At 36.7% G+C, this 144,179-nt stretch overlaps 1 protein-coding gene across 1 annotated transcript; it reads right to left on the bottom strand.

The window, feature by feature from the left end:
• Nucleotides 1–38,172: 38,172 nt before the first annotated feature.
• LOC108710260 (A disintegrin and metalloproteinase with thrombospondin motifs 20) lies at nucleotides 38,173–138,078 on the bottom strand. The gene is made up of 39 exons (XM_041586391.1): nucleotides 137,758–138,078; nucleotides 132,134–132,489; nucleotides 123,427–123,592; nucleotides 106,565–106,824; nucleotides 103,873–103,956; nucleotides 102,573–102,697; nucleotides 101,089–101,129; nucleotides 100,508–100,613; nucleotides 97,580–97,726; nucleotides 96,205–96,346; nucleotides 95,637–95,741; nucleotides 94,089–94,234; nucleotides 91,822–92,003; nucleotides 91,585–91,721; nucleotides 91,027–91,144; nucleotides 90,031–90,126; nucleotides 89,172–89,338; nucleotides 86,817–86,946; nucleotides 85,394–85,520; nucleotides 83,958–84,165; nucleotides 83,628–83,792; nucleotides 82,658–82,822; nucleotides 81,424–81,543; nucleotides 80,873–80,971; nucleotides 79,981–80,145; nucleotides 79,590–79,883; nucleotides 78,485–78,646; nucleotides 76,613–76,789; nucleotides 61,668–61,835; nucleotides 59,505–59,678; nucleotides 55,514–55,684; nucleotides 52,179–52,379; nucleotides 51,579–51,708; nucleotides 48,498–48,589; nucleotides 48,040–48,134; nucleotides 45,426–45,559; nucleotides 43,565–43,656; nucleotides 41,983–42,087; nucleotides 38,173–40,717 (listed from the first exon to the last, which is right to left on the bottom strand). The coding sequence occupies exons 1-39, from the start codon at nucleotides 137,849–137,851 to the stop codon at nucleotides 40,628–40,630; spliced, it is 5,736 nt and encodes a 1,911-aa protein (XP_041442325.1). The 5' UTR covers nucleotides 137,852–138,078; the 3' UTR covers nucleotides 38,173–40,627.
• Nucleotides 138,079–144,179: the final 6,101 nt, after the last annotated feature.

Below are 144,179 nucleotides of genomic sequence, written 5' to 3'. Positions count from 1 at the left end.
AGATCAGGTGGCCTATAGTGCTGGACTATCCAGCCTAATTCCTGACCCTTTTACTAAGCTGATGATGCAAGGAAGAGCCATGTGACTGTGGACCCATTACCCATTGTGTATTTGGTAAGTGTCAGTTAATAAAGTTATGTCATCTGTACTCCACAAATAAATAACCCTTCCATAGCTGGATATATATATATATATATATATATATATATATATATATATATATATATATTTACATGGAAACGTTAGTCTTCCATGTAAATAAAACATTTCTATTTTTTGTTTAAGACCTGAGAGTGCGGACCTTGTTTGTGGGATAGATATTCTAATATATTGGACACACCCAGGCATGTTTGAACCTAGTATCGAGAGTGCCGACTCCTCCATGGACTATATATATATATATATATATATATATATATATATATATATATATATATACACAGTCCAGAAGTTCTTAACGCACACCGTAATTCATAATTATAGGTCAATACCTGGGTGCTATCTTCACTGGCAAAATTATCCAAATAGCAAAAGAAAAAAGATGCACACCAGGATTTGTATACAAAAAGTTAAAATTCCATATTTATTGATTTACATTAAATTTCGGCCAACGTTTCGGTCTGCTCGTCTTGATAAAGGTCTTAGGAGCAGACCGAAACGTTGGCCGAAATTTAATGTAAATCAATAAATATGGAATTTTAACTTTTTGTATACAAATCCTGGTGTGCATCTTTTTTCTTTTGCTATTTGGATAATTTTGTATACAAATCCTGGTGTGCATCTTTTTTCTTTTGCTATTTATATATATTATATATAGATTCGAAGTTCTAACGCACACCATCCAATGGAGTTTCAAAAATAGAAATCACATACCTGGGTGCTACCCTAAAAAAGCTGCATGATCTAGAATCCGTAGAAAAAGGTGCACACCAGGATTTTTCAATAAAACTTCAAATTTATTAAATAATTTTAAAACAGGAACCGGCCAACGTTTCGGTCATTCTCTAAGACCTTTATCAAGTCTTGATAAAGGTCTTAGAGAATGACCGAAACGTTGGCCGGTTCCTGTTTTAAAATTATTTAATAAATTTGAAGTTTTATTTAAAAATCCTGGTGTGCACCTTTTTCTACGGATTCTATATATATATATATATATATATATATATATATATATATATTATATATATATATATATATATACATATATATATATAACTAGATAGGTGCACTCAGATAGCCATGGTGATGCCTAGGTGCTGGAACAAAAATTCATATCTGTAAAGCAAAAAAACTTCCGCACACATAGGTCTTGCTTGATAAGTGAAAAAAAGCTGGTAGATTTATATATGGGTCTTGATAAGTGAAAACAAGCTGGTAGATATATATATACTGTATATATATATATATATATATATATATATAATAGTGATAAAATAAACCAACATTTGGTTGGATGTTCAGATTATGCACCCCAGGAAAGGGGGCTATTAATGAAGACATTTTAAGAGGGGGAAAATAACATTTTCCTTTTCCGAGCCCAAAGTTGCCATTGGATTTCTATGTTTCTCTCTGACCCCAGCTTCCCCTGCTGCAGTTCAGCCGAGGTTGCTTAGAAAAGAAACAGACATAGAAATCTGTTTTAGAGTGGAGGTGTTCAGACAGTGAATGGCTAGAAGGAAGAGACAGACTACAGACCCCATTGAATGACTAGAAGGGCAGCAATAAAGTTGCCATTCTGGTGTGCTAAAAATAAAGTCCTATTTGTTTTCAGTTTCCACTTGGTGTAAAAGGGCATTCATTCAACTGAGACCAAAATCGAATTCTGCTAAGTCTGCAAAATAAATAAGGGAAAAAACTTTAAGCAATTGTAAGTCTCAGGATTCATAACTCATATAACATTTGTCACCAGACAAAATGTAACTACAACTTGAAATTGTATTATATAAGGCACATTTTATATACAGCCCTGCCACATCGCATTAAAGTCGATTTGTGATCTGTATGCTATTTCCAATATCATTTAGGCCATGATACTGTATAAAGATTCAATTATCAACATTTTTGCCAAGAATTTAAATGCAGCAAGCTGGAAAGTTAAACATATTAGAGCAGAAGCAGTGAAGGGAAATCACACCAAGGATATTTATATCAGGCAAAAATGTTTCTTTGGCCTTGGGAGAGAGTTTGAGAACTCAGAAATATTATAGAAGACATCATTTAGATTTTTTAAAAATTTTTTTTTTTTTTAAATATTTGCACATCCAACCTAACATACTTTTAATATATGGAAACCTGGAAGGTTATGCCCGTTTAAGATGAATTAAGAATATAATTAAGAAAATACCATGTTTGCAGAAATACTGCTACAAAAATACCTTTAGTCACAACTAACAACAAGTTCGCTATGAAGTGTAACGGAAAACCACAGTGATCAAACGTTTAAATCCCTTTAGCCACTAGGGATGTAGCGAACGGCGGAAAAAATGTTCGCGAACATATTCGCGAACTTGCGACAAAACATGCGAATAGTTCGCGAACGTCGCGAACCCCATAGACTTCAATGGGAAGGCGAATTTTAAAAGCTAGAAAAGACATTTCTGGCCAGAAAAATGATTTTAAAGTTGTTTAAAGGGTGCAACGACCTGGACAGTGGCATGCCAGAGGGGGATCAAGGGCAAAAATGTATCTGAAAAATACATTGTTGACACAGCGCTGCGTTTTGTGCTGTAAAGGGCAGAAATCACACTACGTCACTCAGGTGATGTTTCTGGACACGGAATGTGAAAAAGCTCACACAGCTAGGTGGCACTTGGTTAAAGACTGGGCAAACAATGCCTGCAAGGGCAACGTATACGCTACAGCAGTGGATACGGAATATATTATTGCTGCTTGGAAAACGTCACTCAGGTGGTGTTTCTGGAGACGGTATTATTATTGATATTTAGACAGAATGTGAAAAAGCTCACACAGCTAGGTGGCAGTTGTTTGAAGAACACACTGGGCAAACAAATTGAAACAATGCCTGCAAGGTCAACGTATACACTACAGCAGTGGATACGGAATATATTATTGCTGCTTGAAAAACGTCACTCAGGTGGTGTTTCTCAGACAAAAATCCTTATTTGCTAGTGAAGGCTAAACTAGTGAAATGTACTTATCAAAAATCAAACTAATTGAGATATTATAAAAGTGGAGGGTTAGTAGTCCTAGTTAAACAAGTAATAAAATGTTTCTAATTATGTTTTCATAATATGGGTAGTAGGACAATACTTTGTGGTTTACTACCGGTTTGTGAAAAGTACAAAAAAACTCATTCATGAAAATCATTAGGTGAATGTTTAAATATTAATGAGAGCCAAAGTCCTGGTAATCTGGTGAATAGCAATGCATTGAGGGCAAGAAAGGATGTCAGGGGAGATTAGTTTTGTATCAGAGCCCTGATTATCTTACCTAGTGAAGCAGGGATAGAGCTGTGACTGAGCCCACCTCTATATATGCTGCCCCAGTTTAGGATTTTGTCTCACAATAACCAATTTTGGCTTTGGCATTTCTGTCATTAAATGCAAATGGTATGACACAATCCAACATCACAGATCATGGTGAAAAGTGTAATGGACACAATCTTTCAAATTCAGATGACATTTAGCCACTGGTCATACCAATTCTGTAAATTACTTTGGATCTCCAATATAAGCCATTTACAAACAATTTATTTATGCCTCCTAGGTGGATTTGGGACTCTTACTAGCTTTCTTTCTAGGAGTAATTGAAATCTTTGCTGCCTTTGTTGACCTGAGAAATAAATATTGCAAATATAATGGACTAGATTCAAATCAATGAGAAAACACTGCATTTGGCCCAATAATCTACTCCTTACACTGGGAGCTAGCTGTGGCTGTTTGTGGCTCTTCTCTACCGGGAACCATAATTTAAATGTCTTAAATTCAGATAAACTCGGATCCAAACAATTTATCTCCCACAACTTATATAAACTTAAGACCCACAATTTATATGAACAATCAAGGATAGTAGAACCAATATAGCTCTATTCACACATACTGAGGCGCAACTTTAATTATTCATTTATTACCTAGGCCCCTTCCTATAAGGACTTTCCCATCTAATATCTACAGTATATTCTGCCTTGGAATGTTAATGCTTTATCTAGCTCCTTTATAGCACACAGTGACTACTGATCACCATTTACTTGCTGTAGATCAGGTGTGCCCAACCTTTTTTCACCCGTGACATGGCATTCGGGACACTGCTCTTTCATGGTTTACATCATCTGTCTGACCGTTCCTTTAAAGTTTCCTTCTCTAACTCTACTTCTACTACTTTCCCACTCTCTGTTGGAGTTCCTCAAGGCTCTGTTCTTGGCCCCCTGCTGTTCTCACTCTATACAACTTCACTAGGAAAACTTATTCAGTCATTTGGACTTCAGTATCACCTTTATGCTGATAACACCCAACTCTACTTGTCTACTCCTGATCTTTCTAATTCTGTCCTTTCCCAAGTCACAGACTGTCTCTCTGCTGTCTCCTCCTGGATGTCACAGCGCCACCTGAAACTGAACCTTTCTAAAACAGAACTCATTATATTTCCAAGATCTTCCCCTGTCCCTCAGATATCACTCACTGTAAACAACACCACCTTTCATTCCACCACACAGGCACGCTGCCTAGGAGTTATCTTAGACTCACATCTGTCTTTTTCACCACATATTCAAACACTTGCAAATTCTTGCCGTATCCAACTGTGCAACACTGCTCGAATACGACCCTATCTCAGTTCAGAATCAACTAAAACACTGATCCAGTCTCTCATCATCTCCCGCCTTGATTACTGCAACTTACTCCTCACAGGTATTCCAACAAGTCACCTTTCACAACTCCAATCTGTTCTAAACGTGGCCGCTAGACTCATTCATCTAGCTCGCCGCTCAACATCAGCTGCTCCCATATGCATGTCCCTTCACTGGCTCCCAATCTCTTCTAGAATCAAATTCAAATTACTTACACTCACATTCAAGGTCCTTAATAATGAAACCCCTCCCTATATTTCATCCCTAATCTCCAAATAGACTCCTTCATGAAACCTACGCTCTGCCTCTGATCTTCGCCTCACTTCTCCTCTGATCACTTCTGCCCATTCTCGTCTACAAGACTTCTCTCGGGCTTCTGCTCTTCTCTGGAACTCTCTGCCACAAGCTGTCAGACTTTCTCCTTCTTTCCAAACTTTCAAGCGCTCCTTAAAGACCCATCTGTTTAAAGAGGCTTATTCGATGTACCATAATTAATCATTGCTGCATCAAAAATGACAAAGTGTTTATATAATCCTAATGTCTCAATTGTACCCTAACCTTTTAGTTTGTAAACTCTAATCTCTAGGTCCTTCTAACCCTATTGTACTATGTAATCCTTGTTTGTTATCCACCATTTATTCCCTGTTTGCTTTAACTGCAGTAAAGCACTGCGTATCTTGACAGCGCTATATAAATAAATGATGATGATGATGCTGCTGATTTGGTAGCCCCTATGAGGACTGACAGCCTACAGGAGGCTCTGTTTGGCAGTACTCCTGGTTTTTATGCAACCAGGAATTTGAAAAATAAGCACCTGCCTTGAGGACCCTGAGAGCAACATCCATGGGGTTGGAGAGCATGTCTGTGTTTTGGCACTGTTCTCACCCTGACGAAGATTCCTGTGCGGAATTGAAATGTTGGTCCTCCAATAAACCTTTCAAAGATTTAATGTTTTGCTTTGTTTGATTGATTATGGAGTGCCGTCAACGATGGAGATATTTGTAAAAGTTTATATATTTATAGGATCAAACGGCACTCACCATTCAAAAATGTTCTCGCTGGGTGCTGACCAATAAATCAATAAAAGTTCAAAGAAAGCACTCACGGCATTGACCATCGGATGTATTTCAAAGTCTATTTATTTGTGCATGGTGCATCAACTCGTTCGGCTCTCATAGAGCCGTCGTCATAGAGCCATCCTGACGACAGCTCTATGAGAGCCGAAACGCGTTGATGCACCATGCACAAATAAATACACTTTGAAATACATCCGATGGTCAATGCCGTGAGTGCTTTCTTTGAACTTTTATATATATATATATATGTATATATATATATATATATATATATATATATATCTCTTCACTAGGGCAGCACCCTGCTGACGTCGTGTTCCCTGGGTACACGGTAAAAAATCCAAATACTTCAAAAAAGACCAGCAACACCAGGATTTCTGTGTATCAAAACAAAGTGTATTCAATTATTGCATGAATAGCCAACGTGACGTTTCGGTCCACGCAGGGACCTTCCTCATGATACACAGAAATCCTTCTGATACACAGAAATCCTGGTGTTGCTGGTCTTTATATATATATATATATATATATATATATATATATATATATATATTGTAGAAAGGATCAGCACACACTGTATGTCAGGTGAAAAAATCTTGTCATTTATTGTGAAAATATCAACATAATCCAATTGGATTATGTTGATATTTTCACAATAAATGACAAGATTTTTTCACCTGACATACAGTGTGTGCTGATCCTTTCTACAATATATATACTTCAATTGATCTTGCACCACTGGAATTACCTTCGTCTGGAGTGCTGGTACTGAGGGAAAAATATATATATATATATATATATATATATATATATATATATATATATATATATATATATATATACACACACTGTATACACCTATATAAGAACTTCCTACCCTGTTGGAAATTACATCAATTGAGAGGCCATGGGATGCCTTCAGCTTTTCCAGTTTAGTAAACTCCACTTGTATTATTATTGATATTATATGACATGACCTTTATTCCTTTTACACTGTATAAGTCACCAGGTGATTTAGTGTTTTTCATTAGTTGTAACTATTTTCTTTGCAGCCCTCACTGGCAATGAAGGTGTCTTCTACTACTAATAAAAAATGTCCAGGTGCCCCATTTAATTCGTTAATATGTAGAGGAAAACAAAGGAAATAAATTCAAGTTCCACACTCCTGTCCAGTGGCTGAATTGCTGTTTTTTAAGACTTAACAGATATTTTAACAGGAAATGCCAAAGAACAATGTGAACAATTGTCCGTTCTAGATCATATCACTGAGACCTGCCTGCATGTTTATAAAATGTGTTTTGGATTTTCGTTCTTGGCAAAGGATGTATTTGTGAAACCATTTCAACTCAGACATATATTGTAAACAGTCTGCCGGAGCCTAACTAATACAGCGTGCTTTAACAAACAGAGAAGGCAAAGGATAATAATATGTGGTGTTGTATCCACATACATTCAGATTTGCTTTTTAAATGAAAAGCCACATTCTTTTAAAAGATTCACAGGTAAGAATATCGTTTTTCATGGAATATCTTTTTCCACCTTTGTCCCATAGGATCCTCCCCCGTTGCAAAGACTTGCCAGATCCACCTACATATGTTCTTTTTTTATTATTCATCTCAGATGTTCCCACAGCCTTTTCATAGTCAGCAGCATTTGCTTAAGTCTGTTCCAATATGTCAACATGTTTTCCCCTCAGTGCTATTGACATCTGATCTATGACAACAGTTCTGAAGGCAATTCATGTTTTGGCTTCCTCAGCCTTTTTCTGAACCAAATGTTGTTAGAGCACTCTAAACATAATTTATTTTATAGCTTCAAATAGTGGCCTGGCAGTATGTCAATGGCTTTTCTAGTGGATATTAATTATTTGCAATTCCAAGTTGAGGTATCAGTCTACGCTTGATAGGAGTTTTGTGGAAAAATGCTGCTGCTTTATTTCATTAAGCACATTATTGTCACAGAGTCAACAACACAACCATTTCAGTTTCTCCTTCTTATCTTCACTGAATTTAATATTGATGCGTCAGAGGGAAATTTTCTTTCAAAAACTGATATGGTACAATAAATAATGACCTGCCAAAATATATTGAGATTACTTTCAAAATAATTCTAAAATTGCATTTATGTTCTATTTTTAGTGTATTATTAAGTATTTGTGCCATGTGCCTCCATGGTAATTAATCTCCAATCGTATCTTAGACTTGATTGTGTACCCCATACTATTAAAACACTAGTGTCATTGATTAAGTAAGAAATAACTATATAACTTGTATTTCATAATGCCCAGTAGCTTTATCAAATACATGTACAGATCCATCTCCACCAGCTGCCCTTATTCAGTGATACATGCATGAAAAGGTTATCCTGTTCTGTGAGTTACCCATACCCAGAGGACACTCAAGGAACCAAAACTTTGCAACTTTGTACCTATAACTGTTTTGCTTTCCCTTAGACTTGCAGAACTTGTCTGACCATGAAGTTTGACAGTACTCACAAGGGCAAGCAAGGGTTACAAACATAAATAGTAGAACGAGGCTGGAATTGAGGTTGGAAAGAGCAATAAACTAAAATGAGATTAACTTACTGTATGTCAAAATGAAACAGCTGAAAAGAGATAAGATCTAACAAGGAAACCAGACAGGTACAACTCGTTTCATACCTCTGTAGGGTCTATTATTTTGTACAATCGCTGAGTTATCCTCTTTTTATACAACCTAGTGTGAAAAGTGTCTTTATATTCTAACAACTAAAGTTGGCTGCCGTTTGTCTGTTACTTCTATGGTGCTGGAAGCAGTCTGTTTACTTTTCCTATGTCTAGATGTCAGCATCTTTCAGTGTTTCTGCATTTCAGATTTCCACTTCTATGCAGTGAAACTTCCTGTCTTCCTTTTGCTGAGTGCTCCATATTGGCTAAAGCTTATGACAGACTATAAAAAAAATCTGAAGCTGTGGAAATCTGATATTTTGTGTCATATTGCCATTAAAGGAAAACTATACCTTTAAATATGTTGAACCCTTTTTGTGTAACTTGTACCTTCCTTCTGTTTTAAAATCAGCTCTGTTTACTGTAAAGCAAAACTAGAGCAATGATTCAATGACATTAAAGCTGACCATACATTGAAAGATTGGCTCATTTGGCGAGGTCAACAAAAGATTGGATCTTTTCCCCAATATGCTCACCTTCAGGCTGATCCAGGCCAAAAACAGGTGAGGACTGCATCAATGAGCTTGTTGTGGTCATTGCCAATGTGAGATTTTTAAATCTATCTAATCAATAAGAAAAATTGGCCAGATATTAGTCAGGAGTCCCTCATACACAGATAAGCTGCTGACTCGGACTAAAGGCAGAGCTGTCAATCCCCTCCCCCCCTAATATTTTAGGAGTTACCAGATTTTGGTCTCCCATCACATTTAAGAATTCCCCTATTTCTGATAGCTTTCTACAATTTTCAGGCACAAATCTGGTGTGCAATGGAGAATCTGTGGCTTCAAGAGACGCTATGCGCATGCGTGTGATTTCACGTGAGTTCTGCCCCTCGGACAAGGAAACTAAAATCTGTCTGTGTATGGCCAACATTAGCAAAACTAGGGCTACCATAAACGACCACTGGCAGACTTGAAACAAGGACTTTTGACATGGTAGCAGATAAAGGGTATTCACATTCAACATTGTTAGTCAAAAGGTCCTTCTTTTTGACGTAGCTTTGAGAGAAGATAAGATGTGAGGCTATTCATATTTTTGGTAATAGGGTAAATATTGTAATAATGTTAACACAAATGTCCCAGAACAAATATAGGAATGCCTGCAAAGCTTAACTTAAAGAATTAATAAGACTGCTCAAGTGATGGAGACCAAGATACTGTCTTTTTAATTCTTTTAATGTTCTGAAGCTATGGATGAAACTAAACAATATCATAGGATAGCAGGGGCATGTTGGATGTCACAGGAGATGCTTTGGTTAATTCCAGGAAATATTTGAAATATAATCACTAGCAAAGAGGGGTTATATATTTCATCTTTAAAAAATGTGCTGACAGCAATTGTTATTGCATTCTTCATATTTTGTTTTTTTTCTATTTAATTAATATTCCAAAATAAAAGTTAAGTGAATAAATGCATCTTAACATTCCACAGCCATATGCATTTTTTATATACTTGATATATACTTGATGAAATGTATGGTTGCTTCAGCTTTGAATACATCTTGCATAAAAATACAGTTGTGTTACATCACGTAGGACACACATGGAAACTGTGTGCAGAACCTTTTGAACCACAAGGATGGGTTTCTAGGTTACCGAGAAGGATATTTGTGCATGTAAAGTATTTGATTGCTTTTAATGGAAAACAGATGGTATTTGCTAACTGCAGATAAAAGGGAGATCTAAAACATTATTACGAGCCAAAAAGCACATTTGATTATTTTGCTTTGGAAATGATAAATACTGGGTATTTTATGTATACTGTATGAAAGTGTGTTTGTGTAGAGATATATGTATTTTAGCACAAAACTGTACTGAGGTTTTACATCCCTAATATTGATCTTGCCTTGAAGAAGTTTGTATTAACTTTTAGTATGATGTAGAGAGATCAGAAACAATTTGCAATTGTTTTCCATTTTTTATTATTTCTGGTTTTTAAGTTACTTTGCTTTTTACTGAGTACCTCTCCAGTTTGCAAAATGGTTGTTAGGGTCCAAATTACCTTAGGAACCATGCATTGATTGGAATAAGAGAATATGGATAGGAGAGGGCCTGGCTAGAAAGAATCAATGACAATACATTTGTAGCCTTACAAAGCTTTTGTTTTTCGATGACCCCCAATTTCAAAGTTGGAAAAGTCAGAATAAGAAGGCAAATAATTAAAAAAAAATTGAATTAGCCATTCCCCTTCCCACACCTAACTTGCATATGCAAATTAGGATTCGCATTTGGTTTGGTATTTGCCCGAATCTTTCGCGAAGGATTTGGGATTTCGGCCAAATCCAAAATAATGGATTCAGTGCATTCCTAACTAAAAACTAACTTAAAGGAGAACTACCCCTTTAATAGTATATTCATATTTTTTCTTTCACAGCCAACACATACCATTATAAGCACCTTCTGTAAACATTGCAGAAGTAGGCATAAATAATAATGTTTCATGGGTTAATAATAGTCACATACAAAACACAGTAATTACATTTTTGGCATCAGATGACGAGTACAAATCCTTTTTTTTTTGTCAGTATCCCTCAAAGACCTATATAGGTATCTCTGCATATACCCACTCCTTCTGCAGCAGCGCTGGGGCAATTATCCGTGGCCTAGAAATAAAAAAGTAGCACAGTTGCAGCTACTCAGTGTTTATAAGTTTGCCATGTGACGGTTTACCCTGGTGCAGCCAATGTTCCCTCTAATTCCTTCTCTGCTATGTGAGCAAAAAATATATGTTGTGTGCAATATTTTGAACTTGTGTGCATATTTTTAAAAACAGTGTGCAAAAGTCAATGGTTGCAAAATTTAGTATTCTCACACAAAATTTTGTGCACACCACAATTTGTTTATGTGTGCCCACATGTACGCACAGCTTAGAGGGAACACTGGGTGCAGCTGTCTGACAGATACATATATTTTTCTGATAAGCTATACAATCTTGTTTCAAAATGAAATAAAGGTATGGGATTCAGTTATCCAGAAGCCCATTATCCAGAAAACTTCAAATTATGGAAAGCCCTCTCCTGTAGACCCTATTTTATCCAAATAATCCACTTTTTTAAAATGCTTTTTTAAAAAAACTTAAGGTACAATAAGAAGATCCAAATTACATTACAGAAGGATCCGTTATCCGGAAAACCCCAGGTCCCGAGCATTCCGGATGTCCTATACCTGTACTTTTACCACTGCGCCGATAAAAAGTGGCGTGGCTGTTTTTATTACTCAGCTGAATAATATATGATTCATACAAATCTGCCAATTGAGTTAAAAAGGAAATGCCGTAAAACATTCAGCCTCTAAAATATACGGCAAGGAATGTCCTGTGGTTATTAACTGTTGTAATATGGCTTCCCTTGGGGAGAGGACATTATGATTAAGATCAGGATTTCTCATTCAACTGACATCATGGTTTCTGTTGCACAATGCTCTAATGTCTTCCTCTCAGAGACAGTTTTATAGGTCTAAAAAAAAAATCAGATGTGAATTCTGCTAGAATTCTTATATACCCTTTAAGTTTGATTCCTACGGCCTTGGTACGTTTTCTTTCTTTTGGAATACTGAGCTCTTATACAGGCAAACATTCTTTAGGCTCTTTCAGAGTAACATGTTTCCTGTAATTTCAATCCAGCTGGTGTGGACCCAGATCAGCTCTCCCTTGGATCTAATGATGCACTGTCTCTTTGAGCAGAACTGTCTCAGAACATATAACAATTCTACGGGTAAAACTGACGTGAAACGATTTTGGATCGTTAATGAAGAGTTCTGTGTTTCACTGATTTCTACAGTTTCTACATCTCATGGTACAAATCACAAGGGAAAAGTGAATTCTTCTTCACACAAATGACCGATAGATCTAGGTTTGCAAAAATATTCATTTCAGCATTTGAGTTTCTTTTACATTTTTACACAAATTTCTTAAAAGTTAACATTTTTTGTTCGTTTTGTCATCTCATTTATTCAAACTTGAATTATGTTTGAGAGACAGGCAAAAGGATAGGCCTCTTGGAAGACTAAATAGGAAATTTAAAAATACCAATGTAAATAAATCTAATAATGCCAAACAATACAAACTAAAAAGAAGAACAGTCTGGGAATACAGGGACGCACACAAGTGGCAGCTGCAAAATATATGTAACAAGGATGGATTTCAAAATAAATTCTAATTTACACAATACAGACATAGAAATAATCCAAAGATTCATGTATAATTCCCAAATATAAATCACACTTTAATGCATTATATTCTACATATTCTTCACTGTAAATGAGCTTTCCACAGTTTTAAAACTTTGATTTATCTTTTAGTTTTCTTTTAAAGCAGATCTATAAATAACAATCCACGTATTTCTGTAATAATTTGCCTTTTGACTAACGTAATACTACTTTTGACTACCTTAATACTTAAAGGAACAGTAACCCCAAAAAATTAAAGTGTTTTAAAAGAATGAAAATACAATATACTGTTGCTGTGCACTGGTGAAACTGGTGTGTTTCTTCAGAAACACAACTATAGTTTATATAAACAAGCTGCTGTGTAGCCATGGGGACAGCCATTCAAGCAGAGGATACTCAGATAACAGATATGTTCAGTGTCAGACTGGGCCGGTGGGAAACAGGGAAAAAACCCGTTGTGCCCTGGCCCTCATGGGCCCCCGCCGGCCCAGACCTGGTCCTAGATTGGCCCCCCGAATGGAGACTAAGTTGTGCGGCACTGTATGCTCCCCGTTCGCGCGTTCGCGCATGTGTGCGGTGGGCCTGTCATGCGCGAAGTGCGTCTGCCATTCACAAAGACGCATAAGATTTTGCACAGTGCACTGCTATTCCACAATAAACCGGCAAGGTGTTCCTTGCTTGCATCAGTTCTGTGTGCCTCTGGATTGTTTGACTTCTAGACTGGATTTGGGGTTGCCGGACCTATACCATTGTGCACCAGACAGCATTGTAATTATCTCTTACAAGGGTGTGCGAGAGCCAGATCTCTTTTGCCCCCATGGCTACACAGCAGTCTTTTTATATACAGTTAGGCCTATAAATTTTTGGACAGAGACAACTTTTTTCTAATTTTGATTCTGTACATTACCACAATGAATTTTAAATGAAACAACTCACATGCAGTTGAACTGCAGCTTTAATTCAGACTTTCTGAAGCAAACACACCAGTGGTACAGAGTGCAGTACAACAGTACACTATGGGTTTTTTTTTTTTACTTTAAAACACTTTCATTCTTTGGTGTTACTGTTCCTATAATGGTAATCTGCTTTCCCGTATGATTGTTTATCCAATGTAGTGATTTTTTTCTAATAAACAGTATTGTTATACTGTCACATGTCTAAAGGTTCTTACACACAGGCCATTTTACCTGCGCTCCCCTGTGCTGTGCTTTCTTCCGTTCTGCCGCAGGGGAGCGCACGAGTAGATACACTCAATTATTGTCGAGGGGGGCTGTACTCACACAGACTTCTGCACTCCCCCGCGGCTGAACGGTAGAAAGCACAACGCAGGGGAGCGCAAGTAAGACCGCCCATGTGTAAGAGCCCTAAATGTTTATGTTAAAACCTTAATAAAAAGCAATAAAAAAAGTAAATACATTCTACACCAATATATTGACTATATATACAAACATATGCTCATATAATTTAATTACAGGGAACATTTGACCATGTTTTGGAGTATTTGAGGTTATGCAATAAATGGCACAAAGATTTGCCAGGTGCAGTATCATATAGCCACCAATCAGCAATTACCATTAACTGGCCACCTGTTCTATCTTATTGTTTGTTAGGGGTCACTGCAGCTGGGCAAACTTAGTGCCTCTTATTACAAATGTGGGTTACAGTGTACTGAGGCAGGAATTGAAATCAGTGAAATCACAAAAGAGAAGAAAAAAGAAGAACATACCACCCCCCTCAGCAAACACCAAATATTATGAAAGGTGGAGTGAGGGGTTGAGGGTGACTTGGTTTTTAGATTTAGTTTTGGGTATTAGAGTCAGATCTAGACTCTATTAGGTGGAGACAGTGAAAAGTAATGATGCAACCCCAATACTTACTAAAGAGGTGTTGGAATCCCTGATATAATGTGTAGAAGTTTTCACCTTTTTTATCTACTATTCCAAGGCACCTTGGGTTTGTGGTTGTATATGTTATAAAGCTCTCTCCTGAGTACTAGGGAAAGTATCCAACTATAATACAGCCCTTGGTGTCCTGCCATTCTTCGTCTTTGTGGTTTCCCTAGATAGCAACAAAATCTAGCAACCTCTTGGGACATCTCAACCTTCTGTATTTTTATTTTCCAACTTTACCTTAAGGGTGGGTCTACCATTTAATTTACATACGGAGATATACCTTAAATCTCAAAAGACAATAGTGTGGTGATATTTTAAATGTAAAGTTATTGCACAAGTCACTTTAGGTTAAGTTGGTGTTTGCATATATTATGGAAATTCCCCTTGTGGGAATCACTATTAAATAAGCAATGTCATTTGAATTTATTGTAATTGAATTGTTTATCATTAAAAAGAAATCCGTAAGGTGTAATGTTTGGTTGTTTTACACTTTAATGTATTGCAGAAGCCACTTGTGGAGGTTTTTGTTGTCCATATTACAATCCTATCCATTTGTGAGAATCACTATTGCGAGTCACCTTTCACATGGTTTGAATTCATTTAAATAACTTATATAAAAGGTGGATATTCATAGATAGTTGGCACTAGCCACTTTAATTAAACTACAGGGGCAAAGAGGAATAATGTATCTGTTAAAGAATATGCAGTTATGATAACGCTAAAGCAACAGTCAAAGGATCCTCGGACATTACTCCTTAGGCAAGAGTTGCAAGTGCACGTTATAGGGGCAAAAGCAGAAGGAACTCAGGAAGAAAAATCAGGAAGGAGCTGGAGATAATGCTGGAAAAAGTTTGAAATGGTTAAAGGAGAAATGGTAGAAGAGAAAGCTCCAAGAAAAATGGCGAGATGAGACAATGTGCAGGAAACTCAGAGTATTTTTTTCAAACATGACAAAATGTTTTGCAATATCTTGCTCTAGATCACTTGTAGATGGCTGTTTGGATCATGGTAATTGTTGACCCAAATATGAACACTGGAAAATGGCTTGCTTGATTTTACAGAACATCACTATAAAATACTTTTGATGGCAGAGAGAAAATAAATTCAGCAGCAGTGAAGAACAAAACCTTGTTTTAAAGAACTTTGAACAATACTTATAACTGTAAAGCAGTATTCACAAGGGCACTTGTTTAAGCCAAAACAAACACATATGGTCTTTCAATTCTAAACATTGTGGAGAGAATTTCATTTTATTAGGGTGTGAACATTCCAGGAATAAGAAGAAAAGAAAAGGCTTATATACTCCGTATTATTTGACATATGTTTACAAATAAAAATATAAAACAGTTATGAAGATAGTGGAGTTATTTGTGACACATTCTATCACATGTTCATATCTACACAAACTCATAACCACAAGAAAAAAACAGGAACATGCACATTTTATGCAATTTACAATGGTGTGTATTGACCTGGAATGGTGACCCAGAAATAGACTTGTACTTCTAGACCAGTGATCCCCAACCAGTGGCTTGTGAGCAACATGTTGCTCACCAACCCCTTGGATGTTGCTTCTCCTGTTGGCTGACAGTCTAAACTGGGGCTACAAAAAAGCCAAATACTGCACTTACTTTGCGCCATCCAGGAACATTTAAATGTTAAGATTGGTCACAGTAAGGAATACATTTGCATTAGGTGTCCCATATTAACATTGTAATACAGCAAATCTACCTGCCAACAAGCAGAAGTTGAGATCTACAAGATGTGTGCATTCCCTAACAGTTTTTTTTTTTTTTTTTAAAGCTTGCAAGGACACCTGTACTGCTGATTAAGCAAAATAAACTCTACTGTTTATAAAGAACCACATCTGTCTACAAGATCTTACTTACACCCCTTGAGATTTGAATTGTAAGATGCCTTCCTGGAGGAATTTGTTTACCTTCTTCTGAAGAAACATGGTGCCTAATTCAGTAAAGCTTGGTTGAGTAAAATGAATAGACAACTATACCTCTAATTATTATTTAATCGCCTATGGAGTTTACTTGAATTTAACTATTAATTGAGTGTGATAAAATAAGGTTATTACAATTATTTTTTAAAAATGTGTACATTACTTCAGACAAAGGACCAAATAAGTCTTGCAGTTCCGCTAACACAATACTATTGAATCAAGTAGTGCTATAAAGATGTTGTTGGATCTTATACGCACAAATGGTCTCTCATGGTTATTAGTCTTTTCCCTAATTTAAATTGTGACGACCCCTAAGCTTAGCTTCTCATCAACTGCTCAAAGCACACGGAGCATTTGTGTGTCACAGACAGTCATAACAAAACCCAAGATGAGAAACTCCCGTGACAACTTCAAAGGCCTGGATATTACTGCTATATAAATGCTGATTCAATAAGTTCAATATATAAAATACAGCATTTCTAGCAGGGTTAAGTTCTCCTTTAATTCCTGGTTTATACAAACTGTTCTCCAGCCAGTAGTAATACTGTAGCAGTTAGGACTTCGGTTCATTGGTAAAAACGGAACACATTAGCATCCATACTCTTTGAATTTGCTACTGTCAGTTACATGGTGCAAATGCAGTCTGCATCTTTGCGCTGGTTGCACCAATGTGCAATGCATTTAACACAAGGTACAAAACTGTGGAGCTCAAAAGAGCACTGTGCAAAAGCCTGATGTTAACTTCAAGATTCTCAATATGACTTGTGCCATAGATGCTCCTGCATGCATCCATGGGTTGCCTGTAAAATGGCAGGTGAACGTTGCAGCTATGCCAATGCTACTCACTGTCAGCTGCAAATCCTTTCCACCTATTCCAAAAGATTTGTGCCCGACAAAGGCCAAAACAAATACAAGGCAGCACAATGCACAGTGGGCAAAAGAGACAGCACTCTGTAAATGAGCCCCATATTCACAGTTTTATAGACAACACCCCACAAGTGGAAGCAGGGTATATTGCCCTTTATCTGAATATTTCCCATATGTAATGTTTTTGCTAATTAAAAAAGCATTAAGCACCCTCAAATACTCTCTTTTGTGTATTCATAGCAACTGAAGTAAGAAAATAAGGCTGGTGTATACAAGCAGCCCTATTGCATAATATTTTGTATGTAGCGTCCTCCTCTGCTTCTGGCCTCAGCACTTGTTCATGTGCACTGGGCATGAGCAGAGTAACCGGTGAAGAATCAAGGACTGATGCAAACTGATGGCTCAACAGAAGTACGAAAGGAAGTGATCTTTTGTAGCATAAGAATGGTGTAAATAGAAATGCAGGTGCAATCTGGACAGTTCTACAACCCCTTTTACATGACTTCCCCTGCTCCTTTAAGGGATACTGTCATGGAAAACATGTTTTTTTCCCCAAAACGCAACAGTCAATAGTGCTGCTCCAGCAGAACACTGAAATCCCCTTTTCAAAAGAGCAAACAGATTTTTTATATTTAATGTTGAAATCTGACATGGGGTAGACATATTGCCAGATTTCCAGGTGCAACCAGTCATGTGACTTGTGCTCTCTTTACTGCTGCACTGCAAGATGGAGTGATATCACCTCCTTGCATCCCCCCCCCAGCAGTCCATCAGCAGAACAATGGGAAGGTAAGCAGATTTAAATTTTACATGGTACAGTGAACTATTTGCAGTGTAAACAGTGTAATTTAGAAATAAAAACTACACCATAAAAATCATGACAAAATCACTTTTAGTTACAACAGAAGGCAATGTGCCCACCCTTCTTCAAGGCAGAAATGGCTCTGTGAAAAAAAACCTACTGGCAAACAGGGTAGCTATACAGGTATCAATCAAATGCAAACAACACAAATACTTCCATAGTGTTTCTAGAATAATCCTAATATCTTGTTCCCACAGCCTACCCCGAAAAGCGAGTGCATACATTCAACATTTAGATGCACCTTCAAAGCAACCAAGAACTGATAAAAGAGATAAAGAGGGCCGTGGCCGAAAGAAAGATTTCATAATGATATGCAATGCAGTGTGCATACACAATTAATCCTTATCTGCAGGCATAGCAAGTGAATTCAAAGGCTTTATTTTGCTACTTAAAAATGAGAATCTTAGGGTAAGGTCACACTGGGCGTTTTGGGGAGATTTGGTCACCTGGCGACTAATCGCCTCATCTTTGTGGTGACCAATCTCCCCAAATGGCTTCCCTCACTCTGCGCTGGCTAAAATGAAAAATCGCTGGCGCTAATCACACGCGGTGATTCGTTTTTCGAAGTAGCCCAAAGTTGCCTCACGAGGAATGTGGATAAGGATAAAATAAAAAATTGCAAAAGTGCTTTCATTATGCATTTTATCTTCCCTATGGAACTCAACTAATCTTTTTTGGTTTGGTTTGAATATACCTTTCTATTGGTTCTTCTTCTATAGATTTACTAATGCCATTGTAGGCAACATTTCCTTTTATGTTAAAGGGATACTGTCATGGGAAAAAAAAAATTTTCCAAAATGAATCAGTTAATAGTGCTGCTCCAGCAGAATTCTGCACTGAAATCCATTTCTCAAAAGAGCAAACAGATTTTTTTATATTCAATTTTGAAATCTGACATGGGGCTAGACATTTTGTCAATTTCCCAGATGCCCTATATCATGTGACTTGTGCTCTGATAAACTTTAATCACTCTTTACTGCTGTACTGCAAGTTAGAGTAATATCACCCCCTCCCTTTCCCCCCCCCAGTAGCCAAACAAAAGAACAATGGGAAGGTAACCAGATAACGGCTCCCTAACACAAGATAACAGCTGCCTGGTAGATCTAAGAACAACACTCAATAGTAAAAACCCATGTCCCACTGGGACACATTCAGTTACATTGAGAAGGAAAAACAGCAGCCTGCCAGAAAGCATTTCTCTCCTGAAGTGCAGGCACAAGTCACATGACATGGGGCAGCTGGGAAATGGACAAAATGTCTAGCCCCATGTCAGATTTCAAAATTGAATATAAAAAAATCTGTTTGCTCTTTTGAGAATTGGATTTCAATGCAGAATTCTGCTGGAGCAGCACTATTAACTGATTCATTTTGAAAAAAAAAATTTTTCCCATGACAGTATCCCTTTAAGAATATGGGTATGTAAACTATGCAGTTTCCCTGAAGTGTGGATGGCCCTACAGAAGAATGTAGTGACATAACGGCTCTTGGAACTGTTGATGACAGTTTCCTGTTCCCATGTGGTGGGCCTGGCACCATCTGTCAGCTCCAACAATGACTTCTTAAAAGACCTTTAAATGCCAAGATAGATACAACTGTACTACTGTGTACATTGTACTACATTTTTACAATACATTAATAATACAAACATGGAGACAAATGGGCAAAGATATAAACAAACAGATTAAAGGGTAATAAAAAAGTAAACCCAACTGCAATTTTGTCTATTTGTGGTTTTGAGTTATTTAACTTTTTATTCAGCATCTATCCAGTTTGCAGTTTCAATAATATGGTTGCTAGGGTTCAAATTACCCAAGCACCATGCATTTATTTAATTAAGAGACTAAAATATAAATAGGAAAGGGCCTGAATAGGAAGATAATTAATACAAAGTAGCAATTACTTTGTAGCCTTACAGAATGTTTGTTTATTAGATGGGGTCAATGACTTCCATTTCAAAGTTGGAAAGCGTTAAAAAAAAAGCAAATAATAAGTAAAAAGGAAGACCAATTGAAAAGTTGCTTATAATTAGCCATTCAATAACATACTAAAAGTCAATGTAAAGGTGATCCACCCTTTTAATCAGCATGTTACAAGGCACACGAGGGAGAAATTCTTGGCCATATAGAATTTACCATCTAAGTGATAAAGGACCTTCAAAGACATTAGATTTAATTATAACGCTAAATACTTGCTCTATGCAAATTTTCAAAGATCATGAATGTTAGCCTTACATGGCTTGCTAGTGTGTGGCTACAGTGCTGCAATTATATAAAAGCAAAGAGCCAGGAATTAGTGGAAGAACCAGACACACTGTAAGTATATTAACTGTATACTAACTGGCAATGTTAATGATAATATTATTGCATAAAATGTAATTCTGTGACTGTTCATAATACTTTGGGAAGCATGGTTATTTTTGTGCATTCTGAGAATCATTAATATTTATATTTCACTGACCTGTAGGTATTTGGTGGAAGGGAAGACTTTGCAGCACAGCATGGATTGTTCACTTTACCAGGACATTTAATTGGAATTCTGTTATCTGTGTCCATTCCCTGTTCCTCTGTAATTTAGCATTTTTTTTATCTATAAAAAGTTTGTGCCCACAATGGTTGGGACCTGGGGTTTTTCTGGATAAGGGGTCTTTCTGTAATTTGGGTCTCCATACCTTCAATCCACTAAAACAATCATTGAAACATTAAACATTCAATAGGATTGTTCGGTATTCAATAAGGATTCATTATATCATAGTTTGAATCAAGTACAAGGTACTGATTTATTATTACAGAGAAAAAGGAAATCACTTTTAAAAACCTGAATTATTTGATGAAAATGGAGTCTATGGGAGATGGCCTTCCAGTAATTTAGAGCTTTCTGGATATTGGGTTTCCAGACAATGGATCCCATACCTGTAGTTGAAATAGTTAAGAATGAAAATAAGGTGAGGTAACACCTGGAGAGGTAAATGGAGTATTTGTGCCGACCAAAAATACATAGCTGGCTTACAGGAAAAACCATACAGTATTCCTGTGGTCATCCCAACATACCCTAAGCAAGGAAAACATTTGTCATACTAAGCATTCTGACGTTGGATGCTACTGCTAGTACACAATTATTATTCAGAAGGTAGAATTCAATAACCATTGCTTGCAGTATTATAGTTATTCCATGAGTTAATGGTGTTTTTATTTCATATGCCTTCTTGCATGTGTTTTCTGGAGTATAGCCTAGGGTACTATCACTAAATGATTATAAAGAGTACTTTAGATATTCAGTAATGTTTCCTCCAAAATGATGATTCCTCAGTGTGCCTAGCAAAGTGACTTATCCATCAAACAGATGCAAAGGTCAAAGGAATTCCTGGAGCCAAAGTCCCAGAAAATAAACAAGAACTATAAACATTCCTGTGCCTACCACATTTTTACCATTCCTTCTTGAAAGACAAGGCTATTGGTGACTGAGCCTCACAGACTGTCAGATAAAAATGTAACCAGGAAATAGGCAGATCTGCCTGAATAGTTTTCAATTTATGATGGTCAGTAGGGGGTCCAGCAACCACACCAATGAATGACTATTTTGGATCAAATCTACCTTGCTTTATACCTCCCTATAACTTCAGCTAACGATTCCGCTAATCACATTTGTTTTTAAAGGAATCGGTTCTATTTATTGATTTAACATTTTCTTCACTTTTCATGGAATGCAACTAACATAAATAACATCTGAATAAGAATTGTGCAGTGCATTGTTAAACGTTGTCACGGGATGTATCCCACGCATTTAATATATAATGTGAAGGAATAATAAGTAGTAGCATCACAAATGTGTACAACATCCCAACAATCTGCATTTTGTTAGAGGTTCCCTGTAATCATTTAGGCCCTGCTGACTGATTGCAACTTTCCACACTGAGATAATCTGATCTGCCTTTTGAGATTTTCTTTCTCACCCACTTTCCTAACTTTCAGACAGCTAGTAGCATGCCCTTCTCCTAGGCACGTTCTATATTAGAGCTGCATTGTTATATGTATCTACCCTGTAGCATGACTGAGTCTCTCATATAATGTGCAAGCAAGTATTAGACATCTATTTTTCAAATAATTGCTCAGTGTTGACTATCACATTGCTGCAAAAAAATATTTAGATCACAAGTTCATATCAAGAGACCCGTATTGAAAATATGCCAGTTTCCAAATAATGCTGTTAGCTACAGAATGTAATAATGAATCATTGTTCTTCAGCTTACTGTCATGCAGATAAATGGAACGCTAACAAGCATGAAATTTGGAATAGAGGGACTCTATAGTAATAGTTCATGTAATAATGACAACTGTATATAGTGGTGATGTAGAAACACTAAGACCTCTTAGCTCACACATATAAATATAAATCAACCCCTAAGTTTTAATAAATCTCCCATTCATAGTGTGGTAATATGTGTATTAATATCATTTATCCTTGAATAACCTTTTGAAATATATATTCCTATAAATGGTGATACATGATGTAATCAATTATTAACAGGGCTTAGCTGTCAATATTAGGGCATTAGATCCATGACCTGTATTTGGCAAGCAACTGATCAAGAGCATTCTTCCTTTATATCGTCATGGAACTGACTGCAGTAAAAGGGGCAGTTCGCCTAAAAATGAACCTTTATGATGTAGACAGCCCTATAAGAGAGGTCTTGGTTTTTTGTGTTTTTTAATATATTTGAAATTTTGTTCTGCCACTCTTGGATTTGGAACTTAGACTGCTATCTGAATGTTAGGACTTAATTACTCAATAAACCAGGCGACAGTTTGGAATTGAAGATCAGCTTGAGAGGGCCTGAAAAGAGAGATAAGCTATTTGAAATAAGAACAATAATTAAACTGGATCCTTACAGTCAATCTGTTCTGGGTTTCCAGGGTCACTGACCTCAATGAGCTGATAACATGTTTTACTTGCAGGCTGGAAAAAGGCTGAATAGGTTTTAGTCTTTCATGGGTGCTAAATGGTTTATCATTTTATATTAAAATATAATACTGAAATATGTTGCAAAACTCTTGATTTTGCCAAACATACTGCCACTACTAACAAGCATATGGATTGACATAAAGGAGTTGTTCAACTTTGAGCTTACTTTTAGAATTATGTAGAGAGTGAAATTCTAAGAATTTGCAACTGGTTTTCATTTTGTATTATATATGGGTTTAGCTTTTTATTCAGCAGCTCTTCGGTTTGCAAATTTAGTAATCTGGTTGCTAGGGTCCAAATAACCCTATCAACCATGCATTGATTTGAATAAGAGACTGGAATATGAATAGGAGAGGGACTGGATAGAAAATGAGTAATACAAAATAGCTATGACTATTCATTTGTACCCTTACAAAGCATTTGTTTTTTTAGATGGGGTCAGTGACCCACATTTAAAAGCTGGAAAGAGTCAGAAGAAAAATGATTCAAAAACTATAAAAAGAGAAAAAATGAAGACCAATCGAAAAGTTGCTAACAATTGGCCTATCTATAACATACTAAAAGTTAACTTAAAGGTGAACAATCCCTTTAATCACTAACATGGGCTTTGGGCTCTGTATACTGGATCAGAGATTACAGTTCAACAGACTGCACAGAGTGCAATAGAAATAATGGACTAGCATGCACTTATATTACCTTGATTTTGTATGTCTGAGATTGAACTGGTTAAACCACATTGACTTCCTATATTGATGGCCAAGTACAGGATCTGTATGTGCAATTATGGTGCTGCTTCTCCCCTAAATCACATGTACAGCCATAACATGAGCACTTGTATGCCAAGTACCGTCAGGGGCAGCTGTTGGTGACCATCCTACATAACATTCACAGCTTTGTGAGACTGAGAAGAATCACTATTTCCCATTGTATCAGATATTCATTATGAGACTGCAAGTAGGGACACGATATACATCTCTCAAGGAGTCAACATACAGTATGTATGGAATCAACATTCACTCTTATCTCATTAACATTCCTTAATGAATACAAAGGTTGTTTGTAATCTCTTTTATGGAAACATCTGGCACACAGTTTATATCAATGAGAAAATGGCATGTGCAACATGCTTCTGCATTCATATGTTAAAAAGGCCAACATTCTGCCAAGGTATGAATAAAAATTCAGGATATTTTACCTACTACAGTACTAACTACTAATACTCTCTGTTAGTATATTAACCTGGACCCTTCTGCAATATAAATACCTTGGTGGAAGCAGATTTTTTTTTTTTTTTTGAGGGCCATTGAGGTGACGGTAAACCCTGCAAGGCATAATAATCTCGACCTGAAAGCTCCACTCATATGAATGAAGCTTTCATATAATATTATATTTCAGTGAAGTTTACCTTCTAGAATGCTATGCTTTGTAATATCATCATTTTCTTTGTGTACGTGCTGCTCATTATAAAAGAGACTGTTCTGACAACTTTCTCTTTCTGTTCCTATTTGCTAAATGCAAAATGAATGTGAATAGAGGTTGCTGTTACTATTTTTAATGCCAGTCTGGGGAATGAACAAGCCCTACAGCAAAGCACAAGTTACAGCTATGACTTCACTAACGCTTGGACTGTCCCCTTCAGTGCTAGGACCGCAATGCTCTCTTTTGTTTTCTCGTTTACAAGCACAAGTTCAGGGCTGTCATAAAGAGTATCAATAGGGGAAAATGTGTCAGACTCATTAGCTTCCCTTTTCGTCGGATGTGGGGATGGGAAACCTAACCTAATAAACAAAATATGAGAAATCCTGACCACTGGAATGAATTGATACTTCAGTGTTATGCCATGCAATTATGCACTTAGGGAGAAATATGCAAAGATAGAACCCCCCAAAATAAAACAAAATCTTACAAATACAGTTTGCCTATTTGTTGCCCATATATACTGTATGTGAAGATATTATCTACTCTTGCCTGCGGTTGGTAACCCTTTTCCCTTTAAGGGGTTGCAAACCCAACTATAATGCCATCCCAGGGCTCCCCCTAGTTTTCTATAGAAAAAAAAACATAATTATAGATGCAAGAAAATTCACCAATGAGAACTCTACTGACAGAAACTTCATTATAAATGCAAAAGAATCGAACAATAAGAATGCTGAAGCCCAGCACTATGTTGGGCATCTTGCTGCCATCTTACATAGAGATAATTATGTATTTTTTATAATTCTTCATTATCTTACACTGGCATCAAATATGGGGGAAAAAGGACAGGCTTTTTTAGGGCTCCTACAGACGAGCGTCTTTACCTGCGCTCTCCTGCATTCCAGTTTCATGCGTTCAGCCACAGGGGATCGCAGGAGTAGACGCACTAAATTCTTTTCAATGTGGCTGTACACAGATGCATGTAAGTGCCGAACGCAGGTTGGGATGCAGCATGTTGCATTTTTCCTGCGTTCAGAGATTACATGCGTCTGTGTGAGTACATCCACATTGAAAAGAATTTAGTGCGTCTACTCCTGCGCTCCCCTGCGGCTGAACACATGAAACCGGAATGCAGGGGAGCGCAGGAAAAAACGCTTGTCTGTAAGAGCCCTTAGTGCTTAACGCTTTTAAGGCCAACTGCAGGAACAACGAACATTGAGCCAGATTTATACTAATCAGTTGGGATCTTCATAGGAGAATTTTTCACATTTTAATGCACTTTTCCAAAAGTTTTATTGTGCGATATTGCTTTAGGAATATGATGTTGCTGGACTACAGCTGACAGCATGCCTCAACCTTTATTATGTTACATTAATCTGGAATTTGTAGTTCCACAACAACGGAGTAACATTTGGTTGAGCAGTGCAGCAGGGTTTAATACCCCTTTAAGGATTGTTGGGTTTATCTTTTTCCACCACTACGTGCTACAGGCCAATTACGCCTTTTACTAGTATTTCTATGTGTAGCAGTCACTTATAAAGGCTGCAGAGGCTCATACTGTTGTTGAATTTACAGATATAAAGCTGTCCTACTTTTAGTATGTTCTCTTTAATTCTGGTTTCTGTTCTTTTTTTATGTCTCAACTGAGCGAGCTAAAAATAATCCAAAAGCTCTAGCATGAAAGGAAAATTGTGCCCATGTGAAAAAGGTGTATAGATTTAGCAAACCCTTTTGATAAATACTAATGTCTTTGGACTGCACTTAAATCCACATGTTCAGAATGGAAAATGCAAACAATGGAAGGAGGGGGAGGAAGAAACAGGAAAAAAGAACTCTAAGCCAAACTGCAGGGAAAATCATCTTGTTGCACTGAACTTGCAGAAGTAGGCAGCCAGGGCCAACCAATAACCCCGAAATAAGAACTACCTGGTTAATATTTCTTTGACTTTAACACTCTGAAACATGTGAAAATGAATGCCAAAGCAATGAAACCATTCGTTTCAAATTCATTAATACTGACAACGATAATTCCATCAGATTAGAAGCAAGGATTTTTCATTCACAGACAATTAGTGTAATTTGCCCCCAACATGACATTTAAAGAAACAGAGGACACTAATTGTTCACATAACTGTGTACATTTACTAATAAATGGACTAATCACACCTTACACTTTTTGCAGAAGAGTTCTATTAACACTATGGCACAAAATTCTATTGTTTCCATGCCAGCTGTCCCTCCTTAGAAGATATTTTTGGAGTCACGGCACCAGCTGCTTGAAAAACACTCTCTCTCTCATCTGTGTTCCTCCATAAGGAATGTTCCCGAGTGCAATTCATTTCAATGGCCTGAGTTACAACATTCCATATTATTTTGGTGCCTCCTAGTGAAGGATTGTAGAAGTGTAGTACAGGAAAATGGCAATTAGGTATATTTGTAAGCACTATATGGTTTGTGGATTGGAATACATGGAGACATATAAATAAAAATAAATACAGAAATTTGGGAAGAAAGGTAAATTCTGTATTGTAAACAAAATATCTATACACATACTTACATTATCTTTTCAGTGCTCAGCTACTTTATTTCAGACTCATCATGGGGCATGAAGGAAAATGTAATAATAGATGGGATTCTGTTTATAAAAGATCGACCTCTTAAAAGATGTATTTTTATTAAAGCCGGCAAGCTATTCAAACTCCAGCTGCAGGTTCTCAAATGGCTGGAAACTGCAAATTGAATGGAAACGGGTAACACAAACGTGATAGTCGCATATAGATGGCAAATTTGAAGGTGCCGTAAAACTGACAAGCATGTGGTGCTGGTGCTGCTGGCTCCTATAACCTTCCAATGGTAATCAGTCCCATAACGGACTATTTGCAATACGCTGTCAAAGGCCTGTTGTAGGTGCTTAGCCCACAAAACTGCACTACAGGGGCAATTTGACAGCCCTTGTCAACTTTAGCATTACCACTCAAAACTTTCAATTTATCCTTTCTCAATAACTAGCTAAATATAATCAAATAAATATTGCCAGTATATTTGTAATCCTTGGCTGGTAGTTATAGTAATCATACAATAATTACCGAATAGTTCATTCTCAGGTTTATCAAAATCTTAACTTGCATAGCCACTATCAGTCTGTTGCTTCTAGATTTTGTTCTTTCAGACCTTCAATGCCTAGAATTGTATTTCATCTTGCATCACATGAATAGGCTGTGGCCTTTGTGGGAAGAGTCAAATGACTGTAGACTAGTGTCAGTTATTTACTCTATGGTTCCTGCTATACCACTGCTAGGTTGCCAGCATGGATGCTGATCGTTGAGATCTAGAAGATGGCAAAAAGGGAAACCCGGCAGAGGACAGAACAGTCTTCTCAGCAGCTATTTGTGGTCATGCATCTCTATAGCCAACACTGAGAACAGTGTTAGGTTTGGAGAGTCTGCTGCATTTAAAGTTAAAACATCTGTGACTCTCCAATCCTGTCGCTATGCTCAGTTTTTGATATAGATATAGACCACAAATAGCCAGTTTTGTGTGTGTGTGGGGGGGGGGGAATTCAAGTGTATAAGACATTTCTCAGGGACAGTTTTTACTGGGGAAAGGGACCCCTTAGCTTGGTATTATTTAATGTTTTTTTACCTCACTGGTAAATAGGTTTTCACTAGAATAGGTTGTTATCCTTGTGTGTAGAAACACAGAGGGATGTATACCATGTGATGTAACAACATACAGTATAGAACTTCTATGTTAGCATGTTAGTGAACATTATCAACTGTGTTACAAACAAGGCGCAATGCCAAAAGTTATGCCTTTGCGTGAACAAATTTTGTTTTGTGTGAATTTAAATTAAAAAGGCTTAAATTTAAAATGTGTCCAACATGTCAGACCCAAACAGGCTGCTTACTTGCATAAAAAAACCCTTGGATGTCCAGCCCACACATCTGGCTGGTGTGGCTCTTAAAGGGGTGGATCTTAAAGGGGTTGCTTTAAACTTAAAAAGGGGAAAATATATCTGCCATTCAGGATATATCCCCTCTGATTTGTACAATATATAGACCTCCAGGATGGACCAGCGCACTGTATTTCTTGAACGTGTAAACTTCTATTTACATTATCATACATGGATCATTCTCCACTGTACATTGACGGATCTTGACGGAATTGTGAAGAGCACCAAATTCCTTGGGGTACATCTGGTGGAGAACCTCTCCTGGTCCCTTAACACCAGCTCTATAGTGAAGAAAGCACAGCAGAGTCTCTACTTTCTGCGAAAGCTGAAAAAAGCCCACCTTCCACCACCCATTCTCATCTTCTACAGAGGGTCTATTGAAAGCATTTTATGCAGCTACATCACTACCTGGTATGGAAACTGCTCTGTATCGGATCGCAAGATCCTGCAGCGGGTGGTGAGGACAGCGGAAAAGATCATTGGGGTCTCGCTTCCTGTCATTATGGATATTTACCACACCCACTGTCTCCAGAAGGCTACCAGCATTGTCAGGGATAACACCCACCCTGCACATGATCTCTTTACCCTCTTGCCATCCTGTAAAAGATACCGCAGTATTCGAACGCTGACTTCCAGAATGAGAAACAGTCTATTTCCACAAGCCATCAGGTATCTCAACTCCCAAGGACTGAACTGAATATATTCATAAGGAACTGAAATGTCCACTTTGCCCAGCATGACCATGTACTAGAGTTGTTGTATAGCACTGGTGGGTTCTGGAGGAAAGCCATTTCTTATTTACTGTATATGGCTGAAATGACAATAAAATCCACTTGACTTGACTTGACATTATAGTTTACACATTCAAGAAATTTAGTGTGCTGGTCCATCCTGGAAGTCTGCATATCAAATCATCAAACTAGCAACCACAAATGTATATGAGGGGGAGTTCAAATTTTCCAGGAGTAAGGTGGCTATAGAGGAAGCTGACCCCATGGTCCAGGCCTCTCCGGGGTTTGCTTCGCACTGGCAGTGTTCCAGACTCTGCATTTCTTGTATTCAGTCAGGAATAAATTGTAATAGCTTCAAGGTTCTCTGCCTCAATGTACCCTTTCTCATTTCTCAAAGGTTTTCTGTGGTGTCATAAACCACTTTCCAGGAGTCTTTGGTTTCTCCTGGATCCATCAGGCAAGTCCCATCAGATGTTTGGAAGGCAGCCATGTGTACCATAAATAAATGGAAGCCTCTCAAGATCAGTTACAATCACAGATACATTTACATTCCTGCTAAAATGACACATTAAAGTTACCTGCCTCCAAATATGCTCCCTGCACATTTGTATATTTGCTTCTAGTCCGGTCTGATGAAACACTAAACATACATTAACCAGAAATGATGCCGATCCCTCAATTTCGGACGCAACTTGTGTCCGTTCGGTCAGATCACACACTCACAGTTGCATTATTTTTAAAGCATTAGGAATAGCAGTGGGTTCAAAATCTGAGTGGCTGCAATGGCACTTGAATTATGGGGAAAATGCTGTATTGTGGGCAAAACATTGCAAATTGAGGGCAACTGCACTTCACACACTGCACTTGAAGTTTATATATCTGAAAAAGAATGAGATACCCACCCTATGCCCAGAACATTAATGTTTAGCCCATTTAGAAGAACTGTTTCTCATTTATCTATACTAATATCCCCAAATGTTATGCAAATATAATTCTTAAAGCATGTTTTAAACCCAAAAACAAATTACAGTCTACCTTGTACAGTTCAAAAATCTCAGTTGCCTTTTATTTCTTAGCAAGGCTTTAGGAGGATGGCTGCAAACACAGCTGCATATATTTAAGCACAGCATAGAAGTAAATATTGTATCACTTGATCTCTACTTTCCTTTCTCAGAAACAGAGCCCAGAGTTCAGTCCTTATAGCCAACATAAACATAGGCAATATGAGAATATCCAGCCTAGGGATTAGGAAACAAATTTCAATGCACATTTCATAGCCCAGGCACTTTATAAGTAAGGCAGTTAAGCTCTCTCGGCAATAATAATCAAAATGAAATGACTAAAACGACACAATAAATATCATTAATCAAGTGGTTTGAGGGTTTTTTTTTTCTTTTTTAACACAGACATCCCCGGAATTTAGTAACAGAAATAAACAACTCTATTAAAATGCAGCAATCGTTTGTTTGTAGAAGTATTTCAAATAACGGTCTGAAATCTACACATGTACGAGAAACTTGAGTCTGAACAGCAAAAACAGCTAGATTAATGTGTTTTGGAAGAGGCCCTGCAGTCAGCGTTTTTCTGCATTCTTTCAAAAAAGGGCAAGTTTAGTCTGCACAAAGGGCAAAGCAAATGGTGGGATGCATTAACCTACTGCTGCTATATACTGTATTGTGGGCCTCCGGCATTAGTTACACTACAGCTCCCACAATCCAACCCATCAGATGAAGGAAGCATAGCAGCATCATTTGTTTATGATTGTGACCATTGAACGCAGATAAAATGTCACTCATGGAAGCATTATTAAGCCATAGTGCAGCACAGATGGAATATATTGACACAGTCATTTGCACATAATAAGCCATTACCTCTCCAGCCATGAATGGCAACAAGACTTTGGCACAAGCTGTGGATGTACAGCTATTATTAACAGTTTCGGATATTTTATAGCGATGAATAAACCTTCATTTACATTTTTTTCATTAAGTTGTCACAAATAAATCATTGAGTATTGTAACAAACAATATATAATTTCCCCTAGTGTCTTCTGAATAAATGTATACTCCATGTAAAGTAAAACATTGTTTTTTTTTCTTAATAAGGTCATTAATTTAAATAATTGCTCAGATTAAATTGTTTTGCTTTTACTTTCGTTGCCAGAAACAAGGAGAAAAATATGTGTTTCCTGCAAGTACTTAGAGCACGAATATAAATACTGTATATTCTTCATCATGTGTTTGGTTTGGAAGCATTGCTGAAATCAATAAAAGTGACATGATCTGCTGAACATGCTTGAATCACTATGTATGTGAGACACAGATACTCATCAGGTTAAGCCTCATCAAAAAATGACATCCAACCCTCAGTTTGGATCTGCATAGGTCTTTTAAGTATCTCATAAGCCAGGCACTGGTGTTTTGTTGCAGCACACTCTCTCTATTTTATTTTTATCTATTTTTGTTTTATTATTTTTTTTTTATTTTCAATGCCTCCTACAGTGGAATTTCTTCTTATCACTTACATGTCTCTCTGTTGGGTTCCTTAAGGCTCTGTCCTAGGCCTCTTATAATTCTATCTGTATACATCTTCCCTTAACAAACCAGTCAATTCATATGCCTTCCAATACTACCTCTATGCCTCTATGCTTAAATCTGCATGTCCCCTCCTAAGCTTGCACTGACTCCAGTACCTTTTAGGATAAAATTCAAACAAAAGATCCTGACATTCAAAGCCTCGTTCTACATTTCTGAACTTATATCAAAGGTACTCACCAAATTGCTTGTTGCACTTCCCTATTGACCTACTCCCCACCCATTACCTTTTCACATACTTGCATTCAAGACTTTGCAAGGGCTGCACCCCTTCTCTGGAATTCTCTCAAAAGTTCTAACTGATTTTTTCCCAACTGTTCTGCCATTAAAAGATCTCTTAAAACACATTTCTTTATTTATGGAGTCTAACATAACTTCAGTGTATACTATATGCTGCTAAATGCAATGCTCAATTGGTATACCATCCTCTAGTCTATATAATACATGCTTCATAACTGTACATTTAAGAATAGATACAGATATTGGATACACTAGCTGGCAAGTTCATGAGTAAAGCATTTTTAGAAAAGAAATGATGAATAAAACCAGAGAACACAACCAGGGTCGGACTGGTCCGGCGGGGCACCGGGAAAAAAGCTGGTGGGCCACGGGCCTCATGGGCACCTGCCGGCCCAGACCTGCTACCCTGATCGCCGATCAGCTGTTGCGGCACATCTTTCACACACATGGCGACGTGTCTTTCGCACATGCACAACGCATGTTTGGAGGTTGGGAGGGGGCCGCCGTGGACTGCCAAGAGGGCCCTTTGTTTTTCAGCACAGGTGGACCCCCAATGCACCAGTTTGACCCTGGACACAACATGGCATTGAAGGGAGGAAAACTGAAAGGTAACATAAGGAAAAAAAAATTTCTGTGAAAGGCAATAAATATATGGAATGAACTTCTATAAGATGTTGTGGGGCTAAAGTATGGACAAAGTATGGATATAAATACATTTTAAGAAATTAAGAGACAAAAATACTTATATTCAGAGTTGACAAAGTAGCTATGTTTTATAAGTGATAGAGAAGGTGTAAGGGGGTGACAAAAAGGGTTGTTAATCTAATGGTGGGGTGTTACTTTAATCCCGGGGTAATTGCTAGTTTTGGCCACAAAAAGTTATGTAAAAAGTTAATAGGGTTAATAACAGTATAGGAGCCTCTAGAGGGAGCTAGTGAGTAAAAGTAATTTCATAGAGTTGAGGGAAAGTCCCAAGAGGGTGGAGACTAGAAAGCTTTTAAAAAGGATGTTTTTCAGAGGAAATTGAATTTGTTTTGTGAGAAGAAGTGGCATGCAGGAAGTCATCTGATCAGTGGAGGCAGCCCAAAATCGAAGATGTATGAAAAATTATCTAGTGAAGGGCCTTGCTTGTGTAATAGTACACTATAGTAGTGTGAGGTTAGATATACTTAACATTGCCAGTTGTAGCACCAACAAGGAGCAAGTGGGTATAGTGACCCAGCGGGTCAGGCATCGGCCTATCGGCTCCCAGCTGGAGTAGTCAGGATCAAGGAAGAAGCTTTAGGGGTTAAAGTCCAAAATCGCAGTACAAAAGTGTTGTAAGTTGTAATCAAAGTACAGGCAAAAGTTCAAAGGCAGGCAGAATAATATCAGTGTTAGGGATCAGGCAGGATCAAAAGTCCAGGAAACAGGTTAACAGAAATTATCAAACACCCAGGAATGTTCTAAACAAACGCTAGAATCGGGCATCGAACCCGTGACCTGGAAGTCCTAAAGTATTCAAATTTCACACCGGGCGTATGACGTCATTGCACCAGTGCCGTGACGGCAGCATCGGCCCACGTGAGTCATGGTAGCCACCATCTTGGATGCGGCGCCGAAAAGGAGCGGATCGCCATCGGGCACTCCTAACACTGAGTTTGTGTGTTTGTCCTCAGGGTACTCCAGGGTTTTCCTTCTATGCTCCATAAAAATATAGGCAGGTTAATGTGTATGTTGTAGGAATCTTAGATTGCAAGCTCCACTGGGACAGAAAAATTTAACAGAATCTTCTAAAACATTATCTATGAACATTGGAAACTGGCTGGGCCAAACTGAAGACATCTTGTTTCATTAAATTACTGCAAGAGAGAATTCTACAGTACCCTGCCATGTCCCTCTATGGTTGTATTTGAGTAACTGTCCAGACACGTTAGGAAAACTGTTCTGTTGAATGTAGGCCAGCACTGTGGTGTGATGGCAGCGATAGGCTGCAATGTGATATTTCAGTTCAGACTCTCTCATTTAGAGCCCCAGATAAGAAGGTCCCAAAGGGTAAGAGAAGAGTGGAGAGACAGCTTGTTAGCAGAAGTGTACAAATTGCTGGGTGGAATGTATTATAAATTAGAATAAGTGGACATGAAGGAAGATCCGACTCATCACCTTATTATTTTTATTAGACAAAACATACTAAATACATTTTTACTAAAGCAGCACACTGTGGAAATCTATGCCAATATTATATTTTGATTCTTTGCTCTATAACTTTATCTCATTTTGCTGGCAATATAACATTATTTTTAAGAAGTTAGTGGTAATATGGTGACTTTAGTGACCTAGTTACATATTAGTGAGGGCCATTGTATTCCAAAAAAGGCATATAAACTTGTTCTGAATTCATAAATTCATACATTTAACTTCATGTTAGTTCATAGTAAACAAAACCAGATTATAGACCCCCACTAAAAATGTTTTTTGTGTATCTGAAAAGCTAAACTAAAATAGGCTTTGTGCATAATGTAATAATGTCTTTTTCCTGCATGCACATTTTATTAAAGAATGCATATCATCCCTTATTTTTTAGCATATGAAATATGAAAAAAGATATACATTTTGTAGACCTTTATTGCACTGGTTTCCATTATGCAACAACAAAAACCTGCTATTTGGCATTTGGTATACATTTCATTCCTTGTTTATGTTCAAAGCTAAAGAGTCAAACAATGTCGAATATTTACAAATGTGAATGTATTAGAAAGAAATTTCTTGCCCTGTACACTTTCTTCTTTTGAAGTTTTTCTTGTCTTCAAATTGTTAAATATTTAAAGAGAATTAAAACATACCTCTTCTATGTGTCTTCGAAAATAAATTATTGATCTTATAGACATATAATTATACTCATTTATAAAGTTACTACCTCCATGAAAGTAAAGAATTACCAGTGGTGCTATTTTTTTCCACCTTCATGTCTATATAAATATATATATATATATATATATATATAGGCATGAAGGTGGAAAAAAATGGGAGTGCAGAGACTGACTTGATTTTATATATATATATATATATATATATATATATATATATATATATATATATATATATATATATATATACACCAAAATGAAGGAGTGCGGGTCCATTTACTAAGATATATATATATATATATATATATATATATATATATATATATATATATATATATATATATATATATATATATATATAGTCAACTACAAGAGGTCCTCTGCACTCAACCCATTATCAATATATTTAAGACAGAGACATTTTGTGCATACTGCCACTGAAAAATGCCTTACCCTTTAAACAACACAGGGATTGTTTGTCCATATATTGCAATATATTTAAGCTGGCCAACTACGTCAAAGTCATCCCATATCTGGCCAGTCCTACGCTTAATTTTCATCTGATTCACTAAGAATTCAATTGCTTAATTATACATTTTACAAAGGGACTAAGTTTTACCTGCAACTTACTTGCTGCTTTCAAAGTAAAACTCCCATACTTGGCTGCCCTTTTATTAGACACCAGTGGGATCACCTGACTATAGCTGGGAGGGGTGGGAGCTACAACATGGAGCTGGTCACTGCTCCTGTATAACTATAACAAACAAGGGAAAGTTGTCAGGTGATCCCACTGGTGTCTAATAAAAGGGCAGCCAAGTATGGGAGTTTTACTTTGAAAGCAGCTAGTAAATTGCAGGTAAAACTTAGTCCCGTTATAAAATGTATAATTAAGCAATTGAATTCTTAGTGAATCAGATGAAAATTAAGCGTAGGACTGGCCAGATATGGGATGACTTTGATGTAGTTGGCCAGCTTAAATATATTGCAATATATGGACAAACAATCCCTGTGTTGTTTAAAGGGTAAGGCATTTTTCAGTGGCAGTATGCACAAAATGTCTCTGTCTTAAATATATTGATAATGGGTTGAGTGCAGAGGACCTCTTGTAGTTGACTATATGTAATTTGTGGTCACACCCTCATTGCACCCCCGCCTAATGGTTTTAAAAAATAGTGGTGAGCACAACTTTCCCTTGTGTGTTTTATATATATATATATATATATATATATATATATATATATATATATATATATATATATATATATATATATATACACCAAAATGAAGGAGTGTGGGTCCATTTACTAAGATATATATATATATATATATATATATATATGTATATATATATATATATATATATATATATATATATATATATATATAAAACCAAGTCAGTCTCTACACTCCCATTCAGGCAATCAGAACCGGGTGCTGCGCAATGCTTTATATACATACAATCCACGTTTGTAAGCAGCACACACCGTATTTATTTAAAAAAGTCACTTCTTTATTTATCAAAAGATTAAAATCATAGTCAGGAGGATCCTGTAATACATGCAAGGCACTGATACATGCGAGTTCAAGACTGACAATGCATCATGTGTCACAAGGTAAAAATTTGTTGAGCAAGCAACCTCAATTCAAGATTTCCATCATAGGAGTTACTTGTTACTTGTATAATCCCAAATGACATGAGGGAAAAAAACAATTAATTTTATTTTGGAACAGATTAAAAATCTAAGACCCTGACACTATCCAATGCATGTGACCCACCCCATGTGTGTTTGGGGCCCAACTTGTGATACAAACCGGTATAATATTGCTGCGTTCTCATTGTCTTCGTATTGAATGTGTCACAACTTGTGCCTGTTTCACAGACACACAGAAAATAATTTGGCACATCACACCCTAAACCCAATTTAACATGTACCCACAATGATGCTGGAATTCTTGGGGGAAAATGCTGCATTGTGAGGCAAAAACACATCTGTATAGCACACTTCTTGCACTGTGCACTGTTTATTTAAATGAGACTTGGCAGCATTAGGCTGGATAAGGAAGGGACAGGAGTCCCATAAATCATTTATGCATTTGGTATTTTCCTCAGTAGATACTTAGCTGCAACCAATACTTTTCACTCATCCAATAGGTGCAGGAAACACTGAATTTTGAATGAGTTCAAAAGCAAGGCAAGATAGATACTGACAAACTTAAAAGGGGTCAATGTGGGAAGACTTACAGTTGTGAAAGGAGCTATAGCCTGGCACTTGAAATGATTGATCAAAAGTAGGGACATAAGCATATGGGGGAATGGGGCAGAGATTATGGAGTGCCTATGTGAAAAGGAATGAGAAAAGGGACAGGAACATGAGATGCAAGTTAAAAAGTGTGAGAGATTCCCAAACAGGAAATGGGGTAGATAAGACAGATTCACATGTGAAGAAAGGATGCAGAAATTGACCGAATAAGAGAATTTGGGGGAGTGAAGTTATACCTTGGGAAAGGAAAAGATATTGACATACGAGGGGCTGGGTTAAAGGAGAGGAAAAAGAATGATGGGTGAAGGGGCTGAATAGAAGAGATGGAGCAATAGTATGGAACCATAAAAATGCACATTAGGAGAGCAGTTACATGTACAAAGACACATAAAGAGAGTGGTAAAAAGGTTTAAGAATGGAAAGAACGGAATATTAAAAAAAGTATAAAAAAGGGAAGAGGTGTATCAATTGTTCTATACTGGTGTCGCGACCAGGACGAGCAAAGCTATGTTACTGAGCAGATAAAACTTGGTCAGATATGCCCTCTCTACTTCTCCTCTATGCAGCAGACTGACTTCACCTGCGCCCACAGCTGGTCATCATTAACCCAAGAATAAGCAGCAGGTCCGCTGTTAAGTGGTTAGGTGTCACATAGAGTTAAGGGATAGTGAAGACAAAAAAAAAACACTGGGTGAGACAGGAGACTGTGCCCATGAAACTGGGAGACGAAAATCAGGTGGTGGGGTCATTGCATAGCACATTTGTAGAGGGCTACCTCATCTATACTATTGTTAGGGTATTGGAACATGATAGTAAATATGACATGCAGCTTTTTTTGGAAGCAACACAGATAGTCCGCACACCCAGACCGCTCCAAATATTATGTTTGACGACTGGATGCATCCCCAAAACTGGTGACATTAAACATGCATGTATTTCCCTCTCTTATACTTGCCCTTAGTGCCTGGGCTTAGTAGGGGAATAAAGACAGTTATGTGATTTATGTGAGTTATGTGAAAATAAAATTAAAATACCTCACAGACAAAGCAGATTTTACAAGGCCTGTAACAGGAATATCAGTACATATTTTATTATTTAGATTAAACAAATAGCAAAATAAAAAAGTGGTTAAGGTGCCTTTAAAACACCACCGTGTTTTTCATAAACATTTTCACAGATTGTAAATATAGATTTGCAATTTTTTCATGTCAATTTATAGTTTCAATTCAACTTTCTGAACATTTTCATTTCTAATAGTGCAAAAAGAACTTATTGTCAGAGACAAACATGACTTGTAGCACCGTGTTTACGCAGTTTATCCCACCTTATGCGGGAAATACTTTAATTCTTTATAATATTATAATATGCAGTGACATAACTGCAGATCACAGAGTGGGGGAGCTGGGGGCCCGCAAGAGGAGACCCAGGCTCCCTTAGTTATACCTCTGATAATTTTACAGCTGCCCTCATAATGACTGGTGGGTTTCAAGAGTACAAAGAGTCAATAAATTACAATTTTTGTATTCTACAAATACACAATCGAACAAGCAATGAATATACAGATTAATTCCTGAGAAATTACACTATATTTGATACTGACATCTGCAAACATCTTAAAAGTTCTGTTGCTTTGCAATCTTCTCCCTTTAATTAAAGATAATGAAAACATTTGCAGCTTGTATAAAAACCTAGGCAGTCCTGCATTAGGTATATTTCATCAACTCAAGTGGCCAACCATGGATGGATGCAAACACATATCAGAAACATCTGCAGCAAGAATTTAGATCACGTTCAGTTAGGCTTGTAGTATATGGATTTCATTTGTATCTAGTTTACCTGGTGGCAATGTAAAACTTAAACATTCACAGTCACAGCCAAAAAAGTTGGCACCTTAATGATTTTGTTCACATAATAAACCAGTTAGGCTGGAAAATTGTTGACAACATTTTTATTGCATTCACATATGCATTTCTTTTGTTTGTAGTGGAACAAAATAAAAAATCGTGAAAACAAAAATAAAAAAACTGGCCAAATCTTATCTAAGGCCACTCAGTAATCTGAAATATTACTGGACAAAATGATTGGCAACTTTTAGAAGTGGTAAGAAATATTTGGATTTCAGGCACTTGGTTCTCTGCAATTGGTAAGTAAACTCATCTGTGATAAGCTGCTGTGAAATAAGAAACACATTCTACCAATTGGATTTGCCCGTATGTGCCACACTGAATATAGAGTAGTAACCAGATAGTAACTAGTCTCCCTTTTTATAAGGTCAGCATTCCCAGAAAGACCCTCATCTTTAATACTACCTTGAAAGAAAGTTTGATGCGAGAGACACATATGTTTTTCAATTCACATTGTAGGCCAATAAATAAAATAGATTAGAGGTACAAAGTATAGGCAGATATGTGCAGATGTCAGTATTTCTTTAAACAAAATGTTTATGTACCATTTTAAATTGAAAAAAGTATACATTTGTTTCAAGATATATACTAGTTTATCTTTGCTTGCAACAAAAGTTTGCCCCATGCTAGATGAATTCCTTCTTATGATCCTTCATTAGAGATGAATAAATATGTGCTACATTTATAATGTTACTAGAAATTAATAGTAGCTCATTTTAATAACGCCATAAATAAATTAAATATATATAAAAAATACCATATATTTGTAGAGGACACCATGCATTTTACAAAGAATGACCTTAGAGGTAGGGTATGTAGCAATATATGTTATACCTCAGATTTGCCTTTGATCAAGACATTACTTACATTGTCTGCACAATATAAAATATAGTACCAGGTGATGTATTTAGGTCTATTGCCTAACACCATCTTATATGCCCTATATAGCACCAGGCTCCCACTGTGTAATGGCTGTTTGCCGTTGCTACATACCAACACTGCAAACAGAGTACACATTTTTGGCATGTACATGGAAATCTTGCTATGTTGTTTAATGTTCTTCTATAAAGCAAGCAAGTGATGCAAAATAAACTACACTGCAGTTTTCCAAATCTACATGGAACAGTGGGAGCTATTGTGGGAGAAAGGCTGTGCTTTAATATTTTAAATCAGGATATGCCTTAAAGCTCGGCTATCATGGAACTAAAAAAAAGTACAAAAATAGCACCATGAACACGTTAATGTATAAACTGTAAAACATTAGACCAGAAGAGTTCAGGTATTTTTGGTTCAGACCCTCCTTTCTGGTTCGTTTGGTAATTCATTTAGCTTTAGCCAAATAGAAATAACATGAAATTAAAAAATATCCTGAAAGTTTCCATTTCATTGTTTTTCGGTGTCTCTATGGCACTTCAACTTGAAGTCCAACAGTTGAATGGAGAACACATTTTCCGCAATACCCTCCACACCTTCCATATATTTTTGTTCCATCCTAGAATAGATAATAAAATAGTCATAAACATATTTGCCTAATTCAGCAAGACTGATATCACTTGTTTTCTTTTATACGTTGAACCTTAGAGTTTTTTGGGCTAGGAAACTTTAGTTACTTTATAACATTCTTGTACAGAAATAATCCTACAAGTTTACCTGTATTATGGAAGGGGTTTTACAGAGCACTTCATTGTGGTGAGCTTTGTAAAAATACATATTTATTCAGTAGGAAAATTAATCATAAGGTGTATATCATTTAAGCTTAAAGTATGACATAGGCCATGTTTTTTTTAGAACAGTTTGAGTTTGGTTGTCATTTTTGAATTTTTATAGATTTTTGAATTACTTTAATCTTTTGTTGTGCAGCTATTATATTTCTAGGGTTTAATTACCCTAGCAGGAGTTAGAAAGTCAAGACAAAGAATCAATAGAAGATGTTCTAAATAGAAATAAAAAAATATTTTTGTGCAACAAAATATTCACGAAAAATCAATCGTTTTGTCCCTGGCAGTTTTGTCTCTGAGATCCTGTCGTTTCTTGAAACTGGGCAGACATTGTGAAAATAAAGTTCAATAGAAGACCACATGAGGTTTTTTGACAGATCTTATTTCTGGTACTAATTTGTGTTGCATACCCTCAAAGTGTATACCCTCTTTAGTGTTAATAAAATGTATATGTTCTCCTTTAAATTACAAAATTTTTGGAAATTTTCCTACAGAAAATCTTTATTTTACTGAGTAGCACACATTTTATCTAACTGTTTAGTATATGTACTAGTTATAAAATGATGCCCACGAGTGAATTAGAACATCACATTTTTTGGAGGACAATTATTTTATACTGTTTTCTGAAACACCTGCCAGCCTTTGAGAGGGTGATAGTTTAAGGGTTCAGCACAATCTGGCCTACATATGAGGCAAAGTACAGCTGATCGTCTGTCGGTTACACACCTGGGCCAGGCATGACGGGACATTGCAATGATTGGTAGCCTCTACACAAATAAAGTTAAAGCAGTTTGTACATCAGGGGTGCATCTCCAAATCTCTTTATACACAACCTAACTGGAATAGGCAAATGATTGCCCCATAAGTTGCAGGGATATTTTTGAAGCTGGTGCAATAAGCTAGTTAGATATTTAATCATATAAGATACATGGTCATATATGAGCTCAATATTGCACAAATCTTAGGATGCAAAATAGGAATCGTGTGTAGATAGATGTGCATTTATTCTCTCTAAATGTAAATTAAGAATGTTACTTACCGGTGACCTATGGATGTTCATAGCTGCATAATTTCCCTGTGCCATCCACTTTGCTGCTTCTGAAAGTCTAAAACCAGTACCTGCAAGATTAATACTAAACTGCCCCTACAGAAAGAAACAATGGAATTTGTATGTAAATAGCATAGCATTAAATATGAATATACTGTACAATAAACAAGCATTTTAAATGCAACAAAATATCTGGGATATCTAGGTGATGAAATGTTCATAAAGGCTCCAGGATAGCTTTAGACATCCTGTATCTACAAAAGTGTGTACAATTGAATTGAAATACACTACACAATGCTGACATTATCACAGCACAGTACACCATGTAAAACCAATCATAATTATAAGACTGTGTAATGAATAATTGCAGAACATTTTATCAATTTCACCATCCATTATTACCTGTGTAAATGTCCATTTAGTAGTGTAATGTTAGGGGTTTTCAGCAAATTCAAAATAAAACGAATGCATATTTAAAAGTAGCACTAAAGAAAATGGCAAGGTTAGGCAGACTAATATATCTAAATACAGTTGTAGAGACCCTGAGGGTTAAGAGCAGGGCCGGACTGGCAATCTGTGGGTTCTGGCAGATAGTCAAATTTGAGTTCTTAAAGGGCCAGTGTATGATAAATTTCGAAAATCGAATTAGAATTGTTTTAAATACTCAAATCGAATTTTAAGGGGCCGATTCACTAAGGGTCGAATTTCGAAGTTAAAAATACTTCGAAATTCGACCCTCGGATTGAAATCCTTCGACTTCGAATATCGAAGTCGAAGGATTTAGCGCTAATCCTGCGATCGATCGATCGAAGGATTTTAATCCAACGATCGAAGGAAAATCCTTCGATCAAAAAATCACAGGCAAGCCTATGGGGACCTTCCCCATAGGCTAACATTGACTTCGGTAGCTTTTAGCTGCCGAAGTAGGGGGTCGAAGTTTTTTTTAAAGGGGAAGTACTTCGACTATCGAATGGTCGAATAGTCGAACGATTTTTCGTTTGATTCGTTCGATTTCGTTCGAATTCGAACGAATTTAACCAATTCGATGGTCGAAGTACCCAAAAAATACTTCGAAATTCGAAGTATTTTTCATTCGAATCCTTCACTCGAGCTTAGTGAATCAGCCCCCATTAATTCCCTAGTCAAATTTGACAGTTAAAAAACTTGAAAATTTTCACTTTGACCCTTGATAAATCTGCCCCTTTGTCTACTTTACATCTGGGAGGGATCTGTCATTATTGCATTTGAAATTACCTAAAAGAAGTGACTACCGATTACACTTATGTTTATGTTCACTGTTAATAAACAAGTTATTGCTGCAAAGAAATCGCTGTGACTGGAATCCATTCTACCCAGAGAAGCACACAAGGTGCTGGGAGTTGCCTGGGTACAAGTGGGTCAGTGGCACAACACAAGCAGCATAATCCTGTCCACACACTTTAATTCATATTGCTAAAGCACACTTGAATAGATTGTGTAGTAATGGCTGATACAGGATACCATTGTAATGCTACGTACATTGCTATTTGACGTCTTAAAATATGCCTTACTTCACATTTTCTTTAGTTCATACCTGTGGGCACTTGGCAGCACTATAGCAATCCCCAGCAGTGGCAAACGGAACTGGTCTTCCAGATACGGTATGAGCAAAATGCAGGTCAGTAGCTAGTAAACAGCAAAAGGAAACAATGGAAAAAAAAATAATATGTCCCCTCTGAAAAATCAAATGACCCTCTAAAGGTGTTTTCTACAGACTTTCCATTGTGTTGCCCTTGTACAAATCAAGTAACTCAATTAAGCAGTGCTGAGAGACCCAAACTGGGAAGTTCTAGCTCCAGTATCAGTTCTGTCCTAATTTACTGTCCCATTCATATGATCATATGATCAATAGACACAAACCGAAAAAATTGAATTACACCAACTGTAAATACACCCTTATTCCATCCAAGGGACTGATTCAGTTCCAAGCAGCCTAGTTATTTACCATGAACAGGATTCAAAGACATGGTGGTCTATCATTGTCAAAGGGAAACTAATAATTTTTCCAGTTTGTTTCTAAAGAACATTTACCATTGCCAACATCTACCAACCAAAGTTTCTTTTGGGGACTTTTGCAGGGCTCCGATGAAGCCTTCTTTAAAGTAGCTTCAAGAAACAAGTTGTCTAATTCTGGGCAGTGTCATTCTGTGGCTACTAAAGCAAATAAAGTTCTGTCTTGCATAAAAAGGGCATTAACTCAAGGGATGAAAACATAATTATGCCTCTTTATAGGTCCCTGGTGAGGCCTCGTCTGGAGTATGCAGTTCAGTTTTGGACTCCAGTCCTTAAGAGGATATAAATGAGCTGGAGAGAGTGCGAATTCGCCAGCGTGATGTCATTTCGTTACTTCGCCTATTTACTAACGGGTGCTGGCGTAAATTCGCTAGCGAAGTGGACCTACTCTAGTGCTACATCGCACCCTTACGCCAGGCGAAGTTGCGCTATAGCGGAGGGACGTAACTACGCTAATTCACTAATTTGCGCATTTTACTGAATGTATAGCGTAACTTTGCTTTCCTTGACGAATTAACGCTAGCGCAACTTCGCTACCGTTCGCCTCCCTGAGCGCAACTTCGGATTTTAGTGAATTAGCGGTGCCCTGACGAAACTTCACCTGGCGAAGTGCGCCAAAGTGTGGCGAAGACTGCGCTAGCGCAACTCCGCAGGTTAGTGAATTTGCGCCTAGTGCAACTAAACTGGTTAGAGGTGTGGAAGACTTAAATTATGAGGGTAGACTGTCAAGGTTGGGGTTGTTTTCTCTGGAAAAAAGGCGCTTGCGAGGGGACATGATTACACTTTACAAGTACATTAGAGGACATTATAGACAAATAGCAGGGGACCTTTTTACCCATAAAGTGGATCACCGTACCAGAGGCCACCCCTTTAGACTAGAAGAAAAGAACTTTCATTTGAAGCAACGTAGGTGGTTCTTCACAGTCAGGACAGTGAGGTTGTGGAATGCACTGCCGGGTGATGTTGTGATGGCTGATTCAGTTAATGCCTTTAAGAATGGCTTGGATGATTTTTTGGACAGACAAAGGCTATTATGATACTAAACTCTATAGTTAGTATAGATATGGGTATATAGAATTTATGTGAAAGTAGGGAGGGGTGTGTTTATGGATGCTGGGTTTTTATTTGGAGGGGTTGGACTTAATGGACTTTGTCTTTTTTCAACCCGATTTAACTATGTAACTATGTAACTTTATTTTACTTTTATGCACTGTAGCCTATTGGAGTTGTAGTTTCACAACACCCTACCTTCCTTACTTGCACTTATTGCTTTAGCTGAACATTAACCCTTTTGGTCGAATATAGCCCAAACTAGTGTTACATGTATATAATATATAAAGCAAATACTGCACTTTAATTGAGATGTTTATTTAAACACGTACTTTTAATTTGCATTGAGATGACATCCAGCCTTACTTTACTAAATGCAGTATATCCAGCTGCAAGGTAGTCATTTTTACATGCACAGTCTTGCTTTTTGCTTCCATTAAATGGACACTCATAAGGATTTTTCAGCCTAGAAAAATATTTCTTTGTGAGAGCAGTGACAAAAATGCAATAACACAATATGTATATAAAACCTGCATGCACCTTCTAATAAACACTAGTTGGACATGTAGGGGCAGATTTATCAAGGGTCGAAATTTCGAACATCGAATAGGGTAGTGTGACATTCGAAGTCGAAGGATTTTTAAGATTGTACAATCGTACTTCGAATCGTACGATCATACGATTTAATGGTACGATCGTATGATTTTACAAAAAAATCCTTCGACTTCTCAAAACTTAGCCAAATACTAACATAGCAATTTGGCAGGTTTAAGGTGGCAAAGTGTCGAAGTCGAAGCTTTTTAAAGAGACAGTACTTCAATTTTCGAATGGTCGAATTTGTGAAGTATTTTCAATTCGAATCGAAGTCAAAGTCGAATTTGGCCTATTCGATGGTTGAAGTACCCAAAAATTACATCAAAATTCAAAGTTTTTAAATTCGAAAATTCACTTCAACCTTTGATAAATCTGCCCCTTAATGTATTTTTTTTTAAAATATATTAAAAACCTGTTTTTCTTATCAACATTATAATTCAAACATTTTTTTTTCCAGGGGGGATTCTACTATTAATTAAATTCTTTAAATATCGATAATGGGGTATTGTGTGACTCAACTGTACTCCAGGGAAATTTATCTGCATTTGAATTGCTTTCATACAAAATGCTATGAGTCTAGCAATCCAAATTCTATTAGGGCATGCCATTAAAACATATGAAGAACTGAACTGCATGAAAGCATTTTTCAGATCGGCAGACTATAAAAATGAATTCAACTAATAATTTATTAAACTAGCTTTTCCTTTATTACTAACAATGATTGGCGAATCTGTGCCACAAAATTTACTGCGAAATCCGCGAAATGGCAGAAAATTTGCAAAACGTAAAGCCAATGGGTTTCCAAATAATTTTGATGCGCAACAATTTTTTTTTTGACGCAGCGGATTTTTCACCGGCAAATTTATTCACCCATCACTAATTACTAATCCTCTTCAGGGTTTTCCACTATTCTGCTGTTCTGTGACTAGTGAAGTGTTGAATACCACCACAATTAATATGGAATGAAGCAGCAACTATTTCCTTCCTTTACTCCTGCCACGTGAAAGTCATATACTCTTCCTGCACAGGAGTACAAAGGGTACACTGCTTTGTAATGTATTTTTTCTTTTTTGGCATTGTTATACATTTAGAGGAAACTAACATGGCCATTTTGTACTTAATTTAGTAACTTATTATTTTTAAATAAGACAATAAAATTAAAAGAATATATAATGACACTATACAAAATGCCATCAAAGCAGACAAATATGTAGGGGATCAGACAAATCCTTACCCTGTTTTTCTGTCTGTGACATCAACCAGCCCAGTTACAGGCTGGAGAGCCATCTGATTGGCTGGGAGCACCAGTGCATCCTAGGGAGAGGGGGAGTGCCTGACTTTGGAGCCAAATGTGCAGGGTTTCCCACAGAGCTTAGAAAGGGAATTCCTGCTGCAGCAGCTAGAGAGAATCAGATCTGTGGATAGTGACATGGCGGCTTAAAAGGAGTTCCAGGAAGAAGGAAAGGCTGTGTTTTGCTCTGCTGGAGAAAGTATTTGAGTATCAGGTAGAACCAGTTTTTATCTCCTGCCTGTGGATACTTTGGCTACTGTGTGTTTCCTCATGGTGAGGACAGGTCTTTTTTGTGTATTTGCCACATGAGAGCAGCTACTACTTTCAAAGGGAAAGGCACCTTGGGGCAGGTAGCGCTACCTGGAGACATAAGAGCTCTTGGGGAAGGGACATTGAACTGACCGGAGCGATTTTGCATTTATCCACCTGGGGTGTGTGACTGTGCCAGGGGTTGATAGTTCACACAGGTTCCCCAGAGTAAAAGCTATATTGTGTGATTTGCATTTACAGTTACTAAATATAATTTACATAAAGTTTATATTTATTTTATTGCAAATTGTGTGTGTTTTATTTTTCCTAGTGGAAAACCCCTGAGGTGTGCTCCTCAGTGTTCCCTAGGTGGAGGCACTGCGCTGTAAATCCCAGTTCCCAGTACTTTTCATACGCAAAAGGGACTCAGGGCCCTGGATTGCCAAGGGTTAATTGCTATTTAAAGAGACAGTAACCAAATTAGGGTTATAGATAGATAGATACTGTAGATAGACGATATAGGCAGACTCGCACAATAAGCATTGAACTAAATAATTATAATACAGGGCATCTACAAGGGCACTCAGTGCATTCATATGCTTCTCGCTGTTTTAGTTGAAAAAGCATGGTGCAGATAACCATCAAGGGAAGCAATAATATCCAACTTTCTGTAGAAACCAACTCACATATAACATAATGTATTCACAGAGGTTCAGTTTGCTCCTACTCTAGTAACCCATAGCAAATGGATGTTTGGAGTCAAACAGCAGACCAGTAAAAACTATCAGTGCAAATATGGTGTTTTCTAATACCTATATCCGAAGACTTCAGAAAAGTTGTCTGTTTCACCTTTAACCAGTGTAATATACTCTCTTGGACTTTCAGACTGCATCCCAGAACAATATATCTAAAACAAAGCATAATAACAGAAATCAAGTTTAAATAAATGCAGCTTTTGGGTTGATGTTAAAACAGATGACTACCCTGTGTAATCTTTCTACTGATTTTGTTTCTAGCACTGATTCCAATAGTGGGTTTGTACAAGAGCTATTAATGTATTTAGCAAATACATTGCATGTGGACATGATGGGCATATTTTTTACTAGTAGAAGTTCAGGTTCAGGCATATCAATGTAAGAAAACTTGACAGTAACCTTTTTTCAAATAAATCTTTTATCAGTATCCTTTTAAAATCAGTTGCTTATGTTTATGTGCCTAAATCCAACCTTCTCGGCAATAGGCAAAAACTTTTTATTTATACAAACTGTACCTGAACATTTCTGTTGCTGATATTAAGGACATATTCACCATCTGTTTGAATATTACTCAGCAGACTCAGTTCTTTGCAGGATTTAAATTCACCTTCAGAAAATGAAAGGGATAACTTGTGTCATTAGTTGCTGAGTAAACCAGCCATATATTACTGTGCATGATTAGAACTAGGGATTCCCTGAATCCAGGATTCTGAATCCTTGTGCCTGGCCGAACCGAATCCTAATTTGCATTTGTAAACTAGGGGCAGGAAGGGAAATCACTTGACTTTTAGTGACAAAACAAGGAAGTAAAAATATCTTTTTCCACGTTTTTCCTTTCCCGGCCATAATTTGAATATGCAAATTAGGATTTTATTTGGTATTTGGCCGAGTCTTTCACAAAGGATTCAGGCATATATATATATATATATATATATATATTGAATAAAGTACTCCCTCTTGTAAAATATAAGGATATTATAAGTTACAAAGGAGTTCCATGAACATACAAATATTTTATATAATTTATATTTATATATTATATACAGGTCATAGAACGCCGAGGAGGAAATACAATTCTATTAGGTTTATTTACTCTCTAAATGTTTATTTTAGCAGATTTAAGGTACAGTATGGGGATGCAAATTATGAAAAGATCCCTGCCATGGAAAACCCCAGGTCACGAGCATTCTGGATATACTCTCTTTTCTTCTCCATTGTTTTTATCTTTTCTAGGTAGTAAATTAGTAGTAGTAATTGTATTTTATCACCCTCTTTTTGTTTGTTTAAGGCTGTGTGCCCACTTAAAAAAATAAACCAGCATGTGGACTCATTTTATTTGTGAATACACATAAATTGCAGAGCACATATTTCCTGTTGTTGTGTGAGCTGATGTCGTAATGTATGTGCCATGAAAAGGACTAACTTGGAGGGAAAGTTGTTTCACACATAGATATCCCCAGAAATACACACCATTAAGTATAATAAAACAACAACAACATCAGCACCACACTACCCACAAGGCGCATCACCTGCTTGATGCCTTTCCACAGCAAGCTCTCAATGTGCACACTGCTAGCATAAGATAAAATGGTTCCACACTGAGCAAGAAAGGGGCTTGTATTTTAAATGATAGTTGGAGGATCCTATAGGTGGGCAGGTGTGGAACCAGTGTCATAATTTTGACATTGCAGGACATTTTAGAGGTGATTGTATTAATATTAATATTATTATGCTTTATTTATATAGCGGGTATATAGCGGGGGAAAAGTTACCCAGTGCTTTACAGAGATTGTTTGTTATTTGTTATATGTTTGTTATATCAGTTCCTGTCTGAGTACAGCTTTAATCTAAATTACCCATCACATTCACACTACACACATGCAATAGTGATCAGTTCCATTAGGAGCCAATTAAACTGCTTCTGTTTTCTGAGAGTGAAGAAGGAAACCAATGCACACAAGAATACTGATGTAACTGGGACATTTTTAGATTGTGTCTGGTAACATAAAGGGGCATTTTTGTCAAAAGTTGAAAATTTAAATTTAGTTTCCCTGTTAACAATAAGCCTGTGTCAAATATACTTTAATATACACTATATATACTGTGTATAGTTTAAGGGAAGGTTTACTTCTATGATAACTTTTATTTGCTATAAATTGGCCTATCCTATGGAACTTTTCTGTTTATCTCAATTAATTTTTCCATTATTATTTTCCATTCTTTGTGACCTTTTTTATTTTTCTACAGAAAAAAAATATTTGTTTAATTATTTGGAACATTGAACCAGCAATGATTGTGCCTGCTCTGTAATAAAAAACAAACTGACATCCAGTGAGATAGATGGAGGTGAACTAAAACGGAGTGTAAGGGCCATGGACATTCATAAAATATATAATTTTATCAATCCAGATGGTAGATATACAATGGTATAAAATAACTGTGGTTTCCTTACTGTCTGAATTTGTAACATTATGGGTGTGATGGGAAGGTTAAAATTCCACAGATAATCAAATCTTAATCCCTACATAAATCATATAGCAAGGCATGTATTTACAGCACATGATTCCTTTCATTTTGAGCCAATCAAGCCAAGGTTTCAAAAGAAGAAACCAAAAACATATTTTTCATATATTCTCTGGTGGGGTGACACAATCATCTCTGCTACAGAACCTTTTGCACCTAATTAACACATTTCATACTACATTGTTTTGATCTTTGCACAACTTATATCAGGAAACTACAGTGGTCAATGTTCTTTACATAAATTCAACAATCATAGAAAGATTTTTTGAAACTATTTATAGTCCAAAACACAATATTTAAATGTAGTATTCTATTCTTTGATTAGGTCACCAAATAAACAGATCATTCTGGGTTAAATTGGGTCAATCTAAGTACTTGGATCTTGCGTCATTGTTTGCATCATACTGGGCACATACATGTGTGTCTGCATTGCTTTGCATGTACTGCCAGATGGGGCCCTTGACCCAAATATTCCACCATATCTCTTTGATACTTTAACACGTCCTCTCAAAAACAGAATGGAAACATGGGAATTTGGTCATAGTCATTGGATTATAATTGAGTCCAAAATGGTAAATTGGCCACTGATATCTGTCTGTATGTGATCAACTTTACATACTTGTGAGAATACCTTGTTTACTATACCAATGATATCTGGCTACAACATTCCATCTAATGTTTTAGAGTTTCAAAACTTGTACTTAAAGTGGTGGGCAAATTCCAAGCCACTACTGAATTATTTGTGTGAACATAATATTTTCTATGTTTTTCCCAATTTGTTGTGTGTGTTTGTGTCATAGTATGCACATACACAATTAGAACATGCAGAAGGGCATGGCCTTTAAGGGAAAACTACCTACAGCATTTGGATCTACTACTACTGTATCGGAAGGCTATTTCTTCTGTCCACCACGGTTTAAGAAAAACCCAACAATTCCCTCTGAATATATGTAAACTGATGTGCAAATGTATACCAAATTCAAACTTGTTTAAAGTAACACTTTTAGAATGCTAAAAGGTGAGTTTTGTTCTATTTATCTATTTATTTGTCATCTCCAGAGAAAACTACTTACAATTTTTTGAGAAACAGCTCTTGCTGGCAGGGGGTTTCACATGTAATGGGCATAGGTTGCTGGAAGCATTGTTGTCTCTCATGCATATCACTCTTCTCTCCATAATTCCTTTCCCACAGGTTACAGAGCACTGTTCAGAGATCACAACCAGATGTCCTCTTTCAAGCACAATCATCAACAGCTGTTTTGGTTTCTAAAAACCTACATTCTAAAAGTCATGTGTATAGGATTTCTGTAATATTTTATTTGCATATTAATACAATCAAAATCAGAAGAGCATATGCAAAGGTATTGTATTGCACTTTCAAAATATATGATATTATCTTTTAATGTCAGCATAATAATATAAATGCAGTAAATACATATTATATTTTTTAGGAAACTCAACAGGAGCCTGGGAAGCTAGTTGCCTGACAAAGTATTTTAGGCCCTCTAGCCTGCTGCATATGGCATAGATTGTATTGAATGAAATAATAATTCTACCAGGATCTGGCTTGTGAAAATGAATACAAAAAATCATAGAAAACTATCCCGCTAGATGGTAATGTTATGAAAGCTCAAAATTGCAGAATAGTTCTGCAGCATTATGGTACAACTTACCATGCTCCATTGGCCAACCTTCCATGCAACATCTTGCACGCAGTCATTCCCATTGCATTTGTGGGCAAATGAAAAGGGCCGAAATGGACAACTTTTATAACTGACAGACCGAAGGTCGGTGCTATACTTATTGTGGATTGCAGGTACTTTTCGACAAAAGGTTATTTTTTGCCTATACCCATACCAACAGATGCCAGAGCACTGAAATAAAATGAGAAAAAATGTAAACCTTCTATATAACCAAGTGAATTAAATTGAGTCATACCTTTATAACTTTTTTTGAGCTAATATGAACCATATTCACTTTAGAACTGAAGCTTTTCAACAGGTCCCCTTTGGCTGTATTTGCAATCTGTTAGTCCCTTACAAAGTTACACAAAATGCCTTTGAGTAGTGCAATATAGTTATAGTAAAATAAAACCATAGTAATATACAGTAGTTCTAGTTCACAATGTGAGAATGTCTTTGCCATCCATGATGGATTAGTGACAAACAAAAACCCTTTACATTACTGTTACAGTCATTGTAGGGAAGGGAAGAGAAAAAAACCTATATTTTAATACATGGGTAATAGCAGTGATTTTATACAATAAAATACGAGTTTTATAAATGCTAAGAATGTGTCTCACGTGGCTTATATAAGGAAATAAATATACATTATGAAATGGTGAAGGTTTTACTCATTTATGGCACATGTGCTTTTATAAAGGTACTGTTGGTGGATTTATATTTTTTTTAATAACTGCTGTTATTCAAAATGACCCTAGTCCATCAGCTACTACTTGTTTTGCTGAAAATTACAGAATCTTGCCCATGAGGAATTTTACTGTTTTTGGTCATTTGTTGCTTCTACTTCCTTGAGTGTGAAAATGCCCCAGCTTTAGTTTCAAAAATATGGGGCAGCTTTATCAACATTCACTTTTGAGTTTTTACAGCGATTCTAACTTTTTGCCGAAAAATTTGTATAGGGTACTGCTTCATCTTGAAGATTGATTGAAGATGTCAGTTTTTGTATTTGAAAAAAATTGATGTTTGATAACTCTGCCCATGTTCCCATACCCTTTTATGGTAAAGCTACTCAAGACGTCTTGACCTTTCTTGAGAATGCAAGAGTAAATTGAGTGAATACAAGTTTTCCATTCACACAAACCCTGATAGGCCCATTGGTTTGAATAGATCTTTGCAGGTTTTAGCTCCTTCACTTCTTAATTGACATTGACAACTGGCAGCAAGCATTCTCTAGAATAAATACCTAATACTGTAGCTCTAACATTCTGATCGAGCGAGAGAAACATGTTTTTTAAATGTAACTTTCATTTCATCTTGAAATATGCCATCTTATAATTCAAAAACTAGAAGATTTGTGCTATCACACCACATCAAAGTTTGTGGGCAGCTTGCTAACCTCAGCACTAAAGCTCTATTTAATAATTTTCACAATAGGTACTGGGTCACAAACAGAGCCCTCTAAAGTAAATGTAACTTAAATTTAGGACTTCCCTGGATCTGTGTTTCCCACAATCTTTGGCTTTGACTTAATATATAATGCAGGCTAAAACCCTAAAAAAAGCCTTGCAATTACAAAATCAAAGGAAATTAGTGGAAGTAAGCAGAATTTTAGTGGTTTATGCAAGTCCCAGACGATCACATTCAGATAGATAGATAGATAGATAGATAGATAGATAGATAGATAGATGATAGATAGATAGAACTTACAGTACATCAGGTCATTCATCTGCAAGCCAAAAATAATGCATAAATTCAGGTAGGAAACATTGTTTTTGACTGTCTGGACGTCGGTCAAAGTTCAAACAAATCCTGATATGTCCATTGGTTTGAATAGATCTCTGCAAATTTTAGCTCCATCACTTCTTAATTGAAAACTGGCAGCTAGAAGTCTCAAGAAAAATATTTAAAGGAGTTGTTCACCTTTAAATTAACATTTAGGGGGTTATTTACTTAGCTCCGAATACCCGAAATTCCCCAAAATCCGAAAAATTCGTGATTTTTTGTGTTATAATACTCTTTTAAAAAAAATCACAAATTTTTCGGAATTTATTAAACCCCAAGTGCTAAAACGCCTGAATATAAAAACATGGTATCTCAAACCTGTCGAGGTTGCATAAAAGTCAATGGCAACAGTCCCATTGATTTTTGGTTGTGTCGGGGGTTTCGGGCAATTTCACAATGTTTTCTGAGCTTTGGGGTGAAAACAGTTTTCGGGGGAAAATTCATGAAAAAATCGTGAAAATCTGAGCTTTTCCCGCAAAGGTAATTTTCAGGAAAATGTAAAATTAAATAAGCATTAAAAACCCGAGTGGTTTAGATCGGAGTTTACAGTAGCCTATATTGAGATAAATTTGGACCTTGATAAATTTGCCCCCAAGTATGTTGTAGAGCAGTGATCCCCAACCAGTAGTTTGCGAGCAACATGTTGCTCACCAACCCCTTGGATGTTGCTCCCAGTAGCTTTAAAACAGATGCTTGTTTTTGAATTCCAGGCTTGGAGGCAAGTTTTGGTTGCATAAAAACCAGGTGTATTGTCAACTAGAGCCTCCTGTAGTCTGCCAGCCCACACAGGGGTCACCACATAGCCAATTACAGCCCTTAATTGGCGCCCTAAGACGTTTTTGCATTTCTGTGTTGCTCCCCAACTCTCTTTTACATGCATTAGATTGAATAAGAGACTGGAATATGAATAGGAGAGGGTCTAAATAGAAAAATGATCAATAACAAGTAGTAATAGCAATAAATTTGTAGCCTTAAAGAGCATTTGTTTTTAAGATGGGTTCAGTGACCCCTATTTGAAAGCAGGAAAAAGTCAGAAGAAAAAGGTAAATAATACAAAAACGAAAAAACCGAAGACCAACTGAAAAGTTGCTTTGAATTTGCAATTCTATAACATACGAAAAGTGAACTTAAAGGTGAACTAACCCTTTAAAAATCTAAAATTCGGAGCCTGCGAGAGAAACATGTTTTTTTTTAAACATAACTAAAATTTCATCTTTACTTTTAATAAATCTGAAGTACAGAAGCTATAAGCTATTCAGATGCAAAATGCCCTTTGCTTTTTTATAGAAATATAAAGTACAATCTATTATTCTGGACATATTTATCTAAGTGTGACTTTTTTATACATTATGTAATGGTATTTAGTTTGTAGAAACTAAATTAAATAGCTTTCATAGTTTACAATGAAACATGCAGCAGATGGTCAAATCATCACTAAAATTGAAATATGCCGTCTTGCAATTCAAAATCTAGAAGATTTGTTCTAGGCATAGTGGCAACTGTGTTTTATGCAACAAGAAAATTAACTGTGTGAATATACGTACCTCTGACATATCTTCTGTAACTACTGTGTACTTGCAAGGGACATTCTTACATTTTTTAGTAGAAATCGGTTTTGTGGTAGGGTCACAGTCATTTTCATTCACAGGCCTTTTGTTGCTGTCCACACATTTCACCCTTCTTCTGTATTCGTTGTGCTTGCATTCTGATGAACACTGTAATTAGTTCAGCATTCAGCTATGTTATATAGAGCATGATCCCACTGGTGTCTAATAAAAGGGCAGCCAAGTATGGAGGTTTACTTTGAAAGCAGCAAGTTAAGTTGCAGGTAAAACCAAGTCCCTTTGTAAAATGTATAATGAAGCAATAGAATTCTTAATGAATCAGATGAAATTGAGCATAGGACTGGCCAGATATGGGATGACTTTGACGTAGTTGGCCAGCTTAAATATATTGCAATATATGGACAAACAATCCCTGTTTTGTTTAAAGGGTAAGGCATTTTTAGTAGCAGTATGCACAAAATGTCGCTGTCTTAAATATATTGATAATGGGTTGAGTGCAGAGGACTCTTGTATTTGACTATATGTATTTTGTGGTCACAGCCTCATTGCACCCCCGCCTAATGGTTTTAAAAAATAGTGGTGAGCACAACTTTCCCTTGTTTGTTATAGTTTATACAGGAGCAGTGACCAGCTCCATGTTGTAGCTCCCACCCTTCCCAGCTATAGTCAGGTGATCCCACTGGTGTCTAATAAAAGGGCAGCCAAGTATGGAGGTTTACTTTGAAAGCAGCAAGTTAAGTTGCAGGTAAAACCAAGTCCCTTTGTAAAATGTATAATGAAGCAATAGAATTCTTAATGAATCAGATGAAATTGAGCATAGGACTGGCCAGATATGGGATGACTTTGACGTAGTTGGCCAGCTTAAATATATTGCAATATATGGACAAACAATCCCTGTTTTGTTTAAAGGGTAAGGCATTTTTTAGTAGCAGTATGCACAAAATGTCGCTGTCTTAAATATATTGATAATGGGTTGAGTGCAGAGGACTCTTGTATTTGACTATATGTATTTTGTGGTCACAGCCTCATTGCACCCCCGCCTAATGGTTTTAAAAAATAGTGGTGAGCACAACTTTCCCTTGTTTGTTATAGTTTATACAGGAGCAGTGACCAGCTCCATGTTGTAGCTCCCACCCTTCCCAGCTATAGTCAGGTGATCCCACTGGTGTCTAATAAAAGGGCAGCCAAGTATGGAGGTTTACTTTGAAAGCAGCAAGTTAAGTTGCAGGTAAAACCAAGTCCCTTTGTAAAATGTATAATGAAGCAATAGAATTCTTAATGAATCAGATGAAATTGAGCATAGGACTGGCCAGATATGGGATGACTTTGACGTAGTTGGCCAGCTTAAATATATTGCAATATATGGACAAACAATCCCTGTTTTGTTTAAAGGGTAAGGCATTTTTTAGTAGCAGTATGCACAAAATGTCGCTGTCTTAAATATATTGATAATGGGTTGAGTGCAGAGGACTCTTGTATTTGACTATATGTATTTTGTGGTCACAGCCTCATTGCACCCCCGCCTAATGGTTTTAAAAAATAGTGGTGAGCACAACTTTCCCTTGTTTGTTATAGTTTATACAGGAGCAGTGACCAGCTCCATGTTGTAGCTCCCACCCTTCCCAGCTATAGTCAGGTGATCCCACTGGTGTCTAATAAAAGGGCAGCCAAGTATGGAGGTTTACTTTGAAAGCAGCAAGTTAAGTTGCAGGTAAAACCAAGTCCCTTTGTAAAATGTATAATGAAGCAATAGAATTCTTAATGAATCAGATGAAATTGAGCATAGGACTGGCCAGATATGGGATGACTTTGACGTAGTTGGCCAGCTTAAATATATTGCAATATATGGACAAACAATCCCTGTTTTGTTTAAAGGGTAAGGCATTTTTTAGTAGCAGTATGCACAAAATGTCGCTGTCTTAAATATATTGATAATGGGTTGAGTGCAGAGGACTCTTGTATTTGACTATATGTATTTTGTGGTCACAGCCTCATTGCACCCCCGCCTAATGGTTTTAAAAAATAGTGGTGAGCACAACTTTCCCTTGTTTGTTATAGTTTATACAGGAGCAGTGACCAGCTCCATGTTGTAGCTCCCACCCTTCCCAGCTATAGTCAGGTGATCCCACTGGTGTCTAATAAAAGGGCAGCCAAGTATGGAGGTTTACTTTGAAAGCAGCAAGTTAAGTTGCAGGTAAAACCAAGTCCCTTTGTAAAATGTATAATGAAGCAATAGAATTCTTAATGAATCAGATGAAATTGAGCATAGGACTGGCCAGATATGGGATGACTTTGACGTAGTTGGCCAGCTTAAATATATTGCAATATATGGACAAACAATCCCTGTTTTGTTTAAAGGGTAAGGCATTTTTTAGTAGCAGTATGCACAAAATGTCGCTGTCTTAAATATATTGATAATGGGTTGAGTGCAGAGGACTCTTGTATTTGACTATATGTATTTTGTGGTCACAGCCTCATTGCACCCCCGCCTAATGGTTTTAAAAAATAGTGGTGAGCACAACTTTCCCTTGTTTGTTATAGTTTATACAGGAGCAGTGACCAGCTCCATGTTGTAGCTCCCACCCTTCCCAGCTATAGTCAGGTGATCCCACTGGTGTCTAATAAAAGGGCAGCCAAGTATGGAGGTTTACTTTGAAAGCAGCAAGTTAAGTTGCAGGTAAAACCAAGTCCTTTTGTAAAATGTATAATGAAGCAATAGAATTCTTAATGAATCAGATGAAATTGAGCATAGGACTGGCCAGATATGGGATGACTTTGACGTAGTTGGCCAGCTTAAATATATTGCAATATATGGACAAACAATCCCTGTTTTGTTTAAAGGGTAAGGCATTTTTTAGTAGCAGTATGCACAAAATGTCGCTGTCTTAAATATATTGATAATGGGTTGAGTGCAGAGGACTCTTGTATTTGACTATATGTATTTTGTGGTCACAGCCTCATTGCACCCCCGCCTAATGGTTTTAAAAAATAGTGGTGAGCACAACTTTCCCTTGTTTGATATAGAGCATGTACCATTGGGCAACTTATTACACAGTACAATTCAAGTTGCATGTTGTAAATTTAGCATACAGGTATGGGACCTATTATCCAGAATGCTTGGGACCTGGGGCTTTCCAGATAATGGATCTTTCTGTAATATAGATCTTCATACCTTAAGTCTACTAGAAAATCATTTAAACATAAAATAAACCCAATAGGTTGGTTTTGCTTCAAATAAGGATTAATTATATCTTAGGTATAAAGTACAGGTATGGGACCTGTTATCCAGAATGCTCGGGACCTGGGGTTTTCCGGATAACGGATCTTTCCGTAATTTGGGTCTGTACCTGTACCTGTACAATAAATATTTTGATTATACTGTATGTTTGTTACAGAATTTAAAAGGAAAACGTATTTACATTAGGTAAAACTTTCATAATGATACTGAAATGATTGAATATAACTTGCCACATGCACTTTCACATAACTTATTTGGAATTAAATAAATAAATAAATAAATAAATAAATATACACATAGAAATAGGGTTGTGGCTTGCAATGCTACCACGCCACATCAAATTTTGTGGGCAGTTTTCTAACCTCAGCACTAAAGTTCTATTTAAAATTTGCAGCCTAGGTGCTGGGTCTCCAAACAGAGCCCTCTTAAGTAAACTAAACTAAAGTGTAGGTCTTCCTGGATCTGTGTTTCCCACAATCTTTGGCCTCAACTTTATACAGAATGCACGCTAAAACCCAAAAATCTCTCATAGCAGCATATAATCCTATTTACAAATAAGACTTGCAATTACAAAATCAAAGGAATTAAGTAGAAGTGAGCCGAATTCAAAGGGTTTGTGCTAGTCCAGATCACATTCAGATAGATCTACCTGTATACTGTATACTGTATATAGATAGATAGATAGATAGATAGATAGATAGATAGATAGATAGATAGATACCCTGAACTTACATCAGGCCATTCATCTGCAAGCCAAAAATAATGCATACATTCAGACAGAAAACATTTTTTTTGACTGTCTGGACGCGTGATATAGTTGCAAAATTCTTCTTGAATTTTTCCTTGGCCTTTCAGTCTGCAGTACACCTCTCTTCGCTGAATGCCCATACCACAGGTTAGAGAACACTAAAAAAAATATATAAACATTTTAAAGCAAATGACAAAAAATATATGTTTTAACAGCGCACAGTTGGTTACATAAATTGTCTGGGACAGAAGGATAAGTGTACTATATTAGAACACATTCCATCTTAATATGTTTCAATGATTTGGGCACAGGGACTTACAACACAGTATAGCGAAATCCAGCTGTGCACCCCAAAATGATTAACAAGGAACTTTTTGTGCCCATCAAAAATTATGGGGGAAAGCAAAGCTCATGCAAGATTCTGAGTGAACCAATTAAATTTTGGATTTTTTTTCGAGAAACAGCATTTTGTGTACTTTAAGGACTGCTTATTTAACCAAATTTTGTATGAAATTTATAATGCATAGGATCAGTTCCTTAGCAATTATATGAGGACAGCACATTGTTCTTATTCTAAAAGCTAAAATCTGACTGATGGTGCTGACATGAGACTATGCTATTTCATAGTAATTTATAGTTAAGTATTTTCCCAAATTCCTAAATTATAGACTTCATGCATACCCAGTGTAATTCAATCAAGGTATGGGCACACATTTAAATCCTCCTACAGCTTATGCACTGAAACTTTTATTAGTGCCAGAGGTAGGCATCAGGGGCCCAATGAAGGTCTGTAGGATGCTGCAAGGGTTGCACACTGCATATGATATACATACTATAAACCTTGAAGGAGGGTCTCCAAATAAGTGATTGTTACTCACCACATTAAGGAAGTGGCCCAGGTGCAAAGCCCTAAGCTCTCAGCACGGAGAGTGGGCAAACCGAGAAATACAATGGAGCAAGCACTCAAACAAAGGTAATCTTCCACCAGGTTGTTAAAGCAAAGAAAAAATGATTTATTGTGTCCACAGTCTTATGCATTTCGTGTCACGAACACCTAGTCATAGGCTGTGACTTAGGGGCAGATTTATCAAGGATCAAATTTTTTCAATTTGGGTAAATGGGATCAACCTGCAAACTCGAATCGAATTCTCCAAAAAAAAACTTGATTTTCAGTTTGCCACCAAACAACTCCAAATTGATTCTAGGACGTTCCCCATAGGCTAAAACAGCAATTCGGCAGGTTTAAAGTGGCGAATACTCGAATTTGAATTCTTAAAGGGCCAGTACATGATAAATTTTGAAATTCAAATTCACATTATATTTAAAAACACAAATCAAATTTGAATTTTAAATTCACAATTCTAATTTTCACTTCAACTCTTGATAAATCTACTACTATTCTACTATTCGCCACTTTAAACCTGCTGAATTGCTGTTTTAGCCTTTGGGAATGCCCTGAAGTGAATCTGGAGTTGTTTGGTGGCATCCTGAAAATCGAATTATTTTCAAATAAAAAAACTTGAATCAGATTTGATTTGAGTTTGTGGGTCTATCCATGAATTGAAAAAAGAGAAAAAATAATAATCTTTTAAAAAAAATATTAGATTTTTTTACTTGAAAATCTAGTTTATGGGAGTTTTTATAAACTCCCATAAACTCTAAAGTCGACCCTTGATAATGATAAATCTGCCCCTAAGTGTTTGTTACACGAAATGCGTAAGGCTGTGGACACAATAAATCTTTTTTACTTTGCTTCAACAACCTGGTGGAAGATTGCCTTTCTTTGAGTGCCTGCTCTATTGTATTTTATGATATACATACTATCAATATTTCAGAACTCTTAAGCAAAGCAATCTAACCTTTGTTCTTTTATCAAAATGATTTTCTCCCTATATGCCCCTGCAAGACTGAGGGCCCATGCAAATGTCATCTTGCAGTACTGTAAAATGTACATTAATATAAAATAAACTCTGCCTCTTTATGAAGCTTTGTAGCATAGGAATTGTACTTTATAAATAAAGATTTTAAAAACAGTGACAAAATTATTTTGTTAATGCCTTGTTACTGTATGCTAGCTATAAAAGAAAAAAAGCAAAGCTTTTTACTTGCAAGATGCATTAGAAACCTAGGTAATAAGCACTACAAACCTCTGACCATTTCTTAGCCTTCCATGAGGGACACTTTCCCAGTTTGCAGTACTTCCGTACTCGAGGTTTTTTTAAATGCTGGCAGATATTATCATCCATTATATGTTTATCCTTGGAAACACAGTGCACATTTCGATATTTTACTCCTTTTCCACAACTAGCAGAGCACTAAAATTGGATGAAATGAAAAGATATTTATATCAAGCACACTATACGCTAGAGCAGAATGGGTTATGCACTATATACTTTAGGACTAATGAGCTTTAGGTATAAACATTGGTTTGTTTTGAAGGTTTAAAGTGATTAAAACACTAATAATGAAACACACTTTTCCCACATTTATGGCCATTTTATGTTAAAAATGCATTTAATGAACACTTGACCCTGAAATACATTTGCTTTGTAAAGGCTGGACTGGAGAATTCAAGCTAGAACAAAGGCTCAAGATGTGCCCACCTACTGTAATGGACCTTGGCCACCATTGGGCATTATACACAGAAGCAATGGTGGCCCAATACTAATTGGAATTACCAATAGATATGAACTTTTCTATCCATTATCCACCCTTGTAAGCTACCTACCTATATTATATTATATCATGGATCACTGCTAGAGTTTTTGACTTAAGGGATCAGATCTATACCACAATAATAGGTGCCCCAGACAAATTTCCATTTATCTGACATACTCTGATACCCATATAAGGAACACCTTATTTGTTATTGTATGTAAATTGTATGTTTTGTTGCATATATTCTTCTTCTGTTGTACAGCTATGCCACATATGTTGAAGCTTAATAATAATAATAATAATAATGATAATAATACAATTTACTTTGAAAACTACAACAATTGATCTCTTTAGCTCCCCGATGCAACACAGTGGGAAACATACCCCAGTCCCAACTTTTTTAAAGCATGTTGCTGGCATCAAATTCATAGTGAGCATATATTTTTCAGAAAACAATAAAATTTCTCAGTTCCAACATTTGATAAGTTGTCTTTGTACAGGTATGAGATCTGTTATCCACAATCCCGTTATGCAGAAAGCTATGAATTACGAGAAGGTCATCTCCCACAGACTCCATTTTAAAAAAAAAAATTCACGTTGTTAAAAATGATTTTCATTTGATCTGTAATAATAAACCAGTACTTTGTACTTTTCCAACTCCAAACCCAATCTTCTAAGTTTAATTAATGTTTAAATCATTTTCTATTAGGTATAAAGAGATCCAAATTACAGAGACCCCTTAACTGAAAAACCCCAGGTCCTGAACATTCTGGATAACAGGTCCCATACTTGTAGCATCAAGCCCTGTATTTCAAAGTTCCTAAATACACAGTAAATTACTTTGTCTTAGCTGGCTATGAACTCTCTTTCTCTTCAGATTCAGTAACCATCTACTTTCCACTAAACACATTCCAGATTAAACAAAGGTCTAACAATGGACAATACCATAAGTGTTAAAGTGAAAATAGATAATTGGAACTAAATATTCCAGGGCTGCATTTAAAGTCCTCTTATAAGGCATTGTAATTTTAGGGTCTTAAAGACATTTGATATAAATGTCTCAAAGGCACTTTGTATTAAAACAGCATTTTTGGCCATGTAGACTACTGCATGTCAGAAAATGTAGAAACATTAACATTATTATTATTTTTGTGTGACTGGATTCAGTGTGCTAGAATACAGACAAATTATACTGCTCCTCGGTAGTCAATGGGCGTTTTTTCTTGCGGCAACTTTTTTGTCTTGGTGAATTTTTCCAAGAGTTCAACGGTTTATTATTATTATTATTAACATGTATTTATATAGCGCCAACATATTGCATAGCACTGTAAAGTAAATGTGATTATACAACTAAATCACATGATTTAGCTAACTTCTCTCCTCCCAACCTTTTCCTTTGTCTATTCTCTATTTTATATATATATATATATATATATATATATATATATATATATATATATATATATATACTATGTAGCATCCACATCTTCTAGAAAAGACCTACCTTGATAGAGAAGAAGCCCCTATTATAGAAACATATTTGCTTTTCAGAAAAACGGTAACTCAAAGAAAATAATCCATCTGATTTTGTATCTGGTTCATTAATGTGGTTAATTAAGAAATACTGATATTGATGTTGATTAATATTGATTAGGACCGGGGCAATTATTCTCCCAAGAAGTTTATATATAGGTAAATGGCAATACGGCATAATACTTAAAGAGGTTAGTAGCAAAAATAACGTTAACAATAATAATGTTATTTTTCACACTATTTTTAACATCTAGAGCCTATTGTTTCACAAGAATCCACAGGAAAGCCTTCCATTAAAGCAAAACTTAGTAAGTTTATTAGAGCACAGTACAGCACAAATTTTTTTTCAGACCAACCTGGTCCTTCCTTCAGAATATAATTGCTGTGCTATGAACTAATATTTGACTGCACATCAATGGCAAAGCACTACTTACAGAGATTTAAACAAATAAGAAATATATTTATATTAATGTATATGCATTTGCTCTTCCTTATGGCATGACTCCAAATATATCAACTTTACTCATAATTATACTGTAGTACTTCTTTTTTTATTAATTTAAGTAAAAAGAAGAACGTCAAGTTCAACCTTTGGTTCTAAATGAAACCTGCTAGTTTTTCTAGTTGATCTATAGGAAAACTTACATACCAAAGGTAAAGGACAGGGGTTTTAATATCTTTAAACCCCAATCCCCGCAGCCCAGCATAGCCTCAATCCTCCAGCAGTCCAGCAATCTTAGTTTCTAGTTGGTAGAAGCTTCTATCTCTCCATCACACTGATATTAGTTGGGGCAAATAGTCCCAAGGTTTTATGGGCAGAATAAGGAGGAAGCAGGAAATTTGGCATAGGCAGGACAAGTACTAGTAAATAGGCTTGCAAATTTTCAAGCACAAGAAGGTTAAACAAGTTAGGTACAGGGAACTGTCAGGGCAGGCAAAAATGCTATATGCAAGGCTAGCAAATGTCCACAAGGTAACAAAGTGCCAAGGAGTTACCAAGGTTTGTGGTCAAAATCAAGAAAGCAGTAGGATAGGCAGAGATCAGGAGAAACAGGAATCTGGCCAACAGTCAAACCAACAACTTCAGAACAAAAGTGTACACACGGATTAGGAGAGGGCCAATGAACAGGCAACGACCATTGGCATCAGTGTGCTTTAAATATTGTTTGCAGGACACTTGCAGATACATGTATTTCTGACTGAACCTCACTCTGATCCGATACTATCCCTAAATTAGGTATGTGGAGTAAAAATGAGTTGGAGTACTGTTCACATCTGTAATCCAATAAAATCATGGCCCTGTAACCTCACCCAGACCAGTGTTGGAGTAGAGTAATAGGAAAAAAGGTTCAAAGGACGTGAGCTGGATATATATGATTTTTTTAAACTTCTTTTTTGTTTAGTTATGACACAACTCCTATCTTTGATAAGAATGTCTCACTATATAGCATTCGGACGAATATATCGTTTTTTTATTATTTGCTACAATATACATTTATATATAGTTTAAATTCTAAGTTCATCCCTATAGATTCATAATTTAAATGTTTTGACAGTAGAATGTTCTTGGCTTATAACATTACAAGTTTAAAACGTTCCAGATGTTGATTTAATACATTAGTCTAGAAGTCACAGAGCCAAGCTGGAAACAATTAATATTGTTCAAAGCTGCAATGTATCTATAGGAACAAGCATTCATCCAAGTAATGACTATTTTTCCCTAGGCTAATTCTTAAAGTCTTCATATTATTAATACAACTATTATTTAACCTTTCGGAAACACATTCAAGTCTGAACACTTGTGTAAATGCTCCTTTGAAACAGACAGTAGAAAAACAAAGCATAAAAATCACAAAATCCTAGTAGATATTTTCAGTTCATCATTATGTGCATTTGTGATGCTTCAGACCAAACATGGAACATGAATGAAACACACATGACAAGTCTTTTTCTTGATTCTATGGCGAACTGCTTTGTCTAAAATCATTCGAGCCACAGCTATAATATTCTGTCATCCTTCTTCCAACTCTCATTCCATTTTGCAATCTTTATTTTTTTTAACTAAGTTGTAATTGTTTGCTTTCCCTATACTATTAGCATTTATTAATTATATTTAGGGCTGTGTCCCATGGATTCCATTCCTAAAACCATTAAATAACAAGTAGGGTGTCTTGCACTCTACCTCCTATACTACAAACCACAAAAGTAAAGTCCCTAGTAAAACTCATATTGAAACATTGGTTTAATATTCATAATAGCATTTGAAAGATGAAATGATCTTTAAATTATGGGATATGAGCCCTCTTACACTGCATCACATGGAGTAACATGTAATGATTTTGTGCACTCAATTGGGTAGTTACCAACCAATACCCTTAAACTTATATAACACAAGTTAAGTGGTTTAGTAATTTGAGCATCACTTATACTTGTGAAGCAACCTACCAGATATTTACTTTCATTATTCAAACTTTACTAGATCAGTAAAATGAAAATAACTGTTGCTATTTGGGATTGATAAGACCATGTAGATGGACCTTAAAGGAGAACTAAACCCTAAAAACAATTGAGGCCATATTTTATATACTGAGCTTAATGCACCAGCCTAAAGGTTCAGCACCTCTATAACAGTAATAATCTAGGATTTCAGAATTGTCACATGAGTTTCCCATGTTACATTTTGCTAGGATGTAATTGACATGCACATGTCACATCTGAGAGACTGCTGAGGCTAGAGACTACTTAGCGGTTGTCCCAAATCATCAAGCAGAAAATAGGTTTGCCTGTGATGGAAGCTTTTGTGGGTCTATTTGTAAGCTCAGATAATAGACGGCAGCCCAAAGTATATGTTGTGAAAAGAAGATGGGGAACTAATGGGGCATCTTTGGAGGCACAGATCTAAAGGGTTGTAGTTGGGTTGGTATAAAAGCCCAATACATAATGTGCTACCCTACTTCTTTGCTAAACTTTAGTTCTCCTTTAAAATTAAGTGTCAAAGTTTAAAGCTTAAAGAAAACATTCAGAAGAATAATGAGGGTGGCTCACTTATCATTTAGTTACAGTCTGTGGTTAAGTTTTGTCTGAGAGCATATGGAAAACACTGACTTCAGGGAGTATTTTTTTCAAATAAAGACAGCCTTCCAGTCTGCATTTCAGCAGGCTGATGAATAAACCACAAATACTAAATTGATTTCCTGTCTACAAGCACATGGAGATAATTTATGTCTTTAAGCAGAGCATTGTAAAAACAAAAAAAAAAGGATATGGCTAGAAATGCTGTATTGTACTGTATATAGTGAATTTATTGTAGCAACCCAGAGCTTCCATAACTCTATAACAGTAATGGTCCATGCCTTCAAAATTATCCTCAGCAGCTCTCTCTTGAATCTTTTACAAGCTCAGTGTGCTCTGAGCTAAGTTTAGGGATTGTTGACAATGATCACAACTTTAGCAGAATGTGAGGTTATATCTGGCATAGCAGCTGACATTTCTGATTTAAGAATTAATGACTTCTGATACAGAATAAACTGGTTTCTATATTGACATATAGGGGCCCATTTACTTAGCTCTAGTGAAGGAATAGAATAAAAAAAAAACCGTAGAATTTCTAATGTTTTTTTTGTGCTACTCCGACCATCGAATTGGCTACTTCGACCTTCGACTTCGAATCGAACGATTCAAACTAAAAATCGTTCTTATATAAAAACTTTGACCCCCTACTTCGCCACCTAAAACCTACCGAACCTCAATGTTAGCCTATGGGGAAGGTCCCCATGGGCTTTCTAAGGTTTTTTGGTCGTAGAAAAATCGTTTGATCGATTGATTAAAATCCTTCGAATAGTTCGTTTTGATATTCGAAGTCGAAAGATTTACATTCGGCAGTCGAATATCGAGGGTTAATTAACCCTCGATATTCGACCCTATGTAAATCTGCCCCCTCATGTCATGTGCTGGAAATCAGCTGGAAAAAACTAGAAACCACTGGGGGTGTATTTGAAAGCATGGATCTCCACTGCTAAAGGACTGTGGTGGCCTTGGGCTGGTATAAAAAAGACTTGTATAATCTGCTAAGTATCCAAGCAGGTTAGTTGCTATTTACATATAATCCTTCACTTTTCGATTAATATGGTAGTTCCCAAAATGTGGGGCTGACCAACCGGGAGCTTCAAGCAGTGACAGGGGTGCCCACCCAAGGCCTGGGAGGCTAGGAATCAGAGAAAATAGCAATACTAAAGGATGAACCTTTAAAAGGACTTAAACTGAAAAAAGTTCTTGGAACAGGGTGCCAAGATTTAACCAACGTGAGGCTCTATTTTACCTTATTAAAACTGGTCACCTCTGATGCAAACAGAGATGATACAGTGCAAAAAAACTGAGACATAACATATATATTCCCACATTCACATATGCTATTCATTGGAGACAGAATATTAAAAAACGTTAAAGGTAAAAATGAAAAATCTCTCTTTATTTCTCTGAAGCTAATGCTAGTCCTCGATTAATGAATGTGCTTTACCTTTAAGAAATAAAAAGACACTTTGAATTAATGTCATAATTATTACCAAAATGTAAAGTATAGCATGTTATTTTCCTGATTCTCAATTATATAAACTAATAATATTTACAAGAAACACTGAAATCTAAAAAGGTTATCTTACTGTGAAAAACCATGTGAAGTTATTTGAATTATTTAATTCAAGGATATTAATGAACTGGAGTGTAGAGAGGCATGCAACTAAACTGACAAGAGGGATGGAAGATTTCAGTTATGAAGGTAGACTGTCAAGTTTGGGGTTGTTTTTTCTAGAGAAAGGCGCTTGCGAGGGGACAGGATTACTCATGTTGTGGAATGCCCGGCCAGTAGATGTGTAGCAGCTTGATAGGTGATGACTTTTTGGACCATAATATCCAAGGCTATAGTCATCTCAAGATCTTCAGTAAGTTTAACTATAGTTATGTATATTCATATCTAATATATGTGAATGTTTTGATATGTCTGTGTTTTTATATATATATATATATATATATATATATATATATATATATATATATATATATATATATATATATATATATATATATATATATATATATATATATATATATATATATATATATATATATATATATATATATATATATACTTGATACTTGATCAATAGGATAGAGCCGCACTCCAAAAGGTTTTGTGAATCAAATTGTATTTATTAGCATCGGTGCCCAACGTTTCGGCCCCTCTTGGAGCCTTTTTCAAGGATCTCTATATATATATATATATATATATATATATAATACACAAAAGCCATGAATATCTTGTAAATTATATCCTTATAAACGGTGAGTTCTGATGTCATCAGTTATAAACGGTGAGTAGTGATGTCATTTCTGTCACATGACTCACTGAAACATGTGTATTATAATAAATAAAGTACACCCAGTTCTAAAATATGAGGATATTAGAAGTGACCTCGGAGTTCCATGACTTGTATAAAAACACTCTGCCTTCGTGTTTTTATATGGTCATGAAACTTCTCGGTAACTTATAATATCCTTATATTTTACAAGAGGTGAGAACTGGGGTCATTTGGAAGGGTAAACCTTAATGGATATTTTTCTTTATTCAAGGAATAACCATGTAGCTGTGTTGAACAATTTGAAAGCTCTCACAATATAGTGGACTTGAAAAAGTCAGGCTGGAGTTTGCCAATTTTTTGTTTAGCATAGGTGATATGTGCACGCTTCAATGTTTCTGCATTAATGAAGGCATCTGTGTACACTATTTAAAATTCTGTTGTCTTGCTCTGACTTTCTAATCTGCATGAAAGTGCTTTTTGAAGGGTGCGCTTTTGTGCATGGTTGATGGTTCTGTGAAAAAGTCTTAAAGAATGTAGTGAGCTTTTTACTGCTAAGGTACAATCACATATTTAGAGTGTGAAAGTGCTAAATATGTTTCTTCTCTTCACCCACATTCTCTTAACCTTAAACAAAGGCAATATATTGCCCCTATTATAGTGCTTTGCAGAAAGGCGGCATCTATCACAATTTCTTCTGCATGGAGAGACGGAAACCCACCTAACACCCATGTAAAATACAACCCACATTTTGAAGTCACCACTGCCATTTATTATTGATTATAATCTTTTAAGTAACAAACATCATCATCATTGCATGATTCACATAACTGACCAGATGACTACAATATACTATATCAATATCCCACTGTTGCTGGCAAATACATCTTGAAACAGCATTGTAATAATATCAGCAATGCTGTGTATGACAGGTCTAAGGTAGACACCTACTTAAAGATAAATTGCTAGAAAATGGAAGCTGTACACTCCTTTAGCTAGCCCTGACCGCAATTATAAGAAAAATATTTTATTAGCTTTTTCCATTTAGGAATATTTTGACCTGCAAACTCACCATGGTGACAAGCTTGTTTCAAATTACAAGTGACAAAAACAAATACTGTATGCTCTGTCTGTTTTGGAAGACAAGTTCTTTAAATGAAAACTATACCCATGAACAATGTAGGTCTCTATAAAAATATATTGCATAAAACAGCTCATGTTCATGAAAATAAAAAATTTTCATACTATACCTACAATTCAGGGTGTACACAAACAAACCATACATGCTAGGCCACATGAACCAATTAACAGACAAAGTTCTGTCTTTTGTCTCCACACTTCTTCCTGTTACAGTTAGAGCTGCATTATTTCTGGTCAGGTGATATCTGAGGGAGCACACACACATGGTGGTTCTTGGTAAGAGATGTAAAAGTGGCAATATTTAGTTAAATAAATATTCTAGTTTGGTAAGATTCTTTAATATGCCACTTAGTATGATATAAACGATCTGTTGCTTAAGTATTCATTTTGGGGGTAACGTTTTCCTTTAAAGAAAAGATTTAAACAATCCAGATTTAGTAGTTTGGTTTTACAGTTCATCTACCATCATGTAAACCAAAAAGCCAGCCACCAAAGAATCAAGACCAAAGGGGACATTACTTACCATATCACAGCTGCAGCCCCCACATTTTTCTGCAGTCAGTTGCACAAAAAAAAAATCAAATTGACACTTGTTAACACTATTATTGTTACAGTCAAAATATATGCTTCTACTCCTGTTCAATATATTATACTTCTGTTCATTGTATTATATTAGCAAAACCAATTGAATATTTAAAATATGGCTTGGAGACCACTGGTCCCATATCAAGATCATGATAGTATGCTTTCTGGCTAGTAAATTAAAAGACGTATGAACACCCACTTGCTGACATTGTGCTGGAAAGTAGTATAAAATGTGTGAACTGCACAAGACTACCTGTTTGGGTAGTTTAACGTCAACGGGACTGAATGTCTCTTTTTATTTATCTTACTTTTTTGCAAACTTGCTGAATTTGTACAGGATCTGAAGGGTTATATGAATTGGACAGGTAGCAGTATGAGGTATTTGGTGTGTTTAAGATATTCATGCATCATTGCGGAATGTGTACACAGTTGGTAGGAAATATCAGCAGTTTATTAAAAAATGTTATTACTATACAAAATCCTGGAGTCTCTGGAGCAACCAAATATAACAGATATTATAATTGTAACATTGCTTAAGTCATCATCAGGTGCTTAATGGTAGGAAGTAAGGTTGTCCCACGGCCGGTATTTACCAGCCTATCCAGCAAAACACCTGCCAAGTCCGGGATTACAAATTTACAAATGTTGTTGGTGGTAAATTTGTAATACTCTTAAACTGAGCCCCAGGTCCACCTATGATCCATCGAAATATTTTTTCTTCCCCACTCCATTCCATAACCCGCTCTTCATCTATCCATGTACCAAAGTTCTACCCCCTTTATGTCACAGCCAGCCCCTTTTGTGCCTGTGTCCTGAAGAAGCAACAGGAAGATACTCTGTGTAGAAATGCAGTTAAAAACATACTATACTGTACCTAATTTTATATTATTAAGTAAAAGAATGACCAGGTAGTGGTTCCTGACTCATTTCAAGTCAAGTATTGAAGTATGTGTTTTATTCTTTTGTTATAACAAATGTTAATGTGCACATCAAAACACTGACCAGTATGGTAGTAAAAAAAAATAAAAATAATGACACGTACAATACAGTTTGATTTTTAATATTTTTTCACATAAAATTAATGAACACAGAAATTCTGACATTACATGTAAACTTAACGCAAAAGCAATGTTTACAAATGTGTTAGAGGACACAAAAAGCACTAACAATTACATTTAAGACACAACCCACATTGAATACAAACATTTTTTGGTTTAACAGTTATGTGTATTTATTACACAAAATATGTCATACTTGTATAAAAAATATATGGATGCTATATGTTTGTGAGGTATGGTGATGAATCCTTAGTTACTTATCTGCTGCGATACTGGCCATAACTGAACTATCTACATATATACACCTGGTCTTCCATCTACTCCATTTCTTTAAGGAAGCTTAATAAAGAGATTTCCCTCCATGCTTTCCCAAAGTACTTCTTTGTCTCCAGCTCGACACAAACTACATAAGCTTCAGACAACAATGAATATTTTCGGCTATCTATAAAACTGGTTAACGCATACCATATTATCAGTGAATAATGGCACTATAAACTCTTGCACAGGTAAAGACAAAATGTTTTGTAAACATTAAAAAGCACCAAACTTGAAAGGAATTTTTAAGATGCACAGTTTGATGGGACATGGATGCTTAATGAGTTTGTTCCACAATCAGTCATACTGTGAGCATTTAATTGAGAGCAAAACTTTTTGGCCCTTAGGGAACAATGTTGGTAATGTATAAAATTGAACCACCCCCCTGCGGAAAATGTAAAGGTAAAAAGCCAAGAGGAGCATGTCACCATGTCTATACTGCAGACTTTCTTTGAAACATGTTAATCTGATCATTTTTCGTGGAAAATGAAAGGAAAACTTAACCATTGTGTTGCTAAATACAGTGGTTCTATATAAAAAATAAATTTCCGTGAGCAGTATTAAACAAATAAAATGTACAGCAATGAAACTTTAATTTAAGTAAACATGTATGAGGATCCCCTGCCCTCTCATAAACCAGGGAGGAGGGTGAATCCAAGTGATCTGTTCCATCTTCTTCAACCAATTGAACAATGCTAAAATTGATTCCCAGAACTCCCTGGATGTCCAATGGAAACACTGAATGCCAATTAAAGTCCAAAAAAGAATTCTGTCTAGAAAGAATCTACAAACGGGTTCCTGTACTAACCAAAATCTGACACAAGGAAGAGTTCACCCTTGGACCAGTGGTAAAAAGCTACCTGTGACAAAATTTAGAGGCTCAGATCTTCCCTGTCATGGATTGACTGTACCTCTAGTGGTATAGCAATCCTATGGTGCGGATAAATTATAGTATTTTCTAAAGATTATCACCTTATATTATATATGCCCTTAGAAAAACATAAACTATACAGGTGAAACTATTCCCTTCAACATTGCAGGTCTGTATAAAAATGTATCACATAAAACAGTCAATATGTAAAACACTGTTTTATCTAAATAAAGCATTTTCATAAAAATATACTTTTCTACTAGCACCATTGGATAATTCCAAAAAGAAAAACTTACATTTTAAGTACTAAATGCCACCCCCGGCTCAAACGGTTTATTCTCCTCACACAAACCAAGGGCATGAATACATGCTAAGTTACATCAGCCAATGAATGAACATATCATTACTCCATACTTCTTCCTGTTACAGTCAGCATTATTTCCTATCGGGTTATTTATGTGAGCAGGGCAGTATTTACTGAAAATATGCCAGGTTGGTGAGATTCTTTAAAAGGTCACTTATGATATAAATTATCTGTTGGCTAGGTATTCATTCTGCATATATAGTTTTCAAAAAGTAAAAAAGTATTCAAAAGTTTTAAAATGATTATGCTGTACATATTTTTCCCATAGTTTCATTAGAGGTGCAAAGTTACCCCTTCCATCAAACTATTTTGTACAAAGAGCAACCAAATATATTAAAAATGAGAAATAATGTATCACAGTCAATCACATAAAATGCCACAATTTAACATTTGTGTAAATACCAATTACTTTTAGAAAACAGTTGTAAAATAATTTTGTTGGATCCACTTTTTCTGCTTGCACTGGGGTAGTGTATTTCTTTGCACTTAGATAGAGTACAGAGTTACTATTATTTAGGTTGTTTAAAAATATAAATCAAAAATTGATATTATACATAATTTATAGCAGCAATAGTAGGAATACAGTAGGATCAATCTATGTAACAACTTTTGAAATGTATTAATTAGCTTAATTTATTTGCTCTAAATCTTTAGGAAACCATATCCATGGTTAATATTGACCAATATCAATAAATACAGTTATTTAAAAAGGAAAACCATAAGAATGCATTTTGAAAACCTCAGACTTGTTGCTATTATGAAGTACTCAGTTACTCTTCAGAATTTAAATCTTAAAGTGAACAGTTTCATAAAACATACTCATGAGAAAAACTGAATCTTAAAGTGGTACTTCATCTTCATTATTATATTTTCTGTAGGCAATTGCCAAATGTGTGTGTATTTCTAAAATTATTTACATTTCTAGTACAGCTCTAAGATGTGGAATTTTACCAGCGTTATTACTTTAGCAGCCAGCCAGTTTGCAAATTATAATTGAAACAGAAATATCTTTCAAATGTTACATAGAATAGTCGGAATGCAGATAAAACTGAATTGCTAGTAAAAAAAAAAAGTCTTCTTAAAACATTTGTTGTGATTTCTTTTAGTAAACCCAGAAATAGAATGAAAGAAAATGTAATGTTCTAGTAAACAGTACAATCAGGGAACAGCAAAAGACTGGCAAGTACTAATTTCAATACAGTGTCGGACTGGCCCGGCGGGACACCGGGAAAATACCCGGTGGGCCCCGACCCTTAATGGGCCCCCGCCGGGCCAGACACATCTCCAGATATCGTTAAAAAAGTTTTCCTCCCGCAGCGCCGATCAGCGCAGCGCCTTCTGCGCATGCGCCAGGCGCCTTCACGCTGGTGCGCCAAGCGGCGCCTTTGTGTGCGCGCACTCGGCGCGTCGCAGTAGGGGGCGGGGGGGGGGGTGGTCGGAAGGGGCCCTGGACAGTAGTCCCGGTGGGCCCCGGGCCCCCCAGTCCGACCCTGTTTCAATAGCAAATACAACTATCACTGGCCATGTGTAATATGGGGTATAATTATTATGCTGTCTAAAACAAAACTCGCCAAAAAACTGTGTAAAAAGCTGTGTAAAATGGTGAATTTATCAAGGTGTGTTGTGTTTTACAACATGCAAACGCCAGATTTTCCATCGTTAATTTGTGGAAGTCACTCTAAGAAAAAAAACATCTAAAAAATGTAAGCCGTTTTTTACATGGTGAAGTCTAGTGATGTGTGGTGAATTATCCAGCAGTTTTTAAACCACATACATCTGCCCCTAAATGTATATTTTAAAGTGGCATATTTGGGTTATGTATTTGGGTTTACAAGCTCTGTAAACATCCAAAAGTAATTTCACTTGCAAAAAATATACTAGTCATACTGTTGCATTAAACCCACCAAATATTTTCCTATATACTTTAATGCACTAAAACCTACCGCACAATATTAACCAGTTTATACTTTCACAGCATGATCAACCATTCTACCTTTTTACTGTATCATAATTGTCAGTCATTAATAGAAACTTCAAAAGTGTAAACAGAAAAGGCATGCAATTTTGGGGTAATGCTGCATGCTTACAATAATAACAATGAACAGTTCCATTAAATATGCACAGTAATTATAAATATCTTTTTTTCTAATAAGGTGCTGTGTTTGCAGGAATATACCCTGATTTTGCATGCTAAAATATAAAAGTATACTCCACCGTGACAACACGCTTTTCAGACATCTTTACATTTAGAAGTGCATATTTCGCTATCTGCGCCGTTAAAATAAATACCACTATATAATTTACTCATAAAAGTGCACTTTCCCCAGTCTATATCTTTATAAAAAATAAATTAAAATAGTTTTATAATTTTTTAACAGTACTTTCTAACAAATCTAATAGTTCATAAAAAAATCACAGTATGATTCTGTTGATTTATAGCATAGCCCATCTTTCCATTGCAACTTTTATTAGTACAGGGGTAGAATTTTTAATTATTTAGAATTCTAGGGACCCGGGTTTTGTGGGAGATTTTTTTTTTTTGCAATATAGAACACCATGCCTAAAATGTGCTAACACACATTTAAATTTTAATATTTTAGACCGGTAAATAGATAAATAGCACCCAATACATGGGGTTTATAATGGTTATCGCTTATTGTACAAGACATTGCTTTATTGCAGAAGAAAAGATCCCATAATTGTTCCTTCTTCCTGTATACCTGAGAACTCTGGAATCTCCTGAAAAATTCCCTGCTATATTTATGAACTTATACCATCCATTTCACTGGGACTGGATGTCTTCCTACACATTATAATTTTCTGGTCATTCATTCTACTTAGTTTTGCTTCATTGGCTAGCACCTTCTTTAACCCATTGCTTGTGCAATTACTAGTTGGCCATGCCTCCAACAGGTACATATACATTTCTCACTCAACAGCACCTCTTTTCACTCCTCTAAATATTCCCAGGCATTATTATTGTGCCTATGTAAGATATTAATAACATGTACTAGGCTTTATCATCTCCACCTTGTGTGCAGCAGTAGACAAATAAAAACTCCCTTGATTCCACAAATGCATACTATTTAAAAATATTAATGTGCTAAATATTTATGATTTGGATGAAAATTACAGTATGTTAGAAATATATTCTAACCATATTCACTGGCAAGTATGCACATATTATCCACAAGAAAAGAGGTAAGTATTATCATACCGATTTCCATGGTCCTGGATGCCAAAAAGCATCTGCAGGGCATGCATGATTATTACACTGAGCCATATTTGGTGGTTTATCTAGGATTTCACAGTTCTGATCATCCAAAACTTGCCCACTTGCCAGCTGGCATACCACTAGCCTTGTTTTCATTCCACCTCCACATGTTTGTGTGCACTACAAAGGAAGGACAACACATAAATACATTATAGACATATAGGTTACACTGGTTAGAATGGAAAGATGAATGCAGTTTGAAAATTATACCCTAAATATATTATTTTGGTTCAAAGAACTGTTTAGAAAGAAACTGCTCTTAAACAGAATGAAAAGCTTGTGAAAGCTGCTAATGATTTAAAAACAGAAGATCTATAATTTTAGCTTTCTTTTAATAAATTGCATTTTACGACAGCTCCCTTCAACCATTATTGCTTACTATAATGGTTCTATATGTACGTGGGAAACTGTTAATGAAAGGAGGACATGCTGGAGTGAAACATTACTGGGGAGGGGGATTTGAGCACTCAGAAATGCTACAAATTCCTCTTCCTAAAGAAAATATATACAGGGAAACAGTGGTGTAATATAGAGTAAACAGACCCTGCTGTCTGGGCCCCCCTTTTTCCCAGGGCCCCCTACGACCGTGAGGTTTGCTTTCTCTATAGTTACACCACTGTTTCCTTGTAGTACCAGTTCATACTCTGTTCCACCACTGGCAATGAAAGCTTTTTCATGATCTCCTGACTCCACAAATCAGCCCCCCCACACGCATACATCTTATATCCTTTATTCCAGCTCTCTGAATCATTGCCTCGTGTTCACCCCTTTTTCCCACCAAAGCAGTGCAAAATGTCATCACAAAACTGCAATTCATCATTTGGTATTTACCCCAACAATATTAACTTTATCACTCCCAAACATTTAATCTTCTGCCTTCTTCCACAAGTCACTCTCATATTACATTTTCCAGACATTGCCTCCTCCTTTTCCTGAGAAGTGCAGTTAAAGGAATTGTTCAGTGTAAAAATAAAAACTGGCTAAATAAATAGGCTGTGCAATATAAAAAATGTTTCTAATATAGTTAGTTAGCCAAAAATGTAATGTATAAAGACTGGAGTGATTTCATGTATAACAAGTCAGTCAGAGCACTACTTCCTGCTTTTCAGCTCTCTTGGTTTACACTGACTGGTTGCCCTGGCTACCAGACAGTAACCAATCAGAGACTTGAGGGGGGGCCACATGGGTCATTTCTGTTGCTTTTGAATCTGAGCTGAATGCTGAGGATCAATTGCAAACTCACTGAACAGAAATGTACCATGTGGCCCCCCTTCAAGTCGTTGACTAACTCAGAGTTATAGAGCTGAAAAGCAGGAAGTTGAATTCTGGCTGTTTTATTAGACATCCAGTCACTCCAGCCTTTATATATTACATTTTTGGCTAACTAACTATATTAGAAACATTTTTTATTTTCCACAGCTTATCTATTTACCCAGTTTTTATTTTCACACTGAACTATTCCTTTAATAGTGAAACCCATTTAATCACCCAGCCTGCAATTTGTGTTCTGTCCACGTTTTTGTTCCAATTTCAGCATCCTCTGTTCTCCTTCAACACCTTCCTCCATACACACTTCTTCCTCCCTAATAAGTGTATCTTAATGTTTCTCCTATTAAAGACCAAACACCATTGTTGAATACTCTCCTCTCATTCACAGTGCACTCCCTTGCTTCCAACTAATGTGCTCTTTTATCAGACGAGCAATATATCATAATTACAGATATCTTATTACAGATATGACTGATTTTGGGAGCCAAAACACTCCATGACATGTTTAGTTCCATACTTAATGCAAGTGTTTTTATCATTTCTTACTTCTCCCCAGGTTCCATGGCTCCAGTGAGGGCAGGGTCCAGAGTCACAGTGTCTTGATTCAATGGGTTTAGAGGCTTCATCGCATAGACTGCTACTTCTCCCTTCTTCATCTTGACACACCACCATCCTTTGCTCAAATCCCCCTGCACATGTGCTGGAACACTAACAAACAGAAATACTGTCTTCAACCAAATACATTTAAAACAAAACTGTCAGGTCTGATTCAATGAAAGCTGCCATTGAAGAACTGGAGAAAGATAGTAATTTCATATTTCTTATTAATGGGCTTGTTTGTATACTTTTGTATATATAAATTTTCATTTATTTCATGCTGCTCAAACATTAAGGGGGTTATTTATCAAAGGTTGAGTTTGTGAGGTTTTTAATACTTCGAATAAGCTCACAACTCGAATGGTTTCTTATTTATGAAAAAACTGGAATTTAATAAACCAGAATACTCAAATTTATCACTTTTTCGGAACAATAAAACTTAAATCGCTCGAATTTATTGAGTTTTCGAGCACAAACCACCGAAAAAAACCTGAATATTATGAAGGCTACAAACATCTTCAAATGGTTGAAGGGACCTCTGACACTGACTTCTACATGACCTTGACAGGTTTTAGCTGGAGTATTTTCGGATTTGAGCTATTTACAGCTTCGGAGTGTAATAAATCTCGAGGTTTTTTTTAACACAAAAATTCTAGTTTTTACTAAAAACTATCCTCAAAAACTAGATTTTTAGGAAAATAACAACTCAACCTTTCATAAATAACCCCCTAAGGCTATTTTGAGAAGATGTATAGGGACAAAAGCTATTGGGGGTGACAACTTAAGGTAGGCTAATTTGTAAGAAAGTAGTTGGGGAGAGAACACTATTTAAGAAAAAGCATTTATTTTTCAGCAGGAAGTAGGGAGGACAGTAGGGAGTTGGAGATTTAATTTGTGACTTTCTAAGCTCAGAAGGTAACAAACATAAAAATATATCACATGCACACACCCTTACATACCACACCATACCACAACAAAACTATCTATTACGTTGAACCGCAAGAGACAACTTGTATGGCTTTCTATATAAAGAGAGGCTTAAAAGTTTGCTTACTGCTCCCCATGGTCCAGTCCTCCACTGGTTCTCTCGAGGAAGATTATTTCTGTGGTTTATACTGCCAGATGTGTCATGCTCCCTATTAATATGAGGATTTTCAGAGTGAGTGTTTCTTACTGGATAGCCATTATTATATGGGTAATGAATGTACTTGTTGCATGGCACCATAATGCACTCTTGATCTGCAGCTGGTTGGATATCAGGATCACAGTTGCTATCCTCAGTCCTTCCATGATAATTTGTACAAATAACTTGTCGCATTAACTTTCCCTTTCCACAAGTAACAGAGCACTGGTGAAAAAAAATATGTACACATACTTTGTAGATGTTTGTCCAGGGTAAATTGTTTTCTTTTAAATCTCAAGATAAAATAAATATATTTACATACAGGCGTCCAGCCTCCTGACTGCCATTCTCCACAAGGTGTAAAACATGGTGTAACTTCTGCTGGTCGTGGAAAATGGGCGCAAAACAGTTCTTCAGCAACTCCACCAAACGCATCCCTACAACTCACATATCGAGCACGATTACCCCTCCCACAAGAAGCTGAACACTGAAAATAAAATATTTAATAATTTAAGTTAATTCAAATACTATAATGTTGGTGATATTAAATCATCTACAGTATATTTTCAGCTCTGGCAACTTTTCAAGAATCTCTTTGCCATTTTGTTTTTGCTTCTGGGAGCTGACACACTCTATGACACACATATTTAGTGGCCCATTCACTAAGTTCGAGTGACGGAATAGAAGAAAAAAAACTTCGAATTTTGAAGTGTTTTTTTGGCTGCTTCGACCATCGAATGGGCTACTTCGACCTTCGACTACGACTTCGATTCGAACGATTCGAAGTAAAAATCGTTCCACTATTCGACCATTCGATAGTCGAAGTACTGTTTCTTTAAGAAAAAACTTTGACCCCCTAGTTTGCCACCTAAAAGCTACCGAAGTCCATGTTAGCCTATGGGGAAGGATAATCGAAGGATAATCCTTCGATCGATGGATTAAAATCCTTAAAATCGTTTGATTCGAGGATTTAATTGAATTGCGCAAAATCCTTCGACTTCGATATTCGAAGTCGGAGGATTTTAATTCGCCAGACGAATATCCAGGGTTAATTAACCTTGGATATTTGACCCTTAATACATCTGCCCCTTAGCTTCATGTGTAATGCAGTGTTTTTACTCAAAATCCTCTAATCTATAACCTGAAAGTAAATACCCTACTACTCCCTAAAATTATATTTTATTACTAAGGAAATAAAAAAGCATGCCACTTACAGGAGTCCATGACCCAAATCTCCACTGTATATGTTGTGGCCTCTGGTCTGCAGGTGGTGAAGTGATTGAGATTTTGGGGCAAGAAGGATTTTCACAGTCCTATACAAAAGAAACAGAGTAATGTATATTTTTAAAGAGAGCTCCACTTCAAGTGGAAGACTTCATGAACTAAGGGCAGGACTCGAAGAAACAACATCATAACAATGGTGTATTACAAAGAGGAAAGAGGCCTTTATTTCTTGCCAAACCAAAAGTAAAACCCATTTTCTATACAAAAAAAAAATGACCTGCTATTGGGAAACCAGTAATCCAAAAGCTCCAAAATAAAGCATTTTCATTTCCACAATAATGAAATGAGCCATTACCCTTAGTTATGATATATATATTCAGTATTTGATTATGTAGCAGTTATTCTGAAAATTAAAATGGTATTTTGTTATTAAGTGGTACATTATACTACTCAAGATTGATTATCAGCATTGTCAATGACAAAATGATTTTTTTTTTAGTTTAGAAATTAGGGATGTGTTAAATAAAAATAAAATCCCTACCTGGGTGTCCGTAGGACGAGAAGCAGCATTACACTCATGTTCATCCAGTATTTCTACATAGGCACCAGTGACACATGTTACTCTGCGCATTTGAAAACCATGTCCACAGGTAACAGCACACTGTTAAATATAAAAATGTGTTTTATATTTTCTGCATTAAAACAGAGTATGCATCTACACAATGCACAGAGGTAATTTTAGAGGTTGCATTTTCTTTTGGTGATTCAAAACTGTATAGGGGAACAGAGCTAAAACTCATGAGAGTTCAATCATGAACACATAGTTGCATAATTGCTTACAGTGCGTTAAAGGGGTTATTTACCTTCCAAACAGTTTTATTTTCAGATCATACACAAGAAATAGATGAGGCCATTTACAATGACCCATGGGGTGGGTAAAGTGCAAAAAAAAAACCTGTAGACTGTGCCCTTAAAGCGTACCTGTCACCCAGACATAACAAGTTGTATAATAAAAGTCTTTTCCAAATTAGACACAAAAACCAAATTCTTTTTTTCACTAAAACATCCATACTTGTAATAAATGAATTTAAAGATTTCAACTGTCATATATTGCCTGCCTGAAATTACTTTCACTTTCCATTCTTCATTTCCTAAATGTTGCCTCCCCCCCTCCCTGTTCACAATCTATAAAAAGGTATGGGCATCAGGTCCCCCATTCTGGTGCATAAACAATATTTTGAGGTGTTACAATGCTTGTCTTAATAACAGTGTCAACAAAATGGCTGTTGACTACTTGCTGAGGTGGTGAATTACAAGGCTGACTGCAACCAATATTTAATTAATTTATATAGTGTAAGTAAAGTTTATTTAGATATGAATTTAGAATTATTTTGTAGCGTGACAGGTCCTCTTTTGGAACACGGCCTGCATCAGGCAGCTCTTCATTTAATAGAGGTGGGTAACAGGAGGTAAGTAGGCACCCCCTCCATACATTGCACGCCATTCAGAGGTACAAGGTGAGGAGCAGCAGGACACACTGCCCTGTCCTTACCAATGGCCTCAGGGCAGGAGCTGCAGGTCCTGGGGCAGGGGGCACAAATTGGCACAAATGGGAATGCTAAAGATTGCTTTCTATAAAGTATTTTTATTTTTACAGTGTTTTACAATACTGGATTGGTAGATTATGCTATCTCAAGAAACTGTATTGGAAGATAAAAAATACATGTTCATGAATGTTTTGTATGCGTTATTTAGTAAATCAAAGTTATGCTTACTGGTCCCCAAGGTCCGACTTTCCATGATGCACATTCTTGAAGCTCACATGATTGAACTGATGATGGTTTACTGCTTAAATTGCAATAGTTCTCATCCAGTTTCTCGCCATTCAGTTGACATGACACATGGCGATGGTTGGTTCCTTTTCCACATGTTACAGCACACTTAAGACAACAAAATTAAAACAACCGATTATTTGGCCGACTTATTTCACAACAGAAAACGCTATCATTATTTTTTGAAATATGAAAATACCAAATATTTTCCAAGGTCTGGGTGTAATGTAATGTAGTTGTCTTGAGAAAGTGACAAAGCAGTTGTGGTGGCACTTTGAGAATGGAGGGTCATGTTTTCCATATGACTGCTTATATAAATCTGGGAGCAGTTATCCGTAAACATGTTATACTGAAAGCTCTTGATACCTTATCTTACATATCTTACATAATAATACAGAACATCTAGACTGTGCTTTAAAGGAGACTTTTTTTGCATGAAATGTCACTACTCTTTAAATTGTTCTGACTCTTGAAACAATGTAAAATAAAGATATTGTTGGAGTGTTGGCTAGAAGAAAGCTTAATTCTGCAATATTGCTTCTTTGGCAAGAGTTAGGTAGTAGACCTTATTCCATGCTTACCTATTTTCTGTTTGAAGCAGGACAAGGCGTGGTCATATCGCCAGGGCAGAGCGCAATAGTGCTGAATTTTTGGTTAAAAAATGTAAACTCAACTCTAAAACTTAGTATAAATTGTAAACATCTACCTGTTCAACTCAGAGGATGATTTATTGTATAATAAGATGAGCTGTGCAAACATCTCCAGAAACTGTAATTTTGTAATCATATACAGTGAAAGTCTAGAACAGGGCCAAAAGACTGCTTCTAGTTCAGCTACACATAGAGGATTTCTTTTTGTACAGTTTATCTGTTTAGCAATGAAAATGCAAATGATTCCACTCAAATAAACTTACCTCACTCCATTCACCTGTATACCATACTGGACATGAAATTTCGTTACAGCTCTGACGAACTACTTTCTGATGTTCGCTGCATTCTCTATCAGACAAACGACGACCAAAGTTACTCATGCAAAAAGCTTCTCTGGTTTGAATTCCTCTGCCACAACTCACTGAGCACTGTCATTAATGTCCAAATAAAATGTCTGAATTAGATTCTGTCAAAATAATCAAAATGCTAAGAAAGAAAATAAGAGGGGAATTCAAAAATTATGAAAATACTTCACATAGTTTTTACTTTGGGTTGATGTCACCTGTCTACAGTAAACATTTCAATTTAGTTACCTGGGACCATTCTGTATAATGCCAACTTGATGAGAGACAATCTCCATGACAAAATTCCTTGTTAGTAGGTTTAGACTGGCCACCACAAAATTTATCATCAACTGGAGTGCTTGATCCTTTTGTAGAATACTTTATACAACGTATATCTAGTGTTCGATGTCCAGGTCCACACTGTGAAGTGCATTCACTTTGTCCAGCGACATACCACCTACAACAACAAACTTAGTTACTGTATTACAAGAATTAAATCAGGAAATGATTACAGATTCTTTATAATATGCCTATACATACAGTACACACATACAAATATACAGTGAGCATATCTATATCTCACAAAATACTGAAATGTCAGCATATTTAAATTGGATTTTAGTGATGGAAGTTTTTTTAGAAGTATATGTGATTTATACTGAAATGAAGTCTAAACTGTAAAATAATGCTATTACATAGTACACATTTAGAGGAACCTGGAGAAAAATGGGTATTTTGTTCTTTTCCACATTTACTGATCTACAGCAGTTTCAAATGAAAGCAATATGAGGTACTAAATTAAAACTATCTTTCAAAATAGAAATAGGTTAGAATGTTAGAATGTTAGCAATAGAAATATATTTGGGTCATTTTACATGTAGCTTCAATATAAGACATTTATCTTAATAAGTTTTCAGTAGATAAATCAATATCATAGGCTATCATGGCCAAAGATATGTTTTTTTGTAGATTCAGTCCATATGATTAAAATATTGAATGAATCCGCTTATTTTAAATTGCTATAGAGCTTTCAAGAGGGATTGATTAATGTAAACATTTAGCCATCGGTCAATAAAGATCAGATCTGATTCGTTAAGGATCATTTATTGGTGTAAACAATAATCATTACTGATCAATGGCAACTGACCATTAAGTAATGGTCAATGTTAAATCTGCTTGTAAGTGTTGTATTTTACACTGAAAGCATTCTATTGTGTGCTAAGGCTTAAATTAAGGTTGTGCATACTTTTTAAGACCTGTGTATATTGCTTCAACAAGACTATATTCAATTGTAGAAACCACAGTAGTTAAATGAATGCTGTTTATACTTTTTAAGACCTTTGTATATTGATTGGACAAGACTAAATTAATTTGTAGAAACCAAAGTAGTAATGATACAATAAAGCTACAATATAATACAGGTCATACCTATAAATATACTGTATACAAGTATACAAATATAAGCCATGAATTACTCTCTCATGACTTGTGTGCATACATCATAGACTTAATTTTTGCAAGTGTATGCCAACATATTGTTTACATATTTTTTGCATGGAACCAACATGCTGTCAGTTATCATAGACACGCTAGCTGCAACACCAGTACAATCGGAGAACTCTCACTATAATTCAAGAGTAATAATAGTGTCAGAGTTCACTGGAATTTGAAAATACTGTACATACCTTAACTGGCAGTCATTGTTACATGGCTCAGTAATTAATTCTGGCTGAGGCAAATGCTTACACCTTTGCTCTGATACTACAGCTCGATCACTTCTTCGAACACATGTGACTTTTCTTTCACGAATGCCTAATAAAAAAAATCAAGCTTTAAATAATGCCTTTAAATATGCAATAGTAACCCACAATGAATGGTACGTCATACATTCTTTTTTATTGTAGTAAAATGAGCATGATGGCTGAAAAAATAGATAATGTCCTGTGCTACAGCTAGAGCTGCTAGGCATCAGCATTAGTAGTTCATTGCTAAGAAAATAAGCTGCTAATAACTTCTTACTTAACATATTAGAAAAGTTTGACCAGTTTGTTGGAGATAATTACTAAAATGTTACCTTACACATTGTTTATTTTCAATATTTTTTATTTACAGTGTGTTTTATTTCTCTTTCAGTTCTTTGTCTTCACCCTTTTTGTTCTGGTCTTTCATTTTCTGTTGCTTTCTCTCTTTTTTTCTGCTTGTGTCCTATCTTGATTCCATCCTACCCTCCATTTCTTCCTGCTTTATTTTCACAATCAGTATCCCTCCTGCTGGGCTAAATTCTCTTTCCTGCAGTTTTTCTCTTGCCTTCCCCTTCCCCTGCCCCCTTCTATCAAGAGCCCACTTTTTTAGCTGCTTTCTGTACTGTTTATTACAACTTTCACCTTTCATCAAACTATGTCTTGCCTTGTTTCCACTGTTTGTTTCAGTGTGGAAGATAGTATTATTCAGTAAACAGGAAAATTTAGTGGATGAGCGTGCCTTATGGAGTGCCAAACTGAATTCAGGGCCTGACCTTTGTTTATTTACTTTAATGATTAGATGACTTCCACACATTTAGAGGGTCATTTATCAAAGGTCGAGTTTTTTATACCTTGAATGATCTACAATGCACTCGACTGGACTCACAACTCGAAAGGTACTGTATCTCATTTAAGAAAAAACTAGAATGGGAAAAACCCAATTCTTTTAGTTTGAGTTCTGAAACCCGAAAACTCAAATTAATAGAGTTTTCCTCATAACTCAAATCGCTCGAATTATTCAAGTTTTTGGGGGGGGCAAAACACTCCGCAAAAACTCAAACATCATGCATGCTGTTAACATCTTCAAATGGTTCAAGGGACCTCTGCCAATGACTCCTACATGACCTCAACAGGGTTTTAGATGGTGTATTTTCGAGTTCAAGTTATTTCCAGCATTGGGTTATAATAAATCTTGAAAAATATTAGTTGTTTTTAAGCTGAAAATGTGAATTTCGACCAAAAAATGCAACTCGAAAATTCGAATTTTCATGTAAAACACAACTTGAATCTGCCCCTAAATCTATTTAGCTAAACCACATATACATATTTTTAAATAGCAGTTAGCACATTAAACAGATATCTGTACCTTGACACATCTTGTTACAGTTTTGCCATGGACCAAATGGATCCCACAAAAAATGTGCAACTTTATCTTCAGTTGGAATGTTGAAAGTATACCGCACATCAGGATTAAATAAATTTCCCACACACAAAACCTTAACCGCAAAACACAAAATAAATAGTTCTGCCAACATCATACTAAAACTAACAATAAATTAAACTTATTCAGCCAAAAAATGGCAAGGAGTTTCAGGTTTCTTAGATACAGGGTAAACATATCAAGGCATTTACATGGTCTGCCATGCAGCCATGCAGCATCCATATAACTCTAAAGTTACAGTGTCAAATGACACTTATTTTGCTGTTTCAGGCTCTATGTCCTGGAGGTGGGCATTGAAAGTACTGTTTCTATTTTTGCAGATGATACTAAATTGTGCAGAACTATAGGTTCCATGCAGGATGCTGCCACTTTGCAGAGTGATTTGTCTAAGTTGGCAAACTGGGCAAGTTAATTCTGGGCAGTGTCATTCTGTGGCTACTAAAGGAAATAAAGTTCTGTCTTGCATAAAAAATGGCATTAACTCATGGGATGAAAATATAATTATGCCTCTTTATAGGTCCCTGGTAAGGCCTCATCTGGAGTATGCAGTGCAGTTTTGGACTCCAGTCCTTAAGAGGGATATAAATGAGCTGGAGAGAGTGCAGAGACGTGCAACTAAACTGGTCAGAGGATTGGAAGACTTAAATTATGAGAGTAGACTATTGAGGTTGGGGTTGTTTTCTCTGGAAAAAAGGCACTTGCGAGGGGACATGATTACACTTACAAGTAAATTAGAGGACATTTTAGACAAGTAGCAGGGGACCTTTTTACCCATAAAGAGGATCACCGTACCAGAGGCCACCCCTTTAGACTAGAAGAAAAGAACTTTCATTTGAAGCAACGTAGGTGGTTCTTCACAGTCAGGACAGTGAGTTTGTGGAATGCACTGCCGGGTGATGTTGTGATGCTGATTCTGTTAATGCTTTTAAGAATGGCTTGGATGATTTTTTTGACAGACATAAAAGGCTATTGTGATACTATACTCTATAGCAGTGATCCCCAACCAGTAGCTCGTGAGCAACATGTTGCTTTCCAACCCCTTGGATGTTGCTCAAACTGGCCTCAAAGCAGGAGCTTATTTTCGAATTCCAGACTTGGAGGCAAGTTTTGGTTGTATAAAACCAGGTGCACTGCCAAACAGAGCCTCAATGTAGGATGACAATCCACATGGGGTCTACCAAATGGCCAATCACAGCACTTATTTGGCACCCCAAGAACATTTTTCATGCTGTTGTTGCTCCCCAACTCCTTTTACTTCTGAATGTTGCTCACGGGTTCAAAAGGTTGGGGATCCCTGCTCTATAGTTAGTACAGATATGAATATATTTATAATTTTTGTGAAGGTATGGAGGGGTGTGTGTATGGATGCTGGGTTTTCATTTGGAGGGGTAGAACTTAATGGACTTTGTCTTTTTTAACCCAATTTAACTATGTAACTATGTTTGTGGGGATCACTAACAACTGTATAATGTTACAAAGAAAATGTATTCAGTGTACTGCAGGAAGCACTTTTTGGCCCAGTAATTAAATTGCCCAATTAGACAGAGTGTGCAGAGAAGTCTAGTAAACACTAGTAAAATGCTAGGAATCATTAATTTCTTATTTCCCCAAAAAACATAACATATCATAGAATGTATGATATAATATTGTTATTTTACCTTTATACATTGCAATTTGACACAAAATTATAATCCAAGTACTAGAAGGATAACAGTTGTACAGTTTGTAACATGCTAGAAACATTAATTGATTTGCCTATGCCAAGACCATAAACCATTCAATTTTAGTTGACCAAACACATTAAGGTATGTTTGTATCCAGCCACCCAAGGGGAGGACTAATTGTTCAGATTAATTCATATTTAAAGAAGCACTGATCAGATATCAAACAAGTTTGCTTTTGCCCCATACATGGCATAATCTACAGGTAATTCAGTCAAGAAAAATTAGATTATAAACTAAAATCTGCCTGTGTAAGCACAACTCTAGAGCTGTCAGAATGAACACAGTAAGCGTTGTTCATCTTTTAACCGCAATACATATAAAAACTTATTTGGTGTCAATAGTTACTTTAATTTTACCACAAATATAAATTTTGTTTACTGAACATTCTTCAGAAAAATGTATAATGGTAATGTATCTAATGTGTCACACATTTCCTTAATTGTGCAACTAGATATGTAAAACAAAATACTATTCATTGTGATAGAAATTCTAAATCTACATATGGTTAAAACCCAAATGAAAATTTGGCCCAATCTAAAAAGCACAAAAGATTTACCTGTAAAATGAGCTCTTCCTCCAGGCGGTCAGTACAATTTATTCGTTCTATGCTATTATCTGAGCCACTGTATTCAAAAGCAGTACCTTTAATACTTATTTCTCTCTTAAATCGGCTCACAACAAAATTGCCATTTAGGACAAAGTTTCCTTTGGTGTCCGATAAAGCTGCAACAAACAAATATACGGTCTTCAAATTCGTTTTCAAACATATTTTTATCATATTATATTGAACAAATACTCCACCACAGCTGCAGTATGGATTTTCTTTAAGTAATGCAAACGTACCATCCTAATATGATATAGAAGCTTTGCCTTCCTTTCTTTAGCCAAGACGACTTAAGAAATAAGAAATATTTAAATAGTATTTAGGAACACTAGCAGTCATAGGTTAAAAGAAGTTGGATATCATCTGGCCTTGCAAAGTGCCAGGATGTACTTCAACTGTATGAATGTATATTCATACAGTTTTATAAACTCAATAAAAATGCCAGCATCACATTAGAAAAGAATAGACAATGTAATTCTGTTTTAACAATGCAACAAATGCAAGAATCATGCCATGACAAGGGTTTGTATTAAACCATTTTCCAGCCCTGAACCATCATAGAACCCTTGTATTTTTCCATGGTAATATATGAAACAATAATGCCATGTTGACACACTGTTCTACACGTTTAATGCTGGACTTATATGGTAAACCATGATGTTGGTCTATTGCTATTACAGCTACTAGCAATAATAAAATCATAAAACAGCTAGTACTTTCGTACAGACAGTAAATAAATTGATATCTAAATACAAAGCTTTTAAAGGAATGACATCTTTAAAATTTATATTGTTTAATTCCATAAATTTACCCAAATAGTTGTCATCTTCAGGATACCCAGAGTAACTATGCTGACGAATATCAATGCTTGTTGCTCCAATTGGAATTTTCACAATTGTGTTATACCCTGTAATAAAATAGATACATAGAAAATAGAACAAATATAAGTACATGCTTTGGCACAGCATCATATAAAGGCACATGTGATCAGATACTGAAGCAAGTACAAAAATGTTTAACTCAACTTTCTAGCCTACTGTGCCTTTTATGATGGGATTCATAGATATCAATCTTAAAAGCAAAATCCATCTAAAATTATTATTACATAAATAGTTCTCCTAATTAAAGAAAAACTATTTATGTGTTTTTTTCTTATCATTCATATTTTTCTTTTTTTTTTAATATTTTTTACATAAAAGGTTTAAAAGGGTAGCTGTTTGCCTTTACTGTATGTATTGATCCTGGCAGTTCCCTTAAAGCTATGAGTACATGTAAATCACCGTGCTTTATATTATACTGAACAGGTGTGCCCCAAATGCACATAAGCACCCATTAAGGTCTCTCCAACATAGCTAATTCTCAATATGATTTAAAATAGAAATAGGGCCTCTAAAACATTTAATTAAAACAGAGGGGTAAGTAATAGATTGTCTTAAATTTGCAACTTAGCAACCCATCAGGAGTTTATTTACATAACCTGATGTTATGTGAGATTAAATTTTTGTTTTAAAATGTTACTTGTTTATGATTTAATATGCTAGTTCATGAATTAGCTATTTATTATTTTTAGGGTTAAAAGCTACTCTGTTTATTTAATCTGTATTGGAAGATCCATTGGGTTTTAATGTTTGGCGGAATTGATATATGTTTATAACAGATTTACAAACGGTTACATTAAAAAAAAATCCCCAATTGGGTATTAGTTAATAGGTGATTCTGGTTCACTACATTATCCTTTGTTGCTATATCAGTTGCGTAAGCAGACACTATAATACCCTCTCCAGAAACCCATCTAGGACAGACATACCATACTGAGCAGTATTAAAAGTGCCTGCCACGGTCTTACAGGAGGAATTGTCACCCCCACATACACCACATTTATCTCTCTTTGCTTTGGAATTCAAGACATGATCACATCCAGCTTGCTAAAAGAAAAAAAAGAATATTTAAGAAGTAAATATTAAATATAAACATAACATTAAAATGAAAAATACTTTATACTCTAATAATTAAAATTATTTAAAGTACAGAGCCAAATTATGTTGTGAAAAGCACCAAGACTAAACACATACTTCATCTGTAGATAGTAATTCAAGGATTTTCAGTATATCATTTCATCCTACTGCAAGCTGCTAACAATTATTTTTATGGTCACTTCACTAAAACTACAGCACGACTTGATCAAAAAAGCCAATAATTATAAAGCTACCTTTGATTAGATTTCAACAGAAAAGTGCCCTTCATAATTGTAGAAGACAAAATTGCAAAGCTGCTTGTAAGTTGTCATGATGCTTTCTGGTTTATTTGGCTTGCAGTAATAAGACATAAAGGTGGAATGTTAAAAATTTATGCTAAATGTGAGTACCCTGCATAATCCTTGGACACAGATGTCATCGGATTCAGGCCCACAAGAAGTACCATCAATGACTCTGTCTTTCAGCTGGTAGTATGAAGATGTCCCAGAAACTCGGCAGAACAGCTTGCATCGATCTTTCATTAGAACTGGAAAAGTAACATAACAGAATTTCTGCTGCTGTAAAGCGTTTGCCGTTGTCACGCACTGAACTTTACTATTAAGAAAATAAAATTATATTTTACTTACTGCCACTATATTTTGGTATCCAGCGCACACTGCCTGTAAGACCATTGATGTTGAAATGTTTACCATCAAAATTTGTACACTGCTCATCTCTAAAATCTTTCCTTCCTCTGGGACAGGAATCCGTGTTACAGGATCGAAACTTCATCCTTCTCCCCACACAATATTTCCCCCCATTTCTTGGCCTAAAAAATATTGTGTGCATATTCAGAATGACATAAAAATGTTATATTTTATAACATTTTTAAATGATTTTAATTGGTCAGTAAATAAACATTAATATTGCCAAATACCACAACTCATACTACAATTTGTGATCTCATTTTATAAATTACATTTTAGATTACAATAGTTAAACAAAAAATCTGCAAACAAAGCTTTTGAAACTATTGATCAACCTCTCCACCTCCAGTTCTTCCATTCTTCCTCATGACACTGACCTGCCCCATTTTCCACTTATCTTTCAAATCGCTCCTGCAGTGTCTCCTACATTGAAGTTGCATCTTCTTCCAATACCAACATGACAATACTCACACTTCACTATGGAACTAATTTCAGATAAGCTATTGTTTCTCCTACTCAATGTGACTGAAGGAGTCATGATTTGGGTTAGCTAAACTTGTATTTACTATTGAGTGATGTTCTCATATCTACCACAAGGTGGGACATGGGAGCATTTTTAGCAATGCAGGTGTCAGGGAGTTGTTATCTGGTTACTTTCCCATTGTTCTGCTGATGGGCTGCTGGGGGGGGAATGGAGGTAGGTGATACTGTATCACTCTAATTTGCATAACATGCACAGCCTCATATCAGATTTCAAACTTGAAAACCCCATGTCAATGTGGCATTCTGCTGGAGAACTAATGGAACTAATGTGATTTGTAAAAAACATGGTTTCCCATGACAAAATCCCTTTAGGGCAAACTTGCCCCACAGCTTTTTTTTAGCAGTATTTATAACAAAATAACAAAAACCAAAATGTTTAACTAATGTTTAAAGATAAAGGGATTCATTATTACTCACCATTAAATCCTTTGCTCTTGTATTCTCTTGGGGACACAGGGTCATAGCATAGAAACAACGATATTCAGTAGGCAGGACACTAGAGAGCAAAGAGTAAAGAGCCAAAGTAGTCCCCAACAAAGGAAAGGAACCCTAAAGGAAGGGAGGGAGATGACAAAAGTCATGTTCTGCCTGAGCTCTAGAGCTCCAGTGAACTGTCACCGACCCAGAAAGAAACTTCTAAAAGCTGGAACCCTGTGAGTTCCAGATGTCCCTCTTGCAACTGTTTACAGGATAGGAGATGTAGGCTGTGTTGTACAGCTGTTCAACCAAAACTATGTATGTCCTTGGCACCCGTGACATACTGAGGGCCCTCATAAAGTAGACAGTAATAGAAAAAAGAGCAATTATGGACCTTGCTTAAGGAGGTCCAATGTGCAGTCAATCTGATTCATGTTTCCAGATCTGCTGGTTGCATACCCTTACAATAGCTACTTAATGAAGCTTTATCGCCATGTTTGGGAAACAAAGGGGGATGGGTATTAGTGATCAGTAGCAGTAACAGTAGAAGTTTGCAGGGTATGGCTGCCATTAGCTAGGCGTGCTATAGATCCTAGATTGAAACGGATACTATGTTTTGGCATCACTTAAGCTTGCAGGCCAAGCTGTTGGTGGTCTTTGTGGTAGCTAGAACGTGGGGGTCAGACTGCAGTCAGCACCCATCTAACTCATAGTAATTCCAATATTAGGATATATATAGCATTAGGAGGTAAGTTCCAGTTTGCCCTTTAGTGTCCCGTCTCCTGATGGAGTGTGCTATGCCTAAGGTCCCTGTGCCCATCATAATGACATGGGAAGAGCATGTAATCCCTGCTTAAGGTATATATTACTTTTAAAACACATTTTTCCAGTAGTAATGTTACTCAAGGTTTACCAATGCATTTCAAAACCTAAAACAGATATGGGACCTTTTATCCAGAATGCTCAGGGTTTTCTGGATAAGGGTCTTTTCATAATTTGGATCTTCCTTATTAGGGTTTCCGGATAAGGCATCTCACCTCTGTACAATGTATAGTGCCACATCCCATCTCTGCATATGTCTACTCTAACCAGTCATTTTACACACTGGTTTTCAAAAAAAATTATATATTTGTAGGTATAATGCATTACATGCATTTGCTAGAATATTCTACTCTTGTAGACATATTCCCCAATCAATAAAAATTAACTCAGGACAACTTTACATAAGTTTATAAAATAGGACTTACTCAGGCTGACTGCAGTCTCTTGTAATAGTTTTAATCCCACCACCACAGTTTCTTGAACATGAGCTGTAAGATCCCCACGGTCCCCATTCACCATCTACCGGCCGGGTATCCATTGCCTTGTTTACACAAATACCACTGCGACAATACTGTATAATTAAAAACAATGACATAAGGTGTTATAGATAGCAGATGAATAGTTAATGAAATTGGCCTGCATAAATGAAATTTGCATTTTTACTGTGGTTACTGTGTTTTTGAATTTAAGTTAGCTACATAAAAATGAATCCCATAAGAAAGAAATTTACCACTACAGCAATCTTAAAATGAGGAGCTGCATTATCAAAGGTGGCAAAAACAAGATGTATTTTCTGCCAGCTCAGAAACACCTAATACCATCTATGTTGTCAACCACAGACTTTTATGGAAACTTTTATGAATCAAAAGTTTAAATTCTATTGTGTTATTTATCATAACTTGCAAAATTAGCATATGTATTTCAGGGTTTCCGATTTAGATAAAACTAAAGCCAACTAGCTTTAAGGGGGTACATGTGCTTATGGGTTTATTCTCTATTAGCGTTCTTCAACTGGTGCAGCACCCAAATCCATCACTGCTGCTTCCAGTTATTTTAATGGAAAACAGTGTGGAACTGATGCTTGTCAACAGAAAAAAAGCTCAATAAAATTTACAGCCTCAAAAGCACCACTTTTAGTGCAATTAGCATTTTGATTTCAAGTTGAAGTGGTTAATTTACTAAAACTCAAATCTCATATTTTTATTAAACCAAGCTGGACCAAACTCCCATCCACGATTTTTAGTGAAAAGCCTAATCATACATTTTTTTTCGGATATGACACCCGAATTGCTTTTTTTTTCCGAAAAACTCAAATTTTTTGGACTATCAGACAAAACCCAGTGTAGCTCACGATAACTTCAAATTGTAAGGGACATCTGCCATTGACTTCTACATGGCTTTGACAGGTTTGAGATGGCGGATTATCCGATTCTGACTTTTTGCAGCTTGGGAGTTTAATAAATCTCGAAAAATTAAATATTTTCTTTTACTCTAAAAATTTCGAGTTTTTGCTCAAAAAACCATGACCAGTAAAAAATTGAGGTTTAGTAAATAACCCCTGAAATATTGGTTTTGCTTTGTGTGCCATAGCCCTTAAATTAAGAGAATGAATGACAGACATCCTTTACTCCATCCATTACTTGGTAAAACACTTGAAGCAATAAACCCAAAACCATAATCATCACCCCAATAAATCATCCCTTAAGCTTTTTTTTTTTTTTTTACACATTCCTCAGAAAAACAAATCCCTGTTGTTTCTGGGAATAGAAGAGCAAACTGACTATTACAAAACAAGTAGATCACTCCTGAGCTAAAATGAGTGATCTACATGTGAGATCAACCTCACTTAATAATTGAGCGACAATAGGCTAATTAATAACTGTATGTGGAACTAGAATGTGCCCCCTCCAACTTGTTTAAGGCTGCAAAAAAATTCAATTAAAAGTGAAAGTTAATAACATGAATAACTTTACCATATGAGGACCACAATCACTTCCATCAGCCAAGGGCATATGCTGAGTGCGACATCCCTTTTGGATTCCTTCTGTACTTGTACACCACAGTCGTTTACATTGCTTCTGATAGTACATCAAAATAGTACATTTGATTAGGAAAGATACATTTTCTACATTCTCATTTACAAAAATGAATGCTTACCTATAGAGCAATAACAAAACATTTTATATATTTTTTACATTTTATATATTTTATATATCAGGAAGCCCTTCTTTAGCCAGAAAGCAAGTACTTTTTTCTACTTTAATAGTCTAATACTACTACAGGACCCGGGACACCAAAATGAAATGGTTTTATAGAAATGTATATCTATTATGCTGTTACTCTAATAAAGAGTGTTTATTTGCTTCAGAGGGAACACTACACTTTACATAAACCCATTGTTTGCCTTGTTTGAATCTCAATCCCCAAAAGAAGAACATTTTTGCAATCCAAGTAAAACCATGCATTTCCTGTCTTTATAGTATATTCATATTTATAGTAGTTATAAAAAAACAAGAAACTCATTATTACTGGAGAACTTACCATATAGGGGCATACTTGTGATCCAGTGCCAAACATTAATTCACATTGTCTGTTCACATTATATATTACACCAGGCAGCTGGTTTGAGAACTCGTAAATTCTTCCATTAGGCTTATCAAGAAGGCATTCCCCATAACCAGTACTAGAGAGAGACATGTTAAAGCCTGCATTACTGCATCTTTTCCAGCAAATTTCATAAGCATACAAAAATTATTTTTATGGAGTATTTTGGAAAATGAAAAATACAGAAAATCTGATCTTGCACACACCTAAGGGCCTATTTATCATGTGGTGTAAAAAAACAGCGACAAAATACTGTTTAACAAACGGTGTGTTTATCAAGTTATGTATTGATTTGCAGTCATTGTGTACCTTGGTGTAAAAATCCAGTGTGAAAGGAAGCAGCCATATGAAAATGCTAAGGGAAAATATGGTGTTTATGTTTGCAATACACTTGACCGGCTCTCAAGCTGGACCATTCACGAAGCTGAATATAAAACTGAATGTTTATTACATCTCACGATAAAATCCGCCGTTAAAACATCAAATTCCTGTTCTGTGGATAGTCCAGTGTGCAAGCCAGTGAATTTTAATGCAAATGTGAGGTCTTCTCTCTCCCAATTGGAAGTGTGGGTATTTGATTTCTATGATAAACTCAGGGCTACACCAGTTTTTTGTAAACCAAGACAAAAAAAAATACAGTATGATTTGTGCACTAAGATAAAGGTGTGAGGATATTTTGCCCACTAGCAAACTGGTGATAAGAGGCCACATCTTATTTTACTGTAGCACCCACCAAGCCATCAGCAATAACCTACAGGGTGGCAATGGTAGGGATACTGTAGGTATACTATATTTTTGTCAAATTAGTAAAAGGTATACAACTTTAGTAGTATAGAGAAATTGTCTTTCTGTTATATGGCTTCAGCTTTCAGGAGTTGGAGTCTATCAGAAATTCCACCCCACGAAACGTGTTATACCTTGAGTACAGTACTGCAAGGGTCATATTTGTCAGATTAACCATAGTAAGAACAAGGAAAAATGAATGTTCACATGGGAATATTGCATGCAACATTACAAGCTATGAGAAACCCTAAAGCTGGTAGCTGCAGTCAAACTCGATTTTGGTAACAAACTATAAGAAAACAGACCAATTATGAGTAGTAATAAGGTAGGTTGTGATTATGCCACAAATGGCACCACTATTCCGAAATTTATAAAGGGAAGTTACACAAATCTATCCAACAACTGTTTGCATTTCAGTATTCTGGGATGGATCCAGCATACGGAATCTGAAGTCACAATGTAGACCCGTCTCTCATTATTAGAAAACAAAATGAAAAACCATGCAAAAATCTAAATAATAACCACTTACTCTAGAAATTCTGTGATATATTTCTGACTGCATTTGGACCAGGTCCATGGACTTGTGTTGTAATTTAAAGTTGCGGCCATGACATGAAATTGATTTTTAATTCCGGCTTCTTTGCACTTGAAGCTATCATCGTGAGGCATATTGAACCTTCAAATCAAAATAAAACTATGTATCAGTGTGTTTCAAACCAATGTATATCTTTATAAAACAGTTCACATGTGTGGTTTAATGATTAAAACTAATTATTTAAACATTTTTTGTATTGCAGTACTCTTTTTTGGAGGTCATACACAATGGGGGGAATGTACAATTTTTCATTAACGCAAAAAAACCTGCGCAAAGTTGATTGCAAATGTTAGCCACCATGTTTGCATCATTTTTGACGGTAAAAAGACCTCAACGACTTGCAACGAAGTTTGTGAACATGTATTAAAACTTGGCAAGAGCAAAGTCCAAATATTTAACGAAACTCCAGAACAGGTGTTAACATTAACCCTTTGCTTAGTGATAATGTACAATGTAATATTGGCCAGCAAATGATTTTACATTGCAAGCAGTTCTAAACATTTGCAAGAATGCTATTTTAAAAAAAAATCGCTTGCAAATTTTAATTACATTCCCCCAATGAGTATAATACTTACTGATATTAGTTCAGTCGTTTGGTCGATTGGACAGGTTAGAAGATTTCTGTCGGCTGCTGATAATATCTCTGCATGTATTGCTGATTTTCAGAGGGACACTGTTATTAGCTTTGGTCGGACATAACTTTCGTACTATTGCTGTCAGGGGCAGAACATTGCTGATCTGTTCTTTTGTACTTTTGGAGCAATGGTGCAAAATGCACTTGTGTGGCAAATACACTAGGGGCATCAACAGACAATTATGTTGAAGTATGAACCCACTGATGTGTACAAGCAAGGAATGAAACCATACCATACACCTCCATTTAGTGTAAGGGCTTGATAATAAATGTGCATTAAGCATTAGGAATCATAAACTTCTCTAGCCTTACTACAGTGACTCTTGCCACTAGATGTCAGAAATTCAATATGTCCTGTATTTCAAATTCTTGATGGCAATAAATAGAAACAAGAAGAGCACAGGACAGAGATGTTATGCACATATGGCTTGAGCAAGGACACATACAAAGATTAAGAAAAGCAATACAGCGATAGTAAAAAGTCCAATATATCATGGACCAAGCTGAGTAAGGGCTGAGATTTAACATACTTGGCAATGTCTCTTGAAAAAAACGTTAACCTCTAAGCAGGACTGTTTTGAATGGAATCAGACATATATAAGGCTTTTTGAACTTGTGTCAAAATGTAGTTAAAGCTCAAAATAAGGACTCAGTAGCAAGTGAACTGGTTCTGGATGTGACAAGAGGGAACGCATAAGGATATAGCCATACACATAGAAGACAGGGCAAGTGTCAAAGAATTAATGATGACGTAATTTCAGCCTATGGGAAGAGTTCTGTCCAACTATATTACATTTTGGAAAAAAAAATGTTACACAGAATGGTTAGTTAGCCAATTGTTCTGTCGTAGATAGAAAAATTACTGACTGAACTCCAGCACTAACTAAATAACATTTCTTTTCAAGGAATTTGTCAAATGCATCCAGTCTGAATTCCTTTATGGTCAGAGTTTCTAGAGCAGAAAGAGGATAAGCCCTTACTTGAAGATAATGAGATACACACTGAAGGACAATTGCAGGGTCTTGATTTTTTTTATCAAAGACATCTAGAAAGTTTTAATAACAGGGGGTATATGAAGATGTAAGTGAGGTGTTGGAATAGAAGGCAGAGGCTTTGAGGAGTAAGAAAAGCCTCAGGCAAAAATCTCTTTAATAGGTCAGGCAACATTGGGGGACTATTGCTGGAGATATGGTAATACAAAGGTTTACAGGGCTGGGGGGGGAGTTTATAACTAAAAAAGAACTCCTGCTGAATTCTGACTTGAAGAAGCAATAGTAATATGGCTAAAGAATAGGCAAGAAATTTACTAATTACTAGCAACCAAGCGAGAAGCTTGGGGTTTAGGGAGCAAAGAGGAAGAGATGCCACGATTCTGGGCAAAGGCTTGGTTTATTAAATCTTAATCTGCCTCAGGAAACAAGAAGGCAAAGGATAAGTCATACTACTCTGATACATATGTATACATTTCCTGTAGTCAAGTGTGGACCTTAATACAAAAGCTTGAAGCTTTGTATTAACCAGTAACATAATCTGCATCATTCAGAAATACCCTGTGAGAAGACAGGGATCAGGGCTTAACTGTTCAAACTCATATTACCCGCCAAAGTTTGGAATTCAAGGATCAATGGAACAGAATGCCTAAAAATTAAAGTGGCTAGTAGGAGGAACAAGAAGCTCACCCACAAGTAGCAGACTCGTTCATAAAGTATACGACTTCTCCTAAAGTGGAGAAGTCCAGATCTTCCATCAGTTAATTTTTTCAGGATGTTTTTGAAACTTAGCTGAGCACTTATTTGAGAAACATTGAAAAGCCTCTAGGCTTCCACCAAGGAGATGGCCTGAACATGGTCGTTGTGATATGTAATGTCACCAAATTTGAAAGGAGACATTATAATGATCATTTCAGTGAGTAGAAAAAGAAACATCATGTATATAAAGGCAGCACTACAATTGTCAATTATGAACACTCTCTGACCAACAGGCCAAATGGACAGAGAGTGAACAAGGGGCCATACATAGAAGGCCGCCTTTCTCTTGTTTTGACAATTCAAATAAATAAAGCATACAATATTATTGGTACATTATGGCCAGCTTTAGGCTATGGACACAAACTTTTTTGATCATTATTGTCTTGATCTCCATTTGCATACAGCATGGTTGCAACACACAGGGATAGGAAGTTCCTGCAATGTGTCTTTATGATTAATAAAAATGTAAAGGATACTCACACGTGCCCTAGCTCATGTGCAATTGTGAATGCTGTGCCTAGGCCATTTTCTTCACTTATGGAGCAGCTTCTGTGGGGATCACACATTGTACCAAGTTCAGCTAAACCTGAAACATTGAAAGATGTTCCATTTAAGTAAACCAATATTTGTTGAAGGGCTGATTTTAAATTGTAATAACTGGATTATGTTTTCTGTGAATCCTGCATGCTAAAATTACTATATCATGCAACATAAGGGGTATGCAGTATTTCACCAATTTAGCATGCATTGCAACTGTTGAAGAAAAGAATACTGTCTACAACCGGCTACTGTATACATCAAGAAGCACAGTAACCCTCTAAAAAAAAGACAGACTCCCCAGTGTCCCAGTTTAATGTCCTTCACTTTTATTATCCTAGTATCTGCATCATTGCTATGCACTGGGCGGTTTTAATGATAGGTATACAAAACTGGTTCCAAATCTTTTTAACAGCTAGTCCAGCCCACAACCTCCCTTTTCTCCGTTTTACAATATTGAAAAAAATCAATATAACACATTGCAACATGCAGCACATTGAAATAATAACCCTATCTGTACTCACCCAATGTGTCACACTTTTCACTAGCTCTACAAATATCCTCCCTGTGGATAAGAAAAATAATTATGGATTACTCACAAGTGTTAAGTGGATTTGATGTATTTTTAATACAATCATACAAAGAAAATGTATTGTACATCCATATGTGGATCATTAAATGCTTCTCAAAAAAAAACATCTAAAAGAACAATATTTTTTCATTCAGTACTTTTGGACTATCTGTTCAGTCCTTTTGGAAACAACGTACCCAATGTTTTAATCCAGAAAGTTTCTTGCTGTAAAAGGGGGTGTGTGAACAATCACCTCCTCTCCTGGGCTAAGGGATGTAGTTGACACCTATATATTTAAAAGTAGGCAAACTGTGTCCAGGCTCTAAAAAATGTTTAGCAATCAGCTTAGTGGTTTTCTGGTGCCTAAAAGCTCAACTGATTGTCGATCTATGGGTTGCCTACTTTCAGGGCCGGATTTACATAGCGGGCGCCCCTAGGCCCACTGCCGTTCGTCACCCGTGCCCCCCTTTATTAATGCAAATTTTCATAATCGGGACCTGAGCAATGTGGATTGCGCACGGGAAATTAACAAAATTATTGTATCTCCTGTACATCCCCAGTGTTTTTGAACCAATGTGGTTGTGGTTGGGCAGCATGCCGCCCCCCTAAAATCCTGCCGCCCTAGGCCCGGGCCTAGGTGGCCTTTCCACAAATCCAGGCCTGCCTACTTTAGGAGAGAAGAATTTACCAATGTGTGCATGCTGTTTTGTATAGTTGGCCAAGTTCATTGTGAACACGTGCGGACAGGGTGGTGGTAATTGTATATACACACCATATAATATATATATATATATATATATATATATATATATATATACACACAAACAATAACTTATTTATTAAATTTATATATATATCAGCATAAAGAACATGGAGCATTCAAGGGACTTCATTTATGTGCAAAGGTTTAATGGTGTAAGTCAACATTTCAACCTTTATCACATCACAAACAGTTCCCCAACCAAACCAAACCAAAAATATAAATATACAATCAACATGGGGTCTTTGTTATTATTGTCATTTGTATTATTGTCCAGGCACTACAGTCTGTTTTATCAGGTATAAATTACATTGCAATGTTGTTGGAGTGTTGAAAAAAAACAGAGAAACCAGAGGAAACCCATGCTAGCACAGGGAAAATGTAAATTGTATTCTATGACAGAATGCAGTTGAGGAATTGTGTGTGAGTAAATGCCATCATCAACAAAACAACTACAACTTATTCATAATTATGTTGCATGCAGGGGATGCAAACATACCAAGTCAATATTTTATCTACTAGCAACTAGTAGCATTTATACAATGCTGCTTTCACAGCATTTCTCCTCAGTTTAGCCTCTGTGATGTTTTTCCATCTGCTACCAGCCCACAATGGATTATTCATTTAATGAGGAAGACACAAGGGAGACAAAGGATAAACAGTATATGTAAATGTACCTGGTGAGGAGGACAGCTGTATCATAATGAGCTGGGTGGGAATCGTCTGGAATATTCTGAGTTCTTTGCCATAAGCAAAAGTTGTGGAGAGTTGTTGCTGCATTAAAGCTTATTACTGGTCCATCCTAAATGTAAAGAAAAAACAGACAATTTATTAAAAACTGATCCTTGCCTAAAGCAGCATTTTAATTTGATGGCTTTTACAGTGAGCAGGATGTCTGCTAAAAGAAAAATTATAGCCATATGTTATAATATTCACAAATGTTTATTCTTAAACATCCATGCCCTTTTGCTTATTTAAACAGGTAAATGAGGACAATATTTCAGGCATCATACATAGGCCAATCTGGAGACTGGATCGGCAGCTTGCATATCAGCCCTTGCATGGCCAACGTTACACATTCATTACAAAACAGGGACAAGAGGACAGTGCAAAATGCACACAGGTATCAGGACTATAGGGCTTGTTTATAACCACAACTGCAGTCGCACAAAAATGAATACAGTCATATTGATGCCATTCATTAAAGGGATCTGAGGGCTAACATGCTCTTTGCACTTCCAAATAATTGTGCTTGTTCTGCCTCCTGTCCCAAATTGTTATATGTGCTTCAGTTGATGCAAGGAGACCCTGGATCCAATAGGAGCAGCAGACTTGTGCCTAAATAATCATATGCAGACAATATTGCACTTGCTTTGATGCATCATACGCAATTTACCCTGAGATTACTCTGGAATTATTTAAAAAACCCTGCATTCTGGATTAAAAACCTTGCAGTTTTCGTACAAAATTGGGTTTGCAAATTACCATTCATGGAACTAAAAATTACACAAAAAATGACTGTATAATCAATAATGATTTTTGCTTCTTTGATGTTTTTCTTTTATCCTATATTTGCTATTTGACTGTTTCACATTTGACTACTTTCACTTGTTGGCAAATTATACTAAGAAAAATATTTCACACATGGAGTTTGGCAACAGACTGACATTTTCTCACCTGTTTCAAATCACGTAAAAAAAGTTTTGTATCTTAATAATTCATGGGCATAATATTGCAGTAAGTAAGTCCCTGTGTGTTGAAACCATAAAAGAAAGGACCTGTAGGTGAACGCAATAAAACTGACCACCAGATGTCACTATAGTGTAATTTTGTACATAAAGTGTAAAACAAAAAAAATATTAATTGATACAATAATTTTGTATGAATACAGAATTGCACCCCATGCCAAGGCTGCCACCAAAAATATATGCACAACCATGTTGGTGGCATATTCCCACTATCAAATTTTATGCTTACCTGCTCACTGTGTATTATAACAAGTTTCACAATCATGATGTTTATAAGATTCCCAATACTTGGGTCTTTATAAATAGCAGCAACCTGCAAAAATATGTATGAGATGGATTAGTAAAATTCATAAAATTTAGTCAGGCCATAATTTCTGATATTGAGGGGGTTATATACTAAACAAAAGTTAAAGTTGGGAGAGACTTACTGTTGCTTGAAATAGAGGAGCCCAGATGATGTTTAAAAAGTAGAAAATCTTTAGGGCATAATTAAGCCTGACGCATTTCGTGCCAAGGATGGGCACTTACTCATAGGCTATAAGGGACCACAGCAAACCTCTAATTTATCTGGTTGGGCTTTTTGGGGCAAAAACTCAAATTATTTGTGGAAATTTTTTTTTGAGATTCATTATACCTCAATGCTGCAAAAAGCCACAAATCCAAAAACCCGGCTTCTCAGACCAGTTGAAGTCCTGTATCTAAGTCAATGGGAGAGGCACCTATCCCAATTTGAAATTTTTGTGGTCTGTGCTGGATTTAGCCCAAAAATCCGACATTTTCTTGGTTTTCGGACAAAAACACAGAAAATTGTATCTAGTTTTTATGCGATCGAATTTATTTGGGTTATTTTATTAATAAATAAGGTCCTATCGAGCATGGACGTTTGGTTGTGTTTTAATAAACTATAAGAGAAATTTGGATTTTAGTAAATAACAATCAGTGTTGCACTGTGTGTGGAGCATATTTCTCACAGTAGGACAGAGGACAGTCCAGAAGCAATGAACAAGAAAATGTTTTGCACCATGACATTCTGGGGGAGCACAGAAAAAATCAAATGCAACTACTAGTAGTACAGAAAAATCTTAAGTACATAGCTGATGGGTAATATTGTGCCAGGAATCCAATGTAGCCATTGACTATGAAGATTTTCATTCATCCAGGTCATGGTATATCTAATATAAGTAATTGTAAAACAACTGGACTTGCCGAGTAATTATTGAAGACGTTTCACTACTCATCCGAGCAGCTTCTTCAGTTCAACTGAATGGAGTTCATTGGTTCAGAGGTGGCAGTATAACTTTTCCAGCAGCTTGTTAGAATAGAAAGTTTTACCAAAGAAACATCTTGTCTAGCGAATTAATGCTGTGCACAAATGTGTAGGGTGAGCTATTTTATGTGCATGCCAATTCAAAATAATTTAGCCATAACATAAAGGGTTCCATTGTTAATACAAGGCCTTTATATAAAGGAATAAGGCTTTATTCCTCAGGCCTGTCTTACTTAATGTAGTAAAAATAATCAAAGGGATCTTTTTGATGCAAACAATAAAGAGCATGATATTGATATTTGAGATATCTGAGATGATTTGAATGAAATGTAACATGGTTTTATGCATTACCTCTTAGGCAGCAACTCAAGGAAGGTATTCACAATTTCATATCTCTTTATATGAGATGTTGGGCCAGATTCAAATCAATGAGTAGACACTATCTTTTTATGTGCAAACTTATAAGCGAGATTCAATTCTCCTAATTTCATTCCAGTTTTTTTCATAGACTTCAATAGAGTTTTTGTAATGTTTTTTCATTGAATTGCATCTGACACATGTCATGGGACAATCTGAACTGAATAAAGACCAAATAGGAATATACTGTAACTCACCCTTTTCGATTTTAGTTGGATTTTCCTGCAGGGGTGTCCTGTGTCCACACCCCAAGATGACATGTTCAAGTATAAGGGGCACATTTACTAAGGGTCAAATTTCGAAGTGGTAAAATTATAGAAATTCGATAGTCGACGTTTTTTTTTTATTAAATTTAGCCATTTTCTATCGAATTCAAATCGAACGATTTAATCGATCGATCGGACGATTTTCCAAAAAAAAAACTTTGACTTCTAAAAACTTAGCCAAATACTAGCTATATATATAGTTCTAGGAGGTCCCCATAGGCTAACATAGCAATGCGGCAGGTTTAAGGTGGCGAAGTGTCAAAGTTTTTTTAAAGAGACAGTACCTTAGATTTTCGAATGGTCGAATATTCAACATTTTTTCAATTCGAATTTTGGCCTATTCGATGGTCGAAGTAAACAAAAATTACTTTGAAATTCAAGGTTTTTGAATTCGAAAATTTGACCCTTAGTAAATGGGCCCCTAAGTGTCACTTGATAAAGGGCCTAGCCCAAAACATGTTGTGGTGCAATTTTACCCAATAAAAGCACTTTGCATTCATAGCTACTGCTCTGGATTTGTCCTGCTTGTTACAATTATACTTAAACTAAATAAGTCTTTCTAATCTAATTGAATCTGGCCCATTATATTCGAACTTGTCCATTTTATTATTATGCACTGAATCAAGGAAACTTTTTGCAAGATTCATGCCTCGACAAATCTTTAGTTTTCTTCGCAAACCGAATAGGAAATGAGTAAACAGCTTAATGGCACACAGAGTGATTTCAAATGTTTGGTCTCGTGAGCATTTTGTATCTCTCTGGGAGGGGGACAAAATGCTCACAACAGACTAATTTACTTTGAATGGAAATTGCCTGCAAATGCAGACTGCTGTCACTAGCCATTAGTTAAAACATTAATTAAATTCCTCTTCAGGTAGCTAATTACTTTTACTTCAGGCCTTGAACAGAATATACCAAAATAAATGGTTTATTTTTACATTACATTAGTACTGGGTTTGTTCATTACTTACTATGGACATTAAAGTTAAGATGTAATGCTGTAAGTTGTGTCCATGGTGATGTGCCATTCTTGCATCAGCAGTAACCATAACCTCTACATATCTTGGATATGACAAAAATCTCTTCTTTCTAATGTGTGATCTGCTTGCACTTTCTTCATGTGTCTTGTTCTGTGATGAATAGTGAGGAATTGACAGGTTCTGAAAACTTGCAGTATCTTGTTCTATGCTGTTTGAAAGTTGAAGATGGAGCTCTTCTTTTCTTTTAAGATCTGTGGAAAATTAGTATGCAGAAAGATGCAAATAACATTCAAACAAAATCATCTACTTTCAGCAATTAGACTGTGTATATTAGAACTGCATTATGGTATCTATTCGTAAAGGAGAACAAAAGCTTAATTAAAGAAGTAGCTAGAAATGTTGTACATTATGTTTTGAGCTTCTGTACCAGCCCATGGCAACCACAGTCCTTTAGCAGGGAAGATCTGTGTCTCCAAAGATGTCCCAGTAGCTCCCCATCTTCTTTTCTGCTCATTCACTGCACATGCTCTGTGCTGCTGTCAGTTACTGAGTTTAGGGACCCACTCACAATATACAGTACACATAGAATAGAAATGTCACAATATAAGGCTGATTAGTAATTAATACAGATAATTACTACATGGCAGCACAGAAACCAGTGCAATTAGCATCAGAATGTAATAATCAGCCCTGTAGCATCAGCCTATATTACAGACAAAAATCTAGGGGGGGGGGTGGAAGCACTCTTAAGGCTAATACAAAATATATTTAAGTATAATGGAAGCGCTACTTACAATGAACTTCCCTGAGCCCCTGTCTCATAAGTAATTCAATATAAATGCAAATGCATACGTTTACAAAACAGGGGTTTTTAGTTACAAAGCCTGAAGCTGTGGCTCAGCTCAGTGTGGTTTTTTAATAGCACCCCATACCCACCCCTTTATATTAATGGTGGTCCTATGCTTTTAAATATGGGCGTTGGTTTGAGCAATCTCTCTCCCTTAAAAGCCCTTGCTGGCTGCACAACACACATTGTGTACAGGTAATGCTATTATGCAGAGAAGTATCTTTTTATATTGTGACCTGAGTTAAGTAAGTTAGGGACCGCCATATGGGGTTTACCTTGACGTGGTATGGTGGCTTTTCAACTTTATGATCATAACTTTGTAACTAAAAACCCCTGTTTTGTAAACATATGCATTTGCATTTATATTGAATTACTTATGAGACAGGGGCCCAGGGAAGTGCATTGTAAGTAGCACTTCCATTATACTTAAATATATTTTGTATTAGCCTTAAGAGTGCTTCCACCCCCCCCCCTAGATTTTTGTATATTACAGACAAACCTTATTTTTTGCTTGATAAATTGTGGCTACCCCCGAGCTTAGCTTCTCAACAGCTGCTCAGAGCCCACTGGGCATGTGAGTGTCACAAACACTTTCCAAGATGGTGACCCCCTGTGACAAGTTTGAAGTTGCTGCTATTGACAAGCTGAAACTTTAGACTGGTGCAAGAAGTTCAGTATATAAAACGTGACATTTTTACCCATATTCATTTTAAGGGTTTAGTTCTCCTTTAAAGGAGAAGGAAAGACTTCTTCCACTTGGGGGTGCCAAACCCCCCAGGGGTGCTTCGCCATTGAGGCGAGTTGAGGCTATCGCCTCAGGCGGCAGCGCCCCACTAGGTACCAGGGGCAGCAAAAATGCTGCTCCTGGTACTTTAAGAGCGAATTTCCGGGGGAGGGGGCGGAGGCGGCGGAGGGTCCAGGATCGCCCCTGAAACCCCCAACATTTGTTTAAAATTAAATTTTTCACCTTTTCATATCTTTGTGGAAGTTAAGACAAGATCTAGGAGACCAAGAAAGCTTTCAGAGAGAACTGCTCATCCACTGGCCAGAAAGTCAATGCCTCTCGTGATTGCAAAGGACCTGCAGGAAGGTTTGGCTGGCACAGGTGGGGTGTTGCACTGTTCCATGGTGCATTGCTGCTTGCATAAACATGATATATGAGTATAAGACTCAAAGAGGAAGCCTTACCTGCGAGATCACAAATGTCAACATCCTTACCTGCAATATCTGAGTTACGCAAAAAAAAAACAAACATGAATTCCACTAAATATCAGAACATGTTAGACGCAAGTGGAAAACAACTAGCTAAGAACCTGAAGCTGAAAAAGGGATAGTTAAAACAAGACAATAAGCATATATAAATATACCTCAAACGCTACCATAAACTGCTTGAAGAAAATCAAGATGAAGTTTTAGGAATGGCCCTCACAGTTCCCTGACTTAAACAACATAAAGTTGTGGGTAAAACCTAAACATGAAAGACGATAAAAGAAGTGATCTGCCAGGAAACATTAAGCAGAAAGTGTCATGCTCCAGGGATTTTTTTTTTGTACAGATTTTTTTTTTATGAAGGCATCAAAGGGCTGACTAGGTATGTATATATTAAATACAGTCCTGGTGGGCTTGGGTAAGATTATAAATGTGTTTTAAGAAATCACTTTCATGGAGAACAGATATGTTGGATGGGAAATTGGAGGAAACTCCAGAGAAGCGATGCAACTCTAATAAAGTCCTAAACACATTTATATAAAGAAGTACTTAGTGATTTGTTAAGAAATAGATTGTTAGAAGAGAGCAATGAATGGTTTAAGTACTTGGAGATAGGGAGGAGCAGAGTTGTGAACCTGCTTTGAATGTCAGGTTCCTTAGTTTGAATTTTATCATGAAACGTAGTGGAATTCAGTGAAGAGAGTCAACCTAGCATGTAGGTTGAAGCACAGTGTGTATAAACCTAGCAGCAGCATTTATTTTGAAATGTTGTGGTGACCATCTCTGAGTAGGAAAGCTGATGTGGCCCTTGACCAATAGAATTTTCTAACCTGCTCGACAGATACCTGTACAGTTTATACCCAGATATCAGTAAGGTAGGCCATCAGGTGAGCCATATTCAATGAATCTGGGGAGGTCAAGTCACCAGCATTTTTCAGTCTGTGTATGGCCACAAAGTAAATCTGGCATGGTTTTTTCTACAGGATAGTCACTATACTTTCAAGAGAAACACTAAACACTTTTAATTGTTAGATACACATACACTAACTGTGCAATGCAAACCTCATTGACACTTATCTTTATAATGCAGAGGAAAAAAAGAATTCACCAACATTCAGTGGCTGCTAATGGTTTTATTTTAAGAAAATTACATCATCTGCGAATCCCATAAAAATAAGGCACAAAGCTGTAATGTCCAACCAGCTGTCAATATTTTTTAAATAAAAACATGTGATCAGCTGTGTTAAGCACTGGCTTTAAACACCCTGTTAGTCCAGCTGTTCAAAAACCTGAATTTCTCTAGTGCCAAGCTAACATTTGTTGAGTGCCAAGCACAAACATGTACATACGTCTATATTTAAACAATACTTCTACATTTAAACAATCTGCCTTCCAACAAAACCCCTTGACAATGTCATATTTCAGTTATGTTCTGCTGCCAACTTGATGACACTGTCATTCTAAGCTGTCTTTGCAAGTTTCTGCGCAATCTCAGGAAGAAAAATGTATTTTTAGTTACATGTTTATGACCCCAGGTTTATACAGCAGTGATAAATGGAAGTATTCTAGACCAATATTAAAAAAAGTAATTAATTAGATAGAGCAAGAGGGGAAGAAAGGTTTAAAACGTTTTCCACATGAGCATAAAAGAAGGAGAGTTTCTGTTCTGAAATTTAAGATAGTAAAGCTGGCCATAGATGTAAAGATTTTTAAAAGATCCGGTCGTCATCGTGAGACCACGATTATCTTGAAAAGATCGTACGAGTTGTCCATCAACTAAAAAGACCATTTGCCAGGAAAACAAAGGGGAGCTGCCTGCTTGGCCCTGCAGACATAGATAGATTGCACTGGGACCGATAAAGATTTTTTAACCTGGCCGATCAATTTTCTGACAGCCGAAAAATCGTAAGATGTACGATCGTTCGAATCCCACTAACTTCACGATAATTTTCGAAGGATTGGACGGACTTCACTAAAAACGGTCGTTCAGTAAGAAAAATCTTTGCGTCTATGGGGAGCTTACGGGAAATAAGTGCTATTAATATGACCAGCAACACCTGCTGGTCAATTTCCGACCGTGATCCATAATCCAGTAGATGAACTTGTCAGAAGAAAGAAAGAGGGAGAAAGAGTATAAAATATTATTATATTACTATATTATATATTAATAATATATTAATATTATATTAAAATATTGCAAATTTACCAAGATCACAAGAACTAATTTTGCCCCCCAAAAATTAATCCTGGTTCAGGCTGGCAAACTACTATTATACTATTACTATCTTATTACCTACGTCATCAACTCTATGATACAGTATTATCCTACATACATTTTTTCTTTACGGCACATTCTCTCTTAGTAAAGTGCTTTTTGGCAGAGTTGAACAAAAATAAAACTTTATATGATCCATAGTGCAGATTTTTGGGCAACACAGCAGAATGTTTGAAAATAAAACATTTCTACTATAAATTCTGATTAAACTGGTTGTACTGAAAAAAAATGTATCATGAATTTCCATACAAAACTATATAGATGAATGGAAGTGTAATTGTTCTTAATACCAAAGAACACACAGCAACGCCTTCTGTAAGAGCACATGGAGTTCCTGGACCTCTAGAAAAACCCACAGGAATGCAACAGATGGCACTAGCAGTCACAGTCAAAATTATACTAAAATTATTGAGTGCATGAAACTTTATGCTTATTTAATGTTTTATATAATACAAATGAAAAATTACTAAATTCCCCCATGGCGAAAAAATCCTCTTCTATACTATGGCAAAAAGAGGCTTAAAAACCCAGCCTTTGTGGGGTCCACATTACATTTCCTCTATGTTTTCAAAACAGGTTAGTTTCTAATGATACATTTGCTGTGAGGTGCGTTGTTTGAGTCCAACATAGGACCATTTCTTGAAACCCAGACTTGGCCCAGACCTGCAACTTGTATTTATACCTGCTACACGCTGACCACTATTAAACTGGAAGGGCTGTTGCTGGAAACTAGAACGGACTTGGGCAGAAGTGGGCAGGGACAAAAAAGTGAAGAACTACTTTGAGAGCAAATGCAATTTAAAGGATTCTAGAATTTAGAATGTAATATCCAATTTTCAAGCAACACTATTTACCTCAGCAAGACACACACTTATATACATGCTCATGATAGCCCTAACTTTTGGCCTCTCCTGGCCAAACTACATGCTTTTCTGACTTTCAAAGTGAAAAGGTACAACATCCTCTGCATTGGAAAAACACATTTTACATACTTATACTAAGTTACTTCACAATTACTATGCATTTGCTGAATTTAATATTTTTTTAAAAAAATATGGCAAGTGCAACAGGCATCTGCATACTTTAACTATTGGCTTCTAGGATGAGATTGTAGGTGATGTTTACTTATTCTATGTTTGCATGCAATGTTGGATCTACACCACATATATACTCCCATGCTAGCTAAACCTCTTGTAAACCATATGTAGTTATTTGGGGGTTGGCTTTGCCTACCTAACCAGCTTAGGAGCAGCTTTATTTATCTTGACTGGTATAGACTGTAATGACATAGTGGAAATTGCAAGCAAAAAGTGATTATATACCTTCTTTAGCCATTCCCAGCTCAAAGCACATACTCATAGGTTTCTGCTTGTATTATATATTTACAGATCAATTAAAGTATTAAAAATGTACAAAAAAAAGTATGGACCAACTGGAAGAGTACACAGACTTTCCCCATTATGTAGAAAAAGGCACCAAGTTTACCCAGTGTCAGGGGGCCTATCGGCTCCCAGAAGGAGTAGTCAGGACCAAGGAGGAAGCTTGGGTGTTCAGGACCAAGTTTGCGGTATCAGAAGGGGTTAGGAGTAATCGTCGTCAAATTTCAGGCAAGGTTCGGTAGGCAGGCAGAATACAGCAAAATCCAAGTTCAGGAATTAGTCAGCACAAATTATAGATGCACCCAGGAACCAAACACAATCCGGCATCGAACCCGAGTCCTTAAGTATTTGAATTTCGATCCGGGCAAGTGACGTCATCGAGCCGGCGTCGGACCACGTGGGTCATGGGCACTGCCCATCTTTGATGCGGTGCCGAAGAGAAACGGAGCGCCATCAGGCGTCCTGACACCCAGGTACAGTAACCCATTGTTTTTACTGACATTGCAACAAATAACATTTTTGCATTAAAACAATATAAATGTTAACTGCTGATTGGTTGTTATGGGTTACTGCACCTGGGCAAATGTTTAGCATTTTTTACTGCATAACCCCATTTGTGTTATATTGTTTCCAAACTGTAAAATTCAGCAAATAAATAGCAATTTTGGATTAGAATTTGCAGAGAGGGGGTCATGTTTTAGTTTGCGCCTACCTTGCAGAGATTATGATAACTCATTTTCAATTAGAAAATCAAAAAAAATATATCATCTAAATTCTAATCAAAGGTGCTCAAACTTTTGAACATGACTGTATATAGATACATCACACACACACAAATATAGGTATTTCTTACAGAGCTGGTGATAAAATACCTGATATATAATTATGAGCAAACCCAAACACTCAGAAGCAGGTTGAGAAGACAAATATGTAGATGACACACTGGCATGGCAAGCATGGGTTTCAGTTTCTTGCCAAATGCAAGCTATTCTGTAACAGATCTCTTTAAAGACACGTGATAGCTTCCAGCTGCACATCAGCATTCTGCAGCCAAACAGGATGGTAGTTAAGTTAAAAAATATAAAGGAAGACATTATGAAACTTAGTACTGCAGGATGCAAAGAAAATAAAATATTCACAGTTAAATAAGCCTATATATGAAGTATTGGTTTGCAAGTTATATCAAATCAGCACAAGAGAGAACTATGAAAGGACTATATGAAATCAACAGAAGGAAAACTTCAGGAAGAACACTGCATCATGAGGGTAGAACACTGATTATGTTCCTAAGAAATCTGATTCCTAGCACTCTTTCTTCTGTCTTCCATCAAGTTTGCACAACAGCCTGAAGTTGCAGTTTGTCTACATTGTTTGTTGAACAGAGGTCTGAAAAAAGGTATACATGTGAGCATATCAGCACAAGTAACAGCCTTAAGAATTACTGTATGCACATTTACAAGAGTTTGAACTGTTAGCGCAGGTGCAAAAATATAGGGGCAGATTTATTATGCGGTAGAAAACACATAGCGACAAAATTCACTGCACACACTGCCAGGCTTCGCCACATAAAAACCGACGTAATGTATGTCTCGGTATAGTGAATAATCATAGAAAGAACAGGAAAGACAGGCACAGCAGTGCAATATTTTAGCATTCAGGAAAAAAAACATGGGCAATTCAACCATCTGATAATAAATATGCGCTGGCCGAACGTTATAAATGACCCCCTCTGTGTTCACCTCGGTATCCCCTCAATAGGTTTCCCTATTGCTCCTTCTACCACTGAAGTGCTCCTCACTACTCTGCTGCAGCCCTTGGAGGATCAAGAGCGGAAACAAGATTATCTGATGCAAGGCGTTCATAACCTGACTCGCAGACTGGATACTACGCAACAGACACCTGGTCCAGTAGTTTCACTTCCTGTTGCCGTCCAAGAGGGTTCTTCTGCCGTGATGGGTAATATTCATAAATTCCATGAACCCAAAATTTCTTGCCCCAAAAAATTTAGTGGGGATAGAACAAAATTATTTGTCTTTAAGGATGCATGCAAATTATACCTTAGCTTTTTCCCTCACTCCTTCGTTACTGGAGAGGTAAAAGTGAGGTTTGTAATGACCCTGTTACAGGGCGACCCACAAATTTGGGCCCTAAGATTATCCTCCTCTGACCCTGCCCGCTTTTCCCTAGAAACCTTCTTCAATATTATGGCGATACTTTACAATGACCAAGATCGTGCTTCTTCAGCCAATACAGCGATTCGTAAATTATGCCAGGAAAAACGGGATGCAGAGGTGTATTGCACTGAGTACCGCCAGTGGGCTGTTGAAACTGGTTGGAACAACATGGCTCTTTGGAGTCAATTCCGGTTAGTGCTTTCTGATGCTGTAAAAGACAGTTTAGTAAACTACCATCTATCTACTAATCTGGATGATCTAATGTGTCTAGCCATCCAAGTAGATAGAAGACAGAGGGAGAGAAGGGGTGAGAAGGGTACTTCCTTTCCTACGGGGTTTACTAATATTAAGCCATCTAACCACTCAGTGCCTCTACCTCAGGAGGAACCAATGCAATTGGGTAACACTCATTTAACTCCTGAGGAAAAGGCCCGCAGGCGGTCTCAGGGTCTGTGTTTTTACTGGTGGGAAAAGGGTCATTTTCTCAACCAGTGTCCTAAGAGGCCAGGAAACTTCAAAGCCTAAATGGAGAAGGGGAGCTCCATTTGGGTTGAGAAGTTTCCTCTCCCCAATTTTCCTCTAGGATCATGGTACCTGTTAAATTAACCTGGCCTACGGGCTCCGTTAAGGTTTCTGCTTTTGCGGATTCTGGGGGGACGGGGAGTTTTTTGGATGCGGCCTTCACAGTAAGGTTTAATATTCATCTAATACCCCTTATTCCTCCCATCTTAGCCGTTGACAAAAGCCCCTTGGGAACAAGTTTGGTAACTAAAAAGACTGTGGCTTTGTCAATGTGTTCTAACAACTTGCACTCTGAGGAGTTGTCCTTCTATGTTATTGAGGGTTCTACTTCTTCTCCTTTAATTTTAGGTTTACTTTGGTTACGGGTACATAACCCACATATTGATTGGGTAACTGGGGAGATTCTTCAATGGGGTCAAAAATGTAAGGGCTCTTGCATAAGCGTTCCTCAATTGGTGGCAGTCACCTCTCTAGAGGGTTTACCCGCAGCTTATGCTGACTTCTCTGATGTGTTTTCTAAAATAGCCACAGAAACATTACCCCCATATAGGCGTTATGACTGCCCAATTGACCTTATTCCTGGGTCTACTCCCCCTAGAGGGAGAACTTATCCTCTTTCATTGCCCGAAGCCCAAGCAATGAAAGATTATATAAGTGAAAATCTTCTAGTTCCCCTGCTGGTGCTGGGTTCTTTTTCGTGGGCAAAAAAGATGGAGGTCTTCTCCCATGTATTGATTATAGGGGCCTTAATAAAATTACCATCAAAAACCGCTATCCCCTTCTGCTGATTTCTGAGTTATTTGATCAGGTCAAGAATGCTACCATCTATTCCAAACTTGACCTTAGGGGTGCATATAAACTCATTCGTATCAGGGAAGGGGATGAGTGGAAAACGGCCTTTAACACCAGGAAGGGCCACTACGAATATTTAGTTATGCCATTCGGTCTTTGCAACGCCCCCGCAGTGTTCCAGTAATTTGTCAACTATATCGTCCGGCTGGGGTTATTCGTAGTGGTATATCTTGACGATATTCAAATTTTTTCCTCTAATTTGGGTGACCATCAAAAACATGTCTGGGAGGTGTTGCTCAGCTTATGGAAAAATAACTTATTTGCGAAGCTTGAGAAATGCACCTTTATTTACATGCAACCCAAAGGTTCTTAGGTTATGCTAATTATTATAGTCAAGTCATTAAAAACTTTTCTTTGGTGGTGTCTCCAATTACAGATCTAACCAAAAAGGCGCAGATCCAAGTATGTGGCCTCCTGAGGCTATTCAAGCCTTTGAATTTCTCAGGAAAAAATTTGTGTCTGCTCTCATTCTCCGTCACCCTGATACTACTCTTCCTTTTATCGTAGAGGTTGATGCCTCAGAGGTTGGGGCAGGGGCGGTCCTTTCTCAAAGGCATCTGATAACCAACAAGGTACATCCATGTGCATTCTTCTCTAGGAAATTTTCACCTGCCAAAGCCAATTATGACATTGGTAATAGAGAATTGTTGGCTATGAAATGGGCGTTTGAGGAATGGCGACACTTGTTGGAGGGGGCATACTATAAATGTCTTTACTTGTTACTTGTTATACATCGAGTCTGCTAAACGATTGAATACTGGGCAGGCTAGATGGGATTTTTTTTTTACCCGGTTTAATTTCTCTCTCACATACAGGCCTGGTTCCAAAAATATTAAGGCAGTCTAACCTTTCTGAACCTAGTGAGTGTGTTCCCATTATTCCGGGTGAGTTAATTGTGGCAGCTCTGGGATCAGACCTTGCCACACTATTGTCTTCAGTTCAGTCTCTGCCCCTGTAGATACTCCCTCCGGGAGGTTATTTGTACCTGAGGATTTTAGGGAACAGGTTCTGGATGAGGCTCATAATTCAAAAATGGTCTCATAATGTGTGGTGGCCTTCATTTAAACAAGATGTCAAAAATGTTGTTAATTCCTGTCCTGTCTGTCAAAGTCTTCTAGAAACCTGTTACAGGGATTGCTAAAACCATTTCCTATTCCTGACAGACCCTGGTCCCATCTGTCTATGGATTTTATTGTTGACCTCCCTCCTTCCAATGGGAAAACTGTGATTTGGGTGGTGGTAGATAGGTTCAGCAAAATGAGTCATTTAATTTCCCTCCCACACCTCCCATCTGCTAAGACTTTGGCTGAGTTATTTCTTTCTAATATTTTCAGATTACATGGTTTTCCAGTCAATATTGTTTCTGATAGAAGGGTACAGTTCGTTTCTAAATTCTGCTCTTTGGTTGGGATTGATTTGTCGTTCTCTACCACATACCACCCTCAAACCAATGGTCAAACTGAAAGGGTCAATCAGTCCCTTGAACAATTCTTAAGGTGTTATGTGTATGACAACCAATCCTCATGGGCTGAACTATTACCCTGGGCAGAATTTGCTTACAATAATGCAACCCATGCTTCTACTGGTCAATCTCCATTTTTTATTGCTAATGGTTTACATCCCAAAGCATTTTCTTTTTCTGGTTCATTATCCTCTGTACCTTCTGTCAATTCTTCTGTCAAACAATTTGCCAAGATCTGGTCCGGGGTGCACTATTCCCTTTCAGCAGCTACGGCCGCTCAAAAAAGGGCAGCTGATAGGTCGCGTAGGGAAGCACCCAAATATCTGATAGGAGATTCTGTATGGTTATCAACAAAAAATATTAAACTTAAGGTTCCTTCACTCAAGTTGGGACCCAGGTTTATTGGTCCATATCCCATCACTGAAATAATAAATCCTTCTTCTGTTCGTCTCAAATTACCTGACAATTTTAAAATATCTAACTCTTTTCATGTATCTCTTTTGAAACCAGCCTCACAGGTTCGTCCACAGTCCTTTCCTCCCCCAGTGTTGGTAGAGGGTCAGCCTGAATTTGTAGTCCAAGAACTTCTTGACTCTCGCCTTGTGCGGGGTTGCAATACTTACAATTGTATTGTAATTGTAGTACAATGGAAGGGTTATGGTCCTGAGGAGAATTCTTGGGTTCCTGTTTGTGACATTAGAGCTGATCGATTAAGGAAACAATTCCATCTTAAGTTCCCTGAGAAACCTGGGGGTCCGGTGGCACCTTCTCGAGGGGGGGGGGTAATGTGAGAATAAATCACCCTCCTCCTCCTTCTGGTTTATAGGCGCAGGCGCGCTGACATAATGACACCAGCACGCAAGGGCGTGAAATTTAAACATTTTAAAGGGACAAATATTATTTTATCATTGCCCGTTATAGGTTTCCTCATTGTGAGCTCCTGGTGCCTCTGTGCTGTTTAAAGCTTCTGTATTTCTGTGATCTGATTACCTGTTTTGACCCCTGCCTGCTTTTGACAATCCTGACTTCTAAAATCCTGACCCTGCTTCGTAACCGACTCTTCTGTATCCGAATCCCTCCTGATTGATCTCCTGGTTTGACCCTTGCCTGTCTGACTCCGCTTGTACTCTGCCTGCCCTGATCCGTCCTGATTTGACTACGCTTTCTGCCTACGCCTTGTACTGTGACCTTCTGCCCAAAAGACTTTTGCTTTACCGTCGTGCCCCTTTGCTCGTTTACAACCCCAGTATCATAGATTTGGTGGAGAGTAATACAAAATAATTATCTCTAAGCATGGTGTCTGACAAGCTTGCCAAAATAAAAGAAAACTAAAAGAAGTCCATCTCTGAGCATATATATAATATACACATTTTATATTCTGTTTGGCATAATTTCAATTTACTTGGTGCTTTGCAAAATGTAATGTAAAATTATTTTCTCCTAAAAAAGAATAGTGAACAGTCAATTTGCAATTAGAGAAGAATACATGTTTTATACAATATTTTAGGTGGTCTTTACAAGCACATTGAAGAGGCTTTAGTTGGGGATTTTTGCCTTCTTCTGGTCAGCTAGCAGTTAGGCATATTTTGTTAAAACCAAAAGATTGAACTTAAATTACCATGTTGCAGTGTCAATAGAAAAGATTGAATTTAAATTACTTTTTTGTCATTAGAATAAAATGTAATTTAAATTTAACTATTTATATAGACCTTGTAGATACCACTTCTAAAAGTTCAAACTAAACTGTTTTTCTTTTGATCCTGTACAATACTGGGAAATCTAATACAGCCCAGTCTCTTTCTAGCCATTACAGTCACAGCAACATCTATTCAGAGTGATAAAATGATAGCACTGAACAAATACTCAGGTCAGCAAATGTCACGATCAACTTTAGTTTCACAGCAGATAACATGAATACTTATTTGCAAAACCAAGAGGAAGGAAACAAGAGTGTAACAGTATATGATGAAGGATTTACTGACTGACTTGCCAAAAGTCAAACATAATACTACAAGTTTTTCATTTAAGCTTAAGTATTTCAGTAATAAATACACTTAAATCAGTGGTCTTTCTATTATGTAGCTGAGATCTGCAAATTAGTAGCCTGTCTTGCACTAGGTATATTGTTCTCTATATTTACTTTGGTTACAAGCATATGTGACGGTATCACTTTGTATATATATCTGTGGGCTTATAATTCACATCAGCCCCTGCCCCAGTGGGCAGAGTCTATAAAGTTTCATAAGGAGAAAATAACCCTCTCTGTAGTTTAAAAAATGGGCAATAACAGGAGCGTCCAAGAAACTCCCAAGTAAGCACGGTGATAACAAAATAAGCTATGGCAATAGGCAGACAGAACCCAAAAAAATGCCACCCTAAAAATAAATTTGAATTTATCGCCTCTCACCAAAATAGATATATACTAACCTATGCAAAGCAGAGTGGCTAAGAAAACATCAGCTCTCCCTAGAGAACTCCAGCATAACATTAGCATTATATGTTGCACCTCTACAAATCTCTTTGCATATTGTTTTTGAGGAGAGGCATAATTCACCAAGAACTGATAAAGAAATCATCTTGTACAGGTGCTACTATGGTGATTTTATTCTGTTATGGAAGGACTCTATTCACTCTCTGTGTTCTGTCTTTTGGAATGCAGAGATTTCCAACAACTGGGCTACAAACAAGAAACATACAAACTGAAATGGACAAAACCTTGAGTTTCAAACAGAAAGAATTGCTTACTCCTGAGGCTATTAAGTAAAGTAACTGTTTGGTTTTTACAACAATTTAGTTTTTTTACATGCAGGAGCAAAAGTAGGGGTAGGGATTAGGGGCTAGTGACAGGCGCTAGGCTCATACATCGTCTGTCTGCATAGCCATATTCTGGTCCTAGATAAGAGAAATGGCTGACTGATGGATCGCCAGATACTGACTGAGTAAGCAAAAAGTTTCACCATACAAAACCATGAGGTTGTCTATACCCTCACTTGTGATGCGCTGAACTCAGGGAGATCTAAGAAGGGTGGACATACTCAACACATGTTAAAGGTGCATGTAAATTCTGAGGGTTTCCATTACTTTCTTGTGTTTGTTTTACACTCACAGTGCTGATAACTTAGTGTTTAACCCACATATAAGGGTCCACATCAGGGGTAGGTGAAAGATAAGGTATGTGCCTGGTGGCCTCAATCTGTGTGGCCCGGCATGTGCTTCTTCTGCCTACCCTTAGTTCCTCCCTGGTCTTATTTACCTTGAAACCACCATTTATTGAAATAGTGCCAGTACATTATACAATAATGTAGAGTGTGCAGTAACCCAGAGCAACCAGTGAGGTGTCTGTTTTTAAACAGGTGACCACTAAATGCTGCTGTCTGATTTTTTGAGGTTGCTATAGGTGACTAGATCTGTACCAAACATTGCATATTTTATTACATAAACAGGTAGTGATTACCAGGCTTTTGGATAGAAAGTATATAGTCAGTTAGGACAATGTTACACTCTGCATTTCTCCACTGGCATATAAAAAGGCAGGTCCACTTCTATTCACCAGTATACCAATCTATTCATGTCTACCAGAAACCTGTTCCAACAACAAAATATTATACAATAAAAAAAAAGCAAATGGCGTGCTCCAAAAATGTAAGACAACTTAAAAAAGTCAACTCTTGTAGGTAGAATTTTAATGAATACATTATTAAATGTTAAAACTGAAGTCAGTCTAGCAATGAATACTAAATTAGTAAGAGTTCATACCAAATGGCAATGAAGGCCCAAGTGTAAAAACACCTGTGGTGTGTGGATAAAGGCAGACTAAGTAACAAGCTATAGAGTAAAGAAATTACTCACCGTAGTTGAAAGGTAGTCCAGGTTCAAAAATCCCCAAACCTTAGCCTGAGGGAGCTCACTAAATCAAAGCAAGCCAACTTTTTTACACCTTCCACCAATCGGATGTCTTTTTAAAACGTAATCGTTTTTATCAATCCATTTAAAACAATAGGCCTGGCGCTAGTGATGTGCAGGTTGGGATTTCCCTGGCCCGCACATCACTACCTGGTGCATTTAGTGCATGTGCACACTTAAACAAAGGCAATCATTGGCTATGATTACTTTTGCATCAAAAGTGCCAGGCCTATTGTTTTAGATGGATTAATAAAATCGAGTTTTAAAAAGACATCCAATTGATGGAAGATGTGAAAAAGTCGTCTTGCTTAGATAAAGGAAAATTGACCAAAAAATTAGCAAAAAATGCAGTTTGTGACACTGCCCTTAGAGTCCCTAACACCGTGACCTTCAAAGATGTTGAGCTTTAATTTAAAACTACTAATACTGTAGAAACCACTAAAAATAAAAAATAAAAATGAATGCAAATTGAAAAAGTTCTCAGAGAATTACTCTAAATTTACTTCAGTTCATTTTGCATTTCAATCCACATGCAAATTCAACACTTTTTAATTATGTTTACTATGTCTAGATACTGTCTCCAAACTAACATTTTATAGTAAAAAGCACTCACTGGGAACGTTTATCAAATAATTAGAATATTTTTTGTTACTAAATTTTTCCAGTATATTATTCAGATATTGCTTATATAAAAGTTATACATTAGCAACCATCAAATGTTATATGTCAAAACACTTGATTAAGAACATTTATGTTTATATATATTACAACAATTCAAGTGTACCAATGAAAGCTACACACAAATATATATAAATAAGACCAAATGACAAAGCACAATTTGTCAAACAGTTAAAACAAATGGCAGAATATCAGTGATTTAATGGGGCTATGTGCTGAGACAGTATTTCAAGTTATTTCTGCTTCATCCATTCTTTTGGAGAACAGGGCCTCATTTTGTCATGTAACTGTGTAAATTTCCGAGAAAAGCATACAAGATGTTCAACGAAATTCATGTCTTTATATTTCAAAACAGATGTTATCTTAAATATGGTCATACACTGTAAGCTTTCAATTTCTGCCCAGTCTTGTACATTCCCACTCATTTGTATTGATATAGTAGATATAGTATTGGGGCATATAAGAGATGAGAAAAAAATACTTAATTATTTATAATATACAACATAAATAATCTACTGCATAAAAATGTTCTTTGAAAGTAAGTATATTGTTTGAGAATAATTCAATCCAATGAGAAATCTTATATCCTAATTCAGTTGCAGACTTTCCAATTATCCAAAATGTTTTCACATTGAAAATCCTAGGATCTGATATCCGATTTAACATTGCTTATTGCTTATAAAAGTCATACCTTGGGAAAAACAGTTTAAATAAGTCATAACACATGATGAAACTTACACAGTCAAAAAAATAACAAAAAAATGTGTTAAAATTAAAGATTTAAACATTATTTACATTATTACTTGTAGGGCATAATTATAGGATGTTTAACAGATAAATAGGGCCAAAATTAAGAAGCACAAAATCCTATATCCTAAGACTGAGACTTTTATTTTATTATTTTTAAAGTAAAGATAAATCCTATCACAGTTATGAAGTGTACGCCAGATGGAGCAACATCCTTGACCTCTGGCTAAGATGCTTAACCAAGTCATCATGTAAAACCCTATAAAAAATATGTATTATATGGCCAATTACCTATTATTCATCTAGGGCAGTGTTCCCCAACCAGTAGCTCGTGAGCAACATGTTGCTCTCCAACCCCTTGGATGTTGCTCCCTGTGGCCTCAAAGCAGGTGCTTATTTTTGAATTCCAGGCAAATTTTAGCTGCATAAAAACAGGTGTGCTGCAGAACAGAGCCTCAATGTACAATGTTGACAATCAACATAGGGGCTACTAAATGGCCAATCACATATTTTGTCCTTATACATTTGATAGAGTAATAAATAAAAATGTATTATGAAAAATGCCCACCTAGGGCTAGTAGTCAGTAGACTGCTATGATTGATATGATTTCTGGACAGTTTATTCAAAGCAGAAATTAATGATGGCCGTCCATCTGGGTGACCAGTACCCACAGAACCTTTAGAAGTTACAAATTTTGCTAGATAAATTTTATTTTTTTTGCTATTAGTTCGAGCTAAAGATCAAGGTATATTTTTATCTTCTTCAATAAGGAAAAAACAAAATGTAATATGACAGTAAATATACCTGAAATGTCAAATTTTTTCTGTTGTTTTCTTGAGGAATTTAAATGTTTGACTTTGTGCTTGTAGATGAGGTGGGGTTTGTTGTGCTCATCTTCGTGGTCCCCTCCATCAGGTTTCATCAGTGGTTCTAAAAAATATTCCCCATCATGTGCTTTAAAAGTGCCAATCTATGTAACAAAAAGAGTCAAAGCATTGCCATTAGAATCACATGTGATTAAAGCAGGCTGCTACCCCTTTTACCATAGAAATCACCTTATGGCAAATGTAACAGGCAGCTATAGACAAAAAATAAATATTGAGATAATAGAATACTTCATGTTTATAGTATTGGTGTATCCCGACTGTTATCTAAAAATTTGAGATTTTTTACCCCTCTAAAACCCCTTTAAAACTCGATCACAAAAAATTGAGGTTTATTAAATAGGTCCCTAATTGTTGTAGTACATTTGGAGGGATTAAACTTGATTGACTTTAAACCCAACTTAATTATGAACATTGAAACCTGACTTGCAGCAGGGGCAGTGTTCCTCTGTTTTTATAACACCTAATTGAAAATCTGGTGCAAGAAGCAGAGTGCAGCAGCTGTGAAAGAAGAGCATCCCTGTCCTTACCGCCTGCCAAAAATTGCCACTTGCCTGAATGAGTTAGGGGATGACATGGGATGCCTATGTGCTCCCCTCCCCTGGCAGGTACTGTATTCATGTGGGTGCCCGTAGGTCTCTGAGCTCTTTTTTGGAGTGTCAATTTATACAGTGGATAGAAAGTCCAAAAACATGGCAAATTGCACTATTTTTGCACCCTGCCTTGCACCGCATACATGACCCCTCTTCCGTCTTCTTATTTGAATAGATGCAACGCATACATCGCATTGCATCAAAATGCCACAAAACTTTTTCAGAACTGACTAAGCAGCAGACTTTTTATTGCATGTGCAGATGGAGCCTACGTTAGTGACAAATCTGATATACAAGTATGATTTAATAGAATATTTGAAATATGTGAAATAAGGAATTGAGCATGAAAGCAAAAATAAACACTGCATCTATGAACAGCCTCATGCTGCAACATAATGCATGCAATGTACACTGTACTGATCTGAAGTGCCAACATTTAGAATGTAAATAATATAAAAAAGGTAGTATACTCCTGTATATAATTTGCAGTATTTACACATACAATCAAGAAACTGACAAAATCAGTTGTGTGCATTATGCAAGCTAAGAAATCCGGTCTTGGAGGTGAAACATTTATATAAGAGTTCACTGCCCAAACACTTCTTTAAAACAATTGTTTTTTTAGAAATAAATCAGAAACCTATTTGGGTTGCTTCTTTTTCTTTCTTTCTTTCTTTCTTTCTTTCTTTCTTTCTTTCTTTCTTTCTTTCTTTCTTTCTTTCTTTCTTTCTTTCTTTCTTTCTTTTCTTTCTTTCTTTCTTTCTTTCTTTCTCTCTCTCTCTCTTTCTTTCTTTCTTTCCTTCTTTCTTTCTTTCTTTCTTTCTTTCTTTCCTTCTTCTTTCTTTCCTTCTTTCCATTTTTTTTCAACTTTTAAGTTTAAAGTTTCATTTTCCACCTTCTCATGTTTCCCACAAGAATCTCAATAAAGGGGTTGTTGCAGACTCTCTCTAAACTATTAAAATTTGATATATTCGTTAATATATTTCTCAACAGCAGCAGCTTGTTCCCTTACTAAGTATGCTCCGTGAGCTTTGATAAAGTCAATGGTTAAAAGTTATACATTAGTTACTGATATTACTGATACTGCTGTGAAATACATTAGCAAATACAGCAAATTGTACAGTATAACAAGTCACCAACCTTGCTTCCTGAGTTTCCACTTCAAAACGCCAGAAAAATTAAGTACATTCATTTTGAAAACAGAAAATAGCTATAAACAATAGGGACTAAAAAAAGTAATGATTTCTTGTGTACTAGTTAAAAACAACTAACTGGAAAACATGTTTGTGCTGTGATCTGCCCTTTTTAAAGAATGAGATAACCATACATGTCTAGTTAACAATACAAATACTTTATAGATACACTTATTAAACATGTGTATTGAAGCTGAAATGTGTGCAAGAGTATTGGTTCTTTTATTTACAAGTGCTTAAACTAGCCACACAAGAGCAGATTTAAGCTGACAATTCTGCCCTGTCAGACCCAAGTCTACTCATATATGGGTTTTTCTCCCTGACAATCAGCACAATATCTATGGCATGCACAGACTGGCCATCTGGTCTATTTTGACTCCCAGTCCAGACCTGTCTATGGTATAGGTTTAAAAATGATATTGGTGTGTTGATGTAGTCTTCTTTCGAGGAGTTGTATAGGCCTCTGTTATTATGCTACCAATGTCCTGGGGGCCAAATTATTGGATCAGTCCAATTTGAACGTGCACATAGGTGGCCAAATTCAATAAAGATCCATCAGATTGTGGATGGGTATGGCCAGATTTAAGAAAAATTGAACTTTCTGGGTTGTTGTGCTGTGAGCAAATATATGCAATCGGAACCATCTGCAACGTGCAATCAAAGTACCTGCTGATAAGCCATGCAGCATGAGAAAAGGTCTAGATATACAGACAAGCAGTTATAGTTCATAATACTTTCCATATCATTCATTTGTTATAGCTTTACAGTTTTGGACTGGACCATGATTAATAGTGAGAGGAAAAGGGACATTTATAGAAACACTTTGAAGAAATGTATATCGATCTTCTAGCCATCAGCAAGAAAATAGTATTTCAGTTGTATATAATTTCCCTAACAGTACTTGCCCCAGCCAAGATACTTCTATATGTAGTATAGTCTATATTCCCCAGAATTCCCCATATTCTGAAACACTTACCTTACCCATGTCTAAATGTAAAACATACAAAAAAAAATGTATACCAATAATGACACAAGTAGGGATGCACCAAATCCAGCATCTGGCTCGGGATTCGGTCTTTTTCATTGGGATTCGGATTCAACTGAATCAAAGTCCCTGGCTGAACCAAATCCGAATCAAAAAAATCATGTTACTTTTCATCACACAAACAAGGAAGTCAAAAATGTTTTACTCTTGTTTACTCTCTACCCCCGTTGATTCCTTTAATTTGCACATGCCAATACAAATATCCTGTATGCTGAATAAAAGAAAGCAAACTGTAAAATGACCTTAAATTAATCAAATTGTTATGGTATTATATTAAATAAAACAGAAAGTGGACAACACTTGTTTTTCTTTTTACACCTATAGTTTAATAAGATGCCAAGGTATCAAAGAGTGACCAAAAATGTAAGTTGACAAAGCCATCTGATTATAATTTGGGCATCCTAATTTTAACCAGGGAGTGTGGAAAATCTGTTTTCATTCTTACAACTCGTTGGAGGCATTTCACAGCATCGTTGTGTATTACAGAAGATGAGATAAGTCTTGATAACTGAAATCTATTGAGTGTAAAAACACAGGGTTGATTGTAACTATTCTAGGGAATTCCTTCTCTGTCATGTGGCATTTTCTTATAAAGGTCAAGACACTGCCATATCTGCAGAGATCTCTCAAATATTTGGTTGAGCTAAATTGTGATTTTTACAATATGCTTGATACGACAATGTTAAAAAAACAAGTAGGTACTTTCATTATATAGCTTTATATTACATTTCCTATTATACCTTTTCCATTTGTCAACATTTATTAGAGAATAATGCATTAAAATGCAACCATACTAAAGAAATCAGCTAAAACAGAATTAAGGCATAATATACAGTATATACATCACAGATTATCTATGGAACCCTAGCAGCTGTCTAGGATAATTTGAATGCATATTATAAAAATAAACACAATAGCAATTGGATATTTCACGGTTCTGCACATGTGAACATTCCGGGATAGTCGCAAGCAATCTGTGGAAAATCTGTGAAGATTTCCCACAGATTGCTGTCCTAGGGTACCCCATTGTATTCATTGTGGATGCACCACCCAGTGAATTATGCTTTCCTTGTTTTTATATACTGTCCTTTATATACTACTTTATATCTACAGTGAGTGTAGTGATTATAAATGGGGCTAACTGCTGGTGTGTTACTGGTTCCCAATGGGTTGAGGAACTGTACGTAAAGGGATACTATTGTGAAAATGAACATTAACTATAAACGTCAGCTCTCTGAAATAATAAACTTTCTAAATATATTCAATTAAAATTTCTGTACTGTTTATAAAGTAATGAAGTTGCTCTTCACTGTTTCCCTCTCAACATCTGTCTCCATTCTGTCTTCAAGAGCAATCTTAAATAGGCCCCTTGATTACAAGTGCTAAGTTCAAAAATCATGTGAAATAAAAAATGCTTCGTCTTCCATTGATGATTATTACATTCAAGCAGAGTAGCTTGATAAGGTCCTGTTTATTTCACATTTTCATTTCCTGCTCACTGAAATAGATGTATGTTGTGGAATCCATTGCATTGGAGACACTCACAGTTGCATTAGCAGCTTGTTGAGCCTCTCTATGACTGCAACCTTTGTCACCAAAACCTTAAATGATAAAAGACCACTTAAGATAAGCTGGAAGACTGACTGATGATTGCCTTCCCATGGCTCTTCTATTCATAATGCTGTCAGCTAACAGCTGGGGCCAGTTTTAACACAGGAAAATACCCAAGTTTAAGTTGACATAATGTTACCATAAATATAAATATTTTAATATGAAGTAAACACAAAATAAAACATATTCTTAAGGTGAAGTAGTAGAATGGAAAAATTAAAGCTTAACCAGGGCTAGCTAGCTTCATTGTAAGGGCAGTGATAGATAAGACACTTAGGTGCATATTTGTCAAGGGTCGAATTTCGAATTGAAAAAACGTTGGAATTCGAATTCAAAAAGACTGTCCAATAGGTCGGTTTTTGATCGCATAGGCCCGTATTCGGCTGAATTCGAATTGTACAAATCGAATTAATAGCGCATTCGATAGAATTCAGTTCGAAGTTTTACCCCAAACAAAAAATTAGATTTTTCAAAGTCCACCAATTGACTCCAAATACGTTCTAGGAGGTCCCCCATAGGCTAAAAGAGCAATTCAGCAGGTTTTTAGATGGTGAATGGTCGAAGACGAATTTTTAAAGAGACAGTACATAATAAATTTCGATATTCTAATTTTTTTCTAATTTGAATCGAATTTGGACTATTCCCTAGTTGAAGTACACAAAAAATAGCTCAAAATTTTTTGGCTGCAGGAGCCAATGAGGCATATTCACTAAAGGATGAATTTTGCCAGTGGCCGCTTCTACACACTTCATGCCACTTCACCGGGGGTAAATTAGTTACCACTACGCAAATTCAATAAAATGTGAATTTGTGTCTCAGCAGCATAACGCTGGCAAAGTTTACCTAGCGTTAATTCATCAGCGATCTGTCGCTAGTGGTCAATTCTGCCTAGCGAAACTTTGTTAGTACTCTTACACTTAGGTCAATTTGAATAGGGCGGGTACATATAGGTTGTATATATGTCTTTTTTAGAGATGTTGGTGCAAATGCTTGAAGTGGCCACTTATTATTACACATGTCCAAGGAAGCAAAATAAAGACTAACGAGACCCTCTAATGCCCTAGACATGAGCCCACCCTAAAACAAATGTGGCATGCCCCTGAAATGGTTGGAAAATGTTAACACAAAAATCTTTAATAGATAGGACTTTTGAAGGCAATCCTGCTATAAAAAATGAAACAACGCCAGTGGTTTTTTTTATGACTTTCCGGCATACAGGATATGATGTCACTGACATAAGATTGAGGAGGATGTAGCTTTGTTTTATCAGTTTGCCAGGTCTAAGGTGGTGAAGAAAACTCTGGCAAAAGAGGTAACGTTCTGTAAAATCCGTACTTTAGTGAATTTGCGGAGTAACGACCGCTCACCTAAGCGAAAGGGTGCAAATGTACACTAGCAGCGGTCTCTTTCACTAGTGAATTGTCGCCTGTTAGTAAATTGGCGATGTCCCTGCGGATTGGAATTCTGACGAATTGTCGCTAGTGATGGCCACTTCGCCCTTTAGTAAATCTACCCCAAATGACTCCGATATAAAAGCTGGAAAGCGGCAGGAAAAAAGGTAAATACTGTAAGTGACTTGTGTGTCATTGCTTCTGTATGAGGCAATCCCATGTACATGTATGTGGAATTATCTGGCATCACCACATGTAAAGTGTTTTCGTGTGCCCGTTTCAATGGATCCAGAGGGAAAGGTATTTTCTGTATGAGGAACTTTGACTTAAGAAACAAACTAAACTACTAGTGTTTTTTGTGTATACAGTTAGACACACAGGGAATTAAACTATTTGCTAGTTTAGCCCTAGGACATAACATGTCTGTAGCTGAAATTAAGGATGAAACAAAGAGTGCACACATGTGTGTCACCGTCATATATTATGTATAACCATATTTAAATAGGACGACTAATATACGCTGCACTCACATTTACATGACAGAATAAGTGCACAGTCAACTTCTCGCAGTTCCCCAGAACAAAAAAGCATAATACTAGGGATGCACCTAATCCACTATTTTGGATTTGGCCGAACTCCCGAATTCTTTGCGAAAGATTAGGCCGAATACTGAACTGAATCCGAATTTACATATGCAAATTAGGGGTGGGAAGGGGAAAACATTTTTATTTCCTTGTTTTGTGACAAAAAGTCATGCAATTTCCCTCCCCGCCTCTAATTTGCATATCCTGCTGAAAAAGGCCGAATCCTGAACTGAATCCTGGATTCAGTGCATCCCTATATAATACTGCATTTACAATATTCAAAAACACATGTAAAAAATTATGCTGAGCCAGAGGCATTTACAGCACATACAGAAATAATAGCTATGCAAAATAAATGGATAATTTCCTTAAACCCCATGACAGAATAAATACTCTACCATTTTCATAGAATAATCACAAATACACAATTCATATAATAATGGAACACACTGTTGCAAAAGAATACCATTCACTACACTGAGGAAAAAGAGGTGTGTAATTTTGCACATTCAAATGCACAATTAAAGTCTCCACCAGAGGACAAGCAAAAAAAGATGGGGGCAGAGGGAATTTCAGATAGGACACAAAGGGCCAGATTCTGTTCAGTGAGAAAAGGTTATCTCACGGTTTATCACATGAAAACGAATGGATTCAATTCAAGGAGAAGAAACTTTCCTCTTAATTCAGTTCCAGTTTTAACCCATTGATGTCAAAAGAGTTTCCAAGTGATAAAACGTGAGATACATTTTTCTGAAACTTGAATCTCATCTATCATCAAGAGTTTTCACGTGATAATCCTTTTTCTCACTGAATTGTATCTGGCTCAAAATTGGGATAAATGTTTTATATTCAGAAATGTTTCAGTTCCAGCAATACAGCTTATGTTGATTACACTCTAAGAACCCTTATAGGTAAAAGGATCTTACAACTTCTGGAGGGATAAGAATCAGAGAATCCTAACTTGCTCCAACCCCTTACACCACACTCACTTGCCAGGGCAGAATAGTTAGAAGCAGGAAGTTATAGCTTAGAAACTTTCACCAGCTCTACTAATTCAGTCACTTAGACTTCCTCTATTTAGTGTTCTCCTGACACTGACTGAATTATTTTTCTAATAGTAGGGGGTTTTAAAGTTGCATTCAAATAACATTGCAACAAGCAGCTCAACTTCTTTACTTACTAGGGTTCACAACCTAACACAGGAGGATTTTTCAGTAGTGCAGAATCTCAGATTATAGCTTTGACCTGTCTATTGCTGGAGGACTAATGAAACATCTGGCTGGTTGCCAATGCATACTGCCCTCGTACATATTTGCTCAGGGTTAGCTCAACAATTTTGGAACAGCACTTAAAACACTTGCTATAGTAGAAAACTTAAAGGACCACAAAGGGTCCTTGAGTAGAAATGAGGGGGGGGGGGAATATAGGGGCCATCATCTTTAAAAGAAATACCTGTGAAAAATAAGAAGTGAAATTAACAAATGTTATTGTTAGTACACAACACTCACACTGCCCTGAGATTAAGGTTTTGCAGCCCACATGATTTCAGTTTGGCAGGTGTCGAAATGCTCAATATTGCTGGTGCACCCGCATGTTTCCAAGTAGAAATTGCCTCCCCCGTGAGTGCATTGCTGAGGCCCAGGCAATTAGCAATGAAGCAGATGAAGGTTAATAAAGTAAAATCATGCAGGCAGCCAAATGCTCCTTAACACCCTATGGGGCAAATTTACTAAAGGGCGAAGTGACTAACGCTGGCGAAAATTCACCAGCGTGACGTAATTTTGGTACATTGCTAGCGAAAGAGACTGACGCTGATGCTCATTCACACTCAATTGCCAGGCGAAGTTGGGCTCTGGCGAAGGGACGTAACTGCACAAATTCACTAAGATGCGGATTTTACTGAATGTTACCTCTTGCACCAGACTTTGCCACCTCAGACCAGGCGAAGTGCAATAGAATAGATAGGACTTTCTAATTTTTCTAAGTCCCAAAAAATGCTGGCGTTCATGAACATGTTTTTTTTTTCCTTTTTAAGATTGCATTCAGTATGCTACAAGTTAGTCCAGCAATGTATGCAACTCAATCACTGTAGTAGCCAAATTAGAACTGGTATATCTTTTTCCTCCTTGTAGTTTTCCTTATCAACATATTTGAAGTAATAGAGCAGCTCTTAACATACTAAGATCAGCAGAAATAACTATTAAACTTACCATGCCACCGCAGAGACTAAATATAGCTGTGCTGGTCTCCAAAGCATTTACATGGCCACTGTAGAAACAGTGTCTGAGATCTGAGGAATCAAAGTGCAGCTGGCTGTGGGTTCCAATATGTGTAACATTATAAGAGTCAGCAATGAAGCCTGCATCAAGAGTAAGATTAAACTGGAAGTATTGTCCGTACGCAGTAAATCGGTAGTGCGTCCGGTATCCATGAGATTCTGAAAGCTGAAAATGTACACTCCTTTTCCTTCTTCGAAAATGCTGATTGTGTGGAAAAACCTCTCCAAAATCATTTATTCGAGAAGGTATGACAATCTCATAAGATGAAAGCTTCTTCACAAAGCTGGCTGTAAAATAATACAAAGCAATATTATTATTAATGTGACATGATTTAGAAACCACATATTGTACAGATATTTACACAACATTATTCAGTGTACAGAACAGTCAAAATTTTCATTATCGTGTAGGAAACAGTGCAAGTGAATAAATCACTTAACATGTAGATATACAGTTGCTACAGATATTAACGGTAAGAATGATAAGATATGGGCCAATGTTACATTTATAATCTTTATATTAGATATATATATGAAATGGTTCATGTATATGAATATCTGTCAGTGTATTTGAAATGTTTTTTAACCTCCTTGCCCAAAAGCCCCAAGAGATTATATGTACATTTATGAATATAATAAAGAGACCTAGAAACAATTGAATGTTTTTATCTTTTTGGCAAATGGTCTTCCAGTGACACCCATGGAGTAAATATGCATGTTCACTTCCCTTTGTCAGCTTCTTGATTCACAGACTGGGAACAGATTTATATTGTGATGGTGGTAAGTATTATCCTCTTTTATTTCCAGCAAGTCTTTTATGGATTTCACCTTGTGAGCTGTATTTTATCACATATAGACTTTACTTTGTGAGCTTTACATTATGGTACAGAATATTAATTTCCCTCATGACATGGGTATAGGCCAAGTACTAATAAAACCATCAGTACTACTCGCTAACAGGTGCACAACCCTCACAGTGGTGCTGCACGCTGGGATCTCTCTATACCTGAGCCTATCTGCATATAGACCATGTGCTGGCGGGTTACTATTATACCTACAGCGTCCACTCTCCAATGTGTAATTTCTAACCTCACTAACAACCCTAAGATGACCATCAATCCTACAGTCATCTATTACAAGAGCTAGCCTTCATTCTAGCTACTCCTACCTTACCGGTGTTGTTGTTGGATTCTCTGGTACAAAAGATGTTAAAGACAAGGAATTCCCTTTTAAATAATAGGAAAACAGTTTTACTTGCATGAACAGAAGCTGTGTAACAATTGGTAATGCCTAACCAAGGGGAACTTGTTAGTTCCTCTCAACTCATTAGATATTTCTAACTTGGAATTGTCCTAATAGATTATGGATAAAATCTCTATTTAACTACAATTGGTATGAAATATCCATGAACTGCTTACATTGCACATAAAACAACACTTTATAAAAGTGCATTATCCTACAATAGAAATGGCATAATGGAAAAAAAACTTGTACAATCATAAGTGCAACTGATATATGCTAAAGAATTTACAATATATGAAAAATATAGAATTATTTAAAAGTAGAGTTCTGAAATCTCAAGTTTAGGAATGTATAACAAGTTTTCATTATTTGGCTACATTGTTTTTAGTTTTGGGAAGCATAAAGGCTAAAATCAGTATGAAAGAAAATATAACAGCTGTGGTGCATCAGTAATTAGATTATAGACTTGCCAGGAACTTTGTATGCCCACTCAGAGCTTGCTTTAGGTACATGGATTTATGCATTTTATGATGTAATTTTAAAATGTTGTGTTTATTTTGACCTAAATTTTTAAAAATGCAAACACACGTTTAACATATACGCACAAAAGATTTTTGAGGCACAAAGCCAAGAATGGATTGGAGGGAACATTGCTTTCAAAAGTATCTATGAGAACAAACAGGCATTCCTAAAAATCTCATCCTCACTGGCCTTCAGACTGGGCCCTGTCTAGGAAGGCTAGCCCCACAATCTGGAAATTATCGGTTTAGAGCAGACTAGTATTAAAGGGAAGCTCAGAGTGAGACTTCAGCACTGCTGTAAGGTTATCTAGGAGATGGTAACTCTCCTAGATAACCTAGGAACTGCAGTGATCTTCACAATATTGTTATTTTAAGGTAAACAAAAAAGTAGCAGCTGGAATGTTGAGGGGGTTGTTAGTTTTCCTCTGGGTACATTTTTGTAATAGAATTTATTTATACTTTCCCTATTTATAATAAAGAACCAGTAAGGAGGGACAAGATAAGGTGTACATGATTTTAAATACATATCTCAGTTTAGTTCAAACCACCATTGTAAAAAGTAAGATGTGATTTTGAGCTACATGGCTACATTATTCATCAATACTGAAATGTGTTAATATCTGTTTAAAAACCTAGGCAGATAGCTTGTCATGACCAGTGAGATGTGAGTACACTAATATTTGTATTGCCAAGATAAAACACTAAATAATGTCTAAAGCCATACAACTGTTATATAATTATAAGAAACAAAGTGGACAATGTCAACAGGTCTTTGAATCATGAATATAAACAGGTTTGAAGGTTGGCAATGTTTGAAAATTACATCTGCTGATGCACCATGTTAGCAGGAACATGGAGCATTGGCAGAGGAGGAAGTGAGGATGAGTCATATATCCTCTTTACTTCCTGCTGTTCCAATGACTATTGGCCTCAACAAAAGTAATGACCAGATACCAAAAATATAGGATAGTGCATCACTTTAGTACCTGTCTGCCTACTCAGGCCCTTCTGTAACTTTGAGTGGCAGCTGGTTGAAGAAACTGGTTGATGTTGGGATGGGGGTCAATTAGCAGTGGGGTTCTGCCTTGGGCACTCTTGCCACATGGTTCAGCACTGCTATAGATATTTAGTGAATAGCTTTCATTCTGTACTGTGGGCCTGTTCCACCAGAAATAGACCAATGCATTTTATTTTTAGCAATGTCTGCTTCCATGGGTACTGAGACAAAGAGCAGAATGAAATGGGATGAAAATGGTTTTGATATATAGTTGCATTTTCTGCATTCTGCTGTATTATGGCAATACAACTTAAAATGTCTGTGGCCACATGACCTAATAAAAAAAAATATTCAATCTGTTTGCAATGGGTTGCTGCACTTGAGCATTTGTTAATAGATGAGTACTATCAACCAGGGCACACTACAGTCTGTTTTAAAACACCATGCCAGTTCAGCTACAACCCCATTTTTGTTGATGCATCTGGTCATAAATACACGGCTTTAACAAAGATCGCCCCATATCTTATACAATTTACTCAAAAGGCATTGCTAGAAGGACGATACCAAACTAGAAGCTGTAACTGACTATAGCAGGTTCAAAGCACTTTGCTAAGGGGAAGGTCTACACTACAATTTGGAGCCAGTGTGAGTTTCAGTTACAGAAACTGGGGCAAAGTACAAAACACATATTTGTTATATGTGTTCTTTCTGTGATTAAAATCTATTTGCCTAACTGTGTTTCCTTTTTCTTTAGAAAAGTTCCATCTCTTCCATGAATCACAATCAAAGAAGGAATTTTAGCAACTATCCCATAGCCCTAAATGCAGTTATGTGCACAACGTTTCTAAGTCTCCTCATATTGTTGTAATGGACCATAGAGCATTATATTGTCTCACGTTATTTTACAGGCAAGAATACAGAGATTCCACAAAGGTGTTTGGGTTTCATGCAATATGGTCCATTACCCTTAAGCTGCAGGTATGCCCCTGTAGGCAGAATACAACTTCTAGACTCCCCCTAATATGCTTTTTCTATTTGTTGTATTGTGGGAGTTGCTGTTCAGCAACAGCTGGGCAAAAGTATCTTGGACATCACAGTATTAAATGAAAGCAGATGTTATCCTAAGGCTACTTACTACATAAGGATTTCTCTTTAGAAGTAGGGCTCATTCAAATATGCAGCCATAGCAGATTTAACTATTTTCATTTTCAACACTAAAACCTCAGTCAAATAGGAAATTGTTACTTGATTCTTACAGAATTTATGTAGGCCCTCATGTGAAAATACACCTTTGTGTAATTTCTCCAGGAAATAATGGCGGTGGCATTGCTTAGACTCATGGCACATGGTAGATTTATTTTAGCACTTCCCAGTACATGTTGTTTCCTTTAAAAAGTATGTTTCCATGCCAGCTGAATATTGCCAATGGAGAATATACCACCTATTCCAGGCAAAGGAGGTTTCATAAATACTGTATATGAAGAGTGGAATGGTAAGAATGCTGAGAAGACTGGACTCAATAGAGGCAATACAGCAATGTCCTGTTTCAAAAATGTAAGCAGGCATTTTCCCTGCAGTTGATTTTAATGCATGATCCTGTATGTTACAGGACAATTAAAGTGAAATTATTCACTGGGGGGCTGCCACAGTGTTAGGTGCCCTCCGTGAATGCAGCTGTTTAATTAAGGGATCCTACATACAGTGAGCCATATATGTGACCAATTTTCATCCAGATATCAGTTGGCATGCCCATCGGTAGACCCCATATACTGCCTGCATTCCCATCATTGTGGGATAAGCGAGGGCCAAACAATCGCATGAACCCGATATCAAGAAGCCAAATGCGGGCATATCAGGGCAAGACCAATTTAGTAAACCTTGCCAGGTCTGTGCATGCATGAGCATTGATCTATGAGAAAAGCAAGTCAATTTGGCACCATGGTGCTCAGAGGAGAAGTACCCTGGGCAGGAGTGTTTTTAAAAGTGCAGGACTGAGAAATAAACCATATATAAAAGTTAAAAAGGGACTTAAAATGATTGTTCTGCGGTGCCATGGCACTGGATGCCACTTTTGTTTTTCAAAATTGTGCATATTGATACCTAAACGTCAAGGCAGATCTGGCCGGCAATATATAAATAAATGGTGATGATTAGGAAGGCTTAGGAAGGCAGGTTGCTACCTGCTTGTATAGAGAAATGCAAGGCAAGCAACAATCTCCTTGGTGCAGTGGCAAACCAGGACCCAAATCAGGATATTGGGTCCTAAGGGATGATATAAGTGTGATCTTAGTACTTGTAAGTACTTTCAGCATCCCATAACATAAATTGTACAGGTTGTACATAAGTGTTAATAGTATCAATACATATTATGGGTGTCCTGTTAGGTGGCCATGTGGCTCTGGAGACCTGGGAACAATTTAAGTAAAGTGCTGGAAGATTCTATCCTCAGCTTTCAGCAACCCCAAAAATCCATCTCTTTAATCAGCAGATACCATAAAACGTAGAGTAGTGAATGAGCCCCACATGTCTGCATTTCCGCATATTCCCACAGACCAGCACTGTCCCACTATCAGAGCCACTGCATAACTGCTAAGGATACAAGGATGAGCGTACTATCCACTTCTCTCATTCATTCCACAAGTACAACAAGAACATTCTCCAGCTGTTGTATAAGTGTACAACTCCCAGCAGCCCCAATATCCTGCTTCTTGCCAGTTGCAGCTGAACACAAGCCAGACAGCCCCAGTCTATGGAATGCCATATGAGTGTCCCGCTCTCAGTAACTAGTGCCATTACCTTGTGTGGGGTGAAGTCGCTGTTCCCAGGACCTTGTCGTGTGCAGGAAGCAGAGATGACAGACAAGTCCCGACAACCAATTTGCAATCAACATGTTCCCTCTGCCTCCACCTCGTTTTCCTCTATTTCCCCGGCTTGTGCCCCTCTTATTCCCGTGCAGCCTTCACAGCTGCTCCTGCTTTAGCAGCCCGGCGTGTCTGTGTGCAGCACCCCCCTCAGCATCGCCCCTCTCCTGCCCCTCTCCACTCTGCCTATGTTCAGCCTGCGCCCAGCTGGCACATGTGCTATCTTATAGGGGAGTAGTGCATGTGTATGTGTGTGTCAGCCACAGACAGAGAGGGAGGAAGGAACACTGCCAGCAGCTCTCTTACCCTATGACCATCCCAGGACCCCAACATGAAAGCACAGAGCCCGCCTCTCTGGAGAGTTGCTAGCCAATTAGCAGCGGAGCCGACCCTCTGTACAGAGCCCTCACTCCTATATTCTCTCAAGGGCTCATGTTAGCTCTGCTCCAGCCAGATGAGGAGAAGTTCCTTCCCAATTACAGCTGTAATTGTCTGATACAGTCCAGGGCATAGGCAGCACAGTGAATAGCAAGGGGGTCAGTTGCCTCCCCTGAGTGCCCCATATCCCTTATAATGGTGTTTAAGATCTCAGTAAGTGCTAATTTTGTGTCTTTCTCCTGGTAATACTGAATGTCTCTCTGGGAGCTGCTGCAGCTACTTCTTATATTGTATCTCTTCTGAGCCCCAGTCTGGACACATGATACTGTGTGTGTGACAGAGTGAGACTGTGTTACAATAGGGATCTTCTTTAACTTGGGGGAGAGGTGAAATCTGTGTGAGAGAGACACATTGCATGTGTGTGTGAGCATTATTGTACAGTAAAGAGGGGAGCATGACTCCTGTGACTGTTACACCAAGGGAACCATGGGCATCCTCGGGGGGGGGGGGGGCAAAGACATTAATTAGAGGATTAATTTATTATCAAAGACCAGAGGGTTGCTCACATTGTACATACATGTGTAACAACAAGGGGCTGGTTACTGGTAAGTAGATCATGAAAATATGTTGCACTATATATATAAGACAAAAATAGGTGATATTATTTGGGAAGAAAGGTTCCACCCTTATGCAACACTGCTGTTATGTTATACATTTCATTCTTTAAATCACAGCACCTGATAGGGTTGTCACCTATTCGCTTCAGACCCGAACAGGTCGGTTTTCTAAAGGTCTGTTCGGATCTCAACTTTCTGTTCGGTTTTCAGCCTTGTAAAACCCGAACAATAATCTGGCCAATAAATTAAAGATATTTAAATACTATTAAAATTAAAATATTAAATTGGGCAACAATGCAATATTACCTAAGCCGGAATTTACCAAATTAGTATCTCCACAAGCACAAAGGCTCTTCACTTCAACATGGCTTAGTTATTATCAAGTGCAGTTCATTTCTTCTTATTATAGAAACAACAAAGCAAATCAATCAAAAATAATAAATGTTTTTTTCTGAATTGGCATTGCTGTATTTCAGAGCTTTCTGGTTAGCGGAGTTCTGTATGATATAATAATAGAGTAGTAGATAGTATAATAATCTCATACCTGTAATTTAAGGATTGGGTTTATGCATCTGGCAGAATATAGATAGAGAGAGGGTTGCCATCTGTGTGGTTTTGAACTGAATATCTCAGTTTTCAGTTCAAAATTTCCTGTCCAGTTTAAAATATTGAGAAAACAGAAATCCAGCCAGTTGCATCCAAGTGATGCAATAACCACAACCTGATGTCCATCAACATCTTTGTGCCTGCCTCTGATGTCATCATGCCCACTCCAACATCACTGCCCCACCCCCTTTGTTCAGGTTTAGTCACCGGCAAACGTGGCAAACCCTAGCACCTGATAGAAATCTATTTTAAAAGTTTAACCTGAAGCAAACATACTGTATATGTGGCTATCCAAGCTACAACTAATATAAAATGCAGAAAAGACCACTATTAGGATTATATGAGAGAGCCATTTTAGCCAATGGCTGGCCAACCATTATATTATATTATTTACTGTATATAGATAGTGTAGTAGCAGGACTGGCAAAGAAGACAACAATCAGTAATCAATGGTGGAGACGTGCCAATCAATGAGAAGACTGAGCCAGAACATATGGGGAGTGATATTCAAGCAGACAAGTGTACCTTCTCCTAATATAATGACTACAGAGTGTCACAGACTGAGATTTGATGGGTTCCCTTGGTGTAACAGCCACGGGAGCCATACTCCCCCAACCTACTGTACAAAAATGCTCACACACACATACCCACACATGCAATTCAATTTCATCTCTCCCCTAAATTGAAGCAGAGCCATATTGTAGCACAGACATACAGTCATATGAAAAAGATTGGGAACCCATCTTAATTCTTTGGAGTTTTGTTTATCATTGGCTGAGCTTTCAAAGTAGCAACTTCCTTTTAATATATAACATGTCTTATTGAAACAGTAGTATTTCAGCAGTGACATAAAGTTTATTAGATTAACAGAAAATATGCAATATGCATCATAACAAAATTAGACAGGTGCATAAATTTGGGCACCCAACATAGATGTTACACCAATACTTTGATTGTTGAGTTGAGCCTCCTTTTGCAAATGTAACAGCCTCTAGACACCTCATATAGCCTTTGATGAGTGTCTGGATTCTGGATGGTGGTATTTTTGACCATTCGTCCATACAAAATCTCTCCAGTTCTGTAAATTTGATGACTGTCAAACATGGACAGCCTGCTTCAAATAATCCCATAGATTTTCCATGATATTCAAGTCGGGGTGGTTTTGCATATAACAAGCGACAGCACTTCCTGTTTCTTGATGGTCTGCAGGTCGCGGGTCCGGGTTGTGGATAAGGTATTTGCGGGTAGGGTCGGGTAGCGGTTCCAAGTGGGTAAGAATGTGGGTTGCGGGTATGGGTCGGGTAGAGGTCCCAGAAAATGGTCCCGCGCAGGACTCTAGGGTGGCATGCAGCCCCTAAAATGTTGCCGCCCTAGACCTGGGCATTTGTGGTCTCTTCACAAATCCGGCCCTGATCGTTTGTGGAGAAACTCCTGGGGGGGGGCAATTTTCCCCTTAGGGTAAGGCCACACTAAGCGATAGCGCGGCGATTTGACTCGCCGCGACTATTCACCGCGACTTTTAATCCTCAATCGCTGGCGAAACTTTGGCGCTGGCGTCTATGGGAAATCGCGCAAAATCGCCAGCGTAAAAACACACGCGGCGATCTTTTTTCTATTGTCGCTCGAAATCGCCTAGCGAGGCGATTTCGAGCGACAATAGAAAAAAGATCGCCGCGTGTGTTTTTACGCAGCGATTCCCCATAGACGCCAGCGCCAAAGTTTCGCCAGCGATTGAGGATTAAAAGTCGCGGCGAATAGTCGCGGCGAGTCAAATCGCCGCGCTATCGCTTAGTGTGGCCTTACCCTTAATGTGAACACCTATGCCCCCAGGGTCTGCTGTATGGTAGTTACGCAATTGTATTGTACTTGTGCCATAGGACTGCTACACAAACACAGCAGGGTAAAAACTACTGTATATTGCTGTTAGTGGTGTACATAGACATTAATAGGCCCTACAATTGTGTTCTACAATAATATATCTATGCTTCACATCATACCCCATAATGAATGCTTCTGTCTCTTTGCTTCCTCAGAGATCACCTGACCAGAAATAATGCAGCTCTAACTGTAATAGGAAGAAGTGTGGGAGTAAAAGACATAACTTTGGAGCATGTTTAAAGGGGAACTATCGTGAAAATGAAAATTTAATATAAGCTTCAGCATACTGCAATAAGAAACTCGTAAATACAATAAATTAAATATTCTGGATCATTTCTGAAATAATCAAGTTTATGTTCACTTTTCCTCTCTCAGCATCAGTTTCTCTTTATTCTGCCTTATTGCAGCAGTTGGGTGTCAGATATTCATTGACAGTTAGATTCAATTTATCTTATATGGGGCCTTCCATTCCTAGCAGATGTATTAGAGCTCATTCAAATAACTGATTCCAGTACAAACAAAATCTAACAAAATAGCCTTTTGCACAAATCTGGCATGTAGAGAGACATGATGTCTGGTGATTGTCTGGTGAGCTCTAATACATCTTCTAGGCAAAATGAGCCCCCATATAAGGATATACTGGATCTAACTGTCAGTGATTATCTGACACCCAACTGCTGCATGAAGACAGAATGAAGAGAAACAGATGCTGAGATAGGAATAGTGAAGATGAACTTGACTATTTCAGAAACCTTACAGAATATTTAATTAATTGTACTTAGCAACCAATCAGATCTTTGCTTTTAGTTTTCTAACTTGAAGGTGACTGTTTAAATCTAATTGCTGATTGGTTGTCATGGGCAATATCTCCAGTGATTTCCAAAGATATTTAACTCCAAAGTTATTAAACATGCCCTTCAGTCCATTAATCAGCTGATGTTAACTAACATGTATGTGTGCCTTTGGTTTGTTTGCGTGCAGCATGAATCATATGATCCCAGGGGGCAGCCCTTAGTGGTTAAATTCCCAATTATCTATTTCGTATTACCCAATTGCACATACTACTTAAAAGGATATTTTATGAAAATTGCTTATTGAGATGAAGAAGGGTTTTGCATATGAACTTTTTTATGTCATATATTTTGTAGAAAACTACATTGTTTGAGGGTATAATTGTCCTCTAAACGTTATTTTTTTGTAACAGCCATGATAGTATATCTCTGGGCTATGGCACAAGCAAGTCATATTTATGCGATGTTAATTAAGGACTTATCTGGTAACCCTAAGATATTGCAGCTCATGTGCAAAACCCTGCTTCATGTAAATAAACCATTTTCATAATAATATACTTTTTTAGTAGTATGTGCCATTGGGTAATCATAAATAGATTTTAAAAAATAAGGGCAGCCCCCTGTGCTCGTATGATTCACGGTGCACACAAACAAACCATACATGTTAGGTCACATGAGCCAATTAACAGACAGAGTTGTGTCTTTTGCTTCCACCATTCTTCCTGTTACAGTTAGAGTTGTAGTATTTCTGGTCAGGTGATCTCTGAGACAGCACACAGACCATCAAGAAATGGTAGTTCAAGGCAAGAGATGTAAAAGGGCAATATTTACTTAGATATATATTCCAGTTTGATAAGATTCTTTAATATGCCAATTAATATGATATAAACTATCTGTTGGTCAAATATTGATTTTGGGGGTATAGTGTTCCTTAAAGCCAGATCACTTTGAGTAATGTGTTGTACTTGTACAATGGAAAGGTATTTTTAGGAGATTTATTACCAACAATAGCCCAAATTTACCACAGGTAACAAATCTGCTTGAGTTCTATTGCCCTAAGTGCCAATATCTTTTTATAGAGACCTACATTGTTCAGGGGGTATCGCTTTTCTTTAATCTTGGCAAAATGTGATGGAAAGCATATTAAGCTAGATAGCCGTAAGTAATGTGTTTTACTTCTGGCAAGCCAAAACATTTGCAATGAGAAGGCATTTTCAGGAAATTTGTCTCTCTCAGTAGCACAGATTTATCACGGGCGACAAATCTCCTTGTATGACAGTGCACTTAGTTATAGTTACAGTTATATATCAATTGTTACAGTTATAGGCTACACAAATGACCTGCTGGTTTTAAGTTACACACCTCCACCCAAATCACACACTACACTTACTAAACTTTATAAATTATATATACTATATAAATTACATTCCAAACATAATCTGCTTTTACAATTTACATAATTGTACAAAAATTCTTGTTGCATAATATGATTCTTATCTTGAGGCAATATCTGTGAATATACCTGTTTACTAAACATTATCACGAATAAAACAAATACAGTAGAACTCCGTTTTTACGTACCCATAAATTAAGTTTTCCCCCGAACTACGGCACACTTAAAGGGGAACTAAAGTCAAAAATATAATAATGCAGAAATGCTGTATTTTGTATACTAAACATAAACACAAACCTACTGCACCAGAAGCCCAATAAAACAAATGATTTATGTTTTCAAAGTTAACCACAGGGGGTCATCATCTTATAACTATGTTAAACCATCTTTGCAAGACCAAGACCAAGACCATGTACATGCTCAATATGGTCTGAAGCTAAGCTTAGGGATCGCCATCAATTATCACAACAGCACAAGTCAAATAATTTCTGCCATAGAAGCTGATACAGCAAGACTGATTAATAATCAGAATATACAGACTGTACTGGGCCTGTGGATACAAATCTCTACGCAATCATCGGCTGCTCTACAGGGAAATAAAGCTGGTTGAGTTGTGCGAAGTAGGTTTCCCCCTGCCGTTTGAAAGTATGATCTTTCCATGCAGAGCAGCTAGGGACCATCTGAAGTTTCCTAT

Source organism: Xenopus laevis, chromosome 3L (assembly GCF_017654675.1).
Source record: "Xenopus laevis strain J_2021 chromosome 3L, Xenopus_laevis_v10.1, whole genome shotgun sequence".
Lineage (NCBI taxonomy): Eukaryota > Metazoa > Chordata > Amphibia > Anura > Pipidae > Xenopus > Xenopus laevis.
This window is presented reverse-complemented; position numbering and strand designations above follow the sequence as displayed.

Coding starts and splice junctions, on each gene's coding strand:
- LOC108710260 (XM_041586391.1), bottom strand. CDS start 137,851: ATGTTGATTGCAAATTGGTTGTCGGGACTTGTCTGTCATCTCTGCTTC. Junction 100,614..101,088: donor TGAAAAGTGTGACACATTGG/GTGAGTACAGAT, acceptor TCAATGTTTCAG/GTTTAGCTGAACTTGGTACA. Junction 80,146..80,872: donor GATTTGGGTCATGGACTCCT/GTAAGTGGCATG, acceptor TTTTATTTTCAG/TGTTCAGCTTCTTGTGGGAG.